Source organism: Dendrobates tinctorius, unplaced genomic scaffold (genome assembly GCF_039654945.1).
Source record: "Dendrobates tinctorius isolate UK_male_01 unplaced genomic scaffold, ASM3965494v1 ptg000135l, whole genome shotgun sequence".
NCBI lineage: Eukaryota > Metazoa > Chordata > Amphibia > Anura > Dendrobatidae > Dendrobates > Dendrobates tinctorius.
The window spans coordinates 11,297,814-11,441,992 of record NW_027361803.1 but is presented as its reverse complement, the minus strand read 5'-3'; the positions used below and the strand labels follow the sequence as shown (position 1 = coordinate 11,441,992).

General features: G+C 45.5%; 1 protein-coding gene across 1 annotated transcript; it reads left to right on the top strand.

Moving 5' to 3' along the window:
• Positions 1 to 28,807: 28,807 nt before the first annotated feature.
• Positions 28,808 to 115,463, top strand: C1QTNF3 (C1q and TNF related 3). The gene is made up of 6 exons (XM_073543991.1): positions 28,808 to 28,947; positions 43,433 to 43,541; positions 68,059 to 68,213; positions 78,107 to 78,236; positions 96,364 to 96,463; positions 115,168 to 115,463. Exons 1-6 carry the CDS (start codon positions 28,864 to 28,866, stop codon positions 115,325 to 115,327), a joined length of 738 nt encoding a protein of 245 aa, XP_073400092.1. The 5' UTR covers positions 28,808 to 28,863; the 3' UTR covers positions 115,328 to 115,463.
• The last annotated feature ends 28,716 nt before the right edge of the window (positions 115,464 to 144,179 follow it).

Here is a 144,179-nt window from a genome sequence, read left to right as displayed (position 1 = left end):
GCTAGAATAAATAATAGGTGGTAGCAGCTAGTGTTTCTAGAGTTATTGCGGAACTTAACGGTGACCGTACCAAAGTGTGTGTGTGTATATACAGCTCTGGCAAAAATAAAAGGGAATCTGTCACCTAATTTTTCGAATATAAGCTGCGGCCATCGACATCAGGGGCTTATACTCACCCGGGGGTCTGGGTCCGGTCCGGGTTCGATGGGTGTCGCGGTCCGGTCCAGTAATTTACATTTTACTCAAAAATATACATATAAAGAGAAAAATCAGACTAACTGAACATTTTGCAGTGGTCTCTTAATTTTTGCCAGAGCTGTGTATATTATATATACACAGCTCAAAAAAATAAAGGGAACACTATTCCATTTACAACAGGCTGTTTGTGTTCCTTTTATTTCTTTGAGATCTATATGAAATACATATACATATACACTCACTGGCCACTTTATTAGGTACACCTGTCCAACTGTGTGTTAAGACTTAATTTCTAATCAGCCAATCACATGGTGGCAACTCAGTGCATTTAGGCATGTAGACATGGTCAAGACAATCTCCTGCAGTTCAAACCGAGCATCAGTATGGGGAAGAAAGGTGATTTGAGTGCCTTTGAACGTGGCATGATTGTTGGTGCCAGAAGGGCTGGTCTGAGTATTTCAGAAACTGCTGATCTACTGGGATTTTCACGCACAACCATCTCTAGGGTTTACAGAGAATGGTCCGAAAAAGAAAAAAAATCCAGGGAGCGGCAGTTCTGTGGCCGGAAATGCCATGTTGATGCCAGAGGTCAGAGGAGAATGGGCAGACTGGTTCGAGCTGATAGAAAGGCAACAGTGACTCAAATTGCCACCCGTTACAACCAAGGTGGCCAGAAGAGCATCTCTGAACGCACAGTGCGTCGAACTTTGAGGCAGATGGGCTACAGCAGCAGAAGACCACACTGGGTACCACTCCTCTCAGCTAAGAACAGGAAACTGAGGCTACAATTTGCACAAGCTCATCGAAATTGGACAGTAGAAGATTGGAAAAACGTTGCCTGGTCTGATGAGTCTCGATTTCTGCTGCGACATTCGGATGGTAGGGTCAGAATTTGGCGTAAACAACATGAAAGCATGGATCCATCCTGCCTTGTATCAACGGTTCAGGCTGGTGGTGGTGGTGTCATGGTGTGGGGAATTTTTTCTGGGCACTCTTTGGGCCCCTTGGTACCAATTGAGCATCGTTGCAACGCCACAGCCTACCTGAGTATTGTTGCTGACCATGTCCATCCCTTTATGACCACAATGTACCCAACATCTGATGGCTACTTTCAGCAGGATAATGCGCCATGTCCTAAAGCTCGAATCATCTCAGATTGGTTTCTTGAACATGACAATGAGTTCACTGTACTCAAATGGCCTCCTCAGTCACCAGATCTCAATCCAATAGAGCATCTTTGGGATGTGGTGGAACGGGAGATTCGCATCAGGGATGTGCAGCTGACAAATCTGCGCCAACTGTGTGATGCCATCATGTCAATATGGTCCAAAATCTCTGAGGAATGCTTCCAGCACCTTGTTGAATCTCTGCCACGAAGAATTGAGGCAGTTCTGAAGGCAAAAGGGGGTCCAACCCCTTACTAGCATGGTGTACCTAATAAAGTGGTCAGTGAGTGTATATTTCCATAACACTAGATGGAGGCCTGATGCCATCGCATCAAGAGGGCGGTAATGTCACGATGGGGGCAGGCTTTGCAGCATTGAGAATCTCTCCCCCCATGTGCTCCCCCACCTATCCACTCTCTCTCTCCCCATGTGCTGACTTCTCTCGTCTGTGCTCTCTTCTTTGACCTGTCTACCCCATGTGCTCTCCCCCTTGTATGCTGTCTCTCTCCTTCCTGTGCTGTGTCTCCCCTCATGTGCTGTCCCGTTTGAGCTGTCTCCCCTCCGTGCTCTGTCTCTAACCCCTTTTCGCTTTTTCTCTCCCCCATCTGCTGCCTTCTCCTCTTATGTCATCTCTTCTTTGTACCCCATGTGCTATCCCCCTTGTCTGCTCTCTCTCCACCACTGTGCTGTCTTCTTCCCTCATGTGTTCTCTCATTTGAGCTGTCTCCCCACAGCTCCTGGGCAGGGGAGGAATCAAAAGACAATACTGACATTACAGCAGGAGATCGCAGAGATCGCAGAGGATACATTTTATGAGGTAAAATATTGTTTAAAAACAGCCAGTGAAATATTTTACCTCACAAAATGAATCCTCTGTGATCCCCTGCTGTAATGTCAGTAATATCTTTTGCTTCCTCCCCTGCCCAGGAGATGTGATGTGCTCTGTACACGGACAGACACAGACAATTTTTAAAATGAACTTTCGTTCATGGGAAAACCCCTTTAATGTGACCGGCTTCCTGCCTGTAGACATGTCACGCATCTGCCACCGGGATCAGCCAAATGATTCACAGCGCTTGCGCGGAATTCGTGCAGGCGCAGTAAATCAGACCGCCACCATCTTTGTGCAGACAGATAGCAGCTGTCACATTAAAACTGCGCATGTGCTCCTTCTGTACAAAGATGGTGGCGGTCAGTCACTCATTCGGCTGATCCCGGCGGCGTGTTCGCGATTGTGTTCTGCTGGTGGTACCGCGTACGAGGCTGTGTACGGCGTATACAGTGTGTGTGTGGTGCTTACAGCGTATACAGTGGGTCTGTGTGGTGCGACTGTGTTCCGCTGGTAGTACCGCGCAAGAGGCCGGTATCACCAGCAGTTTCCATATTAAGACACCCATCACTTGAGTGTCCCAAATTGGCAGTCGGTGAACTTCCACCGCTTGGAATTCTGGGACCCGGACACATCTTCACGGAGCAGGATGTGAAGACATTACAAGGTAAGTATAATATATATATATATATACGCATGTATTGGAATCAGATGTGAAAAAGATATGAATATACTATACAGTCATGGCCAAAAGTGTTGGCACCCTTGAAATTGTTAGAGAAAATGATGTATTTCTCCCAGAAAATTATTGCAATTACACACGTTTTGTTATACATCTTTATTTCCTGTGTGTATATTGTAACAACACAAAAAAGCTGAGGGAAAAAAAGGCACATTGGAGATAATTTCACACAAACCCCCAAAAATGGTCAATATTCAGTATGGACAAAATTGTTGGCAAACTGAAATTAATTTTTGGTTGCATACCCTTTTGAATAAATAATTTCCTTTAACCAATAACTTCTGCTTCCTATAACCATCAAAAACTTCTTACACCCCTCAACTGGAATTTTGGAGCATTCCTCTTTTGCAAACTCCTCTGGTCTCACATGTGAAGATGCCGTCTCCCAACAGAAATTTTAAGATCTCTCCACATGTGTTCAATGGGATTTAGATCTGGACTCATTGCTGCCACTTCAAAACTCTCCAGTACTTTGTTTCCATTAATTTCTGGGTGCTATTTGAAGTATGTTTGGGGTCCTGGAAGACCCAAGACCAAGGATGTAAAGCTTTCTGACACTGGTCACAACATTATGATTCAAAATCCTTTGGTAGTCTTCAGATTTCATGATGCCTTTGACACATCCAAGGCACCCAGTGCGAGAGGTAAGAAATCAACCCCAAAACTTCTTTAAATCTCCACCATATTTGACTGTAGGTACTGTGTTCTTTTCTTTGTAGGCCTCATTCCGTTTTTGGTAAACAGTAGAATGATGTGCTTTACCAAAAAAGCTCTATCTTGGTCTCATCTGTCCATAAGACGTTTTCCCAGAAGGATTTTGGCCTACTTACGTACATTTTTCCAAACTGTAGTCTAGCTTTTTTATGTCTGTGTCAGTAGTGGGGTCCTCCTGGGTCTCCTGCTGTAGCGTTTCATTTCATTACAATGTCAATGGATAGCTCATGCTGACACTGATGCACCCTGAGCCTGCAGGACAGCTTGAATATCTTTAGAACATGATTGGGGCTGCTTATCCACCATCTGGATTATCCTGCGTTGCAACCTTTCATCAATTTTTCTCTGCCATCCATGTCCAGGGAGATTAGCTACAGTGCCATGGGTTATAAACTGCTTGATTAAGTTACACACTGTGAACAAAGGAACATCAAAATCTCTGGAGATGGACTTGTTACCTTGAGAATGTTGATACTGGTCACCAATTTTGGTTCTCAAGTCCTCAGACAGTTCTCTTCTCCTCTTATTATTCTCCATGCTTAGTTTGTTACTTGCCACAGGTGAGTTTGAATGAGCATCACATGCTTGAAACAAAGTTATTTACCTACAATTTTCGAAACTTGTTAACAAAATTGCCTGGCCCATTTTTGCGTTTTTTTTAAAATGATGTCTAATTTGTCTTTTCTTCTTCTTTTTTTTTCCATGTGTACAACAAAATGTGTAATTTTCTGTGAGAAATACTTTATTTTCTGGAACAATCTCAAGGGTGCCAACACCTTTGGCCATGACTGTATATGTATACGTCTGTATTTTTATTATGTTTGCTTTCTTTTTTTCTTATTTTTGCTCTTTGAGTGTTGATTTTAAATAGCTATATATATAAAAATGAGTGTATGTATGTGTGCAGGCTTGGACTGGCCCATAGGGTAACTGTGACAATTAGGAGCAGGCTACGTCCGAGAGTGGACCCTCTGAATCACGGATCTGGAGCCCCTGGGGCGAGCACGCCAGGTGAAGACCGACCCCTATACAGGGATCGTTTGGGGCAGGACCACAGGGGACAGAGGCGCGACAGCCGGAACCAAGAGGGACGGCTCGAAGGACAGCACGGCTATGGGAGACAGACGGAGCTAAGGAACTAGAGCAGGGGTTCCTGGGCGGAAGGAGGAACAATAGGAGCAGCAGGGAAGGGTACGGAGAGACAGGCGGAGAGGGTCTAACACAGCCGACAAACAGGGACGAAGCTGGGGGAATGCACAGACAGAGCGGGGCAGGCAGGCAAGGAGGACGGTACAGGAACAGGGACAGAAGCAAAGCAGACGGGTGTCAAGGAAAATACGTGAAGTGAGGACTACAGTGGAACTGTAGCGGCCAGAAAGGTGCAGGATTACAACACGATCACCAGGCGCCCTCCTCATAGGGAGGACGCCTGAAATATCCTGGAGCAGGAAGTACGTCCTGCAGCCCCGCCCCTCAGCGACGCCCCCCACCAGAGGAAGAGAGCTGGAGGACGTGTGCCCGCGCCCTAAGGCCGGTGTGAGTGCCCACAGCAGGGCGGAAGGCACAGCGGGTGTGCGCGTGGACAGGAGTGTGCAGGTGAGGAGACGCTGCGGCGGGCGCCGCCGCTGAAGGGGCATCGGCGGGCACGGCCGCCGATGTCACAGTAACAGGGTAATCCTCCGGTGGGCCTCTGTTCAGATTTGGACCACCAACCCCACTCTATGGGCAATACTTGGCATAATTCACTTGATTCACTCTGTACAGAAAAAAGCATCATCTCATCATTCATTAACCAAACTACCCAGTTTATTATTATATAGAGATACAGAAAAAATTGTGAATGAGGGTCATGTAATATTTGTATGCAGGTGAAATGTGGGCCCCCAAAGTCATTGTGTCTGACACTGTATGTATGTGTGTGTGTGTGTGTGTGTGTGTGTGTGTGTGTATCAAGCCATGCCCACTCCACATAGCCACACTCACTCCACATGCAAAGCTCCGTATAATAAATATCAAATCTAAAATAGATATATATATAAATAATATACACAGCTCTGGCAAAATTTAAGAGACCACTTTGAAATGTTAATTTTCTCTGATTTTTCTCTTTATATTTTTGAGTAAAATGTAAATTGCTCTTTTATTCTATAAACTACTGACAACATGTCTCCGAATTTCCAAGCACTAAATTTTGTATTTATTTTCTGAAAATGAGAAATGGCTCTAAATAACAAAAAATGCAGACCTCAAATAATGCTAAGAAACCAAGTTCCTAATCATTTAGAAACAACAATACTAATGTTTTAACTCAGGAAGAGTTCAGAAATCAATATTTTGTGGAACCACCATGATTTTTAATCCCAGCTTTCATGCGTCTCGGCATGCTTGCCACCAGTCTTTCACACTGCAGAACTATTTATTCATAATCCTAAATATCCATTTGGGAACGATGACACCCTCAGTATCACTAGTAATTACATCCAGGATGATTTTCTTAGTTTCTACTTTTTCTCTTCTCTTTACTTCTTTGCTTCTTATCCTTCTTGTTCTCACAATTTTCTTACTTCTCGCCTTATTATGTGGATTCTTTTATTTCCCATGATTGCACAGCTTGTCGTATTTGACTGAAAGAACCGAAAGATATAAAAAGGAGCCATGCATATTCACTCATGTTTTCTGTATTCCGATAGTTCACATATTATCACGTATTTTTCCTTTTCGATAAACTGTCTCGTCCTCTCTCACAGCGGGAAGTCACAGCAGTATCGTTTGATAGAAAAAAAAAACAATGGAAAAGAAACATTACAAGAACATCAAGGAAGAAGAATTCTGAGGCTTAAAAAGGTAACATAAGATTACAAAAACAAGGCTGCTCTCCTCCAAGAACAGCAGAGCGTCCTCAGGCCGTGTGTGTGGTGCTGTTTGTTAAAAAAAGCAGAGTAGGCAAATCTTCTGTGAGAAGCTGTCATGTCTGACATTTATTAGCAGAAAAGCACAAATTTTGGGATTCCACGAGGGATGTGACATCGATAAGACACAGTTTCTTGGCACAAAAATTTTGCAAATTTTTTGCAAAAAGTCAACTTTTTTTTATGCTTTTTTGCATTTTTACATGAGTCCCAGCCAGCTCCATGAGTTTTTAGAGAAGGGTCGTCACTAGTGTTGAGCATTCCGATACCGCAAGTATCGGGTATCGGCCGATACTTGCTGTATCGGAATTCCGATACCGACTTCCGATATTTTTTCAATATCGGAATTCAGCATCGGAATCGGAAGTTCAGTTGATTGATGGCCTGACGTCATCATGATGCGCGGTGTGTGCGCATCATGATGCGCCATCATTTCGGGCCTTCCGGGGGTCTCTGCCGGCCTGCCGGGGGGCTGTGTGGACTGCCCGGGGTCTGTACCGGCCTGCCGGGGGGCTGTGCCGGCCTGCCGGTGGTCTGTGCACCCTGTGGGGGTCTGTACCGGCCTGCCGGGGGGCTGTGCCGGCCTGCCGGGGGGGCTGTGCTGATGTCCGGGGGTCTGTGCAAGCATCGTCCGATGGGACTACAAGTCCCATCGGGCGATGCCTGCTACCATGACAGTGATTGACACATTAGCCAATGATGGGACAGTAGTAGTCCCATCATCCGGCTAATGTGTTAAATGTTAAAAAAAAAAAAAAAAAAAAAAATACTACATACATACTACATACATGCTACATACATACTACATGCATGCTACATACATACTACATGCTACATACATACTACATGCATGCTACATACATACTACATATATACTACATACATACTACATACATGCTACATACATACTGCATGCTACATACATACTACATACATACTACATACATACTACATGCATGCTACATACATACTACATATATACTACATGCATGCTACATACATACTACATGCTACATACATACTACATATATACTACATACATACTACATACATGCTACATACATACTGCATGCTACATACATACTACATACATACTACATACATACTACATGCATGCTACATACATACTACATGCATGCTACATACATACTACATGCATGCTACATGCATGCTACATACATACTACATGCTACATACATACCACATACATACTACATACATACTACATACTACATATATACTACATGCATGCTACATACATACTACATGCTACATACATACCACATACATACTACATACATACTACATACATACTACATGCTACATACATACTACATATATACTACATGCATGCTACATACATACTACATGCATGCTACATACATACTACATGCATGCTACATGCATGCTACATACATACTACATGCTACATACATACCACATACATACTACATACATACTACATACTACATATATACTACATGCATGCTACATACATACTACATGCTACATACATACCACATACATACTACATACATACTACATACATACTACATGCTACATACATACTACATATATACTACATGCATGCTACATACATACTACATGCTACATACATACCACATACATACTACATACATACTACATACATACTACATGCTACATACATACTACATATATACTACATGCATGCTACATACATACTACATGCTACATACATACCACATACATACTACATACATGCTACATATATACTACATGCATGCTACATACATACTACATATATACTACATGCATGCTACATACATACTACATGCTACATGCATGCTACATACATACTACATACATACTACATGCTACATACATACCACATATATACTACATACATACAATACATTCATACAATACATACATAGACATACAGTACATATAACAGAGTAACATACTTACCAATACTTGTCACATTGTTCCCCGAAGCCATTGTCTTTTCCGGAATAAATATTAACATAACAAACCACAAAAATACTCACCCACGATCCGAAGCAGTCCACGAGTGTGTCCCACGACGATCTTGGGTAGAGAACTGCAGCATCAGATGATGCTGCCGTTCTCTACGGGCTGCAGGAATCCAATGACGGAAGGTAGGTATCCTTCTGCACTGTATTCCTCCGCCACTTAAAAAAAAAAAGTCCCTAGTCTCACTTTATGCCATTGCTGTGTGGGAATTTCCCACACAGCAATGGCATAAAGTGAGACTAGGGACTTTTTTTTTTTTTAAGTGGCGGAGGAATACAGTGCGGAAGGATACCTACCTTCCGTCATTGGATTCCTGCAGCCCGTAGAGAACGGCAGCAACAGCTGATGCTGCAGTTCTCTACCCAAGATCGTCGTGGGACACACTCGTGGACTGCTTCGGATCGTGGGTGAGTATTTTTGTGGTTTGTTATGTTAATATTTATTCCGGAAAAGACAATGGCTTCGGGGAACAATGTGACAAGTATTGGTAAGTATGTTACTCTATGTTATATGTACTGTATGTCTATGTATGTATTGTATGAATGTATTGTATGTATGTAGTATATATGTGGTATGTATGTAGCATGTAGTATGTATGTAGTATGTATGTAGCATGCATGTAGCATGCAGTATGTATGTAGCATGCATGTAGTATATATGTAGTATGTATGTGGTATGTATGTAGCATGTAGTATGTATGTAGCATGCATGTAGTATGTATGTAGCATGCATGTAGTATATATGTAGTATGTATGTAGCATGTAGTATGTAGCATGCATGTAGTATATATGTAGTATGTATGTAGCATGTAGTATGTATGTAGCATGCATGTAGTATATATGTAGTATGTATGTAGCATGTAGTATGTATGTAGCATGCATGTAGTATGTATGTAGCATGCATGTAGTATGTATATGGTATGTATGTAGCATGTAGTATGTATGTAGCATGCATGTAGTATATATGTGTTATGTATGTGGTATGTATGTAGCATGCATGTAGCATGCATGTAGTATGTATGTAGTATGTATGTAGTATATATGTAGTATGTATGTAGCATGTAGTATGTATGTAGTATGTATGTAGCATGCATGTAGCATGCAGTATGTATGTAGCATGCATGTAGTATATATGTAGTATGTATGTAGCATGTAGTATGTAGCATGCATGTAGTATATATGTAGTATGTAGCATGTAGTATGTATGTAGCATGCATGTAGTATATATGTGTTATGTATGTAGCATGTAGCATGCATGTAGCATGCATGTAGTATGTATGTAGTATATATGTGGTATGTATGTAGCATGCAGTATGTATGTAGCATGCATGTAGTATATATGTAGTATGTATGTTGCATGTAGTATTTATGTAGTATGAATGTAGCATGTATGTAGTATGCATGTTGTATGTATGTAGCATGTAATTTTTTTTTTTTTTTTTTTACATTTAACACATTAGCCGGATGATGGGACTACTACTGTCCCATCATTGGCTAATGTGTCAATCACTGTCATGGTAGCAGGCATCGCCCGATGGGACTTGTAGTCCCATCGGACGATGCCTGCACAGACCCCCGGAGCCTGCACAGACCACCGGCAGGCCGGCACAGCCCCCCGGCAGGCCGGCACAGCCCCCCGGCAGGCCGGCACAGCCCCCCGGAGCCTGCACAGCCCCCCGGCAGGCCGGCACAGCCCCCCGGCAGGCCGGCACAGCCCCCCGGAGCCTGCACAGACCACCGGCAGGCCGGCACTGACCACCGGAGCCTGCACAGACCCCCTGGCAGGCCGGCACAGCCCCCCGAAAGGCCCGTACAGACCCCAGAGAGGCTGTACAAGGGCAGGAAAGGGTTTTTCTTATTCCGATACCGGAAGTCCCATAGACTTGAATGGGACTTCCGGTATCGGAATCGGCGATACCGATACTTTTTTTAAAGATCGGCCGATACCATCCGATACGATACTTTGAAGTATCGGACGGTATCGCTCAACTCTAGTCGTCACCAAGCCCACCCAAAAAATTCATAAGTAGTGTTGAGCGATACCTTCCAATATCGGGAAATATCGGATTGGATCGGACCGATACCCAAAAAGTATCGGATATCGCCGATTCCGATACCAGAAACCAATGCAAGTCAATGGGACAGAAATATCGGAATTAAAATGAACCCTTTCTTTCCTTGTAGGTTAATTCTACATGAAGAAAATCAACTAAGAATAATGTAGAATGTATTGGGGCAGGTGGAGGAGACATTAAAGGCATAGAGGTTTAGCCCAATCAAAGGGAATAGCAGGAAATAATTTTTTTTTTTAAGACGTTCGGAGTAACAAAGATACTGACTTTGTTAAAGGGGTTGTGTAGCAATAGAGGGAGACGTTCAGAAAAGGCACATGTTGGCGGAGTGTTGGAGCGGAGTGCTTCATCTAGCTTGGAGGTTGACTGAGCCCCTGACCCGGAGGACACGGCACAGATGCGGGCACCTGTGTGCACAACAGACTGTGAGTAAAGCTTTGTAACTACATGCCCTGGTGTCCTCCAGTTATTCCTGCGCCAACACACTCAGCACTGCTACATCTCTGTGTCTGACACTGCACCATCTACGTCTCTTCACTGCCTCTCCATCTACACTGCCCTGGGACTACAGCCGTACTTGTGGAGGGCCACAACATCATTGCTGCACCACAACATCTGTCCCAGAGGATCTGCAGGCAGCGTCGGCTTAACATCTTCATTGCCGAACACCACAGGTGGCGTCACGAATCATTCACTCATAAACTTTAATCATCATCCACACGTTCAACATTTCCCTTTTACAATGGACGTCCAGGGCCACGGACCGGGTCACAGCTACCGTGACATCTCCCATTGAAACCAACGGGCCCGGTACCGAGTACCCCACCAGCCCTGGCGGACGATCCAACTTGGCGGAAATACATAACAGAACAGGTTGTCCGGGCTTTTCACATAATCTCAGTGCATATCTAGGCTGCAGAATGCTGACAATAAGCAATTTACCTTCTGTGGCTAGTATGCATGGTTTCCAAGATATCATCTCTTGCTTCTAAGATAAACGTCCAGGGAGGGTGTTCTGGCATTGAAATGAGAACTTGTCGTTTCCTCCTCCCTCACTAGTTTCACTTTCCATAGATCACTGTTCAGCATGTGTCTGGGGGAGGAGCAGCTGGGTGGTCTGCTCGCAGCCAATCACAGCCATGCCATTAGTTAACATGCCTACATGCCTAACTGGATGTGCCCACACTTCTTAGGATTCCTCATTGGCTGAATCAAATCAAACTGGCTCATAGCATTATGGGAACTTCCGATTCCGGTATTCGATATGCAAAAAGTATCGGAACTCAGTATCGGAATTCCGATACCGCGAATATCGGCCCATACCCGATATTTGCAGTATCGGAATGTTCAACACTATTCATAAGTTACATGATATAAGTGGATTAAATTCCCTCAACTCCAGAGATCAGCTGATTGAGGTAAATGTGGAACTGCAGCTAGTGCCTTGTACTTTTGATTAATGTCTCTTTATGCGGGAGAATTATATGTTTTTTGAGGATATTTGATTCTTTGTTCTGAGAACAGACTGAAGGTATTGAGCATGAAGTGCTGTGCTAGGTCTGTGCTGGCGAGTTCCAGGAGTAGAGACCCGGCTATTACAGCACATCCCCACAAAATTATTACATTCCCGGTAAGAACGAAGAAAATGGAGATGGATCCCACAAGACTGAGCTGATTCCACATTGTACAAACAGTGCGCTCACACAGGACACATACAGTGTGCTCATGCAGGACCCATACAGTGCGCTCATGCAGAACCCATACAGTGCACTCACGTAGGACCCATAGAGAACAAACTTTGATATTCTGGCTAAAGAAAAGGGGCTGCAGTGCACTCAGTGTTTCCTCCAAGCAGGGGAGTTGCTGGCCACTTGCTGCAACAAGACTTAGTTCACTCAAAAGGGGCTAGATGCAGTTTCCTGTACAATCGAGTGGCCTGCTATACCAGGGTACAAAGAAATAAGATTGCAGCTCTGAAGTAGAGCAGCGCTCCCTTGATACTTAGGATTGAGGTGGAACTCAGAAGTCAGACCCCCCCAATGATTATTAAAGGTGTTTTCCAGGCACATAGGCTTCATAAAGCTTTAATTATCTATCAGGAATGAAGAAAGAAGTGAGAGGAATAGTAGAAAGGAGAAATTGTGTATCCATCTTGAGACGCGATAAGAGTCTCAGGATGGTGCTTTGTAGTTGCATAGGTGAGAACTGAATGTGGGAGGGTGTGAGCTGTGGGACAGATATCAGAGAAGATAGAGCACACTACCTCTTTGAAAATGTAGTCTAGAAGCACAGAAGAAGAGTTGCCATGCCAGATAGTCCAGCATGTAAAAAACAACAACAAGCTACAAGAATGGTGGCAGGGACCTGAAGAGGAGATAAGAAAATGAAATAAAAATAAAGATGTGTATATATACACTGTATATATGTGTTTCTTTCTGGTTGGACAAGAAAACAGACTTTTGCTTGTGTAAGCCTGTAATATTGACTTGTAATTTGACATTTGATAAATCATTGTGCTCTTATTCTTGATGACTAGTGATGCTTACTGATTTGCTAATTATACATTGTCCATGCCAGCCAGTTTGTTGGCATTTCAAACAGAAGAGAGAAATCTATGCACATAGATTACATGATCAAACAATGCAACTTGGTCATGTCCAGTCTTCCCCTTATCTGTGATGCTGGATTGAAGGACATGTGTTAATTATAAAAAGAGGTTACCTGCCTCTATATAGAGACATAGAGAGACTGAGATTCAGCCAAGACATCCAAACATACATGGACACTACAGGACTGCAGCCAAGACATCATGGCTCCATCACGAGGGCACGAGGGACACAGATTTATTATTTTACAAGATGAAAATCTAGGGTACCTCGGGCCCGTTTGGAAGAATACAGATCTGCTTCATTGACCATCGCTGAACCATGGATATGTTTGGAGAAAGCCAGGATTGGGACCTGCCAGTCGCCTGGCTCCATGGAGATGTTCGGAGAAGCCAGGTTGTGACTCTCGGGTCAACTGGCCTTTTACATCAATGGACTGTCATCTTCCTAAGCTTGTCGTTACCTCTACGGTTGATCGAATAGTTTCGGATAAGTGCTTTTCCAAATAGCTACAGCGCTTACTGAATAGCTGTATCGGTAACCTGGATACCTGCAGTGCTCCCGATAATCAGCTGTTTGGCACCGCAGCTGCATGTGTCGCTGCTGTTTGACAGTCACACCACATGCACGGAGTGCCTGTCTGTCGAACACCTGATTATCGGGAGCGCTCCAATTATCCAGGTTACCGATGCAGCTATTCGGTAAACGCTAGAGCAATTCAGATAAGCTCTTATCCAAAGCTATTCGATCAACCCTAGCTACCTCCTCTCTGTGTGAGTGCCACAGGTGGGGTAATCGTCCCTGGAAAATGAAGCCAGGTTGTGACCCTTGGATCAACTGGCCTTGTACCTGAATGGACTGTCATCTTCCTACACTTGTCGTTACCTCCTCTCTGTGTGCATGCCACAAGTGGGGTAGTCGACCCTGGAAGCTCTGAAGTAACAGCTGCCATGATCCCAGTGAGTCAACGGAAGGGTGAGACACTGTAATGTGCACATTCTTGGGGTATTTCGCTGGGACTGTCCTACGCGGTATCTGCCTGTTTTGTGGTTCAATAAAGCATTGACACACTGTTTTACTCTCACCGTGTGTTGTCTGAGTACTGTTATGCCTATGTTAAAAGGAGAATGGGCGGTCAGCGGGACGATTCATGGTCCATGTGGTTTTGGCTAGTGGACGGGGACTCCTGCCGGGCCACCATACTCATGTACAGTATATATATGTGTGTGTATATGTATGTATATATTGATTTTTTGTTTGAGTTTTTTAACAGTATGAATGGAGATTCTAGCTTTACTGCTTACCAGCTCTGCTACATCTCTGCGTCTTTTGTATGCACAACCTCTGCACTGAGAGGCATCGGGCTCTGATTTGGTTACTAACTTGACTGTGACTTCATATTTCCATCTATTGCAGTTTATAAAAGGTGTCATGAGAATGTCGACCTTCATATAATATTCCGTGCACTCAATATAGCTCAATCCTCTGGAAAATAGGCATCAGTAAAGTAACCTGTCATGTGATTGTGGGTTTGGGAATATTGCTGATTGACATTAATGCTTATGTTATAGAGTCCATTCATCCGCATCTATTCATCCAGCAAGAAAATGGAAGATGATATAAAACGTTGCTAAATCAGAAGCAAAAACAGTCCTTGGAATAATTATACTTACCTAAAGGGGTTAAAGCGATCCTTCCAAAATCTAAAGTTAAACCCCATCCATGCGATAGGGGATTATTTATTGAATGCACCGTATTTAGGATCTGATGGCCAGGAACTGATCCCCAGAACAGGGCTGTGGATCCCAGAAGTGGAGCTAAACTTCACTCACTCTTCATGAGACCAATGGAGAAAGCAGAGTGCAGCGCTCTGATGTTTTCAGTAGTCCAATGGTTGGCTATTGGCCGAGCTCGCGCTCCTCCCCTGCAGAGCTTGGATTTCTGGCTGGCTGCAGTAGTCACTTTGTAAGGGGATAGTAAATATGTTTGTTATTTATATATACTTGTACTGCTACACTACTAGGTGTATTACTGCTACACACTCAAGTGTATTACTATTTTTGTGCTAAATGTATTATATGTGACATGTTTAACATTGTAAGATAGGGTAAGTGCAGTGCAAATATTGGCCACTAGATGGGGGCATGTTAGTGCACATAGTTTATAGTCAGAGTGTAGTACAGTACATGGTTAATAGTAGGAGGGGCTGCTGTGTGGTAAGGCTAGACACAGGAAAAGTTAGGATCAGAGGGATAAGGATGCCCAAACCGTCCACATGGGCTATAGGCGCAGGACACCGCAGTGCTCATGTAACTAAAAGCTAAGTGTGCCTCAGCCATCCACAGCTGCGGTAAAGGAAAGTCAGTGGGCTAGAATAGTTTGAGAAGATTCAGTATGTGACAGCTCATTGTTTGGGCAGAATCCCTGGGAGCCAGGGTGAAACGGTCCAGGGACCCCACGGAAGCAGTGAGAGCGTACAGTAAAGACATAGTGCAAAGTCAGAAGGTAGCACAGAAGGGCAGAAGTCTCTTTATACTCCGGAGATTAATGATCTTGTGTCTGGGGCGAAACAGACTGAGGGAAGCATACCCGTAGTAGAGCTGCACAGAGAAGATGTTGAGGAACAGTCAGGGATGGTCCAATCTGGGCCCGCGCTTTGTGACCATGAAAGTAGTGTAGGGAAAGAAAAGGAACATTGTTTTGTGATGCCCGTTGTAAAGAATGTGAAGACTTTGGATGCGCTGTGCAAAGAAACCAGTAAAGATGTTATTGCTGAAGTTGAATTGGACTGTGTCTCAGTTTCTTCTGAACAACCTGGAGAAGATCTCCCACAGCAGAAAAGGGAATTTGAAGAAGCTGGTCCTGAAGGCACATGTATGCTGATAAGTGATGAAGATGTTTCTGTGAGGGGAGGCCAGGACATTAAAGCCTAGGTATCCTCGGCCATGACTACGGTGCTGGCTGATCTTTACAACTTGACACAACTTGCTGGAAGAGATAGGAAGGAGACAAGTGTTAGACGCAGGCAGCAGTACAGAGAAACATTGGGGTCCAGTAAGCGAGTATGTTTTATTTTTTTACTTTTAAGACCACCTTGGCCACATTCCAACTAGACTGTTTACATCTAGTTGGAATGTGGCCAGGAGTATACATACCGCATCTTTGTGGTCACATGTCCGCTTTTCCTGGCGCCGGCAGTAGAGAATCCTCACAACTTGCTCAATGTGAAGATTCCCAAGTCTGTAGTCACCTAGAGTAACTGTACACTTGTTGTTTCAGACTGGACAACCCCTTTAATGATGAGTTCAGGAGACAGGAGGAGAGGTGGCAAGCGTGATATGAGACAAAATATGATCAAACTAAAGGAGGAGGTTAAAGGGTTATTCCCAAAATCATAATGTGGTGTCACTTTTCTGTACATACTGAAATAATCACGTGTGCCAATACATTTTCCAATCTGCCCTGATTTGGAACTATCACCCTTAATGATGGGCCCCTCAGGGTTTTCTGTACATTCTGCTGCCACTGAATTCGTCATACAGATAGCTCCAACGCTGAAAGTGCAGTAGCAGATGCATCTATGAACCCTGCGTGATGGGCATACTCAGATGCACCTAATGACCCTGCGTAATAAAACATGGCCGAGTTGTAGCACAGCTCAGCTGCGCCATGCTGCAGATCCCGCTCATAGCACCTGGATTTGCATCTATCGACCCTGTCTAATTCATGAAAAACAGATGCACCTATGATCAGGGGCGTACCGACCATAGCAGCCGACCAGGTGGCCACTAAGGGGCCTTTGAGCTGGTGGGGATTTGTGCCAAGTGGGACTTTCCTGCCAACTCTCCCTGCCTGTCATCGCAACTTCAACAGTATCTGGATCCCGAGAATGCAGATACTGTTGAATACAATGGTACAGGACGGAGCCGTAGGCTACTTGCAGCACCGCTCAGCCTGTGCATCTGGGTGACTCAATACATCGCACCTCCTGTGTGGACAGAGTTTCAGTGGGTACAGTGCACTGACTGAAGTGGACATTAGGGAAATGGCAGAAGGTGAGTAGTTTTCATTTTTTTTTATTGTACCTGTGGGGGACATGATGCCTGGTTGGGGCATCGTACTGTATATGTGTGTGTTGGCTGCAAGGCTTTCAAAATGTGTGTGAGGGTCCCTATAGTGTGCTGAGGGTCATTATACTAAGTGGCCATCATATTGTATGTGGGAGACCTCATACTGTGTGTGGTGACCATCACCCTATGTTTAGGGAGCTATGGGGCCACCATGCTATATAGAGGGGGGCTGGGGGCCATCATACTGTGTTGAAGCACTTTAGGGGCATCATGCCATGGGAGACATTATACTTTGTTGGGGTTACTGTGGCGACATAATAATGTGTGTGAGAAGGGACTGTGGGGGGGAATTCACTGTGGGAGTATCATGCAGCATGGTGGGAATTTTTAGGGCATTATACTTAAATAAGGGCCTTTAAAGGGGTATAGCAGTGGGTGAGAACACTAACGGGCATCAGTATTGGCATAATTACTGTGTACCTGCCGTACATGTCCCTCTCCCTGACTTTAAAAGTTAGGAGGTATAACCTGCCTACTCTACCTCTACTACCAGTACTGTACAGCCGGGATGCAGCACAGCTCAGCTACGCTATCTTGAAGATCCCACAGATACAAGCTGCATTTACATCTAATAACCATATCTAATTCATGAAAATCAGATGGACATGATATGACCCTGTCTATTATAATATCATACAAATCCTCTCACGGCATCTTCATTGCCCTGATAGCACATCTCAGCTCTATGTATCCAGGGAAAAGCATGATCATTCCCCGAAGATCCCTATGAACAAGAAATAAAATGTGAATTTTGTAAGTGGTAATGAATATTGATCACATAGTGAATCCCAGTCACTATGTTCTAAACTATCAATGGTCTCCTCATCTATAGAAATGAAAATTGTCCAGATTAAGATCTATCAGAATCACTCAAGAGAGCAGAGGGAGGGGGCCTGCAGCACTGAGAAGAAGCAGGGTACTGCTGGGAATGATAATTATAACAGACAAAAATAGGAATGCCCATTCTGCAATGTGAATCTAAATGCAGAAGGAGATAAAGACACAAAGGTACAAGAAAGAAATGTCGTGTTATGTCCTGTACAGTAGCATTATTGCGCTTTGTAAAAAATATTCCTGAAATATTGCTGCTGTGGGAATAACTATTCAATGGAGGTAGCCGTGGGATTTTTTTTATTATTGTGAATTTTCTTTATGAAAATAATAAAAGAACGATAAAAGATTATTTCTTTTAAGAAAATTTGTATGAAATATCAGCAAAGTAATCATTCTACTGCAGTCATGTAGTCTGCTATTAGGAGATTCTTTGATGCTCAGTAACTTTGCCATCTGGACAATCTGCCTTTTTTGCCTGCAGCCGCTCAGATTTCCTGCCGCTGCCCAAACATATACTGGCAGCTCTGTGAACTGGCGTCTGTGCGTGTTTGACTGCGTTCCACTGAGGCCGGAATCATGAATGAATACATATGAGTCAATGAATGCTTTTCCTAGGAGGCATGAAGGGACAGGATCATGGATGACATTAATGTTATACTGAAAATGTGTGTGATAAAGCCGGAGGGCTGACTCCTTTACAGTGCGGAGGTTGAATTGTCCCTTGGTCCAAGCTGCTTATGGGGGCCGGACTGGGACAGAAAAGCAGCCCTGCCACACAAACCCCCCAGCCCACATACTTTAACACTTCCCACCCCCCCATCAGTGAATTTTGCTTTACTTGGTTGTGCTTCTCATTATTCTCTTAAAGGAGTTATTGAGGAACCACAATGCGTATGATCAACCACAGCTCCATTACATGGTGCGCTTCAGCGCTCCGATTCTCAAAGTAATGGGGGTCCCAGTGGTCAGACCACCAGTGATTGGAAAATTATTCCCTATCTAGATAACAGGGAATTACTTGGGATAATCCATTTCAACAGGATTTCCAAGATTTTATTGCCCATATACAGTGGGGGAAATAAGTATTTGATCCCCTACCAACCATTAAGAGTTCTGGCCCCTACAGACCAGTTAGACGCTCCTAATCACCTCGTTACCTGCATTAAAGACAGCTGTATTACATAGTCACCTTTATAAAAGACTCCTGTCCACAGACTCTATTCATCAGTCAGACTCACATAGGACGCACTTGTAGATTTCAGCTTTCTGCACAATGATCTGCACTAAGACCTTGTGGGAGAATGAACTGTTTTTCTTGGAACAAACAACAACCATTATTTTCATAATCACAGCAAAAAGGATGACATGATGATAACTAACAAACACAAACCAAAGAGGTCATACAGTACTGTATAAAAACAGGACAATCCCTCCCCAACACAAGTCTGCAGCTGTTTGGACCTTGGGTAATCTTTTTCCATCTATACGACTTCAAAACATCTTTGGTGGTGAGGTCAGTATTTCATTTTTTCATCTGCAGCCCTTATCCATTTATTGGCTTCACTTTCCGAGAACTGAGATAAGTCTTTGACTGTTTGTGCCTTCTATGAGAGACGTACGGGTGGTTTACCTTTGTTTTCTTCTCTTGATCACCTTGGGTCTACATCTGGGTTTGGTTGTACCTGCTTACTTGTAATGTTTTGATCTGCACTGACTGTGCAGAAGTTGCATGATCACTGTCAGTTTTCTCTTTTTTTTTCTTATTTCCAGTCATCACATAATATTTCAGGTCTTCTCAACTCCGTTCTAATGTTTAGGATTCTGTAAACCTTGCAACTGTCTCTGAACCCAGCAAAGATTCCTTTTAGTGCTTTGTTTTAGAGTTTGGTGCATTTTTTTTCTGGAATATAGTCAAATCATCTACAATGAGAAACTCTTATGTGTTTTCCACTTGGTTTCTGACCATGTGGTGGTTCATAATCGGCGTACTCCGCTGTTCTGGAGAAGAGTCTGTTTTGTAAGTAAACGGTTCTGTCCGTTCGGCTGGATGCCAAAATTATTCAAGTAGTGTGAGGAAAACACCATCTGGATGTTGTGGATGGTGTGGTATGGAATGAAACTGACAGGGAGGAGACACAGATTAGATATTAGAAAAACCTTTTTGACAGTGAGGGTGATCAATGAGTGGAACAGGCTGCCATGAGAGGTGGCGAGTTCTTCTTCAATGGAAGTCTTCAAAGGCTGGACAGACATCTGTCTGAGAAGGTTTAGTGACTCCTGCATTGATCTTATGGTTGGACATGATGACCCTGGAATCATAGAATCGTAGAGCTGGAAGGGACCTCCTGGGCCATCTGGTCCAACCCCCTGCTCAAAGCAGGATTCGCTAAATCATCCCAGTCAGATGTCTGTCCAGCCTCTGTTTGAAGACTTCCATTGAAGGGGAACTCACCACTTCTCGTGGCAGCCTGTTCCACTCATTGATCACTCTAACTGTCAAAAAGTTTTTTCTAATATCTAATATAGAATCATAGAATCGTAGAGTTGGAAGGGCCCTTCTGGAGGTTCCTTCTGACTCTAACATTCCAGGATTCGATCTGTTGGCTTTAGAAATGAGTGAATAGATTTGAAAAATGAAAAATCTATTTCATTACAAATTTCATCAAAACCTTTGGATTTGCCAGAATACAATTTTTTTTCCAGATTTGACTCCCTCAAATCTAGCAAAACGTGACATAATGCTGTGCAATATAGGCTCCATGCACTGCGTTAAAAGATACATTCACTCCATTGGAGGCTCCATGCACCCCGGTATAGAATGATCTCACTGCCTTAGAGGATCTATGCCTTGCTGTGTTAGCTCCATGCCCTGCCATACAGGTACTGTGCCAGTGTGCATAAACCCTTAGAAAAAAAATATATCCACCAGGAGCTTGAGGAACATTAGTTCTGTAAGATGAAACCAAATTGCTCCGAAGATAATTGCCAAATAGTAAGACCACAGGAATTGTTGGCATCACAATGAGAGTATTACAGCATGGAGGAAATGATGCCAAGAAGTCTGGAAAATGACTGAAGTGACATAAAAGAAACTATTACAGGAAAAGTAATGAAATGAACCTGAATGTCACAAACTACAGTATAATTTCTAGTAAAATCTAGAGTTAGTCTTGCATAATGGGGACTCATTGAGTGAGTTGGATGCTCTAAACCCAAGGTCCAGGTGGACATGTGGGAGTTGTTAAAATTATCCCTGCAAATCTATAAGCCATCTCATAGTTATCATAGTGAATACTGAATCCAGGTTGGCAATCTATTATACTCTGCAAACCGGTAATTAAATAGGATTAGCTAATGGATAGTAGATGTGATCCCCATTCCCAGCTTGCTTAGGAAAGCATAGGGTGACACATTTATGGCCCTTACCTGCAAGTGTCTTAGAACTTAAAACAGACTGAAGTGAAGCTCTTTGTTCCATTCAAATTATTAAGAATATAGGGGGTTTTATGATTGACATAGATACAATAAATATGAAAGTCATATTTTTGGAGTAGTGATGAATTGGCGAATGTAATGCATTGTCTTACGTCCCAGGGCGGTGACCATAACACCTTTAAATTAAATAATGATCAGATGGATGATGCTATTCATGCCATGTTTCCTATCTATGTAAAGGTAGAATCGTGGTAGGAAACATGACAGTAATATCTCATGCATGAGACCTCCAGGGGCAAAAATATTGTAGAATTGGGAATCTCATAATTTTATAAGACTCAGCCACATCCTATAGTTTTCTGAAGATGAGTCCTGTTATGAGTCACTGGAAGCGATGTATTTGGGTGTAACGTGTATAAATAAAGGCAAAAGCCAAATTATAATCTTTGTCAATGCTGGGACATGCAGTTTACTGTAGTTCTGTTCCTTAACTCCCCCCAAAAAGTTGAGCTCCCCTTCATAAATACCAGAGCCAACCCTGCAACCTCAGGTTTAGTACATTTCTTTTGCTTCAACTTTTTATTTTATTTAATTGTTTATACTGTCTTGTTTTGTCCATTTTGTAACACCTTTGTATATGATTATAAACATTGCCTACTATTTTCAGATTAAATATATAAAAATTAATAGCTCTGTTCCACTTGATCTATAAACTGCACCCCTAAAACAATACTTTATCTCAAAGGGTGTCCAATCGGCCTGTATAAATGATCGGTGGTAGCAGCTAGTTCCTTTTGCTATTGTGGAGGTTGGCAGAGACCATACCGGGGTGTATATACATATATACATATTCACTGTGAGTTCCCCCAATAACTGGCCTAATAGTGAAGAAAGCTGCCGACTCGTCCAACACTCGTCGGTTAATTACACTATTGCCCTGACGGTTGGAGGCAGCGGAGTGTTGTCCTTGAAAATTGGTGGCAGCGGTAGGATCACAGAGCAGTAGTTTGGATTGGCAATTTTGGCTATAGATAGGCCTGGTACAGCCAGCTGAAGGACTCTCTTGCTGCCATCTAAATGTTCAAGCAGATTGACTCCATTGCAAAAAAGGCTGCATATGATCGCTGAGCTGGTGCAACAGGACGTACAGCAAGTCCATCACCTGAGTCCTGATGAAGGGGAGGCAAGCAATCCTGGACAGTGCTGCTGCAGAGGTCCCAACTGTGGATGCAAGCCAGGGTATCGTGGACCCCACCTCCAGATGGCCTTACTGCAACTCGACGCAGGCGATGGTGAGGGATGACTGTAGTTGATTCAACAATACTGAGAGGCTGCTGAGCAACAGGCCCAGGAAGAGTGAGCAGCTGAGATAGCCGAGTGCTAAGCCAAGAGGCGCGAGAGTGACAGGCTGACAAAGACCACCAGATGAAGATAATCCAACTCCAAAGGGTGAAATTTATACTACTGAACAGTGAGTCTAGTAATGCCAACACTTTTAAACCCCTTCCATAGTGTTTTCCTGTCATGAAAAAGGATGTAGATTTGGACACATTTTGAGAAAGTTTGAAAAGGCCTGCAGACAGTAACGCTTGCGCAATGATCAGAGGGCTCAATGCTTAACTCCAGGACTATAAGGCAAAGCTCTGGAGATGCTTGCCTATCCTCCTTGAGAACAAGATGGAGACTAGGAGCTATGAAGCTATCAAGAAGGCCCTGATTAGGAAATATCTGGTTAACCCTGATGTGTATGGATAAAAGTTCCGCATCCTCCAACATGGATTTCACGACAGCTATGCTGATGTGGTGGATGGGTACAGGACCAATTTTGAGCAGTGGGTCTAGGGACTATCGATTACCACCTTTAGGACTTGAAGGATCTGCTGATGAAGGACCAATTTCTTCATCTTTGCTCTGTGGAGGTGTGATAGTTCCTGCTGGATTGGGAGACAAAGGAGACCACCATTGCCACACAGATTGATGATACCAATGAGACCAACCATACATCTGAGGTGCGGAAATCAGCTGTCATCATCTGGAAAAGGGGTAAGCTGACAACCAATGCCCCTGCAGCTGATCATTGGGAGTCTTTACCCATCTTCCAGCACCCACCCTGCATCTGACTCCTGCCAGTGCTTTACCAACTTGCCCAGACAGGAAGAAGAAACTCACAAATATACCCAGGGGCCTAATGCTGCAATATTTCTTGTGAGAAGGGCGACAGGGAAGGCCTGTGACAACTTGCAGTCAGTTACTGTGGGTGACATCATCACTGTGGGGGCTCAAGGATACTATTGCTTTTGTATGAAACTTGCATTACACTTTCATGACCCTCATGCTACTTATCAGGATGAACATCAGAGTGATTTATAATACATTGATGTGAGCGAACCCTATGAGAGCGACTTTCTGAGGGCCCAAACCTTAGAAATAAAATAAATTGAATTCATTTTGTCATTACTTGATGTGATTCTAAGTAAAAAAGATTTTAGGTTTGGCAATGACTTCTACTTGCAGCTGTAGGGGACTACGATGGGGTCCCCTGCAGCCCCAAGTTTTGCTAATATATTTATGGCAAACCTTGAGATAAAACATGTGATCTCTTGTTGTTTTTCTTCTTATATTAAACTATGGATTCGATGTGTAGATGACATCTTTATGCTTTGGTCAGGTTCTGTTGATGACTTTTTTGCTTTTGAGATGCATTAATGGATTTCATCCATTTATCTACGTCACCCTTGAACAAAGGAATTGCGATTCTTAGATGTCAATGTTATGATTAAAAACAACAATTTATACTAAGGAGACTGATAAAAATAGCTTACTCCATAGACAGAGCTCTCATGCTCCACAAGTGTTTATTTCTATACCGAAGTGGCAAGTTACATGATTACATAGAATTTGTTCTGAATACCATGATTATCATGTAAATAAAGAGGTCATAATTGATAAGTTTGTGCAAAAACAATATGATGGGAAAATTGTATCTAAAGATAGTGACAAGATTACAATGAAATCAAGAATGGAAATAATAAAAAAGAAAGATAGCGTTGAGGGTAGAACCGAAGAAGAAAAAAGGATTTTCGGACACTCCCATCCATAAAATTCATCTTTTTATTAGAAATTCATTTAAAAACAGGAGGATCCATCATGAAGATAAAACCATCCTCATGATGGATCCTCCTGTTTTAAAATGAATTTCTAATAAAAAGATAAATTGTACGGATGGAAGTGTTGGAAAATCCTTGAGCTTCATCCATTTATCAACTCTCTGGGGTACCCAGAAAACTATTGGCGTGATGAGCTTCTTTATTTCTTCCTTTTTCTACAGAGTTGAGGGTAATAGTTGTTGTTTTCTTATTTCCACGCTTGATGAACATGTTATATTAATGAAATAATCTATCATGAAATATTGGGATTCGTTGCGGCACGATTTGAAATTTGGCAGGTTGTTTAAAAATCCCACCAAGGGGGATATTTTATCGAAAATAATATTTATCGAGAACTCCTTCGAATAGTCTGTTCTATAAACCGCACCCCTGAAGCCATATGCTATCTCAACGGGTGTCCAATCGGCCTATATAAACGATTGGTGGTGGCCGCTAGTTACTTTTGTTATCATGGAGGTTGGCAGTGACCATACTGAGGTGTGTATATATACTGTATATTCCATGTGTTGAAATTGGAGGTGTATATACCATATACTCACTGTGAGTTCCTCAATAACTGGCCTAACAGTAAAAACAGCTGCATACTCATCCGTCACTCATCGGTCAATTGCATAATTGTCTTGACGGTTGGAGGCAGCGCAGTGTCCTTCTTGATCGTCGGTGCAGCAAGACTCCATCAGGGAATTTAATACGGCCTCCCACTGCCTCATACGATTGGCCCATGCTGCCCCTAGCGGCCCGCTGCACCTGAACTTGACCTGTATACTGCACGTCTCTAACCACACACTATCAGGAAGTCACCCCCTTTTATAAACACTAGTTCCCACCCATACCACTTAACTATGTGAACCGTACTTATACTATCCTAAGTCTAATCCTGCGCTTGTGTCATGGGTGTGCCAGGTACGACAGACAGGCATTTTAGATCTCACTGTAGAAGGTCTTTGCACTTGGCTTTGCAAGCACCTTCTTGATTTTCATCTCTGTATGGAGTGATATGCGTCTCCCTTTAGGACATAGCAGCGACCTCCACCTGCTGCTGCTTATTGACACACCTTTGCTGGATGTCTAAATACCCTGAGTCCCTTGAGCAAGGGGCTGGTGTTAGCTCTATTTAACTCTATCTGTTGGAAGTGCTAGAAGTCAACTAGTTTCTTCTTGCAGCCTCTTGGAGGATTGTTGGCATGGGCTTTCTTGTGTCGTTTAAAAGCTAAATGCATTCCCTTGTTTGTCTTCCTGCTTTGTCTTTAGTTGTAGTGGGGGCTGACTAGCGCTCACTCCGTCCCCTCCCTATCCAGGGCCTATCGCTAGGGGCAGTCAGGCATTAGGTTCCTGCTCAGCGATAGGTGCGGAACCTATTTAGGGATGTCAGGGCAGACAGTGTGTTGTCAGATCTGCCTAGGGGTTTCCACTCCCCCCTTTCCTAGTATTTGGGCTCCCTCACCCTCTTCCCATTGTTGGGCACCTAGCTTCTCCTTCATCTAGCATGACAGCTTACCCTGCACTATGCACTACCAATATTATAGATTAACACTTTACATTACTTATATGCTGTAATTACCAGAACACACTATATACCGCTGCGCTCTGCAAATGACTTTCGACTAACCTCTGCACTAATCCATACCTCCCACTCCTGACTCCAAGACTTTTCCCGTGCTGCGCCAATCCTCTGGAATGCTCTACCCCAAGAAATTAGGACCAGCCACAACTTGCACAGTTTTAGGCGCTCCCTCAAAACACATTTGTTCAGAGCGGCTTATCACCTTCACTAATCAAAGTCATTCTATGTGTAAGTGTGCGTGTGTAGCCCATTCACTATCTCCATCCATCCCTCACTCCCTCAAGACGGCTGGACCATCATTGTAAATACACCATTGTAAATACACACCTGTATCTGTATCTCCCCCACCTCATTGCAGATTGTAAGCTCTCACGAGCAGGGGCGGCTTATTGTGCTTTTAACTACTGTATTGTTAACGCTGTTACTTATGACTTCTGTCTGAAACTGTTAAACTGTAAAGCGCTGCGGAATATGTTGGCGCTATATAAAGATTATTTATTAAATATGACATACATCACTATTCACGTTAAATATCAAACCGCACAACATAAACACATAGTGTGATTGCTGTCTTCAGAGGCAGGAACAGGGTAAGACAGTCCGTCCGCATCCGTACAACTGCTCGCTACTCGATCGATCATCGGGGTGCTCGGGCACGCTCTTTACTTGATCGAGTATCACGAGTGCTCATGTCCCATACACAACTGACAGATTCCATTTAAAGGGAATCTGTCACCCTTTTTTGGACTATGAGCTGCTAGCATCAACATCAGCGGCTTATCTACAACATTCTGTAATGCTGTAGATATGCCCCCGATGTAACCTGAAAGATAAGAAAAACGAGTTATATTATACTCACCGGGGGGGCGGTCCATTCTTGGTCTGATGGGTGTTGCGGTCCGGCGCCTCCCATCTTCATACAATGCCGTCCTCTTCTTGCTTTCCAGTCGTGGCTCCGGCGCAGGCGCACCGCTCTGCCCTGTTGAGGGCAGAGCAGAATCCTGCAGTGCGCAGGAGCCAGACCTCTCCCGACGCCTGCACACTGCAGGACTCAGCTCTGCCCTCAACAGGGCAAAGCAGTGCACCTGCGCCGGAGCCACGACAGGAAAGCAAGAAGAGGACGGCATTGTATGAAGATGGGAGGCGCCGGACCAGACGCCGGGGTGAGTATAATCTCTTTTTTCTTATCTTTCAGGTTACATCAGGGGCTTTAAAAAAATTGTGTGTGTGTGTGGGGGGGTTTAATAAGCAGCTAAGGTAAAGCAGACAGCTGTGCGCTTAAATTATCCAAACGAAGCTCCATATATTTTGGACAACAGAGTCCGGGATCGTCGTGGGACCTCCATAATAAATTGATGAAAGAGGGAAATTGCTAGGGAGAGAGTTCTTCAATTAATGATTTTTTTTGTGTGTGTTTAATACTGAGTTAGAAATGGAGGTACTTGACAGACAACTCTCCATTACTAACATCAGGGCTTTGATGTTTGCCAGCTGTTGACATCATCCCCAAAAACATTACCCCAATTGCCGCCACATCAGTCCATCTCATATGATGCGCCACTTCTGGGGCAGCTGCGGGCTGGTATTTTTCAGCTAAGAAGGGTGAAGTAATCATGGACCTTCCCAGCCCGATAATATAAGCCTGCAGCTGTCTGCTTTACCTTAGCTGGTTATTAAAAAATAGGAGGGACCCCAAGTCATTTTATTAATTTATTTAATACATTAAAGAGAATGTGTAAGGTGATTTTTCTGTAATAAACCAATGGTATTCTGAAATAGGGCTTGGGCAGCTCTTTCAGGATATGTAACATTTATGGCTCTCACATCTCTGGTTTTCTTGCTGTCAGCACTGGAGAAATGAGGACCATGTGATGACCAATTAAGCAGATGTAAATCCAAAATGAATAATCACTTCTCCCTATGGCCACCTCCCGGTAAACATAAAAAAATAGTTTGCTATCATGATGAAAATTTTTTAAAAAAAGTAAAAAGTTTGAGAATAATTACTCAAGAAAAGAAAACCTCCTCGTGGTTCTGGTTATTTTGAGAAATTTTCACACTTGAGAAAACGCTTTAGAGAAATTCTTGGCCACCACAAAACTTGTCCTTGTTCCAACTCGTCTTTGTACAAATGATGAAGCCATACAATCTCCGTGTCTAACGAAGGGCAAAAAACCATTTGTTCCATGGTCAAAATTTCCCATCTTATTTGTATATGGAGACGCGACATATCCGGAGAGGTGAGACTCCCATACACGTCCCGAATTACGACCATTCATGATACTAAGCGAAAGCCTCAGTGAAATCCATTTCTCCGGTCATGGTAGAAGGATGACTAATACTTTCCTTTAGACTCGGTTGATTTTGCAGTCCTCTTCCCCCCCCCCCTCCAGCTGCCTCCAGTATATAACTTGGCAGGAGCAGATTTTTCGGGAACTTTTTTGCCCCAAGCTTTACGTCTCTACCTGGATTCTCTACCTGAATGGCTCCAAAGCGTCTTAGCATCTGGTGGCTTCTGGCTGTATTTGCTTTGCCGTATAGCCTTGGTCAGGATGAAAACACGGAGGTGAGGAGAAGATCTAATAAACCACTGGCCAAAGTAGTTGGGAGTCATCATCAACGGACGGGCGTTATATCCGGCAGGGAAGTAGTGGGAGAGCGGAATCTCCACATTGAGACATTTTCCTTTAATTCTGCTACTCAAAAAGAGTTGGGGACCCCCGAGGTAGATGAGCTAGAGCAACCCTCACACAGAGTCCAGGTACTCTGCACTCATCTTCTTCACCTCTACCTGTCTTGACTTTTCTAGATTATTTCTTACGAGAGCACTGGTTATGTCTCTACATGTAGAAGAGCTGACTGTGATTGGGGGGGGGCTCCATTATTGTAACCTCCTGTTAAGTCTTTACCAGCAGTGCCAAATGTCAGACTCATGTCCACCTCACCTCACAAACTCAGCTCTGCTACATCTGTAATCTGTTGCATTGTCATTGTCTTTCTCTGTTTGTTTATGTCTCTTTATTAGGACGGTTACTGTATGTTCTGACGGGTGTCACTTTTTTCTTGGACAGTCCTGGATACGAAGATTGGAATTCCTCATATTTTCTGATTTGTGGTGACGACGGATTAATTTGTGCACTTGGAAAATGGCTGTTACTGTTTGGTTCCATTTTGGAGTTTTTCCCACTTTTTTGTAACTTATTTTTATAAGATATTGTTCATATTATTGTAACAGTAGATGAAGATATAGATATACTGTAAGATCACTGGGAGGATTTTATGTGGACACTATGTAGGGTTAGTTGATTACAGCTTTGAGTCTGGTACTATTGACTCCAGTAGGAGAATAGTGAGTGCAGCTCTGAGGTATAATACAGGATGTAACTCAGGATCAGTAATGTAATGTATGTACACAGTGACTGCACCAGCAGAATAGTGAGTGCAGCTCTGGAGTATAATACAGGATGTAACTCAGGATCAGTAATGTAATGTATGTACACAGTGACTGCACCAGCAGAATAGTGAGTGCAGCTCTGGAGTATAATACAGGATGTAACTCAGGATCAGTAATGTAATGTATGTACACAGTGACTGCACCAGCAGAATAGTGAGTGCAGCTCTGGAGTATAATACAGGATGTAACTCAGGATCAGTAATGTAATGTATGTACACAATGACTTTGCCAGCAGAATAGTGAGTGCAGCTCTGGGGTATAATACAGGAGGTAACTCAGGATCAGTAATGTAATGTATGTACACAGTGACTGCACCAGCAGAATACTGAGTGCAGCTCTGGAGTATAATACAGGATGTAACTCAGGATCAGTAATGTAATGTATGTACACAATGACTTTGCCAGCAGAATAGTGAGTGCAGCTCTGGGGTATAATACAGGAGGTAACTCAGGATCAGTAATGTAATGTATGTACACAGTGACTGCACCAGCAGAATAGTGAGTGCAGCTCTGGAGTATAATACAGGATGTAACTCAGGATCAGTAATGTAATGTATGTACACAATGACTTCGCCAGCAGAATAGTGAGTGCAGCTCTGGAGTATAATACAGGAGGTAACTCAGGATCAGTAATGTAATGTATGTACACAGTGACTGCGCCAGCAGAATAGTGAGTGCAGCTCTGGAGTATACATGATGTAACTCAGGATCAGTAATGTAATGTATGTACACAGTGACTGCACCAGCAGAATAGTGAGTGCAGCTCTGGGGTATAATACAGGATGTAACTCAGGATCAGAAATGTAATGTATGTACACAGTGACTGCACCAGCAGAATAGTGAGTGCAGCTCTGGAGTATAATACAGGATGTAACTCAGGATCAGTAATGTAATGTATATACAGTACACAGTGACTGCACCAGCAGAATAGTGAGTGGAGCTCTGGGGTATAATACAGGATGTAACTCAGGATCAGTAATGTAATATATGTACACAGTGACTGCACCAGCAGAATAGTGAGTGCAGCTCTGTGGTATAATACAGGATGTAACTCAGGATCAGAAATGTAATGTATGTATACAGTGACTGCACCAGCAGAATAGTGAGTGCAGCTCTGGAGTATAATACAGGAGGTAACTCAGGATCAGTAATGCAATGTATGTACACAGTGACTGCACCAGCAGAATAGAGAGTGCAGCTCTGGAGTATAATACAGGAGGTAACTCAGGATCAGTAATGTAATGTATGTACACAGTGACTGCACCAGCAGAAAAGTGAGTGCAGCTCTGAGGTATAATACAGGATGTAACTCAGGATCAGTAATGTAATGTATGTACACAGTGACTGCACCAGCAGAGTAGTGAGTGCAGCTCTGGGGTATAATACAGGATGTAACTCAGGATCAGAAATGTAATGTATGTACACAGTGACTGCACCAGCAGAATAGTGAGTGCAGCTCTGGAGTATAATACAGGATGTAACTCAGGATCAGTAATGTAATGTATATACAGTACACAGTGACTGCACCAGCAGAATAGTGAGTGGAGCTCTGGAGTATAATACAGGAGGTAACTCAGGATCAGTAATGTAATGTATGTACACAGTGACTGCACCAGCAGAATAGTGAGTGCAGCTCTGAGGTATAATACAGGATGCAACTCAGGATCAGTAATGTAATGTATGTACACAATGACTTCGCCAGCAGAATAGTGAGTGCAGCTCTGGAGTATAATACAGGAGGTAACTCAGGATCAGTAATGTAATGTATGTACACAGTGACTGCGCCAGCAGAATAGTGAGTGCAGCTCTGGAGTATACATGATGTAACTCAGGATCAGTAATGTAATGTATATACACAGTGACTGCACCAGCAGAATAGTGAGTGCAGCTCTGGGGTATAATACAGGATGCAACTCAGGATCAGTAATGTAATGTATGTACACAGTGACTGCACCAGCAGAATAGTGAGTGCAGCTCTGGGGTATAATACAGGATGTAACTCAGGATCAGAAATGTAATGTATGTACACAGTGACTGCACCAGCAGAATAGTGAGTGCAGCTCTGGAGTATAATACAGGATGTAACTCAGGATCAGTAATGTATGTACACAGTGACTGCACCAGCAGAATAGTGAGTGCAGCTCTGTGGTATAATACAGGATGTAACTCAGGATCAGAAATGTAATGTATGTATACAGTGACTGCACCAGCAGAATAGTGAGTGCAGCTCTGGAGTATAATACAGGAGGTAACTCAGGATCAGTAATGCAATGTATGTACACAGTGACTGCACCAGCAGAATAGAGAGTGCAGCTCTGGAGTATAATACAGGAGGTAACTCAGGATCAGTAATGTAATGTATGTACACAGTGACTGCACCAGCAGAATAGTGAGTGCAGCTCTGAGGTATAATACAGGATGTAACTCAGGATCAGTAATGTAATGTATGTACACAGTGACTGCACCAGCAGAGTAGTGAGTGCAGCTCTGGAGTATAATACAGGATGTAACTCAGGATCAGTAATGTAATGTACGTACATAGTGACTGCACCAGCAGAATAGTGAGTGCAGCTCTGGAGTATAATACAGGATGTAACTCAGGATCAGTAATGTAATGCATGTACACAGTTACTGCACCAGCAGAATAGTGAGTGCAGCTCTGGGGTATAATACAGGATGTAACTCAGGATCAGTAATGTAATGCATGTACACAGTTACTGCACCAGCAGAATAGTGAGTGCAGCTCTGGAGTATAATACAGGAGGTAACTCAGGATCAGTAATGCAATGTATGTACACAGTGACTGCACCAGCAGAATAGTGAGTGCAGCTCTGGAGTATAATACAGGAGGTAACTCAGGATCAGTAATGTAATGTATGTACACAGTGACTGCACCAGCAGAATAGTGAGTGCAGCTCTGAGGTATAATACAGGATGTAACTCAGGATCAGTAATGTAATGTATGTACACAGTGACTGCACCAGCAGAATAGTGAGTGCAGCTCTGGAGTATAATACAGGATGTAACTCAGGATCAGTAATGTAATGTACGTACATAGTAACTGCACCAGCAGAATAGTGAGTGCAGCTCTGGAGTATAATACAGGATGTAACTCAGGATCAGTAATGTAATGTATGTACATAGTGACTGCACCAGCAGAATAGTGAGTGCAGCTCTGGAGTATAATACAGGATGTAACTCAGGATCAGTAATGTAATGCATGTACACAGTAACTGCACCAGCAGAATAGTGAGTGCAGCTCTGGGGTATAATACAGGATGTAACTCAGGATCAGTAATGTATGTACTGTACACAGTGACTGCACCAGCAGAATAGTGAGTGCAGCTCTGGAGTGTAATACAGAATGTAACTCAGGATCAGTAATGTAATGCATGTACACAGTGACTGCACCAGTAGAATAGTGAGTGCAGCTCTGGGGTATAATACAGGATGTAACTCAGGATCAGTAATGTAATGTGTTGTGAGTTCATTTTCCCCTTCACTGTTGATGTCTGATGAACTCCCTCTGCTGGTGAAGAGAGATAGTGAAATTGATTGGGTTGGGAAGAACCTGTCATCTGAACAGGTGGAGCCTGATTGGACACCCGGAATCACTGAGTGCTTATAAGGCAGCCGACGCCCTACAGGGGTGCTGGTTATCCTTTCTGCTCTGAGCTCTTGCAAACCAGTTCAGTACCTGTCTTCTGAAAGCTAAGTATTTGTTCTCTTTTTTTTCCATGAGATATTGTCTGTTTAATTAGTGTTTGTGTTCTGCCTGCCCTTGTTGGTACAGGCTGAGCTCCATTTTTGTCTCTGGTCAAGTTGATCTTTTGCTCAGTCTTCAGAATATACCTGAGTGCTGATATAGTGATTTTGAAGTCTAGTGACTTCAGGGCCTTTTTTCTATCAGACGTGCTGGACATTATTTTGACAGAATTTTTGCGGATTGCAGCCAGCATCTTTTCTGTCCTTTCCTATTTAGTTAGTTGGGCCCCATCGTTTGCGCAAACTGTCTTTCTGTCTGTGTTTGTGTTTTCATCTGCTTTTCACCGACAATACATGTTGGGGGCTGTCTATTGCTTTGGGGTCTGCTCTGGTGCAGTTTAGATTTCCCCTTTCTTTCTTAAGGCTTATTTAGATCCCTACTCCTGATGTGTTTTTTGGGGATGGGTCTAAATTTTTGAACTTTAAGAATAATTGTAAATTATTTTTTGCCTTGAAGCCTAACTTATCAGGGAGCTCAGCGCAGCAGGTTAAAATTGTCATCTCTTTGCTGCGCGGCAATCCTCAGGATTGGGCATTTTCTTTGAAACCTGATGATCCTATTCTAGCTAATGTGAACGCAATTTTTCAAGCCTTAGGGCTGTTGTATGATGAACCTAATGCTATTGATCAAGCTGAAAAGGCCCTGTTGGCATTGAGCCAGGGTCAGGATTCTGCAGAGTTGTACTGTCAAAAATTCTGAAAGTGGGCGGTCCTTACTACTTGGAATGATGGTGCCTTGGCAGCTCTCTTTCAGAAGGGTTTGTCAGAAACCGTAAAAGATACTATGGTGGGATTTCCTGTTCCCTCTGGTCTTGACGATTCTATGTCATTAGCCATTCAGGTTGATCGGGGTTTGCGCGAACGCAAAACTGCACGAGAGGTGTTGCCACCTGTTGAACAAATGTCTGAACCTATGCAATGTGATAGAGTTTTGTCTAGGGCGCAACGTCAGGAGTTCAGAAGGCGTAATAAACTGTGTTTTTTCTGTGGCGATGCCTCGCATATTATTTCTGTCTGCCCTAAACGAGAGAAACGTTTTGCACACACATTTGCTGTGGGCGGTGTGCAACCCAAGTTTCTTCTGGCAATTACTCTGATCTGCTCCCTGTCCACATTTTCCGCTAAGGCTTTCGTGGATTCGGGAGCAGCTCTGAACCTGATGGACTTGGATTTTGCTAAATGTTGTGGATTTCCTATGGCACCTCTGCGGACGCCTATCCCTTTGAGGGGTATTGATGCTACTCCTTTGGCGAAGAATAAACCTCAGTTTTGGACCCAGGTGGCAATGCGGGTCGCCCCAGATCATCAAGAAAATTGCAGATTTTTGTTGTTGCATAATCTGCATGATACCATTGTTCTGGGGTTTCCCTGGTTACAAATCCATAATCCAGTTTTGGATTGGAAATCTGTGTCTGTGGTGAGTTGGGGTTGTCGGTGTGCCCTTAGTGACGCTCCTGTTTTCTCCACATCTCCCCAGTCGCATGATGTTCCTGACTATTTGGCTGATTTTTATGATGTATTTAGTGAGAATGAGTCTGCGTCTTTGCCTCCTCATAGGAGTTATGACTGTGCAATTGAGCTGAGCCCTGGGTGTAAATTTCCCAAGGGTCGACTTTTCAATTTATCTGTACCCGAGCACGAGGCTATGCGATCCTATATTAAGGAGTCGTTGGAGAAGGGTCATATTAGACCATCCTCTTCACCCTTAGGTGCTGGGTTTTTTTCGTGGCCAAGAAGGATGGTTCATTAAGGCCTTGTATTGACTATCGTTCCCTCAACAAAATTACTGTTAAATATCAGTATCCGTTACCCCTGATTTCTGATCTATTCTCTAGAGTTAAAGGTGCTTGCTGGTTTACCAAGCTTGACCTCAGGGGGGCGTATAATCTAATTCGCATTAAGCATGGGGATGAATGGAAGACGGCGTTTAAGACACCAGAGGGACATTGTGAGTACCTGGTGATGCCTTTTGGGCTCACTAATCCCCCTTCTGTCTTCCAGTGCTTCATGAATGATATTTTCCGAGACTTTGTGGATAAATTTTTGACATCTGTCTGGATGATATTTTGATCTTTTCCAAGGATTGGGACTCTCATGTGGAACATGTTCGGACTGTGTTCCGGATTTGGAGGGAGAATTCCCTGTATGTCAAGGGATCGAAATGCCTTTTTGGGGTACAGAGGATTTCATTTTTGGGATTTATTTTGTCTCTGTCAACTATTGAAATGGACCCGGCCAAGGTACAGGCCATTTATGATTGGGTTCAGCCCACTTCTTTGAAGGCCCTCCAGAAGTTTTTGGGTTTTGCTAATTTTTATCTTATATTTATAGCTAATTTTTCTGATATTGCCAAACCATTGACTGATTTGACTAAGAAGGGTGCTGATGTGCTGAATTGGTCTCCGGAGGCTGTTTCTTCCTTTCAGGAGCTGAAGCGAAGGTTCACTTCTGCTCCGGTTTTGCGGCAACCTGATGTCTCACTCCCGTTTCAGGTAGAGGTGGATGCTTCTGAGATTGGTGCACGAGCTGTTTTGTCCCAAAAAGATCCGGTAACATCTAAGATTAATCCCTGTGCTTTCTTTTCCCGAAAGTTCTCCCCATCTTAACGTAACTATGATGTGGGGAATCGGGAACTGTTAGCCATGAAATGGGCATTTGAGGAGTGGAGACATTGGTTGGAGGGAGCTAAACATCAAGTCGTGGTCCTTACTGACCACAAGAATTTGATTTACCTGGAGTCGGCCAATCGCTTGAATCCTAGACAGGCTAGGTGGGCCTTGTTTTTCACACGTTTTGATTTTGTGGTCTCTTTTCTTCCGGGCACTAAGAATGTCAAGGCAGACGCCCACTCTAGGAGTTTCTTTGCTGATTCTCCTGTTGTGACCAAGCCTGCTACCATCTTAGGTGAGGGGGTAGTTCTTTCTGCCATCTCGCCCGATTTGAGACGTGCTCTGGAAGAGTTTCAGGAGGACAAACCTGAGCGTTGTCCCATTGGAAAATTGTATGTTCCTGACCAGTGGAGGAAGAGAGTGATGTCTGAAGTTCATTGCTCTGCATTGGCTGGTCATCCAGGTATTTTTGGTACTAGAGATTTGGCGAGTCGGTCTTTTTGGTGGCCCGCCTTGTCTCGTGATGTCAGGAGTTTTGTGCAGTCCTGTGGGACTTGCTCCTGGTCTAAACCTTGTTCTCTCTCTAGTGGGTTGCTGATGCCTTTGCCGGTGCCCAGGAGGCCATGGACCCATATTTCAATGGATTTTATCTCTGATATGCCTGTCTCTCAGAGAATGACTGTTATTTGGGTGATTTGTGATAGATTCTCTAAGATGGTCCATCTTGTACCACTCCCTAAGTTGCCATCTTCCTCAGAGTTGGTGCCCTTGTTTTTGCAACAGGTGGTTCGCTTGCACGGGATTCCTGAGAACATTGTATCTGACAGAGGAGTTCAGTTTATTTCTAGATTTTGGAGGACTTTCTGTTCCAAGCTGGGAATTCAGTTGTCCTTCTCCTCTGCGTTTCACCCTCAAACCAATGGGCAGACAGAGAGAACAAATCAGGACTTTGGAGCCGTATTTGAGATGTTTTATTTCTGCTGATCAGGATGATTGGGTTTCATTTTTGCCCTTGGCCGAATTTGCTTTAAATAATAGAGCTAGTTCTGCCACTTGGATGTCACCTTTTTTTTGTAACTTTGGGTTTCATCCTCGATTCTCTTCAGGGCAGGTGGAGTCTTCTGCCTGCCCAGGTGTTGACACTGTGGTGGAGAGAATGCACCAGATCTGGGACCAAGTGGTGGATAGGTTGTCTCTCTCCCAGGAAAAGGCCCAGCGGTTTTCCAACCGTCATAGGACCATTGGTCCCCAGTTTAAGGTGGGTGATATGGTTTGGTTGTCATCAAAGAGTATCTCTATGAAGGTGGCTTCTCCAAAGTTTAAACCTAGATTTATTGGACCTTACAAGATTTTGGAGATTCTTAATCCTGTCTCTTTTCGATTGGCTCTTCCTGTTACATTTAAGATCCATAACGTGTTTCATAAGTCTCTGTTAAAGAGGTTTGTTGAGCCAGTAGTTCCTGTTGTGGCACCTCCTGACCCTGTATTGGTGGAAGGTAATGTGGAATATGAGGTTGAGAAGATACTGGATTCTCGCCTGGCTAGACGGAGACTCCAGTATTTGGTTAAATGGAAGGGTTATGGCCAGGAGGATAATTCTTGGGTCCCTGCATCCGATATTCATGCCGAAAGATTGGTTCGTGCGTTTCATCGGGCCCATCCTGATCGTCCTGGTGGCGTGGATGAGGGTTCGGTGACCCCTCCTCAAGGGGGAGGCACTATTGTGAGTTCATTTTCCCCTTCACCGTTGATGTCTGATGAACTCCCTCTGCTGGTGAAGAGAGGTAGTGAAATTGATTGGGTTGGGAAGAACCTGTCATCTGAACAGGTGGAGCCTGATTGGACACCCGGAATCACTGAGTGTATATAAGGCAGCCGACGCCCTACAGGGGTGCAGGTGATCCTTTCTGCTCTGAGCTCTTGCAAACCAGTTCAGTACCTGTCTTCTGAAAGCTAAGTATTTGCTCTCTTATTTTTCCATGAGATATTGTCTGTTTACTTAGTGTTTGTGTTCTGCCTGCCCTTGTTGGTACAGGCTGAGCTCCATTTTTGTCTCTGGTCAAGTTGATCTTTTGCTCAGTCTTCAGAATATACCTGAGTGCTGATATAGTGATTTTGAAGTCTAGTGACTTCAGGGCCTTTTTTCTATCAGACGTGTTGGACATTATTTTGACAGAATTTTTGCAGATTGCAGCCAGCATCTTTTCTGTCCTTTCCTATTTAGTTAGTTGGGCCCCATCGTTTGCTCAAACTGTCTTTCTGTCTGTGTTTGTGTTTTCATCTGCTTTTCACCGACGATACATGTTGGGGGCTGTCTATTGCTTTGGGGTCTGCTCTGGGGGAGTTTAGATTTCCCCTTTCTTTCTTTAGGCTTATTTAGTTCTCCGGCTGTGAAAGAGGGGTCTAGGGCACCGTAGGAACCCCCCACGGCTACTGTTAGTTGTGTGAAAAGGATCAGGGGTCTGCAATCCGATAGCTACCAATCTCACCGGTTTTCTGGACTTAGCTTGTATTTTTGTTTTTTCCTCCTTCGGTAATTCATTCATAACAGTAATGTATGTACACAGTGGCTGCACCAGCAGAATAGTGAGTGCAGCTCTGGGGTATAATACAGGATGTAACTCAGGATCAGTAATGTAATGTATGTGCACAGTGACTGGACCAGCAGAATAGTGAGTGCAGCTCTGGAGTATAATACAGAATGTAACTCAGGATCAGTAATGTAATGTATGTACACAGTGACTGCACCAGCAGAACAGTGAGTGCAGCTCTGGAGTATGATACAGGATATAACTCAGGATCAGTAATGTAATGTATGTACACAGTGACTGCACCAGCAGAATAGTGAGTGCAGCTCTGGGGTATAATACAGGATGTAACTCAGGATCAGTAATGTAAAGTATGTACACATTGACTGCACCAGCACAATAGTGAGTGCAGCTCTGGAGTATAATACAGGATGTAACTCAGGTTCAGTAATGTAATGTATGTACACAGTGACCGCACCAGCAGAATAGTGAGTGCAGCTCTGGAGTATAATACAGGATGTAACTCAGGATCAGTAATGTAAAGTATGTACACAGTGACTGCACCACCAAAATAGTGAGTGCAGCTCTGGAGAATAATACAGGATGTAACTCTGGATCAGTAATGTAAAGTATGTACACAGTGACTGCACCAGCAGAATAGTGAGTGCAGCTCTGTGGTATAATACAGGATGTACAGTCATATGTTAAAGTTTGGGCACCCCTATTAATGTTAACTTTTTTTCTTTATAACAATTTTGGTTTTTGCAACAGCTATTTCAGTTTCATATATCTAATAACTGATGGACTCAGTTATATTTCTGGATTCAAATGAGGTTTATTGTACTAACAGAAAATGTGCAATCTGCATTTTAACTAAATTTGACCGGTGCAAAAGTATGGGCACCTCAACATAAAAGTGACATTAATATTTCGTAGATCCTCCTTTTGCAAAAATAACAGCATCTAGTCGCTTCCTGTAGCTATTAATGAGTTCCTGGATCCTGGATGAAGGTATTTGTGACCATTCCTGTTTACAAAACAATTCCAGTTCAGTTAAGTTTGATGGTCGCCGAGCATGGACAGCCCGCTTCAAATCATCCCACAGATGTTCAATGATATTCAGGTCTGGGGACTGGGATGGCCATTCCACAACATTGTAATTGTTCCTCTGCATGAATGCCTGAGTAGATTTGGAGCAGTGTTTTGGATCATTGTCTTGCTGAAATATCCATCCCCTGCGTAACTTCAACTTCGTCACTGATTCTTGCACATTATTGTCAAGAATCTGCTGATACTGAGTTGAATCCATGCGACCCTCAACTTTAACAAGATTCCCGGTGCCGTCATTTGCCACATAGCCCCAAAGCATGATGGAACCTCCACCAAATTTTACTGTGGGTAGCAAGTGTTTTTCTTGGAATGCTGTGTTTTTTAGCCTCCATGCATAACGCCTTTTTGTATGACCAAACAACTCAATCTTTGTTTCATCAGTCCACAGGACCTTCTTCCAAAATGTAACTGGCTTGTCCAAATGTGCTTTTGCATACCTCAGGCGACTCTGTTTGTGGCGTGCTTGCAGAAACGGCTTCTTTCGCATCACTCTCCCATACAGCTTCTCCTTGTGCAAAGTGTGCTGTATTGTTGACCGATGCACAGTGACACCATAGAATCATAGAATCATAGAATCATAGAATCGTAGAGTTGGAAGGGACCTCCTGGGCCATCTGGTCCAACCCCCTGCTCAAAGCAGGATTCGCTAAATCATCCCAGTCAGATGTCTGTCCAGCCTCTGTTTGAAGACTTCCATTGAAGGAGAACTCACCACTTCTCGTGGCAGCCTGTTCCACTCATTGATCACTCTAACTGTCAAAAAGTTTTTTCTAATATCTAATCTGTGTCTCCTCCCATTCAGTTTCATCCCATTGCTTCTAGTCTTTCCTTGTGCAAATGAGAATAAAGTTGATCCTTCTACAATGTGACAGCCCTTTAGATATTTGTAGACAGCTATTAAGTCTCCTCTCAGTCTTCTCTTTTGCAAACTAAACATTCCCAAATCCTGCAACCTTTCCTCATAAGACAGGGTTTGCAGACCGGTCACCATTCTGGTCATCAAGATGATGCTGCAGGTCTTTGGAGGTGGTCTGTGGATTGTCCTTGACTGTTCTCACCATTCCTCTTCTCTGCCTTTCTGATTTTTTTCTTGGCCTGCCACTTCTGGGCTTAAGAAGAACTATACCTGTGTTCTTCCATTTCCTTACTATGTTCCTCACAGTGGAAACTGACAGGTTAAATCTCTGAGACAACTTTTTGTATCATTCCCCTGAAAAGCTATGTTGAATAATCTTTGTTTTCAGATCATTTGAGAGTTGTTTTGAGGAGCCCATGATGCCACTCTTCATAGGAGAAGCAAATAGGAGAACTACTTGCAAGTGGCCACCTTAAATACCTTTTCTCATGATTTGATACACCTGGCTATGAAGTTCAAAGCTCAATGAGGTTACAAAACCAATTTAGTGCTTCAGGAAGTCAGTAAAAAGTAGGTAGGAGTGTTCAAATCAAGAAAATGATAAGGGTGCCCATACTTTTGCACCGGTCAAATTTTGCTTAAATGCAGATTGCACATTTTCTGTTAGTACAATAAACCTCATTTGAATCCAGAAATATAACTGAGTCCATCAGTTATTAGATATATGAAACTGAAATAGCTGTTGCAAAAACCAAAATTGTTATAAAGAAAAAAGGTTAACATTAATAGGGGTGCCCAAACTTTAACATATGACTGTATCTCAGGATCAGTAATGTAATGTATGTACACAGTGACTGCACCAGCAGAATAGTGAGTGCAGCTCTGGAGTATAATACAGGAGGTAACTCAGGATCAGTAATGTAATGTATGTACACAGTGACTGCACCAGCAGAATAGTGAGTGCAGCTGTGGAGTATAATACAGGAGGTAACTCAGGATCAGTAATGTAATGTAATGTACACAGTGCATTAAGTTTTTGATGTATAATTCACAAATGTAATTCCCCGGGTGACATCAGTCAGTCATGTGCTTTGGGCGCTGCCTGGTCAGCGGGCTGGTCCTGGCCGTCTTCCGGGTGACGCTCTGTTGCTCTGCCCGCTTCCCAGCGTTGCACGGGTGACGGCTGGGCATAGGTCGTCATAGTGCGTCGCGGGCGCGCCCGTGATGGCTTAGGGGGTGGATCTTTCCCTTCGCTGCAATGCGCATGTGCTTATTTTTGTTATCGCACTGGCTGTTTTCAGTCAGATGACCATTCTCAGCCGTCTATTTATGTGTTTTTTGTCCATCTCTGTTGTATGGCCTACATGATTTGATTTTTCCACGGTGGTGTTCGTGGCTGCTTCAGGTGTGATTGAACCTACGGAGGTAACTTTACACATACACTGTATTGGATTTTTTCATGTCTGTGGCAGCTACTTTCTCCGCTGTGGCATAGTGTCACTGATTTGATATTGCTGGGCAAAGTGCAATAATCTACACGTCAGTGAGGGATTGTTTTGACGTTTAAAGATCCATTTTCAGCCCTAATATATTCATGAAATGTTGACTTGCTTACCCTTCAGTAGGCTGTCCATTTGGATATGATGATAATTACCTAGTTGTTGGTCTGTTTCTTCTATTGGTTCTGGGCTATTTATTCACATGATGCCTTATCTATTGATATATTAAATTGGTCCTGTTTTCTCATATGTGTCTTTTTGCTATAATAAAATGTGGTGTAGTGACCACTATGTCCGTTAGGGGGCGCTGTGTGGGTGTCCCAGGACAGGCCTACAGGTATATCCATTGTGGTAGTGGGTATAGGATGCTGAAGGATCGTTATGTATCTCAAGGTGGGTGGCCTTGAGATGGAGACTTATGTGTTGATCAGCAATGATATTGCTGATGTGTTGTTTCAATGTGTCAGGGAGAAGTCTCCAGGTAATTAGAGAGATGGGTGGGCCTGGTTACCTACAAACCCACCCAGGGGTGTGTTTAAGAGTGTCATAATAAAGTATATATGTGGCTGTGTGTAATAGGACCTTTAGTGAGGTCATAGTCATGTGATCACCTGTGGGTGTGGTTATGGACCATATAAGGTACCTGAGGTCTGGTCACATGGGAGAGAGCGCATGGATCTGATTGGGCCATGTGGAAGGTCCCGGCAGGCCTATGTGGAGGAAGGTGTGCTACCTTCCTGAAGACCACATGCTGAGGCTGCTGACCCGGGGAGGCCTATGTATATTGGCTGTATGTGAGGAGGGGTAAGCCTCCTGTGTTTGCTGAGGCTCCAGGACTGAGCCTGAAATCATGGACACTTATGCTTGCTTTCGCCTGAGCTAAAGGCTTTTCCTTATGTTATGTGCTGGTTTATGGGTTATGGAGCAATGAACCCTGAGAGCTTTTAAAGGAACGTGCCTCCTGGTTGTCTCCCGTCGCACCTAAGCAAGTTGAATCCCAACAAAAAGTTTAACTTTATTTAAATAGTTTTGGAGTCCAGTTTTCTCCTGTTCTTATCTCACGCCAAGGAGTCGTCTCTATTGCAAATATTGTTGAGGCATTTTGATGTATTTACAGGTGATGGATTGAAAATGTCTTTTTGGAGCATTTTTTTCCTATACAGTTGTCAATGATGAAATTCTTCTGATGTTTTAGGTTTGGTGAGTAACAATATTTCTTTATATTCTTTAGACTCCGCAGCACCCAGATTGCAGCAGCTGCTGTCGAGGAGAATTTGGTTATAGATTTCAGCAACCAATTGCGGGACCACCTGGTCTGACGGGACCACCGGGTTTGCCAGGTACTGTAATCATGGCGGAATTTATCGAGTTCTGTAAGAACGCTGACAGTAAAGACTATAACACTAAAAAAAAACATGAAGCCTGAAAGAGAAATTCTCTCCTATTCTCTGCAGATAACATCACGTCTTGATGGTATAAAATCGACATATTTTCCCGACAAAATCCCCTTTAACCCTGATGTTGCTGGGGCAATTTTTACATCTTTGATGCACAAAATTAAGACCTGAATTCTAACGAAACAAATCATATTCCGCGCTGTCCCCACATGTCTCCTGTGTATCTGAGAATGCCGGTCGGGACTTTACACTCATAAACGCTTTCAGGCGGTTTTGCATTAAAATGTAAAGTTATATAAACGATGCAAATTCATAAGATTTATGTCTGTGTCTATTTTCACATGTGTTCACATGTTAATCTAAACTGAATAGATCCAGATGCCCGTAAATATGAGTCATTAAATTGATGCAGCTCAGAATAACCGCTCAGATTTTGTCCCTGACGTAGGAACAAAAATACCTTCCCATGCCGAAATATAGCAGTCACATAGCTTTTATCCTTTCATTATACCCCTTAGATGTCACTGAGGGCAGGGCTGTCACTAGGAATTTTGGGGCCCCATACTGGCAAAATTTTCGGGGCCCCTTGAATCTCCGCCCAGGCTCCACCCCAGCTCCGCCCTCCACCCCTCGAACCTTGGAACAACTCCACTTCGCACCATGTCCTCCCAAATCACACATTTACAGTTCCCATCACCACATACATAGCAGGCAGTTTTTGTTTTGGCCAAAAGATTTTTTTTAATCTGCCACCACGACAAAGTAGACTCTTTTGGTCAGGCCCTACTATACTGTAAGTTACTAAACATTTGCTAAAATATCCAATACAATTTCAGTATATTTTTATTTATTTTTTCCATTTTTAAAATTACCGATAATGTCACATACAAGGGACAAATACCACCGAACCAGGACCAGACATCATATTACCACCACATGGTGAACTAAAATCCCAAATACAAGGGAAAAATACCACCGCACCATGACCAGACACCATATTACCACCACATGGTGAACTAAAATCCCACATACAAGGGACAAATACCATCGCACCAGGACCAGACACCATATTACCACCACATGGTGAACTAAAATCCCACATACAAGGAACAAATACCACCGCACCATGACCAGACATCATATTACCACCACATGGTGAACTAAAATCCCACATACAAGGGAAAAATACCACCACACCATGACCAGACACCATATTACCACCACATGGTGAACTAAAATCCCACATACAAGGGACAAATACCACCGCACCAGGACCAGATATCATATTACCACCACATGGTGAACTAAAATCCCACATACAAGGGACAAATACCACCGCACCAGGACCAGACACCATATTACCACCACATGGTGATCTAAAATCCCACATACAAGGGACAAATACCACCGCACCAGGACCAGATATCATATTACCACCACATGGTGAACTAAAATCCCACATACAAGGGGCAAATGCCACCACACCAGGACCAGACACCATATTACCACCACATGGTGAATTAAAATCCCACATACAAGGGACAAATACCACCGCACCATGACCAGACACCATATTACCACCACATGGTGAACTAAAATCCCACATGCAAGGAACAAATACCATCACGCAATGACCGAATCACATGTTACCACCACATTGTGACCGGGGCCCCACTGTGGGCCCCCTCTGTTCATCAGGCCCCATCCAGTAAGGGCAGTAATGCCCTGATAGCAGCCCTGCTTAGGTCAGTGGGTTTGGGAAGAAGGATACTTATATTATAAAGTCTTCGGGAATATTAGGAATAATTAAGGTATATAAAAGAATTGTCCAGCTGAAAAAAAGTGTAAGGCCGGGGTCACACGAGTGATGATTCTCTCATGTGAGAGAGTCGGCTCAATTATGCTACTGACACTCGGCTCAAATTCTCATCCAAGTGTCATCTGTGATTCTCTTGCATGAGATAATCGGAGCACATTGAGAAGACAGGGAGCTTAATTTCTCCATCTTCTCCATTGTCTGAGGTGGTGGATTCGGACTGCTGAGTGCAGCCTGATGTTTCACACGCATCCATAGATTTCAATGGGTCCGTGTGATCCGAATTCCAGAGCCACTGCTGCAGATTATTTTTCCACAGATGAATTTGGTCTGTAGAAAAAATCACAGATCTGCGATGCCCCATAGTAGGACTCTGTGCCGAGTGTTATGCAGTAAAACATCACATAGCACTCAGCCGTGTTATACGCTCGCGTGAGCGAGGACTAAGAGCCTTCATTCCCCCTGCAGATCTTCTCATTAGCCTCTTATGCTGGAGTCCGGCCTCAGTTACTTTTCTGTAATACAGTACTGTGGAATTTTTGCATACTTTTAGGGTGTGTGCACACGTTGCGGATTCTGCTGCGGATTTTTCTGCGTGGATTTGGCTGAATCCGCAGGTAAAATGACCTGTGGATTTTCTGCAGATTTTGTGTGGATTTCCCCTGCGTTTTTACATGTGTGGATTCCTATAATGGAAGAGGTGTAAAAACGCTGCGGAATCCACACAAAGAATTGACATGCTGCAGATTTAAATCCGCAGAAAATCCGTGCGGAAAAATCTTTAGCATGTGCACTGCGTTTTTGGTTTTAGATAGACATTAATGGTACTGTACAACGCAGCAGAATCCGCAACGTGTGCACGTACCCCAAGAGCACGCGAAAAAACCGCATCGCGGTAAAAAACGCAGCATGCTCATTAATTTTGCGGATTTTTCTGCGTTTCTGGCTATTTCTATGCGTTTTGAGAACGCATAAAAACCGCGCTTTTTCTGCGTGTTTTCCGCGCGGTTTTCGCGCAGAAAAAAACGCGCGGTTTCTGGGAAGGGAGTCAGGTTTTCCAGCAGAAATTTTCTGCTATGTGTGCACTTAGCCTCACTGCACTGAGCCCGCGCTCAGCCCGGATTGGATGCTGGAAAGTCCCGCCCTTCTGTTGCTCAGCACTGGCTACCTCTCCCAGCTGTCTGTCACACTGACTCCTGCTTCACTCCTGCTTCATAGCGCTCTGGTTTATGAAAATTCTGAGTGGGGGCCCCTCGAGGTCCCGGGGCCCCTTACACCAGTAAGGCAAATAATGCCCTGATGGCGGCCCTGACTGAGGGCAGTGGCATACCGCCAATGGACGCAAGCCACGTGGCTGCTATGGGGCCTGTGATTCGGGCCCCTTTCCCCCCCGCAAGTTCAACAGTTGTGATTAATGATGAAAGGGGGAGCATCAGCTGACACCCCCAGCCCAATCATTCTTCCTCGGCATCTGATATCACAGTGCAATGACGTCACTATATGTCGCCCACTCTTCTGAGATGTGCGAGCGCTTCAGATTGCTCGCTGCAGAGACCGGAGCAGCGGGAGAATGAGGAGGAGAAGGGAGTTTACATTATTTATTTTTTTTAAATCAATGAGTACATTTTGGTGGCCATAACACTGTATAGAGGACTATGGGGAGTGCATTATACTGTAAGGACAACTATGGGGAGTGCATTATACTGTATGGACAACTATGGGGAGTGCATTATACTGTAAGGACTATGGGGAGAGCATTATACTGTATGGACAACTATGGGGAGTGCATGATACCGTAAGGTCTATGGGGAGTGCCTTATACTGTATGGACAACTATGGGGAGTGCATTATACTGTAAGGACTATGGGGAGTACATTATACTGTATGGACAACTATGGAGAGTGTATTATACTGTATGGAGGACTATGGGGGTGCATTTTACTATACAGAGTACTATGGGGAGTGTATTATATTGTATGGATATCTATGGTGGCTGCATTATACTGTATTGAAGACTACGGGGAGTGCATTATACTGTATGGACTATGGAGAGAACATTATACTGTATGGATGACTCTGGGGGCTGCAATATACTGTATGGTAACTATGGGGAGCATTATGCTGTATGGACTATGTGGAGCGCTTTATACTATTTGGAGGACTATGGGGCTGCATTATACTATATGGAAGACTATGTGGTGCATTTCACTGTATGGAGAAATATGATGTGCAGTATATACTATTGGGGTGTCATATTGTGTTTGAGGGCACTCTTGTTTGCATCATACTTTATGGGTGCAATGAAAGAGGAATCTAGGACTTCAGTAGAAGGAAAATTACTTTGTAAATGCTGCAAAGCTGTGAGATATACTCTTCTGTGACCCCGGTCAAATATATATATTTTTTATGGAAGGGGAAGGGGGCAATTAGAACTTCTGCTATGACGCCCCATGACTGACGGCTATGTAGGGAGAGAATAAAAGGCTGTCATCTGGCAAATCATGAAGAAAAGCTCCTGAATCTGTGCTTTGGGTTACTGCAGGCTGTACAGAAGCACAGATGACACGAACAGGCTTGTAAGGAGGGTGATAGAATAAAGAAAAGCTCCTGCATCTGCCCTTGGGGTTGTACAGATGCAGATATGATACTAATAGGATTTCGTTGGTAAGAAGAATGATGCAAAAATTCCTGTATTACTTCTGACAGTACAGAGACAAAGATAACACTAATGGAGCCCATACACATTAGGTTAAAGTTGAATTAAAGGGTTAATCTTGACTATGATCAATTATGATTGGCTGTTTCAGTGCCACTGTTGGCAGCGGATTATTCAGGATACTCTCCAAGTGTGTGACAACAGAGCTTCTTTATTCAGGAAAAATCAGGAACAATATATGATAAGCTTAATAAATCAGGAATAAATCAATTGTGTGTCTCTATCTGTGCAGCATCTGCAGTAGGCTGCTTCTCTCATACACAGACACAGGAAAAATAAGAAATACAGTCACATGCTCTCCCTGTGTGAGCCACTGGGAGTTTTTTTTGTTCTCTTTATAAACAGCATACAAATCTAGCAACTAAACACTCATAGACAGATAGACAGTAATGGAGTTGTTGCACCAAACATGTTCCAACACCCCCCACTCCCACTCAACAACTATTTATCCTGTTAGTCCCATTGCAGTTCTGAAGTCAACAAACTTATCTATTGATAATGGCTTTGTCATACCATCACCTATCATCTTGTCATCTTGTCAAACTCGAGTGCACCACGTTCCACAAAGTCACGTAAGTGGTGATGTTTTACATCAATGTGCTTAGTCCTTGCACTAATCTTCTCACTGCTGGCAAGTTAATGCCTCGTTGCTTGTCCTCATAGATAACTGTTGGCTGAGCTAATGGGTTGCCGAAATCTTCCAAAAGTTGTTTCAACCAAATTACTTCGTGACTTGCACAAGCAGCAGACATATATTCTGCTTCTGTAGAAGACAATGCGACTGACACTTGTTTTCTGCTAGACCAAGAAATTGAATTTTCTCCTAACTTGAACAAGTAACCACTAGTGTTGAGCATTCCGATACTGCAAATATCGGGTATCGGTCGATATTCGCTGTATCGGAATTCCGATACCAAGTACCGATATTTTTACAATATTGAATACTGGAATAGGAAGTTCCCATAATGCAATGAGCCAGTGTTGTGGCTGTGATTGGCTGCTGAAATGATGTCATCATGATGCACGGTCTGTGCGGGCCTGCCGGGGGTCTGTGCGGGCCTGCCGGGGGTCTGTATGGGCCTGCCGGGGGTCTGTACGGGTCTGCCGGGGGTCTGTGCGGGCCTGCCGGGAGTTGTGTGTGTGTGCAGGCATCGTCCGATGGGACTACAAGTCCCATCGGGCTATGCCTGCTACAATGACAGTGATTGACACATTAGCCAATGATGGGACAGTAGTAGTCCCATCATCCGGTTAATGTGTTGAATGTAAAAAAAAAAACATACATACATACTACATATATACTACATTCATACAACATACAGTTGTGGCCAAAAGTATTGACACCCCTGCAATTCTGTCAGATATTACTCAGTTTCTTCCTGAAAATGATTGCAAACACAAATTCTTTGGTATTATTATCTTCATGTAATTTGTCTTAAATGAAAAAACACAAAAAGAATTGTCCTAAAGCCAAATTGGATATAATTCCACACCAAACATAAAAAAGAGGGTGGACAAAAGTATTGGCACTGTTCGAAAAATCATGTGATGCTTCTCTAATTTGTGTAATTAACAGCACCTGTAACTTACCTGTGGCACCTAACAGGTGTTGGCAATAACTAAATCACACTTGCAGCCAGTTGACATGGATTAAAGTTGACTCAACCTCTGTCCTGTGTCCTTGTGTGTACCACATTGAGCATGGAGAAAAGAAAGAAGACCAAAGAACTGTCTGAGGACTTGAGAAACCAAATTGTGAGGAAGCAGGAGCAATCTCAAGGCTACAAGTCCATCTCCGAAGACCTGAATGTTCCTGTGTCTACCGTGCGCAGTGTCATCAAGAAGTTTAAAGCCCATGGCACTGTGGCTAACCTCCCTAGATGTGGACGGAAAAGAAAAATTGACAAGAGATTTCAACGCAAGATTGTGCGGATGTTGGATAAAGAACCTCCACTAACATCCAAACAAGTTCAAGCTGCCCTGCAGTCCGAGGGTACAACAGTGTCAATCCGTACTATCCGACCGCGTCTGAATGAAAAGGGACTGTATGGTAGGAGACCCAGGAAGACCCCACTTCTTACCCCGAGATATAAAAAAGCCAGGCTGGAGTTTGCCAAAACTTATCTGAAAAAGCCTAAAACGTTTTGGAAGAATGTTCTCTGGTCAGATGAGACAAAAGTAGAGCTTTTTGGGCAAAGGCATCAACATAGAGTTTACAGGAGAAAAAAGAGGCATTCAAAGAAAAGAACACGGTCCCTACAGTCAAACATGGCGGAGGTTCCCTGATGTTTTGGGGTTGCTTTGCTGCCTCTGGCACTGGACTGCTTGACCGTGTGCATGGCATTATGAAGTCTGAAGACTACCAACAAATTTTGCAGCATAATGTAGGGCCCAGTGTGAGAAAGCTGGGTCTCCCTCAGAGGTCATGGGTCTTCCAGCAGGACAATGACACAAAACACACTTCAAAAAGCACTAGAAAATGGTTTGAGAGAGAGCACTGAAGACTTCTAAGGTGGCCAGCAATGAGTCCAGACCTGAATCCCATAGAACACCTGTGGAGAGATCTAAAAATGGCAGTTTGGAGAAGGCACCCTTCAAATATCAGGGGCCTGGAGCAGTTTGCCAAAGAAGAATGGTCTAAAATTCCAGCAGAGCATTGTAAGAAACTCATTGATGGTTACCGGAAGCGGTTGGTCGCAGTTATTTTGGCTAAAGGTTGTGCAACCAAGTATTAGGCTGAGGGTGCGAATACTTTTGTCTGGCCCATTTTTGGAGCTTTGGGTGAAATGATCAAAGTTTTGCTTTTTGCTTCATTCTCTTTTGTGTTTTTTCATTTAAGACAAATTAAATGAAGATAATAATACTAAAGAATTTGTGTTTGCAATCATTTTCAGGAAGAAAATGAGTATTATCTGACAGAATTGCAGGGGGGTCAATACTTTTGGCCACAACTGTACATACATACTTCATATATACTACATTCATACAGCATACATACATACTACATGTATACTACATTCATACTACATACATACTACATATATACTACATTCATACAGCATACATACATACTACATACTTACTACATATATACAATATTCAAGCAGCATACATACTACATAATACATACATACTACATATATACTACATTCATACAACATACATACATACTACATATATACTACATTCATACAACATACATACATACTACATACATACTACATACAATACATACATATAGACATACAGTACATATAACATACATATATACTACATATATACTACATGCAACATATATACTACATATATACTACATGCATGCAACATGCATACTACATATATGCTACATATATACTACATGCATGCAACATACATACTACATATATACTACATATATACAACATGCATGCAACATACATATATACTACATACAATACATTCATACAATGCATACATATAGACATACAGTACATATAACATAGAGTGCATACTCACCATCACTTGTCACTTTGATCCCCGAAGCCAGTGTCATCTGTAAAAAATATTAAAATAACAAATAACCGATATACTCCCTGATCCGCAGAAATCCAAGAGTGTCCCACGACGATCTGCTGCAGTGCATCACTGAGAGGTTACTATAGTTCACTGGTCTCACTTTATGGCAAAAGCTGCGTGGGAACTTTCTCACACAGCAATGCCAAAAGTGAGACTAGGGACTATTTTTTTACAGTGGCGGAGGAATACAGTGCGGAAGGATATCTACCTCCCGTCATTGTATTCCTGGGGCCCCTAGAGAGCGGTCGCATCAGCTGATGCTGCTGTTCTCCACGGGAGATCGTTGTGGGACACTCGTGGATTTCTGCAGATCAGGGACTATATTGCTTGTTTGTTACTTTAATATTTTTTACAGATGACACTGGCTTTGGGGATCAAAGTGACAAGTGATGGTGAGTATGTACTCTATGTTGTATGTACTGTATGTCTATATGTATGAATGTATGAATGTATTGTATGTAGTATGTAGTATGTATGTTGTATGTCTGTAGCATGTTGTATGTATGTAGTATGTATGTAGTATGTATGTTAGTAGTATGTATGTAGTATGTATGTATGTATGTATGTTTTTTTTTTTTACATTCAACACATTAGCCGGATGATGGGACTACTACTGTCCCATCATTGGCTAATGTGTCAATCACTGTCATTGTAGGAGGCATAGCCCAATGGGACTTGTAGTCCCATCGGACAATGCCCGCACAGACCCCCGGCAGGCCCGCACAGGCCCCCGGCAGGCCCGCACAGACCCCCGAGAGGCCTGTACAGACCCCACCCGCACATACAGACACGCACAGTGTCAGCCCATGCACCACCCACACTCTTCCCCCCCTCCCAAACTGGATGTGCAAGTAAAGAAAGGTTTTTTTTTAATTCCAATATTTGTGCCCCATTGACTTGCATGGGTTTCCGGTATCGGAATTGGCGATACCCGATACTTTTTGGGTATCGGTCCGATCCAATCCGATCCGATACTTCACGATATCGGATGGTATCGCTCAACACTAGTAACCACTTGTTGATTTCTGATCACTTGAATCTCCAGCCCAATCTGCATCCACATAACCTCTGAGAGTGAGATCTCCTGATGCAGATATCTTAAGATTTAGCCTTTGAGTTTCTTTAAGATATTGAAGGATTCTTTTAATTGCATTCCAGTCTCTTTGGCATAGCTTGCTTACACGTCGGCAGAGAATTCCAACTGTGGCTGTGATATCCGGACGAGTTGTGGTTGCTATGTACAGAAGCGCCCCCCACTGGTTTAGTATTGCGGAAATTTTAAAACTTTTGTTGAAAATAAAACTCCCATCATCCTCTCTCTGGATTTAGATTCTGAAATGTTATGTCATATTTCCAAGGTCTTTTGTCTCAAAGTGCTGGTTGAGAATTTCACCTAGCTTTGCAATTTCTTTTTCATCTTGATAAGACATGATTACATTGTCTAGATATAGGAGAACATACATCCACTCCTTCGCTACATTTTTCATATACAAACATGGATCAGCTTGAGATCTTTTAAATCCTTCATCCATCAAAACTTTGTTCATTTTCGAGTTCTAAGCTCTTGCCGACTGCTTAAGTCCATAGAGAGATTTTTGCATTTTACAAACAAGGTGCTCTTATATTTAGGGAAATCCTGTGTCTTTAATGCTGTTTCTGCTCTGGATTAATTACTGCTGCTTACATACTGCGTTTTTCTCTTGAATTCATCCATAAGTTTGCCTTTAACATACTCTATTGTTAGCTCATCATCTGGCCATGCATCTAGTGCAGTCATGAGTGTGTCATAACTTTCTGGAAGACCACTGAATAGAAGTGCAGCAACATGAAAATCTTCAATTTCTTCTCCAATACCCCTTAACGCTCCACAATCTCCACAATCTCTAGGGTGTTTCTTGTATAGTACTGCATATTCAGTCCATCACTTAGCTTAGACTGATACAGGTTTCTCATGAGATAAAGCTTATTGCTGAGATTTGATCTTTCATGCACTTTCTGTAACTCATCCTACATCTCCTTTGCAGTTGCACACTTGCATATATGCAAAATCTGATTATGAGCTACACTGAGGGAGATCGCGCTTTGTGCTTTCTGATTTTTCTCTAGCCAATCATCTGGTAATGGATGAGGCACTTGTTCCTTGGTATATTTCCATGTACCTTTTCTTATGAGCAGCATCTTCACCTTGAATTTCCAGGACTGGAAGTTCTGGTTAGTAAGGCTTGGCACTGAGAACTTGATAGGATTGCTGCTAGTGGACATCTTCTCTGTTGCTCTGTGCTGCTTTTGCTCTGGGCTTCTGTTGCTGTGTTACTCTGGGCCCATAATCTGTTGACAGCGGATTATTCAGGAAACTCACCAAGCGTGTGACTAGAGCTTTTTTTTTTATTCAGGAACAATATATGATAAGCTTAATAGATCGGGAATAAATCATTTGTGTGTCTCTATCTGTGCATCATCTACAGCAGGCTGCTTCTCTCATACACAGACACAGGAAAACTGGAAATACAGTCACATGCTGTCCCTGTATGAGCCTCTGGGAGTTTTTTTTGTTCTAACTTTATAGACAGCATACAAATCTAGCAACTAAACACTCATAGACAGGAATGGAGTTATTGCACCAAACATTTTCCAACAGCCACAAATAATCATTAATTTTTAATGGAAACAACCCAATAAATGTTCATAATTGTTCTTAAACACTAATTGGGCATGTTGGATTTTTCGACTGGTACTGAGAACTAGATACATTATCGGCAGAAAAATAATCAGTATTGGCCAATGAAATCAAATGTATTTTGTACCATCAATACCAATCGTTCATCGGTCAATATTCATCTAATGTGTAGAGATGCATTAACAGGCTGTAATTCCTAAGAGGGGTGATGCCATGATGAAAGTTCCTTCACAAGGGATAGATATGTATAACAGAGTGTAATGACTAATGCAGCTGATACCATGATGAATAGACATAACATTCTGTAATTGGTGTAAGATGTCCTCCGGACAGGCCCTTGAGAGGAGATATGCATCATCAAGGAATTTGGTAGCCTCGGTAATATAAGCTCGGAAAAGCAGGACTAAAGACCTGGACTCTAAACCCAAGCAGGTGAACCCGCACTACTGTATGAACTATTTACATTGTGTTTCACTTTATGCTGGAAAACACTGTTATTGTTTTGTTTTCCTGAGAGGTTTATAGAGTTCCAATAAACCAGCCTGGACTTTTTTATTGAAAACCACTTTCCACTCTCAAAAGCAACCAAGCGAGTTGAAACTCTACATGGGTAAAATGGGTGATACCATGATGAAAGTTTCAGGAACAGCGCACTGCACTTGCTCACTGAGCCAGTGCGCGTGTCCTGAGTACAAAAACAGTGCTCAAAGATACCTGTGGAGCAGGGCAGCAGCGGTGATGATGCGTGCTTCAGAGTATCAGGATCTGAAGCACATGACTGCTGGGGGCGTGGCCTAAGTTCCACAGAGCTAGGAGCTGCAGGGAAACTCCTAGAAAGGTAACTACGGGACAAGTTACCAAGGGGCATAGACAGGGACGTAAACCAGATCAAGTCTGGGTCAAAGCACGAGATAGCAGGACAGTACCAAAGGGTTAGACAGAGCGGAAAGTCAGGACGTAGCAATAGATCAGAAAACCAGAACGGGCAATAGACGGTACAATAAGGGCAAACGGTAACGGAGTAACGATAGCCAAGCCAGAAGGTCAGAACCGGAGAAGACAATAATACCAAAACGTGAGACAGAACAGCGTGAGGGGACAGACCGGGCCATACATGGGAATCAAACAAGCAATGCAGTATACAAGCACACCAGGGGTCAGACACACAGCCAAAGTAACAGTATAGCTGACAGGGAATCCTAGTCTGGAGTGAGTTTAAATACCCATCCCAGATCCAAAGGGAGGCCAGCAAAATTAATCCTGAGAAACCAGGACATTAACCATGTCCTAACCATGACAGAAAGTTCCTGTACAGGGGACAGATAGGTATAACATGCTGTAATTGGTAGGTGAGTGATACCTTGATAGAAGTTTATGTAGAGGGGAGTGATATGTATAACAGGCTGTAATTGGTAAGATAGATACCATGATGGAAGTTCCTATACAGGTAAAAGATAGGCATCAAAGGCAGTTATTGGTAAAATGGGTGATATGGTGTGTAATACTATGGTTGGTGCCACTGTATGGTGTCCCCTTCCCCCTCCATGCGAATCTCTGGTCCCGGTGTGGCCAGCGTCCTGAATCCGAATACCTGGTCCCTGTGCGGGCCAGGTTATCAACCAGAATCCCTGGACCTGGTGCAGCTAGTGTCCTTAACCCGTAATCCTGATCTGATGCAGCCAATGTCATGAATCAAAAGTCCCTTGATCCTGGTGCAGCCAGTTCCTAAACGTTGTCCCCTGGTCCTGGTAGGGCCAGTCCAGTATCTGAAGTCCCCAGGTCCCAGTGCGGCCAGTGCCTGAACATCGTCCCACGGTTCATGTGCGGCCAGTCACTTAGCCAGTATCCTAGACCTGTGTCTGCACATAGCACAAGTCCGTGTCCGCAAACCTGACACCTGGGGTAAGCAGCTGCAGTGCCGAGATCTTCCTAGAAGTGGTACCTGGTGGCTACCTGCAGCCCAGTCTGTCTCCACCATCAGGAGCTCCAGTGAACACCTGGTGTAGCCGTTTAGGTACGCCCCTTCCTAGGCAGACCTGGCTCTGTGGTATAGTGCGTCTACAAATCCACTCATAACATTGTTGGGAGTAACAGTTAGCTTGGCCATGGGCCCTGCTAATCCCCAGTCCTCTCGGTGCTCAGAGTGGTGTCGGCAGCTGAGGTACCAGTGAGAGAGCCAGGAAAAATGTTTGTACCATCTGCAGACACCAAATGTCCGATTGGAAGCCCTGACATCAGTTGCGTCAGCCCAAGTTGCACTACCTATGGCTGTGCTTATGCAACCCGAAACTTATTTCTCTGGAGTGGAACCTGTCCTGTCTGATCGATACTATGGGGATCCGAAGCAGTGCCATGGGTTCCTGGAGCAGTGCATGCGACATTATGAAGTTTTCAGTCAGCAGTTTTCCTCTGATCGGGTCAAGGTAGGATTCCTGATATCCTATCTAGCATAGCTCAACCCCCTATGTGAAAAAGGGGCTCCAATCACCTCAGACCTGAAGGCCTTCCTGGTGATCTTCCAAAAGGTCTTTGACAAGCCGAACCCAGAATCTTCTGCAAAAACTTCCCTTCCCACCTTCGGAGAGCAGACCAGACAGGTGTCGTGTGTGAGGAAATCATCATTTCTGGCCTGTCCTTTCAAAGGCTACTCATTTCCTAGCCTGCTGAGGCAGTTACCTGGGCAAGATCCATGAAGGTCGACTGTGTTTGGAAGGCTGAGCCAATGCCGGAACTCAGTAATGAGATTGGGTTGCAGTATCGCTGTGGTTGTTGGAACATCCCGACAGCCTTTGTCCAGTGAAATCTAAAAAACTCCAAAACCTTGAGCCAGTGGGGAGGCTGCGCTTGGTGGGAGAATTCCCTCTCCACAGATTACTGTGACTGTATACATGGCAAGTGAAGGCTTCAGTTCAGCGTGACAGTTCGTGCAGCAAGCTGTGAGGGACCGGTGTCAGATTCCCATCCAATAGCTCCAGTATCCGGGGAGAGTGTTGTCATGTGAAGGAAGAGCCCTACTCAGAAACAGTCATGTCATGTTGGAATAACTTGCGGTCCAGATGGGAGTGTTATACAAGGAAAAGATCGCATTCCATGATCTGTCTGGTATTCCCATAGATCATCCAGAGCTGAAAACACAAGTGCTCATTGTGGTCTGGAGATCCCGTGTGGTGCTATGTTGGGGACAGACGAGTCAAGAGAGATGTCTGGTCCTCATGCATCCAGGTCAGTCGTCAATCACTCCATCTTCTGCACCAGGTCTGCTATTCGCCAAGTGGTTGTTTGCTGGTGTCTCTGAAGAAAGGAAAGTGAAGGCGATGTCCCAACGATTATACCAAGCAGGCACACCGGTTTACTCACCACGCCAGCCCCACAGCATGGTTCTCCGGCGTGCTCCTACTTCTTGCTGTGATGCACACTGCAGCTAGTGTTCTCAACCCAAATCCCTGGTCCTGGTGCAGCCAGTGTCCTGAACTTGAATCCCTGGTTCTGGTGAGGCCAGTGCCTGAACATTGTCCCACGGTCTGTGTGTGGCCAGTCCCTTTTCCAGTATTCTAGACCAGTGTACCTGAGCTGCAGTACTGAGATCTGCCTAGGAGTGGTAGATAACTGCAGCCCAGGCTGTCTCCACCATTAGGAGCTCCAGTGAACACCTGGTATCTGCTTAGCTACATCCCTTCCAATGCAGGCCTGCCCTATGGTACAGTGGGTCTACAAATCCACTTGCGCCACTGTTGGGCGTAAAAGATTTGTGATAAAAGTTCCCTTAGTTTCCCCGAAAACAAGATCTTCCCCGAGAATAAGCCCCAGCATGATTTTTAGAGCAGGCTTGAAATATAAGCCCTACTCCAAAAAATAAGCTTTAGTTACAGTTAGGACCAGCATTTGGAAGGTAGGTGGGAAAGCTGATCAATTTCCAGGGACCCCACTCTCTTAGGGGCCTCCAGCATGTCTATTCCGAGGTTAAAATTGCTTAAGGACCTTTTAATGACATCACGTTCATGTGAGCATGATGTTGTAAGAGTATGTCAGGGGCAAGCATGTTCTTCGTCCCTTCTTAATAAAACGGATACGCTTTTTGCTGTGATGACTCATATGTATTTTGATAATGGTGCTTCAAATGTGTTATAATGACATTACGCTGTTGTATTATGTATAGGAAAAGTATAAGGATGGGAAATTAGTTATAGGGATAAAATTAGAGTGATAGGTATAGTTAAGATTCAGAAGTACAGTGAGGCCACAGTAGAATAGGAAATAGTTAGGTACAGTAAGGTAATAGTTAATAGAGACAGGAATGGCCCCAAATAGTGGAAGCTCAGGTAAATATAAAGGGAAGACTTTCCTGGGTTTAAGATAAAGTTGTAGATAGTGTTGATGTGCTCAGGTCAGAAAGTTTGGAGCAGAAGTTCAGGGCCATAGGGCTGAAAGTAGCTTCGACACTAAAGGAAAGGGAGCATCATGAGGACGACCACGACAAATTTCAGTTGTTGATCCTGAAATGTCCGAGGCTAGCGGCCTGAAAAAGGTATGGAGGAGGCTGCCTTACTTTCGTCCCCAAAGGAGAAAACAGACGGGGATTCACAGGCATGAATTGAGTCAAGAATCTGGAAAGCTGTGGAGCTGGGCAGAATATGCCAGGGGCAAGGAATATCAGCAAGGAAAGGGACAGCGCAGGCTGAAGGAACTGTTAAAAATCTAACACATTCTTGCTGTATCCGTGACTAAGACTGAACTTGATCTGCTGAGTAAAGTTGAACTGTTGAAAAAGGATTAAGAGTCCGTTGATGACTGTGTGGTTGTATCCAGATACGGGATCGTGGGACATGCAGAGACTTCAGGACCAAAAGTTAGTGCTATCCACTTTACACAAACCAAACGACAAACTGGACGTTATTGATTTGTTAGGTGCCAGGGTGGGGGAGAACAGCATCCCCTCACCCATGACTACCACTCTGCACAGTAGGCTTGAAATATAAGTTCTACTCCAAAAAAATAAGCCCTACTTACAGTTAGGATCGGCATTTGGGAGGTGGGTGGGAAAACTGGTCAATTGCCTAGGGCCCCACTCTCTTAGGGGCCTACAGCATTTCTATTCTGAGGTTAAAACTGCTTAAGTACATTTGATGACATCACGGTCATGTGACCATGATGTCATCAAAAGTCCTTTAACTGCAGAAGTCTAGAGGAACTAAAAGAGAAGACAGATTGATATTCAGAACCACAATTAGCAGGTACCATTTGTGCAGTGTGTGTATACATGTGTATGTGCAGTGTGTGTATACAGGGTGGGCCATGTATATGGATACACCTCAATAAAAAGGGTATGGTTGGTGATATCAACTTCCTGTTTGTGGCACATTAGTATATGGGAGGGGGGGAACTTTTCAAGATGGGTGGTGACCATGGCGGCCATTTTGAAGTCGGGCATTTTGGATTCAACTTTTTTTTTCCAATGGGAAAAGGGTTATGTGACACATCAAACTTATTGAGACTTTCACAAGAAAAACAATGATGTGCTTAGTTTTAATGTATCTTTATTGTTTCATGAGTTATTTACAAGTTTATGACCACTTATAAAATGTGTTCAAAGTGCTGCTCATTGTGTTGGATTGTCAATGCAACCCTCTTCTCCCACTCTTGACACACTGATAGCAAAACTGAAAATAAGCCGTAACAACATCTTTCAGACTAAAAAATAATATAAGACCATGTCTTATTTCCGGAGAAACTCGGTAGGTATAACAGTTTGTTTTATGGAGCCCAGCCGGGGAATCCTGCAGATATCCCCTCACTGTTACCAAGTTGTCACGAATAGCACTCGGTTGTCTCCAATCGTCAAGACAATTACACAATTGAGTGGTGATTGATGGACGAGGACATTTTTGACTTGTTTTTACAAATCAGATGGGCCCCCCTGACATCCACATGGGATTTATGCTCGAACCAATAGGTCCTTACAGTGCTTCCCAAGAAAATGGGCAGGTTTAAAACAATGCATATTATGGGCTGAGGGGAGTAACTGGGCATGTACCTATGCTAATGATGAAATGCGAAGTGTAACTTTCTTAACTACATATATGGTGAGATGGGATGGTTCCTGTGCTTCCCTTCATCCGGGATTGTATATTTTCCAATTACCATTCCACCAGTGACCTTTAACAATTTGTCATTTATTTATTTTATATTGATTTCAATTCTTGTAGTTTCTTTGTGGTAACGGAGGTTGGCCCAACATGACGAATCAAGGGGAGAGGTCCATGATTGACTTACCATAAATGCTTCCTGTTCTGTGTGTTATTTGACTATGTACTTTTGAGGGGGGGATTGACAAAGGTCCTGAGAGGCCAAAACATTGCTAATTTTCCTATGTGTACACTGAAGTTAATTAAAATAATTTTTGAGGAAGAAAAATACCCGGTGTCTTGGATTTTTTAGAGTACACCCAATTTTTACAACCTTGTAGAGAGGTTAAACCAAGTCTGAATGGGAAACGGAGTTGTGTAAGGGATACACCTTGTATGAATGGAAGAGGCCATGGTTACTTTCGCTTCTTGGCTGGATATTAGGCAACTCACAGTGACCATATAGTATATACACCTCTGATTCCAATGCATGGAATAGATATATATACTCTGGTACAGTCACTCTCAAGCTTCGCAATAACCCAAGAAGACTAGCTGCTGCAACCAATCGTTTATACAGACCGATTGGATACTCGTTAAAGATGTGCGGTTCATAGAGCAAGAGGCTATTACATTTTCTATATTTAAGTCAAAAGTAAGCAGTGTATATAAAAATATACAAAATATATTACAAAATGGGATACAGCATAAACAATCACGTAAAATAAAAATGGATAATAAAAGAAAAGTACTAAATCTGTGTCACAGAAATGGCGCAGGTCTTAGTGCAGGGGAACACTCCTTTTAGGAAAATTGTACTGAACCACAGCTTACTGTGTCTTCCAGGACTGACAATTATTATAATTCAAAATCTATATTTATCAGATAAAAGTCCCCTCCCCTGGGTGACCTCAGATTGGGGCAGGTTAATGGAATGTGCCTAGGTCCAAAAAAAATATGGAATCCCTGATTTTCAGGATATCTACCCACCTGGGGGTCCCAGGTGGGAGATATTAATGCCATATTTCCCATAATTATTTTAGCTTTCCATAGATCTGAAGCATGGCATATATGTAATTATCCATCTATCCAATATTAATTAGGAGCTGATGCAGCGACTACCCAGCAATGAGTGGTAAGTAAATGCGTTACGTTAGCCACTTTGTCACAGTGCTGAATATATGTAAAACTTACACAATTCACACAAAAAAACAATATTCATAACTGGACTTTGATGCCCTAATTTCTTACATCCTTGGCCAAATGTGGCTTTGAAGAGAGGAAACTTATTTTCCCAGGTGAGAAAAGTCACAACCCTCAGCCTCCTGTAACCACTGAGCACAGTCGTGGTGTCTGCTTTCAGGAGATAACCCACTACAATCACCTGTTCTTAGCAGGAGGTCATAAAGCAGATGAAGTGCTAGCTCTTGTTCCTTTCCCAAGTTATAATTAAGCCTTGCTTCAATGCTCGATATGAGGATGACATGTCCTTTCTTAAGAGATGGCTTTAGGGATTTTGTTCCCATTTTACCATTTCATCTATGAAAGGCTGTTATTGGTAAGATGGGTGATACCATGATGAAAGTTCCTGTTCAGGGGACAGATAAAAATTACAGGCTGTAATCTTTCTACCTGCTAATACTTAATTGTGAGCTGCAGCACCAAGCTCAGGCATGTCTACTCTGGAGACACAGCATTGTATCTTAATTAACCAGATATCTATTTTAGTAAGCCAGGAAGAACAGACTGTTATCTATATGTTGACTTATAATATGGAGACACGGGGGAGTCAGTGGCGCCCCCGTCCACTAGCCGAAACCGCATGGACCAGGGGTCATCCCACCGAAAACCCGCTCTCCTTTTAACGTGGGCATAACTCTACTCAGACAACACAGGTGTCATGCCTGCAATGTCCGTTATGCCTGTCATGTCCGTTATGCCTGTCATGCCCGCCATGTCTGTTATGCCGCATGACTCCTGGAGCGGTGTGCACGTGCACTGAATTCTCATGCCCGTTATGTCTCCTGCTGCAAGATGCCTGGAGTGGTGTGCACGCGCGCCTTACCTCATAGCTGCACGCCGTTGCTAGGTAACCATCCGTCTCTGCTCTGATTCTGCAATCCTCTGTATTCCTGGAACCCCTGATCATGTGACCTTTCCTATGTTCCAGTGCTGTCTGATTCTGCAATCCTCTATATATTCCTGTAACCCCTGATCATGTGACCGTTCCTATGTTCCAGCACTGTCTGATTCTGCAATCCTCTATGCAATCCTGGAACCCCTGATCATGTGACCTTCTCTATGGTTCAGCCCAGTCTGATCTAGCAATGCTCTCTATGATCCTGGAGGATCTGAACCGGAAGTCCTTCCCTGATCCTGAACCGGCAGTCCTGGTGCTATGGTGCTATATCAGACCGCCCCGTCCTATGGTCGGGGCCTGAGTTTTGTGTTGCTTCCCTGCATGGCTGCTTGGTCTGCTCGGTCACTCCCTCTATTCTGTGCCCCTGCACTCTGCCCTGTCGTGCGTTTCTGCACACGCTCTGTGCTTGTACTCTGCCTCTTGTCTCGTGCCATGTCTTGTGTTGTCTCTCGTGCCATGGTTGTCCTTGCCTTGCTTTGCTTTGTAGTACTTCTGCTGTTCTCTGCCTTTGCCTGTTTCGCCATGTCTGGTCTTTGCTATTCTGAGCCTTGTAGTGCTTCTCGTGTTTCTTGTCTCTGCCTGGTTTTCCGTACTCTGCCCTATGGTGCTCTCTTGCACATTTCTATGTCTAGTCTCAAGGCTCTGCCTTGACCCAGCTCTGGGATTCAGCCTATGCACCGCTGCTAGACTCTGTCCTATCATGCTCACTTGCACATTTCCACGCTAGTCTTAAGGTTCTCCCTTGACCTGGCTCTGGGCTTCGGCCTACGCTCCGCTGCTAGCTCTGTTCTCGCTCTGACCTGGTCTGTGTTTCTGCCTATGTTCCGTTCCGTGTTCCGTACCCTGTCTTGCCTTGTTTCTTGCCTAGCCTTGCCTTGTTTCTCGCCTAGCCTTGCCCTGTTTCTTGCCTTGCCTTGCCTTGTTTCTTCGTGTGCCCTTTGCATGCGCCTGGCCTTCCTAGCCTCCTGCTTGTGCCTCAGCCGTGCCCGCCCTAGCCGCGCCCACATGCTTGTGCCTCAGCCGTGCTCGTCACAGCTGTGTCACCTGCTATGCCCCAGTCGGGCTCGCTGGAGTCTTACCCGCCTGTTTGTGCTGCAGGCCGTCCAGCTAGCCAGTGCCCCAGCCGTGCTCTCTGTGCTTCCTTGCACTCACGCTGTCTCTGCACTGTGCTCTCCGTGCTTCTCTTAGCATGCGCAGGCCCTCGCCTGCCCCATGGCATACCTCCCCGTGCTTCTGTAAAAGTACGCACAGCTCTTGCCATGTATCCTTTCGTGCCCTCTCGCACGCACAGGTCCTAGCCTGTACTCTGTCCCTGGCGTGTCTCTCTGCACGAGCAGGACTCTGCCTTGAACCCTGACCCTGGCGTGTCTCTCTGCACGCGCAGGACTCTGCCTTGAACCCTGACCCGGCGTGTATCTCTGCACGCGCAGGACTCTGCCTTGAACCCTGACCCTGGCGTGTCTCTCTGCATGCGCAGGACTTTGCCCTGGACCCTGGTGTGCCCCTAGCATGCACCCTGCCAGGAATTCTGCCTTGGACCTCGGCGTGTTCCCTGACATGCACCATGCCTGGATATCTGTCGTGCCTCCTTGCCTGTACCCTGGTTTGCCGGATGCCCAGATCCTGCCGATCGCCAGAGCTCCGGAACCTGATGACCCTGTTGATCGTTGCCTGCTGTCCGGAGTCCGATACCATCATGTCCTTGCTGGTAACCAGGCTTGCCTCCTGGCACGTACCATGCCATGGACCATGGCGTGCCTTGCACGCACCTTGCCGTGTTTGCTTGTTATCACGTTTTGCACTGAATGTTATCCTGAACTTGTCTTAATGAAGATACCTTGAACTTACGTCTTGTCTTGTCTTGCTTCCTGCCCATCTTTGTCGTCAGACACTCCTACCTAGTGTCTACTTGAGCCGGCCGTCTGGTTCCAGCAGTCGTGGTGGTTCCTCACAAGGTCAGCTCGCCCTAGGTGGGTGGGTGCCACGACCAGAGGGTCCACTCTAAAGAAAAAGTCGACTCAGCGTAAGCTGACCTCGTCACACAGGTTGAGGATAAAACCGTGTGGCAATACTTTATTGAACCACAAAATAGGCAGATAACAAATAGAACAGTACCAGCACAATACCCAAGATGTTGCACATTAGAGTCTCACCCTAAGCCTGATTCGCTGGGAAAATAGCAGCTGTGACTTCAGAGCTTCCAGGGTCGACTACCCAACCTGTGGCGCGCACAGAGAGAGGAGGTAACAATGAGCTTAGGAAGATGATAATCCATTCATGTATAAGGCCAGCTGACTGGAGGGTCACAACCTGGCTTCATCTTCCTGGGCCGACTACCCCACCTGTGGCATGTACAGAGAAAAGGTAACGACAAGCTTAGGAAGATGATAGTCCATTGAGATACAAGGCCAGTTGAACTGAGGGTCACAACCTGGCTTCTCCAAACATCTCCATGGAGCCAAGTGATCGGTGGGTCTCAATCCTGGCTTTTTCCAAACATATCCATGGGTTCAGTGATTCTCAATGGAGCAGATCTTTATTCTTCCAGCCAGGGACATGGTCCCCTAAGCTGGCATCCTGTAGAATGTTAAATCTGTGTCCCTCATGATGGAGCCATGATGTCTTGGCTACAGTCTTGTAGAGTCCCTGGATGTTTTGATGTCTTAGCTTAATCTCTGGCTGTCTATGTCTCTGCATACAGAGGCATATAACCTCTTTTTATACTTAACAAGTGTCCTTCAAACCATCATTCTCAGATAAAGGGGAAGAGTGGTGATGTATTTGCATAGATTTTCCTCCTCTATTGTAAAAGTCAACAAACTGGATGGCATGGACAATGTGTAGTTAGCATATCAGCAAATATCAATTGTCATCAAGGATAAGAGCACGATATGTTACATCATATGTCAACTTACAAGTCAATATTACAGGCTTACACAAGCAAAATGTAAAACCTAAAACAAGCAAGAGTATCAGGGAATGGCTAGATGTAGGTAGGACAAATGTTTATACAAAATGATGCCATAGAGGAAACCCAGAAACACTAGGATTAGTGAAGCAATATCAAATGTATTGACAGAAAGTACACAAATTTATCATAAACATAATAATTGGTGAGATAGGCAGCTAAGAAATAGTAAGGGGGAGAGGATGGAAATGAAAATACCCTTAAGAGATTCGTCTCTCTCCAAAAGCCACACAACCCAGGTAGGTACACTAATAATTTGTATCGATATCAGATGCAACTGAAAAAGTTAATGGCTAGTAGGCTACATAACATTAGTGGGTATGAAAATGACCCACAATAGACAGTTGCTATGAGATATTGCACAAATGAATGACACTAAATAAAGGATAGAAAATATAACTCAAGAATATAAGCAGGGACACTGGAACAGTAATTGCTATAAAGTGGTCATGCATATGGTGATGCGATCGAGTAGATATAATACCTGATGAAAAGGCCCCAGTATCTAAGAAAAGCTCCTATAGATAGCAATTTCCATAGGAAAGCTATTAAGGCAGACCAAGTTGCATGTAAATAAGAAAAGCAATGAGAAAGCCATGCTGTTAATCCTGTCATAGAATGAGGTGCAAAGAGTAAATGAAGATGCAGCAATAGTAATGTTGCTGCTAAATGGGAATACCTTGTGAAATGGTGTCAGCGCTTGGGCGTGTGGCAGGAGATGAGAGGAGCGCCTGAACGCGCAATTCACCTGGAATGGCTTACACAAACAAAAATCTGTTTTCTTGACCAACCAGAAAGAAACAAGGAAATTCAAAAGTTAAAATATAGATAACAGTCTATTCTTCCTGGCATGCTGAAGATAGACTTCTGGTTAATTAAGATACAATGCTGTGTCTCCACCTGTACTCACGAAGCACTGGGTAATCTGAGATGCCTCGGAGCTCCCTTCATTATGCTGAATGCAGGACAAACCCAAACATTGGTGGACTCTCCTCAAACCTATCCCTCTCCCTTCCATTCTTCCCCTTATTCCCAGCCCGCACATTTTATTACTCTGTTGGAATTGAGCAATCCAAATTTTATAAAAACAATTCTATTAAATATTACTCTATTTAGCATTTGAATTATTTCTCAAGAAATATATATATATTGCATTCAGAATCAACACATAGGCATTTGCATAAAAACTACAGAACGCAAACATTTCTGTAGGAAATGATGATAATGCCGTAATGTGAAGGCAACCATATGTATGTAACAGAAGTGTCAATCACCTACAGCATATGCTTCCTACATGTGACCTGTGCAGTGATTTCCCTAGATGCTCAGTATGAAAAGAATCTATTTATTCACCAGCACCTGTTGTCTGGCAGTTTATTTGTATTCCTGCCTGAGGCGGTAAATCTGTTGTACAGGATTTAAAAACATACCTGCTTTTTTTCTATATACAAAAAATTATAATTTTCTGTCCACCTGCAGTCACCACTAGGGGGAGCTGAATGACAGTTATATAAATATCCTACTAGTGGTGGTTGTAGTGAGATATAATGTTATCCTTTGTCTATGGGTATTTAAAAGGGAACATAGGGTTTAGATTTGGGTCACAAATTGTTGAGGGAGGGCTAAATTAACCCTTCACGGTTGATCCAGTGATTTCCAAATTAATTCACAGGGCGTTGCTAGCAACTGGGAATGACCACACGGAGACGGGCGTCTCTGTACGGGAGGATCAAGGCAGATCACTAGTCCCCTTTATTTTAGCCACTTCTTTTATAATCTTTTGCTTAAGTATGCAAAGTTCTCAACTACCAATAGCATCATTTCACTTTATAAGCCAATAAAATTGCAAGAAAACTGGAAACTGTATATATGTCCGTATCCAAACAGCATAGAAAGTAGTATAATGGCATATTCTTCAGAGTTCTACACCACCTGTTCCCTTATCTTGCACTTGATGGGAACAGTCAGGTTTCATGACAGCCTGAATTTTTCATCCTAATTACAAAAATGTATCTTACAGCAACAAAAATGGAAAAACAAAACCTTCAGAGAAATGGAGAAATGAAACTTCAGCTCTGATTTTAGTTTTAACCCTTCACAAAATAATACATTTTGACAGGATGACACTAAAGAGGAATTGGCAATACTCTACTGCTATGATGAGCTCCAGAATTGCCAGTATTATTGGCATACAGCAGGTGGTTACAATAGGAAATCAGTAAGGTGCAGCTTCAGTCAATAGTTTCTGAATAGGAAGTGATGTCAGAGAAAGGGGTGTGGTTTGGGCAACCTCTGCTGCACAGCACAGTCACCTACAGCAGTAGTTATTATTCCCTCTGCTGCAATGTACATCAAAATAAAACATTTCTGGTCTTGGCATGTTACACCACCCTAGTAGCTGCATTTTACTTACTAAGAATAAAAGTTTCAATTTCTTCTAAACCTTTTTTTTGGTGTAATGTTTAGGAAATCATGGAAATAATGGCAACAATGGAGCACCTGGACAAGAAGGAACAAAGGGTGATAAGGGGGACAAAGGAGACATAGGTCCAAGAGGAGAAAGGGGGAACTCAGGCCTCAGAGGAGAAAAAGGCTACCCAGGTGTTCCTCCAGAGCTTCAGGTAAGAGTATGACATCACTTAAAGGGGTTTGTCCACTTTTTATTATTTTTCTTTGGGTGGTCCAAAACCCAAGGTGATTTTCCTACTAAATGTCTATGTGTTTAACTTAATAATCAACTCACTTTTATAATGAACTACAATTAAACATTTCCTACCATTCCCTCTCTGCTATACCTTCCTGTCTGCTTTTTTTTTAATTATTTTCCATTTACATCATCAGAGGACACTGCTGTAGCTGCTGTCCTCACCTTGAAATGAAGCGTCATCGGGAATATCTGTTTTGTAGGAATATCTCTTCTCCCTGTGTCTTGTTCTTTCTAATGTGCACTGACAGTGCGCTCACTTGTCGGCTCGTCACTTCCCTTTAGAGCCGACGAGGGAGCGCACTGTCACTGTGTGTTCAAAGGAATAATGACACTGTGAGCAGCAAGCTCATACTGAGCATGCTCAATAGAACAGGGACTAGCCCAGCCCCTGAAATGGAGGTCACAGATGAATCTTATTTTCAGGGTGGGAAAAGCAGCAGAGACTGCAGCCCCAGCCCCGTGATGATGTCCTAGTTGAGTATCACCGCATACACTGGGAATTCTCAAATAAAACGTCATTGAATTTAAAAAAAAAAAGAATTAGAGAATAAGAATAGAAAGGAGAGGGGACAGTTTTTAAAATTATTTTAACGGTGAAAAATAAAATCAGAAATGTAAATAAATATGTTTTTGCTTGTGTCACCATTTTACAGAACCCGTAATGCTTTCACTTTTCAGTCGAAGGAGCTATTTGAGGGCTTATTTATAGATAAGACATTTCGATCACTTTTAACAGCATTTTTGCGGTATTACCATGTGGCAAAAAAAAACCCCAAAAACAATGCAATTTTTTTTCTATTTATGGCATTTACCGATTGGGTTAATTGTTTTTATAGTTTGATAGATTTTACTTTTTGGATGTGGTAATACCTCATAAAGCGGGTGAAATAAGTAATTTAATAGCCAGTAAAGGCTATGCAGACAGCTGCGGGCTGATATTCATAGCCTGGGAAGGGGCCATGGATATTACCCCCTTCCCAGGTTACAAATATTGGCCCCCGGATGTTGGCTTTCCCTCTCTGGAGCAGAAAATTGCGCGGGAGCCCACGTAATTTTTTTCCCGTTTTTTGTTTTCAAAATTAAACATATTGTTTATTAATAAACATCAGCCTTGCTATTAATTATTTATCTATATCTTTGGATCTGTGAAGCGTCAGGTTCCGGGCGCTGCGCAGCGGGAATCCTGTGCATTGCCATCTGCTGTCTCCGTCTCCCATTCCTCCCTGGCCGCAGTGGAGCCTGCTCAGCAGACTTCACGATCCCAGCGCTCTGCCCACACCAGCATTGTGGGTTTGGTTGCTGCTGCCACTTCTGGCCCAGCTATGGCAGTGCAGCCTGTCCAGCAGCAAGACATTCCAGAGTCTAAGTCCTTCCTTCGCTCCACTGAGCATGCTCATGAGACGATCTCCCACTGGGGATCGGGAGTCACATGCTCAGGTCCTTCCCCAGTTCTGATTGGTCCATCTGGAGGATCAGGAAGGTCCCGGAAGGGCACGGCTATAAAAGGCTCGCATGGCCGCCCTGCCATGCGCTATGATAGACTCTGAGACTAAAGCATTTAGTGTGTGTGTGATGATGGATGAATGAGCCTGGTGACTGACGCATTATAATTCCCCCTTCCTTTGATATTACGTATGGGTGAGGGATTAGAGTCAGTGCTTCTGCTCAACACTGCATAGCGCCGCAGTGTTGCTCCACATCTACTGCTAGCGCCTAGGGCGTTGGCCACTATAGGCCTCTTAGGCTACTGCTACCGCAGTGTCCGCCAATGACGCCGTGCGCTTTCGTAGCGCTTTCCGGGCCGCTTACTAGGCTTGTTAGTGGCGTCCGTCAGGGCGGACACTGCACACCTCGCAGCAATGGTTCACACCCCGTAACCTGTGACGCTAACAGGTTGCGGTTGTTCGCCGGCAGGCATGTGTTCACCGTTTCAGTACGCACCGGTGTCCGGCTTTACCCCTATACGCCTTTCCCTCATTGTTTAGCAGCAGAAGGTCACCGCCGCACTGTGGGCCCTGGGCTGCGAACGCATCTTATATATCATTTCATATTTATTATTTGGTGCGTTCCGCCAGCCCCGTAACAGGATCTATCTATAGATATATCTATGGATATATGTATGGATAGATATGGATAGATATGGATATATGTATGGATAGATATGGATATATGTATAGATAGATATGGATATATATATCAATATATCTATCGATAGATATATCCATCTATCTATCCCATATCTATTTATCTAGTAGCCAATAACGTTTGGGAGCCTCCGATTGGGCGTTTTTAAAAAAAACGGATCCGTCGAAAAACGGAAGAAACGGATGAAAAAAGTGATTCAACGGATCCATTTTTTCGCCGGATCCGCTAGACTAATCCAACGAGCCAACGGATTGTGACTGACGGCAAAAAACTGATGTGTGAAAGGGGCCTAAGGCTACTTTCACACATCCGGTGTGTTTGTTCCGGCGGCGTGCGGCGGAAAGCCGGACCGCCGGGTCAGGCCTGCAGCGTTGACACCGGATGCAGATGCGGCGACTGATCCGGCTTGGAAAGCATTTAAAGGACCCACTCCGGGGACGAGAGAGGCGGCGGTATGCGGGGGGAGAGAGAGAGATACGCGCGCGCGCCGGGCACTTGTGGGTTAAACCTCAGTGTCCGCGCAGGCGCTGTAGAAAAAGCCGTTCCGGTGCTGCAAAAAAAGTTGCAGGCAACGTTTTTTGCTGATGCCGGATGGTGCAGGTTTGCCGTTTCCAGCTAAAAACGGAGGCGCCGCATGTCCATCTGTGTGCCAAAACCGGATCCAATTCCGGATCCGGTTTTCACACTTTTCGCCGCATCGTGCCGGATTCAAAAGGCCGGATGTGTGAAAGCAGCCTTAACGTTACGGTTGGTGCTCCTACATACGGCAGTTAGAGGCAGGTCCTGGCTGTTTGTCACACTGATCATCTCCATCAGTTCTGGTGGTTGTCAGGTGTAAACAGTGAATAGAGTCAAACAGCACAGCGCCATAGAACATGTAGTGGCCCTTCTCGGTATTACAGCCTCTTAGAGAGGGAGAACTGTGCAGCACTGTTCACATCATGTGGATACTTGGGACTATTCCCCTGTACACTTTATATTCTTTGATTGTGACTTCTATCCTGGTATCTGTTGGCGCAAGACATTTATACACCGTCTTGGGTCAGAGCAATGGCGCTAAAATAAATCGGAGATCAAAATGACCCCCAATGACTCCTTAACTTATAGACCACAAGTCCATAATTGAAGAATTTTGTCAATAACAATGCAAGATTTTTTTAACTTTTGGTAATTACTGTAAGTTCGATGGTCAAGATATCGGGAAGGCCCGACGCCTCACGCACAGAAGCACATTTCCGGGCAGTTTACAGCTGTTTTTTTAATTATATATTGTGACAGAGTCACTGGTGAAGTGATGGAGGGGGAGATGCGGGTCACTGCGCATGATGGCGTCAGTGATATAAAACAGAATATTTTCCTCCAGCACACTAGGTGTTGGGATGGTTTATGGAAAGTTATATTATGGGTTGGATTTAGTGGACATTCATAGAGTGGGAGGGGGAATGTGTATATATACACAGAGGGGAAAATAAGTATTTGTTACACTGCCGATTTTGCAATTTCTTCCACCTACAGAGAATGGAGAGGTCTGTAATGTTTATCGTAGGTATACTTCACCTGTGAGAGACAGAAAAATCCAGAAAATCACATAATAATAATTTTTATTCATATAGCGTCAACGTATTCCAGGAGTAGGGACATGTAAAGAGAATAAAAACAATACAACATATTTCAACAGTTACAGAAGGGATGAGGGTCCTGCTCGCAGGCTTACAATCTATAAGGAAATGTACAGTCCGCCATCATTATAAGAAATAAGGGTTTTCATATTAAGCTGCATGATCCGGTCATCAGCCAGGATCTGTCTGTCTGCAGTCACCGTGTGCTATAGGGTGTATGGAGGATATGGAGACAGATGAAAAGAAAGCAGCAGATTATGATTTGGTTAGTGAGTTAACGTGATAGACAAACTTATCTTGTCACATGGTATGATCTTTACATACTGTATATACTCAGTATAAGCCGACCCGCATATAAGCCGAGGCGCCTAATTTTGCCACGAAAAATTGGGAAAATGTATTGAACTGAGTATAAGCCGAGTGTGCATTGTCCCCTCATCCCCATCCTGATACACATGGTCCCATCATCCCCATCCTGGTTTGCATGGCTCCTCATCCCTATCCTGGTATGCATGGCTCCTCATCCCTATCCTGGTATGCATGGCTCCTCATCCCTATCCTGGTCTGCAGGGCTCCTCATCCCCATCCTTGCATACATGGCTCCTCATCCCTATCCTGGTCTGCAGGGCTCCTCATCCCCATCCTTGCATACATGGCTCCTCATCCCTATCCTTGCATACATGGCTCCTCATCCCTATTCTTGCATACATGGCTCCTCATCCCTATCCTGGTATGCATGGCTCCTCATCCCTATCCTTGTATGCATGGCTCCTCATCCCTATCCTGGTATGCATGGCTCCTCATCCCTATCCTTGTATGCATGGCTCCTCATCGCTATCCTGGTATGCATGGCCTCCTCATCCCTATCCTCATATGCATTGCACCCTCATCCCTATCCTGGTATGCATGGCTCCTCATCCCTATCCTGGTATGCATGGCTCCTCATCCCTATCCTTGTATGCATGGCTCCTCATCCCTATCCTTGTATGCATGGCTCCTCATCCCTATCCTGGTATGCATGGCCTCATCATCCCTATCCTCATATGCATTGCACCCTCATCCCTATCCTGGTATGCATGGCTCCCATCAAAAAAGCATTAAAAAAATCCTACTTGCGCTCCCTCGCCACGTCTTGTTCCGGCACCAGCAGCTGTTTTATGCTTGTAAGCAGCACATGGCAGGGATGTCATGGGAAGGGGATGAATATTCACCTCTCTCCACACCTATGGGAGTGGAGAGAGGTGAATATTAATTTATCTTAAGTAGCGGGAAAAAGTGACCGCCCGGCGGAAGTTCGGCGTCTGTGACTGACACTGTTACAGCACAGTGAATAGTCATTTCTCTTTAGCAGCAGGCATGGGATTTAGCCGGCTCCTGCCACTCCCCCTCCATGACCTGAGACAATGACTTGACTATAAGCCAAGGGGGGCGTTTTCAGCTCAAAAAAATGTGCTGAAAAACTTTGCTTATACTCGAGTATATAGGGTAATTAATTTGCATTTTATGGAATGAAATAAGTATTTCATACAGTAGAAAAACAAACTTAATATTTGGTAGAGAAGCCTTTGTTTTCTAATTACAGAGGTCAGACATTTCCTTTAGTTCTTGACCAAGTTTGCACACACTGCAGCAGGGATTTTGGCCCCCTCCTCCATACAGATCTTCTCCAGAGCTTTCAGGTATCGGGGCTGTCACTGGGCAGCATTTATTCTGAACTCCCTCCAAAGATTTTCTGTTAGATTCAGGTCTGAAGACTGGCTAGGTCACTCCAGGTCCTTGAGATGCTTCTTATGAAGCCACTCCTTAGATGCCCTGGCTGTGTGTTTTGGGTCATTGTCATGCTAGAAAACCCAGCCACAACCCATCTTCAGTGCTCTTACTGAGGGAAGGAGGTTGTTGTACAAAATCTTGTGAAACATGTCCCATCCACCCTCCCTTCAATAAAGTGCAATTGTTTTGTCCCCTTTGCAGAAAGTACCTCCAAAGTATGCTGTTCCCCCACCATGCTTCACGGTTGGGGTGGTTCTCCTGGGGGTTGTACTCATCCTTCTTCCTCCTCCAAACACGGCAAATAGAGTTGATACCAAAAAGTTCTATTTTGATCTCATGTGACGACATGACCTTCTCCCATGTCTCCTCTGGATCATCCATATGGTCAAACAGGCCTGGACTTGTGTTGGAGTAATAAGGGGACCTTGCGTGTCCTGCAGGATTTTAATCCAAGACGTTGCGTAGTGTGTTACTAACAGTAATGTTTGAGACTGTTGTTCCAGCTCTCTTCAGGTTATTGACCAGGTCCTCCTGTGTAGTTCTGGGCTGATTCCTGACCATTCCCAGAATCATCTTTACCCCACTGTGTATACATATACTATGTATATATACAGTATATATATAAAAAAAAATTTCTTCAGAAAACTATTAAATGTGCTTGTTATTTCCCAATAAAGCCTTGACCCTTCCAGTTATGTCTGTAGTTGCCATTACTTTAATAACGTGCACTGAGTTCTCTGAGTGTCTGACTATATCCTGCGTCCCAATAATTGAGTAATAAGAACACCTCATGAAATTCATCACACCAAAAATTGTTACATCCATATATGGTGTGCTTCTACATCAGAAGGAACTGCATATGGAAAAAATCGCACAAAACAGCAAAACTATAAAATGAACAAACTGCAATCAAAAAATCCAAAAGTAATCCATAAGCGTATGCAAAAAAGATGAAAATTTATTAAATACATAGGAGCGTCCACCAGGATTGCTCCTGCCCTGCCATTTGGTAATGTTATATTTTGAGGGACTAACCATTATTAATGTGGCTGGTGTAGGTTTTTTCCAATTTATGTACTTTTATTGCCATGTGGTATATGGGCAACATATAATACACTGTTATTGACTTATAGAAGAATGTTCTATTGTGTACTCCCATACATGGTAATTATGGACAAATTTATTAATATCTTGTTGTTCCTGTGAGCGCCCCCTTTTCTTGTCCAACATGTGCTTGTACCTATGTATTTAATACATTTTCATCTTTTTTGCTTGCGCTTATGGATTACTTTTGGATTTTTTGATCGCAATTTGTTCTTTGTATAGTGTTGTCCCAATAATTGAGTCCGGGAGAAAGAAGAGCGTTTCCATAGTGATGCGTCCGCGTTTTCTTCTTCTTTCATTTATCTGTTCTGTATCCTCTCGGTTCCGTGTTGTCAAGGAGATTGTTTTCTTAATTCTTGCAAGAAGTTTATGGCGTTTTTGTGTTTTTTGTTGTTGTTTTTTTTTTTTTTTTTAGATCCTTGAGTAAATTGGAGGATAAATGAATGCTGGAATAATTTACCAATAATAATTAATGCGGATGAAAGGACGCCAAATTATGGAAGCACAGGGTCGGCTACAGCAAATATTTAACCCTGTGGTTGTCAAGAATTAATTCTCTGAATAAATCAATTTCTACTATAAACTAACATATCTTATAGTCTTAAAATAAGAAAAAAAATTTTTTTAAAAACTCCCGGACTTCCGGCATACCTTTGATCTGCTGCCCATTTTCCCTGCCGATCTTTTCTAGTGTCACAAGTACACTATGTGGTCAAACATATTGACACATCCACATCCACCTCCTGGAGCTTTCTGGACCTCCTATCTTACATCCATAGACATTAATATAACGGCTCCCGATCTTCTGGGGAGGATTTCTACAAGATTTTGGAGGCTGTGAGAATTTTTTCCCTTTCATCCAGGAGAGCATTTGTGGGGTCAGACCCTGATGTTGGAGAGAGGATGGGCTCATAATCTCCATTATAGTTGTTGGATGGGGCTGAGGTCCAGGCTTTGCGCGGCCGCTCATGTTCTCCCCTCTGTGTCTGTATGGACCTTGTGCACTGGGCACAGTCATGGGGGACAGAAAAGAGTCCTCCCCAAACTGTTCCCACAAAGCTGAATCTATAATTATCCACAATGTCTTGTGCTGAAGATTAAGATTTCTCTTCACTTGAACTAAGAGTCTGAGGCCGCCCCCTGATAACAGTCCATAGCATTATCCTCCTCCACCATCTGTAAAGGGGGCACAATGCAGTCAGGGGTGGTAACGTCCTCCTGGAATCACGAAACTCAGACTCCTCCATCAGACGCAGATAGACAAGTGTGATCCAGCACGGCACAGAACACGTTTCCTCCAGAGTCCAGTGGTGGCGGCTTTACACCACTCCATCCGACACTCAGCATTGTGCTTGGTGATGTATGGCTGCATGCAGCTGCTCGGTCATGAAGCTCCTGACGGGGGCGTAGTGTTTGTACTGATACCAGAGGAGGTCTGGACTCTGGGGTCAGCAGAGCCGTGGTGACTTTTCTGCCCTCTACTCCTCAACACTCGGTCCCCCTCTCTGTAATGTTATGGGTCTCCAGTTCGTAACTGAGTTGCTGCAGTTCCTTCCACTTCTCAATAATATCACTCACAGGTGATGGGGGAAGATTCAGGAGGAAGGAATGTCATGGACGGACTTGTTACCCCAGTGGCTCCTATTACAGGACCGTGCTGATATCAGTGAGCTCTGCACCACCGGCCATTCTATCACACTGTAGTAACTGCAGACGGCCCGGCAGGGTCCAGAGGTTATACACCAGGGGGCGAGGGGCCGGATGGTATACATCAGGGGCAGGGAACTGGAGATTATAAACTGGGGAACGAGGGTGCTATCAAGGAACCTTACATAAACATTATACCAGATAAAATTATCCTTTATTATGCCTATTAAAATACAAGACATTACCACACATAAAACCAACCAACCGTGCTGCCTACCATAGCCCTGCAAACAACGCCCTGATGGCAAACTGCCTACCAGCACCCTATACACAAACGAGATTGGTGCCCCCGCTCCTTGGCGGCGGACCTTGATGCTCCTATATACCCCTGGGCTGGTGCAGCATGTAGTCACTCAGTCAACCAGGAAAGGAGCATATAGAGGTTGCCAATAAAGGATAGTTGGGTAGGCAACAATAAAGCCGTGTGCAAAAAAAGAAGTGACAGTGACACGGACAATGAAGTGACATGTGCAGAACAAATAAGTACCTAACTATGCTGTTCCCTGTAACTGTATGCCTTCCTATCAGCGGAGGTCGGCACCCTACTGGTCAGCGTAATGGCGCCCTCGCTACACGACGGCTATCCCTTGAAATCCCTGATATAACTGATCAACATTGGCAAAGGGTAGCAAAACAATGTAATAGACATAGAAGACATAAATTGTGCCAACAGCCCAATATCAACATGTGCGGCATGAAAGAATATAAAGATGCTAGTAAATCATATTGAGAACAGTAAGTAAAAGGTACTCAAGGTGCGTAACTGATAAGGAAAACCTCTACGCGTTTTTTCTTTTCAAATAATTTTATTGGTTTTCAGTCATTAAACAGGGTAAGGGAAGGAAGGTAGGAAGGGAGGAAAGGGAATGGGAAGTAAAGAACCTTGTACAGGTACGGAAAAAATTTAAAACTAGAGAACCCACAAATAGGCATTAAATAGCATATAGCAAATAACAACAAAAAAGGAAACGAAAATCGCCAATCCTTATTATGGGGTAACATTCTTGGAAGCAGATACGACATCCCGGTACTACAACGGCCATGTTTAGGCCTCAAAATATAATACCTCTTAATAAGTGTATTTGATATGGCATTTATTGTTCCAAGTCTTCCATTTTTTTGTATATTTGTGGATGTGATTGTTGTTAATCGCAAATCTGAGTTCTAAATCACTATATTGGCCTATTTTATCAAGTATGTCCGAAAACTTAGGAACCTCGACTTTCTTCCACCATTGTGTTAACATGGTCTTAGTCACTAAGAGGATGTGGATGATAATATGTCTTACCGAATCCTCAACGCGTTTCTTCTAACCGGATCACCCTCTTGACAGCCGGATCCATGTGCTGTTCTCACCTCCTCTACCTTATGCCTCTAGCAGAATCGCAGCCATGCCAAGCCATTATACATGTTATCCATGCCATCCTACATATAACTTCAGACATGGCCTCTTCTCTCGTAGGTCGCCTTCATGGCCTCCATGGCCACTCACTTCAGCAACATTAACAGTGGGATCATCTTCAGCAGCGTGGAGACAAACGTCGGTAACTTTTTCGACGTCATGACTGGAAGGTTTTCAGCTCCCGTAGCAGGTATGCAATTATCGATAATAGTGGTTACTCGGTGATGATCGTTATTGGGCCTTCTGGGGTCTTCGGTCTTTACATACTTGGTTTTGAATCTGCAATTCGTGCTGTAAAATTAAGGAAAGGCCCAGATGGACTGAACTAGGGATTTTTGCATTTTATGGAAAGTTTGATATTTTGGCACTTTGTGAGAAGAAAGCAAGTGATAGCCAAGAAGAAGATGGCCAATATGGTGTCATAGATCCACCGAGCTAAAAGGGACATTCACTTTAGACCACTTATTACTAAAGGCCAAAGCAAGATGCAAAGTAAGTAAACTAAGGAATCAAAGTCAAGATTTTACCTAGAAAGTTGTTAGAAATCCATAATAATCACTGTACATTAGATGTAACTGTAAAAAAAGTTTAGTTCTACATGTTTCTTTCTGCCACCTTGAGTAACGTGACGACTGGTGAAATAATAATAATTTATTTCTATAGCGCTGACATATTCCGCAGCACTTTACATTATAGAGGGGACTTGTACAGACAATAGACATTACAGCATAGCAATAATCACATGAATCAAAACAGATACCAAGAGGAATGAGGGCCCTGCTCGCAAGCTTACACTCTATGAGGAAAAAGGGGAGACACGAAAGGTGGATGGTAACAATTGCCTTCATTGTTCGGACCAGCCATAGTGTAAGAAATCGGGTGTTCATGTAACGCTGCATGAACCAGTTACAGTGGGGAAAAAAAGTATTTAGTCAGTCAGCAATAGTGCAAGTTCCACCACTTAAAAAGATGAGAGGCGTCTGTAATTTACATCATAGGTAGACCTCAACTATGGGAGACAAACTGAGAAAAAAAAATCCAGAAAATCACATTGTCTGTTTTTTTTTCATTTTATTTGCATATTATGGTGGAAAATAAGTATTTGGTCAGAAACAAAATTTCATCTCAATACTTTGTGATATATCCTTTGTTGGCAATGACAGAGGTCAAACGTTTTCTGTAAGTCTTCACAAGGTTGCCACACACTGTTGTTGGTATGTTGGCCCATTCCTCCATGCAGATCTCCTCTAGAGCAGTGATGTTTTTGGCTTTTCGCTTGGCAACACGGACTTTCAACTCCCTCCAAAGGTTTTCTATAGGGTTGAGATCTGGAGACAGGCTAGGCCACTCCAGGACCTTGAAATGCTTCTTACGAAGCCACTCCTTCGTTGCCCTGGCGGTGTGCTTTGGATCATTGTCATGTTGAAAGACCCATCCACGTTTCATCTTCAATGCCCTTGCTGATGGAAGGAGGTTTGCAATCAAAATCTCACGATACATGGCCCCATTCATTCTTTCATGTACCCGGATCAGTCGTCCTGGCCCCTTTGCAGAGAAACAGCCCCAAAGCATGATGTTTCCACAACCATGCTTTACAGTAGGTATGGTGTTTGATGGATGCAACTCAGTATTCTTTTTCCTCCAAACACGACAAGTTGTGTTTCTACCAAACAGATCCAGTTTGGTTTCATCAGACCATAGGACATTCTCCCAAAACTCCTCTGGATCATCCAAATGCTCTCTAGCAAACTTCAGACGGGCCCGGACATGTACAGGCTTAAGCAGTGAGACACGTCTGGCACTGCAGGATCTGAGTCCATGGTGGCGTAGTGTGTTACTTATGGTAGGCCTTGTTACATTGGTCCCAGCTCTCTGCAGTTCATTCACTAGGTCCCCCCGAGGGGTTCTGGGATTTTTGCTCACCGTTCTTGTGATCATTCTGACCCCACGGGGTGGGATTTTGCGTGGAGCACCAGATCGAGGGAGATTATCAGTGGTCTTGTATGTCTTCCATTTTCTAATTATTGCTCCCACAGTTGATTTCTTCACTCCAAGCTGGTTGGCTATTGCAGATTCAGTCTTCCCAGCCTGGTGCAGGGCTACAATTTTGTTTCTGGTGTCCTTTGACAGCTCTTTGATCTTCACCATAGTGGAGTTTGGAGTCAGACTGTTTGAGGGTGTGCACAGGTGTCTTTTTATACTGATAACAAGTTTAAACAGGTGCCATTACTACAGGTAATGAGTGGAGGAAAGAGGAGACTCTTAAAGAAGAAGTTACAGGTCTGTGAGAGCCAGAAATCTTGATTGCTTGTTTCTGACCAAATACTTATTTTCCACCATAATATGCAAATAAAATGAAAAAAAAACAGACAATGTGATTTTCTGGATTTTTTTTTCTCAGTTTGTCTCCCATAGTTGAGGTCTACCTATGATGTAAATTACAGACGCCTCTCATCTTTTTAAGTGGTGGAACTTGCACTATTGCTGACTGACTAAATACTTTTTTTCCCCACTGTATAATAGAACGAAGGGCATGGGTAGGGTGGTAGACTGAGATAAGGGAGGAGATGTAGGGTGGTGCTGAGCCGTGGAGGGCTTTGTGGGTGAGAGTGATTAGTTTATATTGAACTCTGGAGTGGATGGGTAACCAGTGCAATGACTGGCACAAGGTAGAGGCATCGGTGTAACGGTTGAATGAAAACTTTGATGCAATATTACTAAACTGTTAACAAATGATACAAAGTTTACAAAGAACGAACACAGTCAACAAATTAATGTTAGGTGATAAACTGGTCATAGTAGATGAAGAGCGGAAATTGAGGGAACCTGTCTGTCTGATCTTACTAATAATGATGTCGGTGCTCCAGGTGCCCTCAATGCCATAAGCTTTTCCTGTCATAACTTGACGTCACCGCTTTTTGCTGTTTTGTTCAACCCAAACTCTCAGTGGACAATAAAGGGTTCTGTACATCTTAAAGGTGTCTCTTACGAAGAGTACATCTCTGCCTTTCACTCATTCTGTCCTTTCGCTTGTTCTGCCCTTAGTTGTCTCTGCTCTGTTACCCTAAAGCTTTCTCTGCTGCCCCAACTTCTAACTACTCATTGGAGGACAGAACCATCCATCTGCCATGTTTTCAGATCCTTCTTCCTAAGACACTCTGCGGTGATGGCAGCATGCAGGTGGAGACAGGCGCTGCAAATGGCACAGCAGCGGCCGTAGGTTTCACAGGTGCTGCCTGGGAGAAGTCTTGTGCAGCAGCGGCAGGTACTGCGGGTGATGGTACTGGTGTGACAGCAGCGACAGCGGGTACCAATGGGGAGGGTACTGGGCATGGAGGTACCGATGGTGTAGGCCCCTCCCGGGCGTGCTGCCAGTTCATTATCCAGATCGCCTCCTGCCTCAGCAGTAGGCGGTGTGTCAGCTGGGCAATCTCGGCCTCCAGCTGCTGGCGGTCCATTGTGGAAGTCGGATCGGAGCCTTCAGCCAATGCGCCGGGGAGGTTCAGCTCAACCTCCTTGCGCTCTTCGGGCCTCCCTCCTTCTTCCATCATGGCGTTCTCTCTTCCTTCTTCCTGTCTGGACTCTTTTCCCGCCACCGGTTCTCGCTCCTCCTTCTGAGGGCGGCATCTTCTTCCTACTCCTGCATACCAGGCCAGTATACGAACCCCTCGGGGGGTAGGCCATGTTGCAGTTGCATAGAAGTTCAGGCAGGGGAGGCCCAGGACAGTTCGCCGTCTTTTCTTAGGACCACCCATATTGTCACGCCCTTCTTCTCCGCGCCGGCGGCCATTTTTAGAGTCCATATTACAGTCTATCAATTTGGTTATTCTGCCCTTTGTCAGCAATCTTTAAGTCCAATAAATCCTAGGCACACAGAACCTGGTGGCACCGGGCTTCGTCATCCTGTTCGTGACGCCAAGTTGGGTCGCCCTCCCAGGGCTGTGGGGTACTCGGTACCGGGCCCGATGAGCTTCAATGGGAGATGTCACGGCAGCTGGGACCCGGCCCGTGGCCCAGGGCGCCCATTGTAAAAGGGGAATGTTCAGTGTGCTTATGATGATTAGAGTTTATGAATGAATGAGTCGTGACGCCACCTGTGGTGTTCAGCAATGAAGATGTTAAGCCGACGCTGCAGACAGATCCTCTGGGACAGATGGTGTGGTGCAGCAATGATGTTATAGCCCTCCACAGGCAGGGCTGTAGTCCCAGGGCAGAGTAGGTGAAGTGACACGTAGATGGTGTAGTGTTGGGCGCAGGGGATGTAGCAGTGCCGGGCAGGTTGACGCAGGAATAAGTGGAGGACACCAGGGCATGTAGTTCCAAAGCTTTACTCACAGTCTGTTGAGGCACAAGAGCCCGCATCTGTGCCGTGTCCTTCGGGTCAGGAGCTCAGCCAACTTCCAGGCAAAATGAAGTACTCCTTTCCAATACTCCGCCAACATGTGCATTTTCTGAACGTCTCCCTCTTAGCGCCTTTAGTGAAGTACTCACAGTACTGAGTTACACTGGAGTTCCTCCTGTCAGATATTCCTTTGAACTCTACTTGTACGGCAGACAGCTGTAGCCTGCTTCGGGGACTCCTTCTACCTAGTCCCGGCTCACACACGTTGCTGTTGTGCCCCCAAGTCTGGTGTGGGAATAAAGTGATCACTACTTCTATTCCTCTGGTGTCTGCTGCAGGACCATTAGTATCCATACAACCTCGGGGACCGGACCCCGGCCTTGCGCTTAGAACTTGGGAAGGGTTCTCCTCTAACCCTAATCCTTAGTTCTCTTCTTCTCCTCATGTTCCATACTAATCCTTTCCTTCTTATGGAGAGTCAGGCTTTCTATCAATGTTCCTTTCCTGTGCCAGCGGACCCAGGTCACTGAGGTCGGCTGCAGCACTTCCTTCCTCCATCCCACTCTGGGGATCTCCTCTCACAGACTGACCTCGTCAGACTCCTGTGACAAACTGACTCAATCCCACACTCTTCCCGCTCTTTTGGTGCAAAACTAAACTCCACCCGCCTCCCAGCACGCTTCGTGTTCTAAGCAGGGAGCCACCAAAGGGTGCTATGCTACACTACTATGTTGTGTGGGATGCAGGTGTTGGAGCGTGGTCAGGTGTCTCCACCTTACCTGGATGGTGGGGCACCACACCTCAGGAGGAGGTGCAGTACCTCTGTGGTGACTGAACCCTCAGGGGCGCCACATACACAGTGACTGAAAAACGCCAATTCTGGCGTTACAATTTTTTTTCTCTTAAAATAATAAAATGTTATATTTTTAATAGCTTCGACTTTTATGGAGAAGGCACTAATTTTTTTAAAATTGTTTTAAACTTTTCATTTTTTTTTACATATTTTATAAAAAAAAATAACTTTCAGTTTATTTTTTAAGTCTCTTATAGTGGACTTGAGCCTCTATGTATGCCAGGAAGACGAAAAAAAAGCGCAGCAAACACAAATGTGTGGTGGAATATCTGAGTTGCTAGTTGGGTTAAAGTGGTTCTCCACTTTGCACAATCTCCACTTCTTACAATATTCACGATGTACTACTTCATTGCAGCTGTCATGCAGAGTTGTGGGGCTATGTGTGGGCCCTTATACAGTGTGCGGGGCTATGTGTGGGCCCTTATACAGTGTACGGGGCTATGTGTGGGCCCTTATACAGTGTACGGGGCTATGTGTGGGCCCTTATACAGTGTGCAGAGCTATGTGTGGGCCCTTATACAGTGTGCGGGGCTATGTGTGGGCCTTTATACAGTGTACGGGGCTATGTGTGGGCCTTTATACAGTGTACGGGGCTATGTGTGGGCCCTTATACAGTGTGCAGAGCTATGTGTGGGCCTTTATACAGTGTGCAGAGCTATGTGTGGGCCTTTATACAGTGTGCAGAGCTATGTGTGGGCCCTTATACAGTGTGCAGAGCTATGTGTGGGCCTTTATACAGTGTACAGGGCTATGTGTGGGCCCTTATACAGTGTGCAGAGCTATGTGTGGGCCTTTATACAGTGTGCGGGGCTATGTGTGGGCCTTTATACAGTGTACAGGGCTATGTGTGGGCCCTTATACAGTGTGCAGAGCTATGTGTGGGCCTTTATACAGTGTGCGGGGCTATGTGTGGGCCCTTATACAGTGTGCAGAGCTATGTGTGGGCCTTTATACAGTGTGCAGAGCTATGTGTGGGCCTTTATACAGTGTGCGGGGCTATGTGTGGGCCCTTATACAGTGTACGGGGCTATGTGTGGGCCCTTATACAGTGTGCGGGGCTATGTGTGGGCCCTTATACAGTGTGCAGAGCTATGTGTGGGCCTTTATACAGTGTGCAGAGCTATGTGTGGGCCCTTATACAGTGTGCGGGGCTATGTGTGGGCCCTTATACAGTGTGCAGAGCTATGTGTGGGCCTTTATACAGTGTGCGGGGCTATGTGTGGGCCCTTATACAGTGTACGGGGCTATGTGTGGGCCTTTATACAGTGTACTGGGCTATGTGTGGGCCCTTATACAGTGTACGGGGCTATGTGTGGGCCTTTATACAGTGTGCAGGGCTATGTGTGGGCCTTTATACAGTGTACGGGGCTATGTGTGGGCCCTTATACAGTGTACGGGGCTATGTGTGGGCCCTTATACAGTGTACGGGGCTATGTGTGGGCCCTTATACAGTGTACGGGGCTATGTGTGGGCCCTTATACAGTGTGCAGGGCTATGTGTGGGCCCTTATACAGTGTACGGGGCTATGTGTGGGCCCTTATACAGTGTGCAGGGCTATGTGTGGGCCCTTATACAGTGTGCAGGGCTATGTGTGGGCCCTTATACAGTGTACGGGGCTATGTGTGGGCCCTTATACAGTGTACGGGGCTATGTGTGGGCCCTTATACAGTGTACGGGGCTATGTGTGGGCCCTTATACAGTGTACGGGGCTATGTGTGGGCCCTTATACCGTGTACGGGGCTATGTGTGGGCCCTTATACAGTGTACGGGGCTATGTGTGGGCCCTTATACAGTGTACGGGGCTATGTGTGGGCCCTTATACAGTGTACGGGGCTATGTGTGGGCCCTTATACAGTGTACGGGGCTATGTGTGGGCCCTTATACAGTGCGCGGGGCTATGTGTGGGCCCTTATACAGTGCGCGGGGCTATGTGTGGGCCCTTATACAGTGTACGGGGCTATGTGTGGGCCCTTATACAGTGTACGGGGCTATGTGTGGGCCCTTATACAGTGTACGGGGCTATGTGTGGGCCCTTATACAGTGTACGGGGCTATGTGTGGGCCCTTATACCGTGTACGGGGCTATGTGTGGGCCCTTATACAGTGTACGGGGCTATGTGTGGGCCCTTATACAGTGTACGGGGCTATGTGTGGGCCCTTATACAGTGTACGGGGCTATGTGTGGGCCCTTATACAGTGTACGGGGCTATGTGTGGGCCCTTATACAGTGCGCGGGGCTATGTGTGGGCCCTTATACAGTGCGCGGGGCTATGTGTGGGCCCTTAGCCCCGCGCACTGTATAAGGGCCCACACATAGCCCCGCGCACTGTATAAGGGCCCACACATAGCCCCGCGCACTGTATAAGGGCCCACACATAGCCCCGTACACTGTATAAGGGCCCACACATAGCCCCGTACACTGTATAAGGGCCCACACATAGCCCCGTACACTGTATAAGGGCCCACACATAGCCCCGTACACTGTATAAGGGCCCACACATAGCCCCGTACACTGTATAAGGGCCCACACATAGCCCCGTACACTGTATAAGGGCCCACACATAGCCCCGTACACTGTATAAGGGCCCACACATAGCCCCGTACACTGTATAAGGGCCCACACATAGCCCCGCGCACTGTATAAGGGCCCACACATAGCCCCGCGCACTGTATAAGGGCCCACACATAGCCCCGTACACTGTATAAGGGCCCACACATAGCCCCGTACACTGTATAAGGGCCCACACATAGCCCCGTACACTGTATAAGGGCCCACACATAGCTCTGTACACTGTATAAGGGCCCACACATAGCCCCGTACACTGTATAAGGGCCCACACATAGCCCTGTACACGGTATAAGGGCCCACACATAGCCCCGTACACTGTATAAGGGCCCACACATAGCCCCGTACACTGTATAAGGGCCCACACATAGCCCTGTACACTGTATAAGGGCCCACACATAGCCCCGTACACTGTATAAGGGCCCACACATAGCCCTGTACACGGTATAAGGGCCCACACATAGCCCCGTACACTGTATAAGGGCCCACACATAGCCCCGTACACTGTATAAGGGCCCACACATAGCCCCGTACACTGTATAAGGGCCCACACATAGCCCCGTACACTGTATAAGGGCCCACACATAGCCCCGTACACGGTATAAGGGCCCACACATAGCCCCGTACACTGTATAAGGGCCCACACATAGCCCCGTACACTGTATAAGGGCCCACACATAGCCCCGTACACTGTATAAGGGCCCACACATAGCCCCGTACACTGTATAAGGGCCCACACATAGCCCTGCACACTGTATAAGGGCCCACACATAGCCCTGCACACTGTATAAGGGCCCACACATAGCCCCGTACACTGTATAAGGGCCCACACATAGCCCTGCACACTGTATAAGGGCCCACACATAGCCCCGTACACTGTATAAGGGCCCACACATAGCCCCGTACACTGTATAAGGGCCCACACATAGCCCCGTACACTGTATAAGGGCCCACACATAGCCCCGTACACTGTATAAAGGCCCACACATAGCCCTGCACACTGTATAAAGGCCCACACATAGCCCCGTACACTGTATAAGGGCCCACACATAGCCCCGTACACTGTATAAAGGCCCACACATAGCCCCGTACACTGTATAAGGGCCCACACATAGCCCCGCACACTGTATAAAGGCCCACACATAGCTCTGCACACTGTATAAGGGCCCACACATAGCCCCGCACACTGTATAAGGGCCCACACATAGCCCCGTACACTGTATAAGGGCCCACACATAGCCCCGCACACTGTATAAAGGCCCACACATAGCCCCGCACACTGTATAAGGGCCCACACATAGCCCCGTACACTGTATAAGGGCCCACACATAGCCCCGCACACTGTATAAAGGCCCACACATAGCCCCGCACACTGTATAAAGGCCCACACATAGCTCTGCACACTGTATAAAGGCCCACACATAGCTCTGCACACTGTATAAGGGCCCACACATAGCCCCGCACACTGTATAAAGGCCCACACATAGCTCTGCACACTGTATAAGGGCCCACACATAGCCCCGTACACTGTATAAAGGCCCACACATAGCCCCGCACACTGTATAAAGGCCCACACATAGCTCTGCACACTGTATAAAGGCCCACACATAGCTCTGCACACTGTATAAGGGCCCACACATAGCCCCGCGCACTGTATAAGGGCCCACACATAGCCCCGTACACTGTATAAGGGCCCACACATAGCCCCGCGCACTGTATATGTGTGGGCCCTTATACAGTGCGCGGGGCTATGTGTGGGCCCTTATACAGTGCGCGGGGCTATGTGTGGGCCCTTATACAGTGCGCGGGGCTATGTGTGGGCCCTTATACCGTGTACGGGGCTATGTGTGGGCCCTTATACAGTGTACGGGGCTATGTGTGGGCCCTTATACAGTGCGCGGTGCTATGTGTGGGCCCTTATACAGTGCGCGGGGCTATGTGTGGGCCCTTATACAGTGCGCGGGGCTATGTGTGGGCCCTTATACAGTGTGCGGGGCTATGTGTGGGCCCTTATACAGTGTGCGGGGCTGTGTGTCCCCCAACGTTCACCATCCCACCTGACGGAACTGGAGAGGATCCCCAAATCCAGGGGTGAAAAACTTGTAACATCATTCCCAAGAAGACTCATGGCTGTACTAGCTCAAAAGGTGCTTCTACTCAATACTGAGCAAAGGGGCTGAATACTTATGATCATGTGATATTTACCAAATGGCTGCAGTGAAAAATGTAAAGGAGTCTGAATACTTTCCGTACCCTCTGTAGAGCTCAGTGGTGGAGGTTTTACCCAGCTTGGTCAGCCAGAGTTCAATTAATGTTACTTGTGAGATTTTTGGGGAATATTCAATGATCGTTTGCTACTTTTCCTCCTCTAGATAAAAAACGCGTGCAGTCTGATCATGCAGCACAGTATAAAGAAGGAGAAGGTGTTTGTATGTATGAGTCCAGTGGGCGGTCCTAATAGTGATTGACAGCTATCTCTGCATGCCTAGTCATACAGGGAAAGCTATCAAGCATTGAATGGGACCGCCCAATGATCTCATCTGCATACAAACACCAGGGAAGCAAGTTTTACTGAAACTTTACTGCAATAATGAACATCAATCTGCTCAGCTCCTCCTGCTCTACACCATCCTCCCTGCACATCGGAGACCATTTTCAACATGACGGGTTAGGCCTGTTTCACACATCAGTTTTTCCAGATCAGTCAAAATCCGCCAAAAAGTGAAAATGGCGGATCCGCTAAAAATGTGTAAAAACTGATGCAAGTGGATGATACGGATCCGTTTTTTGACGGATCCGCTATACAGATTTTTGTACGGATCCATCAAAAACCGGATCCGTTCCATCCACTGGCATCCGGTTTTTCCATCTGTTGGATCCGTTTTCTACCGGATCCGTTTTTCCACACCTCCAAAATGGGATGTTCCCAAATATGATTGGCTCTTAGAAAATGCTCCCAAATGTGATTGGCTCCTGGAAACTAGGGGAAAACTATATCTATGGTGTTGTTATACAATATCTTTGAAAGGTTTGAGAGCTAGTGGCAGCAATGGAAGGAGTTAGTGCGAGTATTAACAGCTTCTGTGCGGAATTTGATCTTCACTGCAATCGGTTGGCAATTATTGTTCTCCAGAGGGAGAAAAGAAGACTGCGAATCCTGCGTCTCCAACGCATGAAGAGACGACGGCAGTGGATTCATCCGATAAATGCGCAGAGATTTACCCTTGGCGTGTTTTCCACACTGTATCTGGAATTGAAGGATAATCCGGACAAGTTCTTCAACTATGTGCGCATGAGGCAGGACTTGTTCGAGATATTGGTGGAGCGTGTTGGAGAACAAATCCGGAGAAGGGACACCTACATGCGGTTTTCTGTATCACCGGCGGAGCGTTTGATGGTGACCCTTCGGTAAGTTATCTATTTTTTAAAAGGTTTCAGAATCTGCAGACTTTTATTGTTATGTTATGGCTTGTAGTTTGTATTAATTTTACTTTTTTCCCTTTTTTTTTACAAGTTTCCTGGCAACTGGAGAATCCTTCACCTCCCTCTATTACCAGTTCCGGCTCGGGATTTCAACAATATCTGGAATAGTCCAACAGACCTGCCGGGCATTGTGGGATTGTCTACAGGAGGAATACATCCCACAGCCAACACAGGAGAGGTGGCTGGAGATTGCGGACAGCTTTCAAGAAATCTGCCAGTTTCCAAATTGCGTTGGTGACATGGATGGGAAGCATATCAGGATTGTGAAACCCATGGGATCTGGATCAGAATTTTTCAACTACAAGAATTCTTCTCCGTTGTACTGATTGCCATTGCAGACTCCAAATGCAAATTTATTGCCGTGGACATTGGTGCGTTTGGTCGATCAAATGATTCTCAGGTGTTCAAGATGTCCACAATGGGCCGTCGTTTGTATGGAGACAATTTTGATTTCCCACCTCCAAGACCACTCCCTGGAACAACTGGCCCACCAATGCCATTTGTGTGTGTTGGTGATGACGCTTTTCAACTGTCCAAACATCTTCTCAAGCCCTATGGTAGTCGTGGATTGACACACAGCAAAATAATATTTAACTATCGATTGACAAGAGCGCGAAGAGTGGTGGAGTGCGCTTTTGGGATTTTAACTGCAAAATGGAGAGTGCTGTTAGCGGCCATAAAAATGAAAACTGAGACTGTGGATGAGGTGGTGAAGGCCTGTGTCATCCTGCACAATTTTGTCCTTTCAAAGGAACCTGTTTCCATGGAAGAAAATGTTTGTGAAACCACCTTGTGGGATTATCAGCAGACAAGTGTTCGGAGTACTGGATCAGTGTCAAGAATGAGGGACACATTTGCGGATTATTTTCTGTCACCAGAAGGAAGAGTCGACTGGCAAGATGACAAGGTATGATTTTTTTTTTTTCCCCAAGGTTCCTTTGAAAAACTGTAGCAATTTTTCCTTTTTTAGTTTTGATATCTTTACACCAATTGTGTTTAATAAGTGTTGTGTTTTTTGTACCTTTACACCACAGTTGTACTTTCATCCTTTTACCAAGAACTAAAGAAAAAAAGGACACTACACAATAAAATTGTTTTAAAACAAAAACGTGTTTATTTTTGAATTTTTTAAAATACTGTTATTTTAATTTTTTATAAAAAAAAACTGTTATTTAAATTTTTTAGAAAAATGTTTCATTTTTTAACAAAGTTAAAGATGCCGGTATTGTTGGGTGCAGATATCATCGGCGGGGTTGACCACATCGAAGGGGGGGGTGGAGGACTAGGAACGGAGTTGGTTTGGATCAGAAGTGGAAGGGGGGTTGAAAACATGAGGGTGGGATGGGAGTTGATGGACAGAGGAGGTTTGTGGGAACATTGAAGGTGTGTGTGGGGGTGGGTATGGTGAGGGCATAGTGCCCCACCATCCAGGTAAGGTGGGAACTCCTTTCCACGCTCCAACACCGGCCGCACCCCACACACACAGGGTAGTTCTGCACAACCACAAGCGGCTTTGTACTTAGAGAGTAGCAGAGCACCTTTGGTGGTTCCCTGCTTGGAACACTGGACGTGCTGGGAGGTGGGTGGAGTTTAGATAAATAAGAGTGGAAAAGTATAGGATTACAGGTTCAGTCTCACAGAAGGTCGGCGGAGTAGTAGGACACTCTGAGAGGAGTGAGAATCCCTGGAAGAAGGGATGGAGGAAGGAGTGCTGCAGCTGCCTCAGTGACCTGAGCCAGCTGGCATGGAAAGGAGAGTAAGGAGAAAGACGTAGAACTGTAACCCAAATTTCCATAAGAAAGAGAGACAAGTACGGAACGAAGGCGGATTAGAGAGAACAGAGAGGACGTGGGTTGGAAGAGGAACCCTGCCTATAGGTTCTCAGCGCAAGGCCGGGGCCCGGTCCCCGAGGTAGTATGGACAGTCCACTTATGGTTCTGCAGCAGACACCGGTGGAGTAGTTGGCTGTAAATGCACTATTCCCATCCAAGACTTGGGGCACAACAGCATCTGTATAGGGAGCCGGGACTCAGGAGAAGGGAGTCCCCGAAGCAGGCTACAGCTGTCTGCCGTACAAGTAGAGAACACAGGAACATCTGTCAGGAGGAACTCCAGCGTAACTTAGAGTTTGGAGATCTTCACACTTAAAGGTGCTATAGAGGAGACGTTCAGGAAGGTACATGTTGGCGGAGTGTTGGAGAGGAGCCTTCCATCTTGCCTGGAGGTTGACTGAGTCTCTGACCCGGAGGCAGGCACCTGTGTGCACTAAAGACTGAGTAAAGCGTTGGAACTGCAAGCCCTGGTGTCCTCCATTCATTCTTGGCCAACAGACTCAGCACCGCTACATCTGGGTACCAACTACCACACCGCCTGCGCCTCTCCTCATCCATTACACATACACTGCCCTGGGGCTACAGCTTCGCCTGTGGGGAACTACACCATCTAGGCTGCAACACACCACCAGCCCCAGAGGATCTGCATGCAGCGTCGGACTAACATCTCACTTGCCGAACACCACAGGTGGCGTCATAAACTATTCCAATAAAACTACACAAACAAACACTGCCATTGATTTGGGCGCCCAGGGCCACGGACCGGGTCACCGCTGCTGTGACACATCATCCCCCTGACACCAGGCCCGGTACCGAGTACCCCGCAGCCCTGGGTGGTGAGGGCGACCCAGAAGTAAGGTACTGGGAAGAATGGAATGGGGAACTAGAGAAAGAAGAAGGAGCAGGAGGATGGATGGTGGTAGGCGGATGGATGGTGGTGGAAGGATGGACGGGGGAAGGATGGACAGAGGGAGGATGGATGATGGAATGAGGTGATGGAATGCTTCGGACATTGCAGCAACTAGAGCATTGTGACAGGCTTGCATCACATGCATCTGCTGGTGAGTATTTAAACCTTCCATTTGCCGGACAACTGAATGAAAAAAAATGTGTCTCGGCGTCTGGTTTGACTCTGCATTCATCCGTTCCATGTAGCTTCTGAGTTCCATGATACTTTGATTTATCATGTTCAACCCAGAAGCTAACTGCTGACCATAAACGTGGAAAGCATTCTGGACGGATGAGTTCAGACTCAAACAGTCAGACAAGGTCATCCTTTCCAGACCTCTCAGACGCTGCCGTCCAGAACCAAAAGTTGGTCAAGATGTTGCGGCAGTGTCAGAGGGGTGGGGCAAAGGGTACTGTAAATCGTCACCAGCAGCTTCATGTGATGAAGTCTGCCCTGCTGCTCCAGTGCTGGTGGAGGGGATAGAGGGACGAGACAAGAGGGAAGGTAGAGAGGGGTCGGATAACTCGATGTGGTCACCGGTGGCAGTCTCCGAAGGGATCCCTCCAGAGGGAGGCAACTCAGAAGCAGGCTCCTGAGTGCTGCAGACGGTGCTAAAAAAAAGAGAAAAAAAAAATATATTAATCTAATATATAAAGCTCAAAGTGTGTATGTATGTGTGTGTGTGTGTGTGTGTATGTTTGTATGTCCGGGATAGGCATCCGCACCGTCGCAGCTACAGCCACAAAATTTGGCACAGTCACACGTCTGGACCCCGAGAGCGTCCTAAGCTATGTTGTGAGGCAAAATTTAAACCCCGCGCGTTCCAATTCACCAAACAATTTTGCCCCTAACTACATACTGGGGATAAAGTGTGTGCGCGTCAAGCCCCGCCCCTCATTGTGATGTCACAATGCCCCCATTTGCATACTGGGGAAGCAGTGTGTGCGTATCAAGCCCCGCCCCTCATTATGATGTCACAATGGTTGCCATGGCGACGCTGATGTCATCAAAGGTTGCAAGCCCTGCCGCCGCTCATTATGATGTCATAATGGTTGACTATGGAATGGAGGATGTGTGATGAGTATATGGGCACCGGACTATGGGATGGAGGATATGTATGATGGGTATATGGGCACGGGACTATGGGATGGCGGATATGTATATGGGCACGGGACTATGGGATGGAGGATGTGTGATGGGTATATGGGCACTCGACTATGGGATGGAGGATGTGTATGACGGGTATATGGGCACTGGACTATGGGATGAAGGATGTGTGATGGGTATATGGGCATTGGACTATGGGATGGAGGATATGTATGATGGGTATATGGGCGCGGGACTATGAGATGAAGGATGTGTGATGGGTATATGGGCACTCGACTATGGGATGGAGGATATGTATGATGGGTATATGGGCACGGGACTATGGGATGGAGGATAATTATAATTTGCTATAACTAACCACAGTTAGTTACTATGCCTGGGCAGCGCCGGGCTCTTCAGCTAGTATATTGATATTTCATTTAACACTGCTGAAAAAAAATAGGTTAAACATGTAAACATTTGTACTACAGACATGGTGTGTGGAATATTTACCTTCTGCTCACCATCGTCGACCGGAGGAACGACAGGGCTCTGTAATGTTTATACGGGGTGCTCCTGCGTCCTCTCGATCCACTCGGGGCCTGCATCTCCTTGTTGAAGTCCCTCTTGAAGCGATCCCTGAGCGACCGCCACCGTATGATAACCCTGTCACCTGTGAAGGAAAAAAATACATTTGTTAGTATTCAACACTTCACATGCTGTAATATAAGTTATTGAAATTGGAATACTTACGCACAAAATCCCTGGCCCTCGCATCGAGCTCCTCCCAGTTCTCAACAACCTCCGAACACCTCATCCCATAGCCGTCGGGTGGTTGGTTGGTCGGCATGTAAGCGGTTTGCCATGTTCCACAGCGGCTCCCGTGGTTGGACAACCTGAATGAGGGCATCCACATCAATGATGAGAGAATCTTCCACAGGTCTGTGGGGAGCACGCTGTGAAACCTGTGAAGAAAAAAATAAACAAAAAAAAAAATGATTACATTCAAACACATGAGGTTCATTAATCAATCACCCAAATAAAGGGTTACTTACCGTTCGCCAACCACCAGAGGCATCACCTTGACGACGCTGGGATGTCCTGGGAGTCGCTCTAGTGCGGGCACCGGATTCTGAAGACTGTAAAAAAATAAATAAATAAATTTTGGGGTTGGATGGATATGTAGTTATTGTGTGTGATGTCATGAATGTTTGTGTTGGGTGTAGCATTATGTATGTATATGTGAGTTTTTGTATATGCTAAACTTACACTCTGGGCGCCCCCTCCTTGCATTTCTCCACCCTGCATGTCTCTTCCTGGAAGCTCCTCAGATTCAGCTTCCTGTGAAAACATAATACATGCATATAGGGTTAAAAAAAACCAAAAAAGTAAAATAAGAGTAAAAAAAAAAAAAAATTATTTACCTCAGTTCGCTGATGATGTGAGGGGGGAGCTCTCTCTCAGAAGAAGACATTGCTGCGGCCTGGCTTGCGGGTCTGCTGCGGTGTGGCTGGCGGGTCCTTCCTGAACGGATCTGCAAGTATAAAGACACTTGTTAAGCTACTATACAAAGGATAACAAAAGCTTTCAGGCCTTTATACTTACTGGGAAACCTGAAGGTTTTCCTATGTGGCTCTGGTGGCTCTGCTGCGGCCTGGCGAGTATGCTGCGGCCTGTTGGGTTCTTCCTGAACGGATCAGCAAGTATAAAGAGAATTTTAATAGCATAAAAAAAAATCTTCATTGGTATTAATGTGTGTAATTCCCTGAAACTCTCACTGATAGTATACCCAAGTGTTTGCATGTGTGTAAAGTCCCTGAAAATCTCTCACTGAGAGTAACCACACTGATTGGATGTGTGTAATTCCCTGTAACTCTCACTGAGAGTATACCCAAGTGTTTGCATGTGTAAATTCCAATCTCTCACTTGAGAGTATAACCACACTTGTATACCAAAAACCTACACTTAATGTACCTTTTTTGCACATATACCCATACTTAATTTTACCCGGTTTTAAAATAATACTACGGACAGTTTTTATAAACAGTTTTTTTTTTCACAAGTAGGAGGTTCTCTGCTCTTTATTTTAAATACCACAATAAATGAAAAATAAAAAAACAGTGATAGACTACAGAAACACCACATACAACACCACATACAATACACAACACAATCACAGCACAATTGCAAATATGCAAATAAAATGACAGTATTATGAAAATAAAATTCAGTACACATGCAACAGAAAAACAATTAAAGTATGAAAAAAAAGCATAATAAAAATACACACCCACACAACACTGAGAGGCCACGAACATACATGCAGGAAGGCAGACCACACACACACACAAACACACAGGCCACACACACACACAGACAGGCAAGCCACAGACACACACAGACATGCCCCACACAAATAGTTTAATACTCACACAATTGCAGGCTTTGGTGGCTTGGTAGCAGGCCTCTCCGTCCTGGCTTGGTGCTGGGCAGGTGCTGGCAGGCCTCTTGCTCCAGGGGTCTTGCAGCTGGGCAGGTTATGGCAGGTTATGGCTGGCTGGCAGGCTCTGTCTCTCTCTTCTCAGCTGGGGGTCTTTCTGCTGGGCAGGTGCTGGCTGGCTGGCTCTGTGTCTTCAGTCTGGCTGGTGCCGGATGTCTGGGTCCAATGATTAATTAGCCCTCCTTATATAGTTTTTGGACTGTCTGGAAAAGTATCTTTTTTTCTGAGCATGCTCAGTGCGATTTAGCGGATTCCGCCGGCGGATTCCGCAAAATAGCGGATTCCGGCAGATCCGCCGCCCATAGGCACCCATTCTAGCCCATGGTAGACGACGGCGTATCCGCCGTCTCCTGCCATTTTGTCGGCACCAAAAAATGTTGCAAAGTCCGTTCACCTCAGACAGAATCCACCAGAAATTTGGCGGATCCGCCTAATAGCGGACGTAACGGACGACCATCCGCCAAAATCCGCCACTAATGTATCTCAATGGGAAAAAATGGCGGATCCGCCATTTTCAAATTTTGGCGGATTTTGACTGATGGTGAAAAACTGATGTGTGAAACAGGCCTTACTGATGTAGGAGCCCGATTGTGATTTTACATGCCCATGTAGGCAACATTGTATCACTGTCTGGCCATAATGGAATATACTGTGATTTGCTTTGATTTTCTTTAGATATTAACCATAATCATGATCCTTTCTTTCAGGTGTATACTTTTTTACATTCAGCATGTTGAAGCATGAAGAGGTGGAGGACGTCTATGTGTACCTTATGCATAATGGCAATACCATAGTCAGCATGTTCAGGTAAGTGACCCGGACATCGATTAATGGGTCCACCTCAACAACTACAACTGCTCTAAAGTCATTGGAGAGATGGTCACTGACGTTGCACAAGGCGTATACTTTTACCGCAGTAGAAAGCGCCATTCTTTGTTGCAGAGTAATTCTGATTTTTTTAGCTCAGTTGCATATAACTGGCGTTATCTATGGAAAAAAACCCCTAAAAATTAGGTATGTCTGAAAAATGCCAGAATGAAGTCAGAGCAAAAACTATATTTCTTTAATGTTTCACACCAGGAACATTTATCCGGCACCCAAGACACAAAAGGTAGCGATCCATCTACAGGATGGCGCGACAATAGATTTGTATGGAATGGCATTCGGTATGTTCCTCCTGATGGTGGGGAATGATGGGTCCCCAGTTTTCTAAATTAGGGGGTCCCATCCTATATAATGAATAAGTGGTGAGCGTTTATAGCTAGAATGTTACTTTACGTTTCTTACAGTCCTTCTTTTCCAAGAGACTGAGCGGATTCAGCGCAGCTCCCTCCATTTTTATGTTTTCCTATAACATTCCGGTAGTGTTTGCTCATATTACTAGACAGTCAGCACGGACTTTCTCTACGGAGCCTTATCGCCAGTGCGCAGAGAAGTTGGGGACAGATGTCAATTACAAACACTCACAGGCAGCAATCAATGTGTCTCAAGAAGCCGAGCGGCTGTCTAATCCCGCAAAGCACCGGCCGCCTGCAAGACAAATCCAATCCCATGGGCGTTCTGAAGGTGCAGACAGGAACAGAAAATAATATATTAGATCCCATAGAGAATATATGGTCTGTAGATATTTGCCGACATGGTATTCCCCATCCTAATGTTATAAAAAGGGTAATGCCCCAATTACACAAGAGCCCGAAGAGGCATTAAAACTGCCGATTGTGCTAAGGCCATGAGCAAGGAGCAAAAACAGTACTCTTAATGGTGGATGTGAAAATACAATGGGGCCCACAGATAAGATGGCAACATTTCTCCCAAAGAAAAGTATTTATTATTGTCTAGAGACTAAATGTGGTCTAGTGAAGGAACCAAAGTAATGGCAATGTCTATTATATTCCAGGGTGGTTTTGAGTTAATATTTATATATCTGTAAGTAGTTTGATTAATTTTATATTTATTTTACGTCTATAGTCTAATGACTTATCCTGACAGTTTTATATCATTGAATTAAATGATAATTTTCATTCCACCTGCATCCACCACTAGGTGGAGCTCACTAGGTAAAGATATATTCAGCTACCACTGGAGGGAGCACACTACAGATGCATTAATACAGCTACCACTAGGGGGAGCTCACTACATGCTTAGACAGCTTTCAGTAAGGGAGCTCATTACATACAGAGTAATATAGCCACCACTAGTTGGAGTTTACTACATACAAATTTATACATCCACCACTAGGGAGAGCTCATTATATGCAGATTTATACAGCCACCACTAGGGGGAGCTTACTACTTATAGATGAATACAGTCACCACTAGGGGGAGCTCACTGCATATAGATGAATGCAGCCACAATTAGGGGGCACACTACATACATATTTATACAGCCACCACTAGGGGGAGCTCACTACAAACAGATTTATACAGCCACCACTAGGGGGAGCTCACTACATACAGATTTATACAGCCACCACTAGGAGTAGCACACTACATACAGATTTATACAGTCACCACTAGGGGGAGCTCACTACATACAGATTTATACAGCCACCACTAGAGAGAGCTCACTAACTACAGATTTATACAGCCACCACTAGGGGGAGCTCACTACATACATATTTATACAGCCACCACTAGGGGGAGCTCACTGCATATAGGAGTTACTCTCTGACCACTCTGCCTTATTTCAAAAGAAAACCAAGCCATCATGGCCATGACTCAGGTTGTCTCTATTCAGTATCGTTATCTAATGAGACATGGTCCTTGGTATGGCAAAGCAAGTTCTTTCAGTAAAATGTTAAATGGTCATGACTAGTGATGAGTGAGTGTGCTTACCACTGCTGATACTCATTCGAAAATCGGGGTGCTCTGGCTTCCTCTGTACTCGATGAAGTATCACGAGTGCTCGAGCGCCATGCTCGAGTCCCCGCACCACGTTTAGAGCCTGTAAGACAGCTTATGAACATGATGGGGTTGCCCGCCATGCACGGTAATGCCATAGACATGTTGGCTACTGTAAGTGCTGTGATTGGTTGCAATGCATCATGGGGTCTTATATAAGAGCCGGTCATGCGATGCTCGGCATACTGTGTTCAGGATGCAGTTCAGGGAGAGTGTTATAAAGTGAAGTTTAGATAAGGGAAATGGGGTTTAATAATATTGCTATTCCAGTACTTGTCTACCGCTCCTGCAGTAATAAAACAGTAATCCTTTTCAAGGTAAAATATTTTCCTTTCTGTAGTAAAACCGCTGTTACCTGCATTCAGTGGAGGGAAAGTTTAAGATTAGAGGCATATAGGCCTGGTTTAATATTGATTTGCAGGACTTGTATATCGCTGCTAATGCACTGTTAAAGCAACAGTCATTGTCAGGGCAAAATATTTTTTCCTTAGTAATACTGAAAGTTTGCAGGCATATTTTAAAATGAGTGAGGTGTGATGTAAGGGACGGGGAAGTGGATGTGCTGCTGATGGTGCACGCAGAGGTCGAGGCTGTGGGCCAGGTGAAACTGTGCCTGCTGCGGGAGCACAACAAATACGTTCCTGTCCCACATTGCAGAGGGGCAAGGGACACCACTCTTGAAGCCAGAGCAGTGCAAACAGGTGGTCGGTTGGATGGCAGATAATGCTTCCAGTATGTTTCCCAGGATCACCCTGTCTTCCACATGGTCCAGTCTCACTAGCTAAGAGTCTGGACCACAAAATCCTCAACCTGATCCTCCTTCCTCCCACATTGGCGAGTGCCAGGAGACAAGTGATCCCACACACAGACACTGAGTAGCTCTTTAAATTTACATTTATTGATTCTGGCCTCTCACCCTGCACTTTTCAAGAGGGACATGAAGAAATATTTGTAGTGATGCCAAAATAGTTGAGCAGTCATGGGCAGAGGAAGACAATGGTGGGAAACGGCAATTAGTGTCTCAAGAGGTACCTGATGAAACAGTTACCAACAAGTGATGTTGTTGAGTCATCAAGTCAGGAGGACCAGAGTGCAAATGTGGAATATGAGGTGGTGGATGATGAAATCACTGACCCAACCTGGAAAGGTCTCATGCAGAGTGGAGCCAGCAGCACAGAGAGGGAGGAATCTGCAGCATCGCAATAGTCAGGAAGAGGAAGAGTTGTTCCTCAGCCGGACGTGTTTTTACAGAAAAAACTGTCATTTTCAAAAACTGCCATTTCCAACATGTGCCCTACCAAGATCAGCAGCATGCTCAGGCACCTGTCATCCAAGCATCCGACTTGGTGTTCCAAACGCTTGGATCCACAATCAGTGTCTTGGGTGACACCACTGCCTCTTTCCCTCTGCTACGTGCTTGCTGATCCCCTGTCCATGACGCAGGTATGGATGCCTCTGTCGTTGCACATTCGCAAGCACCGTCAGCAACCAAGTCCAATTCCTTGTCCCAGCACAGCGTTTAGCTGTCACTACCCCATGTCTTGGAGCACAAGCGTAAATACCTAGCCAACCACCCACAGGTCCAAACACTAAATGGGTACATTTCCATACTGCTTTCCCTGTAAATATTGCCATGTAGGCTTGTGGACTCTGAGGCTTTCCGCAACCTGATGATGGCGGTCATCCCCATGGTACTTGGTCCCCAGCCGCTGCTATTTCTCCTGGTGTGCCGTTCCCGCCCTACACAAGCATGTGTCCCATAACATCACCTGTGCCCTTACCAACACAGTTACTGGGAAGTCCACTTAATTACCAACCAGTGCTTGTGGCCAGGGATGCTACATTTCCCTGATTGCAAATTGGGTGTACCTAGTGGAGGCTGCAACCACGTTGGAGCCTGAGACAGCACACACGCTACAGATGCCGATGACTGCGGGCCAGAGTTCCATCAGGGTTTCATGCACCTCCTTCACCTGTTCCGGCAACCTTCCTCCTCCATGCCAATTTGTCATCTATATCAGTTGCAAGCTGGAGGCACTGCAGGACTGCCTCGGTGAAGCGGCAACAGGCTCTACTTAAACTAATTTGTTTAGGTGACAAATAGCACACCGCCGCAGAGTTGTTGAAAGGTCTAACAGACCAGATTGGTCTGTGGCTCTCGCCTCTGAATCTACCACCAGGCATGATCATGTGTGATAATGACCATAATCTGGTGTCAGCTCTAAAGCATGGCATGCTCGCCCATATACCATGCCTGGCCCATGTGATAAACTTAGTGGTTCAGCGGTTTCTGAAAACTCAAATTTGCCTGATCTACTTGTGAAGGTACACTCATCTCCGCAAGTCAGCTACAGCTGCAGCGTGCCAGCTCAACAATTGGTGTGAGACATGACAACTCACTGAAACTCCACATTACGTATATTGACAAGGCTTTGTGAACATCGGAGGGCAGTAGTTGAATACGAGCTACAACATCCTCATTGGTATTCTGGTCATCATCTGCACATAAGTGACAACTGGGCATATATGTCTGACATCTGTAAGGTTCTCCAAAACTTTGAGGAATCAACCAAGATGGTGAGTGGTGATGACGCCGTAATCAACGTCTGCGTCTACTCAAACGCTTGCTGCTCATAAATAGATTCTTGGGCAACCAAAGAGTAGAGTCAAGGTAGACAAGTACCAAGTCCAACAGAGGCAGGGCACCACTATCAAGGGTCTGGAACTGTTTCATTAGACCCTTCCAGCACCCATGTCCTGATACGCAGGGTAGTCTGACAAGGGGGGAAAAGTTTTGGAAGATGGTGAAGGAGTGGGTTGTCGACTGTACAAGCATCCTCTATGATTACTATGTGCTGTACAGCTATTTTGTATCCCAGCTGGACATATGGAATGAACTGTCCCTCTACACCTTGGAGGTGCAGGTCTGGAGGGTCATTATGTGTCATTCTTTCCAAATTTTTAGAGGGTCATATAAGGCACTCTCTCGAAATTTAGAGAAAGTTATTATTAATGCATCAGTCTCTGTACATTTTTAGAAGGTCATTATACTTCACTCTCTCCAAATTTTTAGCGGGTCATTATATTTCACTCTGTCCAAATTCATAGAGGTCATTATTCGGAACTGGTTCAATATTTTTGTCTTCCAGGGTGTATTGCAATCCCTCCTAATTTTTGGCAACCCTTGCACTTAGTGCATAGGCTTTACCTGCCTAGAAGTCCTACTACCTAACAATTTTAACAGAATACAGGAAATAATGTTTCCTAAATTTTTATAACTGTAAAATCCATTTTTATCTTCGGTTTTGTATGTTTTATCGTCAGTCCGTAAAATTGGCGTAATACCCTGACAACATTGTTGCCAGCAGCGATCTGGGAGTCAGAGATGCATCCCGGCATCGTCTCCATGCTGTTCCCATTCCTTTTGAGTGCTGTTTCCATCAATTTCAGCAAATTTCCTGCCCTCCGGCTCTCCCATTAGGGTCTTCTGAAAAAATGCTTGCGTTTCCAATTGACATCCATTATACTTGTTGCTCGAGTTGAGTCCATCCAAGCATCCAACCTGCTCGATTCGAGTACTAACCACTCCAGATTTTAATGGTCTCAGAAACAAGGTAGGAAAGGTCCAATGGCCAGATGTTCTAAAGCACAGAAATGTCCAAGAAGGATGAGAGATTTCATTAAATGAAATTCTCACTGCACAATCGCTAACAATCCCAAAAAGAAAGAAGAATTGGAAGCGCTTAACAAGACCAGGATGGATGAACACAGAACTTAATCACTTGTTAAAAAGGAAAAAAGAAATGTATATTAAATGGAAAGACATACCTAAAGAGGAATATAACGCTGTGCTCAGGGAATGCAGGGCAAGAGTTAGAGCAAATAGCCAGTAATGAAGTAAGGCTTGCAAGGGAGTTCTCTTTCCGGGCTCCCTCTGGTGGTGGCAGGAGGTAGTGAAGCTGATCTAATTAACAGAGACCTGCCACCTGATAATGAGGAAGAGGATTGGACATCTGGAGTTTCAGAATGGATTTAAGACAGCCGACTTCCTATTCCCATGCTGGTGATTTTTTCCTGCCTCCTGAGGTCTTAGTTTCCAGCTCAGTTCCTGCCTTCTCAAGCTAAGTTGTTCTCTGCTTATGTTCTCATTTGATTTGGTTTGGTCTATTCAGTTTTTTGTGTGGTCAGCCAGCCCCGGCTGGGGCTGTGCTGAATTTCCACTCTTATGTCATTGTATGTGCTAGTTTGCTTTTTGTCCCTTATTAGATTGGCCTCTTTTTGCTCTGTTCTCAGAATATGCCAGAGTGATGATATAGTGGGAGAAGTCTAGTAACTTCAGGGTATTTTTTGCTATCAGAAGTGTTGGACATTTTTGCAGGTTTTTTTGGCATGATTGCAGACAGTATCTTTCCTTTCCTGTCCTTTCTAGTTAGTGTGGGCCCCATCATTTGCTCAGCCTATTTTGCTACCTGTGTTTGTGCTTTCATCTTGTCTTACCGTCAATACATGTGTGGGGGCTGTCTATTCCTTTGGGGTCTGCTCTGGGGCAGCTTAGATTTCCCCTTTTCCTGCTTTAGGCTTATTTAGTCCTCCGGCTGTGACGAGGCATCTGGAATCATCGTAGGTACGCTCCACGGCTGCTGTTACTTGTGTGGTTAGGATCAGGGGTCTGCAATCCACGTAGTTACCAACCTCTCTGGTTTTGTGTGACTTAGCTTGGTCTTGTTTTCCTCCTCGGTGACCCATTCATAACAGTACTGTATCTCATACTATCCTTATTGAAAAAGTGACCAAGTATGGGATTGACAAGGCTATGGTTAGGTGGATTCATAACTGGCTCAGTGATCATACTCGAGTGGTGATAAATGGTTTCACATCCAATTGGAAGAATGTTTCAAGTGGGGTACCACAAGGCTCTGTCATGACACCCGTGTTATTCAAGCTTTTTAATAAATGATCTAGATAAAGAAAATGAAGGTTAAACAAATCAAATTTGCAAAGCTAGGAGGGTTAGCTAACACTAGAGAAGACAGAAAAGATTCATAAGGATCTAGATAAGCTGGAACAATGGGCAGCGACTAATAGAATGGTATTTAACTGGGTGAAATGAAAGATTCTACATTTGGGCAAGAAAAACTAAAATTACATCTGCAACATTATTAATAAACACCCCTCATATGTCCTGCGAGGAACGATGACAGAATCTGGGAACGTTTAGCTGCAAAAGAAAAGGCTGTAAGGAGACTTAATATCTGTCTACAAATATCTGAAGGGCTGTCACAGTGTAGTGGGATGATCCTTATTCTCATTTGCACATGGAAACACAAGAAGCAATGGAATGAAACCGAAAGGGAGAAGATACAGATTAGATATTAGAAAAAACTCTTTGACAGTGAGGGTGATCAATGAGTGGAACAGGCTGCCACGAGAGGTGGTGAGTTCTCCGTCAATGGAAGTCTTCAAACAGAGGCTGGACAGACATCTGGGATGGTTTAGTGAATCCTGCATTGAGTAGGGGGTTGGACACGATGACTCTGAAGGTCACTTCCAACTCTAAAATTCTATGATTCTATGATTCCTGCTCTCAGTTTAGACAATGCTCTGTGAGCTAAACACATCAGAATCAGCTGCACAGACCTCTGCTAGTTTATTACGATGCATCAGTCTGGAGTCCAAGATGTTTAGCTCACAGAGCATTGTCTCAATCCTGCAAACCTAGAGACTGCCACTGCCCATTAAATACATGCCATGTCCTAGGCAGCAGGTGGGTTTTCAGTAAAGAACCCAGATAAGGAATAGACGCAATAACACATAAAGTAACTAAAGTAACAGAGCAATTAGGTGTCCAACCCCTTTAAGTGATATGCTCTAAAAAACCTGTTGTTTCATTTGCAACAGGTGATGGGTTAATTTATCATTTTAGTTGATCAATCAATGATCCATCGAGCTGCAGATGAGTCTCCCGCTGACATTTCTTCATCTCAGACTGGATTTAATGTGAGGTCTTTAATTTTCCAGTAGAAAGACTCTGCCATAGTGACTTGTCACAGAGGGCACTAAATGCTGCGCCATATAAAATGTGTGATTATTTACCCCCTACCGCAAAGTATATGAGATCCAGATATAATATTGGTGTTAGGTTTTACTGAGCCGAAACCCACAATGGGACAGGATGAATGCATTCATACGAGTCATGGAAAGCTGGCATTGCTTCTGTTCGTGCGGCGCTCCGCGTTACCTGCCGCAGGTGCTGATTTGTTATGTAGTAGTAACCTTGTGTTCTAAGAAGATCACACCAAATGGAAGCTTTACCCAAAGGATTCCTTTATCTTTGATTTAAAAAGATATAACCGCGGACATATAACGTTATGGCAACATGTGGTATATCTATAAAGGGAGGCTCAGCGGTTAACATTCATGGTTAAATTTCTAGTGGTCTAGAGCCATTTTCGATGTGTCGCCACCATATTGGGAGGTGAAAGGTGCTGATGATGATGGGTTGAGAGGTTTCTGTAGAACACTTGCCTATTTCATGCACTCATTTTTCACCACATATGGGCATTCATCTCTAATTTGTCTTCTCTGCAGGCAACTCAAAATAAACCAATAGGCACACAATTTTCACAATTTTGACGACAAGTCAGTTTTACTACCACGTACACTTTTATAAAGATTGAGCTCCATTCAGCTTGTTATGACCACATCAAAGTTCAGCAAAACTTTGATAAGGTCTGTGATCATAAATCAGTAGAGAGGAGTTCAGAAGAAAAAAATGAACTCCCTTTTTGAACTCTCCTTTAGTGTTGTCACAGAGTGACTAGGTATTGTGGGCACCTATCAAATCCCTTGGACTATTGACGCCCTAGTCTATCCCTGTCCCCCGGATTACGCCTGAAGGTGGAGATGTTGGGTTCACGTGCCTTGTTATGCTCCTATATTAACCTTTTTCTGCCTCCTATCCCACCCAGGGTGTTAGCCGTCAGGTTCATGTCACTGCACAGCAGGAATCACGAGCCTTGCATTCGGCAGTCTCCCATTCCTCTCCAGCCGCAGATGAGGCTGCTCAGCAGACTCGTTGATGCAGGCACTCTGCTCAGACCAGCTCTGTGTATTTGGTTGCTGCTGCTACCTCTGGTCCAGCTATAGCAACGCATGCTGGTCAGCAGCGAGCTACTCCAGGGACTAAGTCCTCCTTTCGGTCCACTGAGCATGCCCGTGGGACGATCTCTCATTGGAGATTGGAGGTCACATGCTCAGGTCCTTCTCCAGCACAGATTGGACCAGCAGGAAGGACGCGGCTATAAAAGGTTCGCATGGCCACTCAGCCATGCGCTAATATAGACAAAGATTAGACCATGTAGAGTGAGTGTTGTATGCATGTATGAATGTCTCTGGTGAATGACTCATTGGAAACCCCTACCCTTGGTACGCATGTGTTGTGCAGCCTAGCCTGTCAAGTGCCCAGGTCTAGGTGTAGGTAGAGGCAGAGTCAGAGACTAGAATCAGTGTCCACCGGTGGCTCTACACGCCACGGTGCACCTGCTCGACACTCCTCCATGGTCAGCGTCTATAGTGGTGTCGGCAGGTGCGACGCCACGTGCTCAGAAGGTCTAAAGGGACTCTGACCCCGTGTCCTTAGGGCAAAGTTCTGTGACCACATTCTGAGCGCCCCCTTGCTGAGCTCTGTGAGTGCTTACAGACTCCGGCATTTAAGTTTCGCAGTACTGCGGCTCTGTAACGTAACAGAGTCCGCTCCTGTTCACACCGGGTGACGTTAACCCGCGTGTGACCTTTTGTTTACCGCTATATACATCCGCCATTACTAAGCAGCAGTTTACCACCTCTGCATGGTGGATCCCGGGCTGCGAACGCACCTTACTATCATTATATTATTTGGTGCGTTCCACCAGCCCTAACACAGGGAGGTGTGAGGCCGAAGTGTATAGGATTACACTAACCAGACAAACAAGGTAAGATGGATAGGGATAAATGAAAATTACAATCATACAAAATACACTCACCAAACAACAGAGTGGAACACAGGAAATATATAGGAAGGAAAAACCAAATAGGAGAGAATGAGGATGTACACACAAACGCCAAACAGCTATCTCCTAAACAACTTTCCAAATGGTTGCTTCAAACAGAAACTTTACCTTAAATTTCTAACCAGGCAGTAAGAATGATCACCAGCAATTCCCACATGCCAGTGGCGAGTTTAGATAGCAGAGGCAAGTGGCCAACACTAAACAGCTAAGACAATCCAGGTTAGAGAGCTCCAGGAGATCAACTGAAGTGAATAACTTTTGCACTGCTAGCAAGGAAAAAAACCTGCAATGTTTAATAAGATGGTAAAGCAGTTTTAACCAGTGCAGGAGTTCGGGTAACCAGATGTCGCGATCTTCTGGCCTCTCTCTGTTGCGGTGTTCCCATGAAATTTAGACTTTATTCACACTTCAGTATTTTTGATCAGAATTTCATTAGTATTACTGTCCCAATTCAACCACTCATGGTGTTCTAGGAGTGCAGTGAGTGACAGCTCAGCTACCCTATAGAATCAGGGGCATTCTAGGTTGTCATTATTGTGAGTGACAGTCCAGCTCCCCAATCTGGCTAGGCTTGCAAGGCTTTCTCCGGGTGTCACCTGTTCTGGGTGATAACCTACCTAGTTAGCTGGCTGATAATGGTCAGACCATTGCCACTCATGCAGTAGCTTTACCCAGTGGTGGGTGTGTCTTGTACTCTGTGTTCAGCTATTTATTATTATTATTATTTATTATTATTTATTATTATAGCGCCATTTATTCCATGGCGCTTTACATGTGAGGAGGGGTATACATAATACATACAAGTACAGTAATATTAAACAATACAAGTCATGACTGGTACAGGATGAGAGAGGACCCTGCCCGCGAGGGCTCACAATCTACAAAGGGATGGGTGAGGATACAGTAGGCGAGGGTAGAGCTGGTCATGCAGCGGTTTGGTGGACCGGTGGTTACTGCAGGTTGTAGGCTTGTCGGAAGAGGTAGGTCTTCAGGTTCTTTTTGAAGGTTTCCATGGTAGGCGAGAGTCTGATATGTTGTGGTAGAGAGTTCCAGAGTAGAGGGGATGCACGGGAGAAATCTTGTATGCGATTGTGGGAAGAGGAGATAAGAGGGGAGTACAGAAGGAGATCTTGTGAGGATCGGAGGTTTCGTGCAGGTAAGTACCGGGAGACGAGGTCACAGATGTATGGAGGACTCAGGTTGTGGATGACTTTGTATGTAATGGTTAGGGTTTTGAACAGGAGTCTTTGGGTAATGGGAAGCCAGTGCAGGGATTGACAGAGGGGAGAGGCCGGGGAATAGCGGGAGGACAGGTGGATTAGTCTGGCAGCAGAGTTAAGAATAGATTGGAGGGGTGCGAGAGTGTTAGAGGGGAGGCCACAGAGCAGGAGGTTGCAGTAGTCAAGGCGGGAGATGATGAGGGCATGGACTAGGGTTTTTGCAGATTCTTGGTTGAGGAATGTACAGATTCATGAAATATTTTTGAGTTGAAGTCGGCAGGAAGTGGAAAGGGCTTGGATATGTGGTTTGAAAGAGAGATCAGTGCCGAGGATAACCCCGAGGCAGCGAGCTTGTGGGACTGGAGAGAGTGGGCAGCCGTTTACTTTAATGGATAGGTCTTTTGGGGGGGGGTCACGTGAGATGGGCGAAAGATGATTAATTCTGTTTTGTCCATATTAAGTTTTAGAAATCTAGCGGAGAAGAAGGATGAAATAGCAGACAGACATTGAGGAATTCTGTTTAGTAGGGAGGTGATATCTGGTCCAGAGATGTAGATCTGTGTGTCATAGCATAGAGGTGATACTGAAAGCCATGAGATTCTATGAGCTGTCCGAGGTCGAAGGTGTAAATGGCAGGGGCCCTAGGACTGAACCTTGCGGGACTCCGACGGATAGGGGGCGCGGTGAGGAAGTGGTGTGCGAGTGGGAGATGCTGAATGTCCGGTCTTTTAGGTATGACGCAATCCAAGATAGGGCCAAATCTGCGATACCAAGAGATGAGGGTCTGTAGTAATAGGAAATGGTCCACTGTGTCAAAGGCAGAGGACAAGTCCAGGAGGAGGAGGATAGAGTATTGTCGCTTGGCCTTGGCAGCTAGTAGGTCATTGGTGACCTTAGTTAGGGCAGTTTCAGTGGAGTGGTGTGGCCGGAAGCCGGATTGCAAGTGGTCAAGGGGGGAGCAAGAAGAGAGGTGGGAGGACAGTTCAAGATGGACGTGTTGTTCCAGTAGTTTTGAGGCATAGGGAAGAAGTGATATAGGGCGATAGCTAGATACAGAGGATGGGTCAAGAGAGGGCTTTTTGAGGATAGGTGTGATTGAGGCATGTTTAAAGCTTGAGGGGAAAACACCAGTTGTTAGTGATAGGTTGAAGAGATGGGTTAGGGTTGGGATGAAGACTGTGCTGAGGTTTGGGATGAAGTGGGATGGGATCGGGTCAAGTGCACAGGTAGTGAGATGTGATCTTGAGAGTAGAGTGGAGAGTCAATCTCCTGTAATGGTGGAGAAGTTAGTTTTGGAGGAGGGGAGGGCAGGTAGGCGGAAGGGCACTGGGGGTTGCTGACCAAAACTGTCTCTGATGTTATCAATCTTCTCCTTGAAAAATGAGGCAAAGTCTTCAGCTGAGATGAGTGGAGAGGGAGGAAGTGCTGGGGGGCGGAGGAGAGAATTGAAGGTGTTGAATAACTGTTTAGGGTTGTGAGACAGGGAGGATGTGAGAGATGAGAAGTAGGTTTGTTTTGCTGCAGCGAGTGTGGCCTTGGAAGCCTGCCTCAGTTCTTTCGTCAGACTGGTGTGCCAGTGCTGTCTGTTGATTTTGCGATCTTTGTTATGTTTGAGAGCTGCAACTGATTCCAAAGCTACAGCTATTGTGGTGTTACATAGAGCGGCAGCGGCATCTGCATTGTGTAGGGAACTTATGTCTATAAGAGGGAGGAGGGATTCAGACAGTGAGTATAGATCGGGGTGTTGAAGATTTCTGCGAAGGTGTGCAAGATTTTGAGGTGGACCTGAGGAGGAGAGGGAAGAGAATGTAAATAGTCAGAGAGAGGAAGAGGTGAGTTAGAGAGGCTAGATAGGGAGCAGAGGCGGGTGAAGATGAGGTCTAGTGTGTGGCCATCTTTGTGAGTGGCTGCAGAAGACCATTGAGTGAGGCCGAAGGAGGAAGTCAGAGATAGAAGTTTAGTGGCAGCTGAGAGGGAAGTGTCAATGGGGATGTTGAAGTCGCCCAAGATGATAGTGGGGATATCAGTGGAAAGGAAATGAAGTAGCGAGGTGGTGAAGTGGTCAAAGAAGGTGGTGGCTGGCCCTGGAGGGCGGTATATGACAGCTAGTTGGAGGTTGGAGGGGGAGTAGGTGCGCACAGAGTGCACCTCAAAGGAAGGGAGGGTAACAGAGGGTGGCAGTGGGATTGGGGTGAAGGAGCAGTTATCTGACAGGAGAAAACCAACTCCTCCACCATGCTTACTGCTAGGGCGGGGGGTGTGGGAAAGGTGGAATCCACCATACGAGAGTGCAGCAGGAGAGGCTGTGTCAGAGAAGGTGAGCCAGGTTTCGGTGATGGCGAGGAAGGAAAGTTTGTTAGTAATAAAAAGATCATGAATGAAGGAAAGTTTGTTGCAGACAGAGCTCCTGTTAGTGGGACTGGGGAGGCTGGGGCCAGGCGAATGTGTATAAGGTTGGAGTGGTTACGGAAAGTTGTGATTGGGCGTGGATGGGAGGTAGAAATGACTGTGGGAATTTGGTGAGGAGGACCAGGATTTGGAGAGATATCGCCGGCAGTGAGGAGGAGCAGAGAGTGTTAGCAGGTGGGAGCAGAAGAGGGCATGAGGGGCTGTCTGTGTTTGGAGACAGAGGATTGTATGTTGAGGAACAGATCTGAGGAAGAGGCAAGATGGATTGGAAGGATTGAAAGAGATGAACAGTTCCTTGCTTGGTGTAGGGATTAGTGGGGTTATCAGAAAGTGAAGGATTATAGGTGTCAGAGTGGAAACAAACAGAAACGTTGTTTACAGTGACTCTTTCCAGTTACCTTCTGTTCTGTTCAGCTATTTAGATCTTTGTTGCCTGACCTCGGACCGTGCCTTTTGACCATTCTTTTGACTGACTCTTTTCCCTTCACAAGCTCACCTGGTATCTGACCCCAGACTCCCTTATTTCCTTGTCTCACGGCTGGTCTGTGAGAAGAGATCTTCCGCGTACAGTATAGAATAGGTTATAATAGAATAGATATATACACTTAGAATAGGTGTGTGTGTATATGGTTCCACTATATGGTTCCACTATTACTCCCCAGCAACAGACCCGCTGTCTTGGGGTCATACTTGATTCCGAGCTTTCCTTTGCCCCCCACATTCAATCACTGGCTCGCTCTTGTCATCTGCACCTCAAAAACATTTCTAGAATCCGACCTTTTCTTACTTTTGACTCTGCAAAAACTCTTACTGTTTCTCTTATTCACTCTCGTCTCGACTATTGTAACTCTCTTCTAATCGGTCTCCCTCTTACCAAACTCTCCCCTCCCCAATCTGTCTTGAATGCTGCAGCCAGGATCATATTCCTCACCAATCGTTACACCGATGCCTCTACCTTGTGCCAGTCATTACACTGGCTACCCATCCACTCCAGAATCCAGTACAAACTTATTGCCCTCACCCACAAAGCCCTCCATAGCTCAGCACCACCTTACATCTCCTCCCTTGTTTCAGTATACCACCTTACCCGCACCCTCCGTTCTGCTGATGACCTGAGGTTAGCATCCTCAATAGTCAGAACCTCCCACTCCCGTCTCCAAGACTTTACACGTGCTGCGCCAATTCTTTGGAATGCACTTCCCAGGTCAATACGATTAGTCCCCAATCCCCACAATTTTAAGCGTGCCCTGAAAACGCATTTATTCAGACTGGCCTATCGCCTCAACACATTAACCTAATCTATCCCTGTGTGGCACAGCCAAAAGTTTTACCATAACCAGGTTCCCCGCATCATGTTCCCACATGCTTTATGCATCCATCAGCCCTCTGTGTCTGTACTGTTACACACTTAACATTATGGCTGGTCCAAACAATCAGGGCAACTGTTACCACCCACCTTTCGTGTCTCCCTTTTTCCCTCATAGACTGTAAGCTTGCGAGCAGGGCCCTCATTCCTCTTGGTATTTTGTTATAATCTACTGTATGTGATTATTGTTATGCTGTAATGTCTATTGTCTGTACAAATCCCCTCTGAAATGTAAAGTGCTGCGGAATATGTCGGCGCTATAGAAATAAAATTTATTATTATATTATATATATATATATATATATATATATATATATATATATATACTGTATATATGTCAGTGAGACACATCTATATGTGTCTTTAGATTTCATAGAGAAATAGAAGAATAGCCAGTAATTCATATGTTGGCTTCGGTAAAATCACTGCAGAAGTAGACAGGATAGAAGACATGGTTTACATACAGTAAATCCATGAAGAATAGTTATATATATAGATGTCTGTGACAATACAGTTAGTAGTGTGTGTGTGTGCACATTAGGGGACATGTATGCATTCAATTAAATAATTGGGGGGGATGGCGTGGGCTCCCACACAATTTTCCAAGCCAGAGAGGGAAAGACAGTGACTGGGGGCAGATATTAATAGCTTAGGAAGGGACCATGGTTATTCTCCCCCCCGGCTACAAACATCTGCCCCCAGCCACCCCAGAAAGGGCGCATCTCTAATATGCGCCAATTCCGGCACTTAGCCTCTCTCTTCCCACTGCCCTATAGCAGGTGGCATATGGGGTAATAGTTGGGGTGTTGATGTCACCTTTGTATTTCTAAGCCAGACTTAGAAATGGAGAGGTGTCAATAAGACACCTATCCATTACTAATCTTATAGTTGGTATAGGGTTAAATAAAGATACAGCCAGAATAAAGTCTTTTAATTAAATAAAACAGTAAACATAGTTTGCCATCTTTATTATTCAGCTAATCCATGTGACGCCCTCGTTCTCCTGTAATAAAATTAAAATAAAAAAAACAGCAATATACAATACCTGTGTGGCGATATATACAGTTTTACAACCAGAGCGGTGCTAAGATGCGACTGCCCTGGCCGGGGGCAGATGTTTTTAGCCAGGGGGGCTCAATAACCATGGTCCCTTCCTAGGCTAATAATATCTGCCCCCAGTCACTGATTTTCCCTCTCTGGCTTGGAAAATTGTGCGGGAGCCCACGCCATTTTTTCCCCTGAAAAGATTCTTTAATTAAATACATACATGTCCCCTAATGTGCACACACACACACACTACTAACTGTATTGGTCACGGACATCTATATATCTAACTATTCTGCATGGATTTACTGTATGTAAGCCATGTCTTCTATCCTGTCGGCTCCTACAGTCATTTTACAGAAGTCGACAAATGAATTAACGGCTATTTTGCTATCTACATCTCTACGCAATATAAAGATAAATATATATATATATGTGTGTCACTGACATATATAAATATATATATATACTTATTCTATGTCTATATATGTATTCTATTTATTCTATTCTAACCTGTGATTTTACTGTACACCGCACATGAATTGCCGGCTTTTCAAAGGACACCGGTGCGTATTTCTCGCAAGTCACACGGATGGTCTGTGTGGTGTGCGATTTTTTTTCTCGTACCCATAGACTTGCATTGGCGAGTCTTGGCCGATATACGCGTACAATCGCAGCATGCTGCGATTTCACTCACACATATAATACAACCGATTATTTTCTCGCATAGCACTCGTCCGTATTTCTCTCTAGTGAGTCTCCAGCCTCACAATTATAATGCCAAAACTAAACGTGTCTCCAAAATACAAGGAAGAGTGTAAGGCTAAGTGCACACGTACCGGAACTCTCGCGGAAATTACAGTGAGAATTCCGGAATTCCAGTCCGCGGGAAAATCGCATTTTAAATTCCCGCGATTTTCCTGCGGAAAAACTAGCATTTTGCAAGCGTATTTAGCTTGCAAAATGCTAGCGTTCTCCAAGTGATCTGTAGCATCACTTGGAGAACTGATTGACAGGTTGGTCACACTTGTCAAACATAGTGTTTGACAAGTGTGACCAACTTTTTACTACTGAGGCCGCCTATGCGGCATCAATAGTAAAAGATAGAATGTAAAAAAAAAATAAAAAAGGGTGTTATTCTCACCCTCCGACGTCCCGCGCATCCGTTCCCAGTAATCCTTTGCGAAAATGCCCGCGATGACGTCAGTTCTCGCGGGATCGCGACGTCTCGCCGCGGTAAAAACCGCAGCATTAGTACAGCATTGCGGAATCCCATAGGAATGCATGGGATGCTTATTTTTCGCGTTTTCGCGGCAAAATCGCGCGGTTAAAACGCCACGTGTGAACTCAGCCTAAATCTTTCAGCTGTAGTTTTTTTGAATGCTACTCCTGGTTTTGGCATACAAACTCTGATTAAAAAATACTGACCAAATACTGATGTTTGAATGAGCCTTTAGGACAAGCTCACTGATGGAGTCTAAAAGCCAAAGTTTGCAATTTGCAATCCAAAAGCAAAAATACATTAATTTTTGTAAAATATTTGTCCGAGAAGGTTTTTTTTTTTTTTTTTTTTTTTAATCAGTATTCCTGTTATGGTCTCCAATTCTTATTTTTAAAATGAATCACAAATTGATTTTTTTTTTAATAATATCAGATTAGTAGTCCAAGTGCAGGGTCCCCAGCGTTGTTTGCTAGATAGGCTAGGTTCAGATTTGCATTCAGGAGGGCTGCGGATGGCAGCCTGCATTCCCCTTTCTTCCTCTGTGAAGCTCCGCCTACTTCTGTATGCATCCTGCGTTTCCCTGCGTACCTATCTCTAACATTGGGTACGCAGGGACATGCGCTATATGCGGATGTGTCCGAATGCGGCGATTCGACGTGTGTGACAACCACACGAAAATGCTTCAGGGAGGAAGTAGGCAGCCCTCCTGAACGCAAATGTGAACCTAGCCATAGTGATACTTTTGGTCGTGGCAAGTGGTGGGGTTAAAGAGGGGTCAAAATGCAAACGTCCCTTTATTTGGCAGATCGTTGGGGGTGCAGAGTCAGAGCGCCATGAATCTGATGTTTCTGACAATTTATTACTATATTATTATTAATATTTTTACTTTTTTTTTTTAACACTGTTTACAGTGAAAAAATATTCCATTTTCCAGTAAATTCTTTCTCAGTTTGTGTTTTTTTTTCTTTTTCCACGTCATTGTATTGAGTATTATAATTCACGGGAAGCGATATATTCATGTATCTGAACTGAGATATATATTAGGATCCATCACATCTAGATACAATATTCTGCACACATTTCCTATGTGACCTTTTAACAATGCGCTTCTACAATTTATATGCATTTCCTTGTTATTTTTTGCTTTTTTTTTTTAACAGCCGCCATGGTAAAAATAAAGGCTGACATTCAGTACGTAGGCAAATAGATTCCCTTTCCTCCAACCAAGGTCTAAAAAATTGGAAGCAGATTTTTTTTTACAGATATATGTTGCTAGTAATGAACTTTTTTGTTAAATTCCAGTTATGAATCAAAGGGGAAGCAAGACACGTCGGGAAACAGCGCGGTGCTAAAACTGGTCAAAGACGACGAGGTGTGGCTGAGGATGGGAACGGGCGCCCTCCACGGAGATCATCAACGTTACTGCACCTTCTGCGGGTTCCTGCTCTTCGAAACCAAATAATGAAATTGGATTGTGCTGGTTCTTCTCTTTGTTCGGCGAGTTATCTACAAATTTATGAAAAGGAAGTAGAATAAGAATTGAAAGGCTCTCAAACCAATAAAAATGCAAAAATAAAATGAATTTTTTAATAAAAATATTCAAGTTTCCTATACTTTATCCTACTCTTACATTCCCGGTGCCACCCGCGGCATACTTGCCAATTTTTTTTTAAATAATTGCTATTTTTTTCTGTAATCCCATGCACATGCACCTTCCACAATCCCAGTTTCTCTTTACCCAAAATTTAGGCTGGGGATCAGCGTCATGGAAAAACCTTCAGGGAGGCTTCTGCAGCACCTAAGAAATTTGTCCTCTCCTTCCAGTATCCGGTAGGTCTCCTTTTTACTGGAAGCCTCCTGAATGTAGACAGGTATGGCGGCAATGATGGGGGGCCCAGAGACAGCGGTAGCACCCAGGTAGTGGTACTTTAGAGAGTCAATGACACATAGGAAGGCATCTGTATTATAAATGGCAATGGTTCATTGTCCTGTTACAAATTTGCGTTGGGGCCACAGGAAGTCAAGTTCTGCATTTACATGTGGAAAATAGGAGTTAGAGGCAATGGCGTATCACTAATAACCAGAAATGACGTGGCTGCCATGACACATCATAACAATTTCAACATTATCCATATTCTTGAGATGCAGATACCATCTATATATATAAAATTGAATGTATGTGTGTATGTATGTGTATGTGTGTATCACCAACCAATCACAAAGCATCTTTCATTTCACCAGAGCTGTTTAAAACAAGCTGAGCTGTGATTGGTTGCTATGAGCAACAGTTTTCCCTCTCCACAACACCTGAGCAGTCACTGACATGGTGGTAGAAATCTAGCATCCCCGGGAACATAAGCTCCCAGCCATTGTCTGCCCCCCAGAAAGGAGCAGAGAGCACATGACAGAAATGAATCCCCCCCTCCCTGCCCATATACCCATCACACATCCTCCATCCATAGGCACATCTTCCCTCTTAAAGGGATCATTGGTATGGAAGTCAGGGCAAATCCATCCAGCACTTTGGTTTGACCCCAGGCCTCTCTTAAAGGGATCCCTGGTATGGAGATTAGGACCGTTCCACTCAGCACTGTGGTTCTGACCCAAGGGTCTCTTAAAGGGATCATTGGTATGGAAGTCAGGGCAATTCCACTCAGTGCTCTGGTTCTGACACCAGGCCCCTCTTAAAGGGATCCCCGATATGGAAGTTAGGACCCTTCCACTCAGCGCTTTGGTTCTGACCCCAGGCTGACGGGATGATGTGGGAAATTAGGGGGAGTAGTCCGGTGGCTGTGACGGGATGATGTGGGATATTAGAGGTAGTAGCCCGGTGGCTCTGGCTGACGGGATGATGTGGGATATTAGGGGTAGTAGTCCTGTGGCTCTGACAGGATGATGTGGGATATTAGTGGTAGTAGTCCGGTGGCTCTGGCTGACGGGTTGATGTGGGATATTAGGGGTAGTAGTCCTGTGGCTCTGGCTGACGGGATGATGTGGGATATTAGGGGTAGTAGTCCGGTGGCTCTGGCTGACAGGATGATGTGGGACATTAGGGGTAGTAGTCCGGTGGCTCTGGCTGACGGGATGATGTGGGATATTAGGGGTAGTAGTCCGGTGGCTCTGGCTGACGGGATGATGTGGGATATTAGGGGTAGTAGTCCTGTGGCTCTGACAGGATGATGTGGAATATTAGTGGTAGTAGTCCGGTGGCTCTGGCTGACGGGATGATGTGGGATATTAGGGGTAGTAGTCCGGTGGCTCTGGCTGACGGGATGATGTGGGATATTAGGGGTAGTAGTCCGGTGGCTCTCGCTGACGGGGTGATGTGGGATATTAGGGGTAGTAGTCCGGTGGCTCTCGCTGACGGGATGATGTGGGATATTAGGGTTAGTAGTCCAGTGGCTCTGGCTGATGGGATGATGAGGGATATTAGGGGGAGTAGTCAGGTGGCTATAATACTGTTTTTAGGCAATGTGGATAAATCATACCCTCTTTGGGGCGTTAGGGGCATCATATTGCCTAGGCAGCTGTGGGGACTTCATACAGTGTGGGAGGTCACTGAGTGGCCTCATAATGTGTATAGGAGCTGTGGAGCACTATATTGCATGTGGGAGCTGTGGGGGCATCATACTATGTGTGTGGGCATTGTGGAGGAATTTCACTGTGAAGGCTTTATACTGTATGTGGACACTGGGGAATCAAATTGTTTGGGCACTGTGGAAGCATCGTACTGTGTTGGGGCTGTTAGAGTATCATACTATATGTGGGCACTATGAGGGCATCATACTGTAAGGGTATTGTCACGTGGACCCATCCTGTGTGACGCGATCAGCAGGCCGGTAACTGAAACAACAAGACACGGCACGTGAAACTGTCCTGTGTGACACGGCCCGCAGGCCGGTAACTAAAATAACAAGACACGGGGAAAGGGGAAACAGTTACATTGGTGGGCCCTGCGATAGGGAACGGGGACGTGGAGACCTCCTGCACTCCCCTGAGTCAGTGTCCCTCACACTCCTAACGTTCCCTAGGCCGGTTCCGCACTGGGCGCCGATCAGGATACCTGTCACCCTAGCACACCCTACACCTATCTCTTGCTAAGGAGCTGGGTGATGCAGGCACTGGCCCCACCGCTGTACTAATACACACCAGGGAAAAATACAGACAGGGAAACACCACTTAGCTTTGCTCTGTTGCTCTTGCACCCAGCAACAGAGTCCACCACCAGAATGCAGCTTTCCTCCTGAATAGCTGCCACCAAGCTCTGTCAGAGCTGCAAGGAAATCCCCTCTGACTCCTTCCACAACACGGCTCTGACTGAGCTGCCAGGACCTCTTTCTAGATCCTTCCTCCACCAAGGATGGTTGAAATGTACACTATCACCAACACCTGCTCATAGACCATGTGACCCTTTATAGGAAAAGGGAATTGTCAAATGATCAGGGGCTAAAGGCTGCTATAATCCCAGTGACCACCGGGGGCAAAAGGCAAAGCAAAGAAAACATCAAGTGCAATGACCCTAACGGTCACCGGGGGCAAAACTAGAACTGAAACCACACAGTGAGGAAAAAAAAAGGTTACTAGTGCTTTTATCTGTCATGATCCAGCATGGATCATGACAGGCATGTGCACACATTGCGGAATTGCTGCGGATCCGCTGCAGATTTGCTGGTGATTTACAGTACAATGTAAATCTATGGGGAAAAAAACGCTGTGCACATGCTGTGGAAAAAAACACGCGAAAATGCAGCTGTTTTTTTTCCACAGCATGTCAATTCTTTGTGCGGATTCCGCAGCGCTTTTACACCCATTCCATTAAAGGAATCCGCAGGTGTAAAAATGGAGGCCAAATCCGCACACAATCCGCTATAAATCCGCAATAAATCCGCAGGGAAAATGTTCAAATTTTGATGTACGGATTCTGACAAAATAAGCAGATTCCCAGCGGAAAAATCCGCACAGCAATTCGCAATGTGTGCACATACCCGAAGAGTATCATATGTGTGGGTACTAATGGGGAATCATACTGTGTGTGGCTCTGTGGAGGCATTATACTGTGTGTGGAGAAAGCTATGGGAGAATCATTTCATATGGCATCATACTGTGTGCTGGGGACTGTGAGGGTGTGGTAGGGGGCCGGGCTAGGGGGGTGGACCACTGCTTACCAGACGAGGCAAAGATGAGATGGAGACAGCTTCCACTTGTAACAGTTCCGGATTTATTTGTCGTCCTCCTGACGACCACCAAACACGCACCGCAGCTTCTTTACACCACTGTATCGCCAGACCCGGGTACCTATTCTTCAGCTCCAGTCGCAGTAACGCACCTCGCGGATCTTTCACTGGGGGCTGTCCTAGACCAATCTACCCCTAGCGATTCACCTGTCCGAGGTTGTCTTCCAATCGGTACCCCCGGGGCCTCGTCTGTCTTGCGGTACGTCGAGTCAGGGTCTCCCCCCTGGCTGCCTCTTCTCCTTGCCTGTCCTGCAGTCCATCGGGTCAGGGCCACCCCCCTGACTGTCTCTCCTTGGTCACTCCCCCTGGCCGAGCTCGTCTCACTTTCTCCGTCTTCTTCTGAGCTCCTCCCGGGACTAAAAACTCTCCTGAAGCCCCGCCTTCTTCTATTTATCCCCTCTCTCACCGGGGAATTTCCCACCCGGGCTCCTATCTCCCCGCCCCCCATGACTAAGCAGATTCCTAAGCCCTAAGCTGATGTTAAGTCCTGTACTATTCTCCCCTGCCATCTTGTGGTCATTTCACGGTACTGCACTCCCTTTTCTGTCTTTCCCTGCTCTTACCTTTCTAACCTGTCAATCTCTGTCAATAGTGCACAAACCGTCCCCTCCTTCTACCAGTCACGTCTGTCCGTCAAGTCACCTTCCCCACAAGGGCATCATACTGTGTGTTTGTGGGGCAGTTGGGAGGCATCATACTGTGTGTGGGCATTGTGACTGCTCAGCTAACAGGAAAAAATAAAAAAAAACACATATAAAAGGTAGACTCACCAAACCCTGACTGATGCAGGCCTCCATTGATAAAGGCTGAAGCAGCACAGGTGCAACCCACTGATGAAGACAGCCAGTATCCAACAAAACAGGGGATGGCTGCCTAGTGGGAAAAATGCACACAACTAAGGCTTGCATAGGACACAAGTCACACAGTGTGGTGCAAAGTGTCTGAACAGCCTATTGATCATGCCCATAGTATTAGCAGACGGGTATTTCTGGAATTGGCAATGTAGTCAATTCCCCGTCCGGCTGGTTATGACAGACTTCACAGGTGGAAACAAAATACAGTATGTAATATCATTATATATTGATGGCCACTAGTGATGAGTGAGCACACTCATTGCTCGGGTGTCTTCCGAGTATTTTGGCGTGCTCGGAGATTTAGGGTTTGTCGACGCCGCTGCATGATTTGCGGCTGCTAGACAGGCTGAACACATGTGGGAATTGCCTGTTTGTTAGGAATTCCATACATGTATTCAGGTTGTCTAGCAGCCGCAAGTCATGCAGCTGCGCCGACAAACATTAAATCTCCGAACACGCCAAAATTCTCAGAGATCACCTGAGCATGCTCAGGAAAACCCGAGCAATGAGTATACACGAGGTACACAGGCAAAAACAATTTGGTCCAGGTAGTAGTGGAAGGAGCCAAAGACTGGACTCTACTTATCTCCGCTTCCAACTGCGAGGATACCATGGAAACCAAAATGCCCTGAGGAAGAAGGGAGGATGGAGGTTCTGGAGGAGAATCTGAATCAAGGCTTTGTGATAAAGCATTAGCTCTCACATTCTTAGACACTGGCCTGAACATAATACAGTAGAAAAATTGAATCTAGAAAAAAAAGGACCATCTAGCCATTCGTGGGGTTAAGCGATCAGCTGATTCAATACAAGCTAAATTTTTATGATCCGTCACCACTGTGACTTGATCAACGTCTCCCATCAAAAATGTCTCCATTCTTCAAAAGCTAATTTGACAGCGATTCCCAACATCATCATTTCTTATGTATCCTGCATTTTCTTCTGTATATAAGAGTTAGTTATAGTATATTAAATTTAACACTTTTCATTAGAGAGGAGGATTTCAAGTTTTGTGCCAAAACTTAAAAAATTGGTGGTTTAGATTTTTAATCAGTAGAGATTTGCCGTGCGTTGTGTGGGTTGAGATGTAAGTGTTGAACACTGTCAGATGTAACTCAAAGCATCTCTCTCGAGTCCTTGGAAAAAGCAATTTACTCAACTTTTTTGGTTATTTAAACTGCTGTCAAATTGTGCAGATTTTAGACAGCTGACAGGCGCTGAGGAGATTGGGATTATTTTGTTTCTACTGAAAAGAAGGAACAGAAATTGCAGAAAAAATAAATTGACAGCCAAAAATTTAAGGGACCTCACAGCTTCATTCTAAGGAATTCGTCACTTTATAGGGACTCTGTCAGCACAGAACGACTGCACAGCCGCTCCATGCATGACGGAGCGGCCAAACAGGTCAGTTCACCATCCCATCTAATTGTTTTCCCTTTATCTCCGTCCCCTTCTATTTTGATTGACAGCTCTGGTTTTATAAAGCCAGAGAAGGTGGAAGATAGCTGGAAAATGATTAGGTTGCTGTTACAATTGTTATTTTTGGAGTTGCACATATTAGGATGCACTGATTCTAAGCTGCTCTAAAAATGTTGCCTCCTCCATTACACTTCTATATTTTTAGACTATGGCACACATATGATCATGACAGTCACGTGTGGGGCCCCTGAGGGTCCAGTCGCCACAGAGGTACTGCAACTCAGCCAGAGGTATGGTAGCCCACTCTCGGGTAAGGAGGGGGCACTACCCGGTACCCGCACACTAGCATCCAACACCACACCACTCCAGGCCAGGGGATCTGGGCGGACTCTATTTAGGGAGGACCCCATCTCAGACTGAAGGGGGAACTAGGTGGAGGGTGTGGGTGGAGGAAGTAGATAAGGGTAGGAGACCTGGAGGTAGAGAGACAGTTGGAGAGAACGTTGACAGTTGGTAGTGGAGAGTTGTCATGAAAGCGGGAGTCGGTTGGAGCAAGTGTCAAGACAGGCGTGACGGAGGGGTCGGAGAGGGGCTCCAGGGAGAGAGAAGGGGTCCTAGGGACCAGGGAAGTGAAGAATGCACCCGTGGCGCCCGAATCCACGCTGACCGTAGTTGGGTGGAGGGACCAGATCGCAGTGGGGATCGGCCCCAGACTAGTGGAGAGATGGTAAGACTCAGCTAGCTAACCGGAGGCTGTAGTAACTGTATGTACGACAGCCAAATCAACAATCACTAAAAAGGCAGCCACATAGGGTCAAGGGGACCAGTAGGTCGTCGCCCGACAGGACCTGAGGCTGCTGGCTTGGGACACTGTGTTTGAGGCACAGGGCAGAGAGGGCGTGAGCAAGCGCAGAGAGAGACAACCTGAGAAGGTACACAAGAAGGGAGTCCCGGTAAAGTGTACCTCAAACTACCCGAGAGCTGGCTGGACCACCGACCCGAAGGACACAGCACCCGGCTGGTGATTGTAACCTAAAAAGACTGTGAGTAAAGTGTGAAGACTGCACCCTGCTGTGTCCTCAGATTGATTTACTGCATCACCTGCCCTGTACTACAACAGTTACCATCATCAAATTAACCCAATAACCCTATAACTGCCCAGGGGCCCGCTCTACCCGTGGAGAGCTGTAACATCTCTGCTGTGTCTTCAGCCACCCCAGTGGACCTGAATCGCAGCATCGACCATCTAATGCCGAACACCATGGGTGGCATCACAACTTTATCCCCTATAAACTTTCCCCCTTACATTTTATTGCACGCCCAGGGCCACGGACCGCGTCACTGCTGCCGTGACATCCCCTGAAGGACTGACCGGCCCGGACCGAGTACCCCCTCCTCTAGCGGGCGTCACTCATGAACTAGAACCAGAGGCCTTTTGAATGTTAATAACCTGTAAGTTGCAAGATTTTGGGAATTGTAGTTTTGTAAGAGCTGAAGATATAATTGTAGCAGACCACTTTGCTGTGACTTGCAGAATGAGGCAATAACAACTATTGATTAATTTAAGCTGTAGAGAAGCTCATATCATTCAATGTGTTTCTTACATGTACCAGCTCCAGCATCTACATCCTCCTTCACTAGCGGCTGTCTTCTGCTCCCATGTGTGGTGCTTTACTATGTGCCCCTCTGACATCACAACTTTAGGTTTTGTAGGCTGACTCAGTCTGCAGCACTCCACCTACTTTCCATGATAGCTCTGCTAAATCCATATACTGTGTCTCCTGACAAATCCAGCTCTGTTCCACATGTGAGACTCTAATAACCCTAGATTGTAAAAAAAAAAAAGCACATAATCTCTTCTATTGTGCCTGTCTGTATACTCAGCTCAACTGTACCAAGGTGCCTGTGTGCATATTTTATCGGGTTTTCAAAGATAATGTCTGCATAATCAGCCCTGCAGTTCTATGGTGTCTATTTGCATAAATAGCTCTATTGTTTTAAGGTAATTTTCTGCATAGTTGGCTCTTCTATTCCAATGTGCTTGCCCGCATACTCGGTGTAACGGGGTCTGCTGTGCTGTAATACCTCTTACATTACCACCCTGTGTTTCAGGAGGTCCACTCTGCTTTTCCTCACTTCTGGATGAAGGACGCCGACTCGAAAGGCTTTGTAACATGGGAACATATAAAAGATCACTGCTTCTCCACGTATTTCCAGTGTGACAACCTTTTACTCACCGGTCTCAGAATATGTGTACATACAGAGAACAGGACAATCAATAGGTGTCGGGCCAGTAGATAACAGGCTCCAATTAAGACGCCAGACGTACATTAAAATAGCCGCAGGTGGCCAGCAACCCCCGATCATTTACCGTGGGATTTACAAAGGTGGGTGAAGGTCAGAGTGGGATATCTAGTTTACCTCTGCCCAGGGGTCGCAGCCGGACGGTTGCTGCATTAGGGGTATGCATCTCACATTATACCCATCATACATGCATCTCCTATTCGGGGTGCTGGGGGGGTTCTGTAACACGACTCCCCCTTTTCAGTGACGCGAGCAGCATACACAGTCTGATCCTTAACGGAGCAGCTTGGGGATGACCGAAGTCTATGGGGTTGGTACAAGTTCTGTTTGTCGACTTAGTCCATCGGCGTTACCATTTTGTTTGCCGGGTCTGTAGTGGATGGTGAAGTCTAGAGGTTGTAGGGCTAAACTCCACCGCAGTAATCTGGCGTTGTCTCCAGAGACCCGATTAAGTCACACTAGGGGATTATGGTCCGTTAGAAGAGAAAACTGTCGTCCATACAAATATGGTTGTAACTTCTTGAGTGCCCATTCTACTGCCAGGCACTCCATCTCCATGGCCGCATAGCTTACTTTGCGGGGCAGTAGTTTCCGGTTCAGGTCAGCTACCGGGTGGTCTTGACCGTACGGCTCAACTTAGCTCAGCACTGCCCCCAGTCCAAACTTGTGTGAACAAGGAAACGTTTAGTTGGATCGGGTGCGGCCAATACCGGGGTTGTTGTGAGGGCGTCCTTTAGCTGGCAGAAGGCTTCCTCACACTCGGGGGTCCAGGTTACCTGGCGGGGAAGGTTCTTACGGGTCAGATCAGTGAGCGGCTTAGCTATGTTGCTGTAATTGGGGACAAGTTTCCTAAAATACCCTGCTGTCCCTAGAAACGCCATGACCTGGGTTTTGTAACGAATGGAAGCAGAGGCAGAGATGGTGAAGTTCACATTAGTTTTTATTTTTTAAGTGGAACCTTGGGACCACAGTCCAGGGGGCTCCGAAGGGGGCGTGACTAGTGAGCCCCGGGCACCCGTAGTAAAGCCCCTCAGGCAGGGCCAGAATGGAATACCCGGAGGACATGGGTGCTACCTCCAGTTAGACCCCGAACACATGGCAGCAGTGGGATAACAAAAGTTACAGCAGAGTCCGTAATGCGCTGGGTCCTGGATCTGGTTAGTTGGTAAGGATTCGGTTCCAGTGACCTACACACAGTCCTTGGACTCGGATGGCTGTAGGCAGAACGGGATGACTTAGGTCCAGATGGTTGCGGATATAACCAGGTAACACAGGATACTGATATACTGTGGAAACAGAGAGCATTAGACAATGCACAGAGACTGCAGATGCAGCGCAGACAGGTTAGCATGAGAACCGGATGTAACAGTATCCCCCTCTTTACACCCCCTCTTCTTCAAGCCTGCGTAGAACCGTTTAAGGAGGAGAGGAGCCTGGATGTTCTCCCTAGGCTCCCAAGATCTCTCCTCAGGACCAAAACCATTCCAGTCCACCAGGTAGTAGGTCTTACCCCTTACTTTTTTTACGGCCAGGATATGTTTTACCTCAAAAACATCATCCTCCGAGACAGGGTCAGGAGTGGTACCCGGATCCTTAAAGAAGGGACTCAAAACTACTGGTTTGAGGAGAGAAGCATGAAAGGAGTTAGGCACATGTAGAGAAGCGGGCAACTTCAGTTTGTATGAGACTGGATTGATCTGTCAAGATCTCAAACGGTCCGATGAACCGGGGACCCAATTTGTAGGATGGCATCTTTAACCGGATGTACTTAGAAGAGAGCCATACCTTGTCTCCGGAGCGAAAGATATGTGCATCCAAACGTCTCTTGTCCGCATGCCTTTTCATGCGCTGGGAGGCTTTCTCCAGAGCAGTTTTGGTATCTCTCCAAACCTTAGAGAAATCTTCAGAGAAGGTATCGGCAGCTAGAATGCCAGATGATCCGAAGACGGGAAGAGGTACTCCAAGTTGCAATCCGAAGACAATCTGAAAGGGAGACTTTCCAGAAGATTCACTTACTTGATTGTTGTAAGAAAATTCGGCCCAGGACAGTAAGTCTACCCAGTCGTCATGATGGGCATTAACAAAGTGACGGAATCCAGGAATCCAGCCAGGATTTGATTTGTCCTCTCCACTTGTCCATTGGACTGGGGATGGTACGCTGAGGAAAAATCCAGTTCAGTTCTTACTAGTTTACAAACTGCTCTCCAGAATCTTGCGGTGAACTGGACTCCTCTGTCGGATACGATGTGGTGAGGGAAACCATGGAGACGGAAGATGTGCCGAATGAACAGGTCCGCCAACTCAGGAGCAGTTGGAAGACCGGGTAGTGGAACAAAGTGAGCCATTTTAGAGAAGTGATCCACCACTACCCACACCACAGAACAGCCAAATGAGATCGGGAGATCTGTGATGAAGTCCATCGCGATATGTTGCCAGGGAGCAGACGGAATTGGAAGAGGCTGAAGCCTACCTGCGGGTAGATGCTTGGCCGTCTTGTTACGAGCACAGGAAGGACAGGCTGTGACGTACTCCAGAATGTCCTTAGCCATGGCAGGCCACCAGTAGTACCGGGAGATGAGTTGCAGAGTCTTTCTCTGGCCGGCGTGCCCAGCCATCTTGGACGAGTGACCCCACCGAAGAACACGAGTACGCTCAGAAGCTGACACAAAAGTCTTCCCGGGAGGCAGCTGGGCAAGATCAGTAGAAGCGACCGTGACTAACCTTGACGGTTCAATGATGTGCTGCGGTTCTTCTTCATGATCAGGAAGTAGAAAGGCTCTGAAAAGTGTGTCTGCTTTGACATTTTTGTCAGCTGGGCGAAAATGAAGAACAAAGTTAAAACGAGCAAAAAACAAAGCCCAGCGGTCTTGACGAGGATTCAGCCTTTGTGCAGTTTGGAGGTAAGCAAGGTTCTTGTGATCGGTGTATACGACTACCTGATGAAGAGCTCCTTCTAGAAGATGCCTCCACTCCTGCAGAGCCAGTTTGATAGCCAACAATTCCCGATCCCCAACAGAATAATTCCTCTCTGCCTAAGAAAAAACCTTGGAAAAAAAACCACAGGAATGCATTCGCCCAGAGGACGATTTCTGGGTTAGCATGGCTCCCGCACCTACCGAAGAGGCATCGACCTCAAGAAAAAAATTGTTCATTGGAGTTAGGACGATGAAGAACAGGTGCAACTGCAAAGGCCATTTTGAGAGAAACAAAGGCCTCCTCAGCCTCAGGAGGCCAATCCTTCGGATTTGTACCTTTCCGGGTTAGAGCTGAGATGGGCGCCACTCTGGTGGAGAAGATAGGAATGAATTGCCTGAAGTAGTTGGCGAAGCCCAGAAGGACGAGGCCACTTGAGTACAGCCGATAACTTCTCTGGATGCATTTTTAATCCTTTGGAGGAAACAATGTAACCGAGGAAAGGCAAAGAAGATTGTTCAAAGAGGCACTTTTCAAACTTGGCATACAGTCTGTTCTCCCTGAGCCTCTGTAAGACCAGGCGCACTTGTCTGCGATGCGAGACCAAGTCAGTAGAAAAAAATCAGAATGTCGTCTAGGTAGACAACAACACAGGTGTAAAGCAGGTCCCTGAAAATGTCATTGTCGAACTCTTGGAAAACAGCGGGTGCATTGCTTAGACCAAACGGCATTACCAGGTACTCGTAGTGGCCATCACGGGTGTTGAAGGCTGTTTTCCATTCGTCTCCATCTCTGATTCGCATCAAATTGTAAGCACCTCTGAGATCCAGCTTGGTGAAGATCCTGGCCCCTCGGAGACGGTCAAACAGTTCTGAAATTAGAGGCAAAGGGTACCTGTTTTTTACCGTGATCTGGTTCAGCCCTCGGTAGTCGATACAGGGCCGCAGGGATCTGTCCTTTTTCTTCACGAAGAAGAAGCCTGCTCCTGCCGGTGACGATGATTTTCGGATAAACCCTCTGGCCAAGTTCTCCTGGATGTAGTCCGACAACCTGAGTCTCTGCCTGGGAAAGAGGGTAAACTCTCCCACGGGGAGGAGATGTTCCAGGAAGAAGGTCTATTGGACAGTCATACGACCTGTGGGGGGGAAGTTTTTCAGCCTCCTTTTTCCCGAAGACATCCGAGAAGGACCAGTAAGCGGATGGTAATCCAGGCAGGGTAGCAGGTTGGACCGGGGGTGAAGCTGGTTCAATCCGGGTTAAGCAACGGTCCGAGCAGGAATCTCCCCAACGTAGAATTTCACCTGTTCTTCAATTAAGGACTGGTTCATGTTTCTGAAACCAAGGCAAACCTAGAAGCAAGGGGTGAGACAAACCAGGGTACACATAAAAACGGATTCTTTGAGAATGCATAAGACCTACCCGGAGTTCCACTGGCTCAGTGTGGAACTGGACGGGTTCGGTCAGAGGCTGACCATCGACAGCGGTTACTCGGAACCAGTTTTGAAAGAGCCTGAACTGGTAAGTGGTAGCGATCCACAAGCATCTGCTGGATAAAGCTTCCGGCGGCTCCGGAGTCCAACAGACAGAGTCCAGAAAATTTTATTGCTCCGCAGGTCACGGAGACTGAGATCTACAACGAAGGAGAGGAATGTTCTCTACCTAGGGTGGCCTCTCCTACCGAGCCTAGGCACAGGAGTTTTCCGACTTCTTTGGACAGGAGCGGATCAGGTGTTCGGATCTACCACAGTACAGACAGCTTCCATCTTTACGACGCGCCTCCTGGCGGCTGGCCAGACTTACTCGATCTACCTCCATAGCCTCAGGAGAAGAGGATGAGGTAGACATTTTGGAAGAATTAGAGTCCAGGTGGTAGGACCTCCTGTCACGCTTAATCTTCATGGAACGCTCCTGAAAACGCAGGTCAATCCGGGTCGCCAAGGAAATCAGGTCATCCAAGATGGTAGGCCTGTCCCGTCCCGCCAGCTCATCCTTAATTTTTCCAGATAGGCCCTCCCAGAAGATAGCCAGCGAGGCCTCATTGTTCTAGGATAGCTCAGATGAGAGGGTGCGGAACTGAACAGCATACTGAGCCACCGTGAGGGTTCCTTGGCGTAAGCGAAGCAGGGCAGAAGCGGTCGACGTGACCCGGCCGGGTTCATCAAAGGTCCTGCGAAAAGTCTCTAGGAAAGATTGAAGATCATTAACCAGCGGGTCTCCTCTTTCCCATAACGGATTCAACCAGGTGAGAGCCTCTCCTGCTAGATGTGACATAATGAAGCCCACTTTGGCACGGTCAGAAGTAAACATATGCCCCAAGATTTCGAAGTGCAGGGTACACTAATTGAGAAAACCCCGACACTGAGTGGGATCACCATGGAAGCAGGTAGGAGCCGCCAGGTGGGGGCCCTTGCTTGTCATGACAGCAGGTACCTGGGTGTTGCTAGATGAATCAGGAGCAGCCGGGTTCTGCAGGGAATCCATGCGGGTGGACAGGTTACGTAGATACGTCGTGATCTTATCCTGTTGAACTCTTAAACGGGTCACCTCTTGGCACAACTCCAACATCGGAGGCCTCTGGGGTCCAGCGGATTCCATGGCCGGAGCAATCTGTAACGAATGGAAGCGGAGGCAGAGATGGTGAAGATTACGCCCCCAGGGGGCTCCGAAGGGGGCGTGACTAGTGAGCCCCGGGCACCCGTAGTAAAGCCCCTCAGGCAGGGCCAGAACGGAATACCCGGAGGACACAGGTGCTACCTCCAGTTAGACCCTGAACACGTGGCAGCTGTCCCAGTGGGACCAAAAGGGATAACAAAAGTTACAGCAGAGTCCGTAACGCGCTGGGTCCTGGATCCGGTTAGTTGGTAAGGAGTCGGTTCCAGTGACCTTCACACAGTCCTTGGACTCGGATGGCTGTAGGCGGAACGGGATGGCTTAGGCCCAGATGGTTGCTGATAAAACCAGGTAACACAGAATACAGATATGCTGTGGAACCAGAGAGCATTAGACAATGCACAGAGACTGCAGATGCAGCACAGACAGGTTAGCATGAGAACCGGATGTGGCAATGATAGATACTCATTGCTCCGGCGCTCTCCCTATGGAGGAGAGGCCAGAAAGAGCAGCCAGTGAGCTGCCATTGGTTAATTGTATTTTTTGACTAATGTGCGCCGCCCCTTTAAGAAGGCAAGAGAGGGGGCGGGCGTGCCCTAATAGTCTTAGCTACAAATCTCCTCACAGTGCGCCAGGAGGAGGAGGCTGGAGGGAGGACAGAACGCTGAGCAGCAGGCTGAGAGCCTCGAGGTGAGTGCCCAGAACGGAAAGCAGCAGCAGGCCTGGATGCAGCGCCACGATAAATGGGTGTTCGTGATTCATGTGAGCTTCCGTACCTAGTTATTTAAAACTAAACACTCCATAGGTATTTGGATAAATTCACCACAGCAGCCTTTTATTAAACATATAACATAACATTTTAAACACAACGTCCCAGAAGGGGTGGTCCTCGAAGCCCCAAACCATAAAACTCAGATTTGATATTCCCAACTTGGTCCACAGGTCGAGTCTTGCCTCTAGCTGCTAAGCACCAGCTCAGAGACACATATCAACCCACCTGGCCAGTTTCCATTACCATTAAGCACGGGTCCACTTTAATCCCTTCTGTGGGATAATTCAATTACCCGTCCACTTGAATCCACCCAGGGGGGAGTCCAGGACCTCTTGAGATCCCCCCCCGAACCGCTATTTACCATCACCACCATGTCACGAGGGCTTAGTTCAACTAAGGCTGTAATTCCCGGGCCCCTGTGATGTCCCTATAACTAGGGAAAACCCTGTCTGACCCTCAACCCAGGGTTTTTGCTGAAGGTGCAAATGCCTGAGCCTCCGACCTTTCCTTATCTCCTGCTCAGCCCTGCACTTAACCCTCCACCCTCCACCCAGTGAGGAGTCACACCACCAAAGCTCCCACACAAATAATGACAGACAGGGAGAACTTAAACTGCACTGCGCCGCACACACACAGGAATATACAGTAATGTGAACAGGGCACAACTAAACACAAATATGGGAAGGAGAAAGGATAACGACGGATCATACGACACCAGATACGAATCTCTCTCTCTCTGCAACACCTCCACTCCAGACCGGAACCACTTGGTATGAAACACAAGCTATAATCGGCGACGCCCATATGCCAGTATGACTATTTAAAGACCGTGGGCGTGACTAACCTTCCAACCTGGTCTCCAGCAGGATTAACCCCCGAGAGCCTGAAGATCAAGCCGGCGCCACTGAGGCTATAGTGGCTGGAGGTGGAACTACCTCTGCCTGCCGGACGCTGTGGTGTGATCAGCGTCCGACATGACAGTACCCCGTCTTCTACGAGGGACCCCAGGGCCCTCAAGACTCATAGGACCCGGCTTGTCCGGATGACGACGGTGAAAAGAACTGACCAGCCGATCCGTATGTATGTCTGAGGCTGGAACCCAAGACCTTTCCTCCGGACCATACCCCCGCCAGTGCACCAAATACTGAAGAGTACGGCGTACTACTCGAGAGTCCACTACCTTGGCGACCTCGAACTCTAAATCGCCATCCACCATGACTGGAGGTGGCATCGGTGTCGTGTCCACCAAGCCTACCACCTTTTTCAATAAAGCCCTGTGAAAAACGTTATGTATTCTGTACACCGCAGGAAGTTCCAACCGATAAGCCACTGGGTTAATGATGGCAGAAATCCTAAAAGGCCCAATAAACCTTGGACCCAGTTTTAAAGATGGGATTTTGAGTTTTATGTTCTTCGTAGCTAACCACACCCATTCACCCACACACAGGTCCGGACCTGGCACGCGTCTACTGTCAGCCACCCGTTTGTACCTGGCACTCATGCTCAACAAACGCTGTTTCACCCGCCTCCAGACTGATGACAATTGGGCTCCTAGCTGATCCTCCTCCGGGACACCCCCGGAGTCACCCTGACGTAAGGTACAAAACTGAGGATGTTGACCGTACACACAAAAGAATGGAGACTCTCCTGATGACTCTTGGCGGTGATTATTTAACGCGAATTCGGCCAGAGGAAGGAAAGTAGACCACTCCTCCTGGTTGTCGGACACAAAGCATCGTAAATACTGTTCTAGATTTTGGTTCATGCGCTCAGTTTGTCCATTAGACTGTGGATGAAACGCCGATGAATGTGACAACTTGATCCCCAACCTTGAGCAAAAAGCTTTCCAAAACCTCGCCACAAATTGCGTACCCCTATCAGATACTATGTCAGACGGTACTCCGTGGAGTCTGACCACCTCCTTCACAAATACCTGAGCCAACGTCTTAGCATTGGGCAAAGAAGACAACGCCACAAAATGCGCCATCTTTGAAAAACGGTCAACCACCACCAGGATGACCGTGTTCCCTGCCGAGGCTGGCAAGTCAGTGATAAAATCCATGGAGATTTCTGTCCATGGCCTATTGGGTACCCCCAGAGGCTGTAGCGTGCCAGCAGGACGGGTTCGGGGTGACTTAGCCCTAGCGCACGTGATGCAAGCTGCCACGTACGAGACCACGTCCTGCCGGATTTTGGGCCACCAGAAACGACGCGATACCAGCTCTAAGGTGCCCTTCACCCCTGGGTGACCAGCCAGTACCGAATCGTGGTGTTCCTTCAACACCTTAAGCCGAAGATGCAGGGGTACAAATGATTTGTTGGCGGGAAGACCTGGTGGTACCTCCTCTTGGGCCTCGGCAATCTCCGCCTCTACCTCAGTCGTGAGAGCCGAGACCACTACCCCTTTCTGGAGGATAGGTACCGGCTCTTCCCGAGGTTCTCCCCCCGGAAAACACCTAGACAAAGCATCCGCTTTGGTGTTTTTAGCCCCGGGACGGTACGTCACAAGAAAATTGAAACGAGTAAAAAACAATGCCCAGCGAGCCTGCCTAGGAGACAGACGCTTGGCCGACTCCAGGTAGAGCAGATTCTTATGGTCGGTGATAACTGTGACCTGGTGAGCCGCCCCCTCCAAGAAGTGTCGCCATTCCTCAAAAGCCAGTTTGATGGCCAACAACTCCCTGTTGCCGATATCATAATTCCGTTTGGCCGGCGACAGCTTCTTGGAGAAGTAGGCGCATGGATGCATCTCGCTCAAGGACGAGCCTTGAGACAGTACTGCCCCCACTCCCACCTCCGACGCATCAACCTCTACCAGAAAAGGTTTAGACACGTCTGGTTGCACCAGAATCGGGGCTGAAGCAAAACTATTCTTCAGACGCTCAAATGCACGTATAGCCACCTCAGGCCAGTTCGCCAGATCGGCACCCTTTTTTGTCATGTCCGTGAGCGGTTTGGCGACAGTCGAAAAGTGTTTTATAAATTTCCTATAATAATTTGCAAACCCAAGGAACCGCTGGAGTGCTTTCAGACTCTCTGGCCTCTCCCATTGCAGCACCGCTTGCACCTTAGCGGTGTCCATTTTAAAACCGGCTGCGGACACAATATATCCCAAAAAGGGCAACTCCTGGACAAAAAATAAACATTTTTCCAGCTTAGCATAGAGCTGGTTCTCCCGGAGCAACTGTAACACCTGCCTAACATGCTCCAAATGAGTGTCCCGATCGCTAGAATAAATGAGGATATCATCCAGGTATACAATCACAAATCTCCCCAGGACATGAGCAAATACATCATTAATAAAATGTTGGAAAACGGCAGGCGCGGTGGTCAACCCAAACGGCATAACCAGACTCTCAAAATGACCCTCAGGAGTGTTAAACGCCGTCTTCCACTCATCCCCCTGACGGACCCTTATGAGGTTATACGCCCCCCTGAGGTCCAGCTTGGAAAACCATTTCGCCCCCGCTACCTGGTTGAACAAATCCGGGATCAACGGCATTGGGTAGGGATCACGGATAGTAATCTGGTTTAACTCTCGGAAATCCAGACACGGGCGTAACCCCCCATCTTTCTTCTTAATGAAGAAAAACCCCGCGGCTACAGGCGAGGACGAAGGCCGGATGTGACCTTTGCTCAGACTCTCCGCGATGTAGTCTTTCAGAGCTTGTCTCTCAGGACCAGAAATATTAAACATCCTGGCCTTAGGTAATTTGGCCCCGGGTTTTAACCTAATCGCACAGTCATAGGCTCTATGTGGAGGCAGTTCTGAGCAACCCTTCTCAGAGAAAACATCCGCGAAATCCTGCAAAGCCTCCGGCAGGCTGGGCGTCACGGCGGACACACATGTGGCCAAGCAATTGTCTTGGCAGAAACCACTCCATTGTACTATGTCCTGCGTTTTCCAATCAATTACCGGGTTGTGCCTGGACAGCCATGGAAAACCCAGGACCATTTGAGCTGGGAGATTACGGAGGACCCTACATGTAACCGACTCAGAATGTAGGACCCCAATGTGGAGTTTCACCTCTGCCACAAACTCAGTAATCTCCCCTTGAGGGAGGGGAACAGCATTAATGGTCACCACCTGTATGGGGTGAGGAAGTTTTTCGATCTTAAACCCGGCGGTGTGTGCAAACTCCTCATCTATGAGATTGGTGGCGGAACCGCTATCCACAAACACTGATATAGGTAGCTCTCTGCCGGCGATAATAACCTTGGCAGGGAGCATACATTGAGATACCATCATGGAGGATATGCATACGCTCAGTTGGGTCTCCTCCATACCCTCTGAGCTTAACAGTTTTCCGCCGGTGTGATCCTCTTGGGTAGTACCGGGCAAACGTTAACATAATGACCTCCTTTACCACAGTAGAAACATGCTCCGGGCTTCCGGAATCCCGGAGCGCGAGGCTGAACCTGTGCCACGCCAGCAATCTGCATAGGTTCAGGGGACTCATCTACTTCAACCACACCTGCACCTCTGTTTTCCCCCAGAGGTAGCGTCTCCTGTGCCCCCTGACGAAAACGGCGATCAATACGTATCACCAAACTCATGGCAGACTCCAATGATGCCGGAGTCTCATACATCAGGAGGGCTTGTTTCACCCTCCCTGATACCCCATGAATAAACTGGCTCCGCAGTGCTGGGTCATTCCACTGTGTGTCTACAGCCCAGCGGCGAAATTCCGAACAATAGTCTTCTGCCAAGCGCTCCCCCTGGCGGAGGGCACGGATTTTAGATTCCGCTAGAGCCAGTCGGTCAGGGTCATCGTAAATGAGCCCGAGGGCAGAAAAAACATTATCGACCGAATGAAATGTAGCAGAGTCAGCTGGTAAGGAAAATGCCCATGCTTGGGGGTCACCACTCAGTAATGACAACACCAGCCCTACTCGCTGGGCCTCATTACCTGAGGATATTGGCCGCATGCGGAAGTATAATTTGCAGGCCTCCCGAAATACGACAAATTTGCTGCGATCGCCTGAAAATCGTTCTGGCAGCGGAAACTTCGGCTCTGCACCGATACCTGCAGATGCCGTTTGCACCTTTGCTACTACCAGGCCCTGCTGCTGAACTGCCCCTTTCAACTCGGAGACCTGTAAGGACAGCGCCGCCAACTGGCGGGTTATGGAATCTAATGGATCCATGGACTCCTGAAAAAATGTGGGCCGATTATAATGTCACGAGGGCTTAGTTCAACTAAGGCTGTAATTCCCGGGCCCCTGTGATGTCCCTATAACTAGGGAAAACCCTGTCTGACCCTCAACCCAGGGTTTTTGCTGAAGGTGCAAATGCCTGAGCCTCCGACCTTTCCTTATCTCCTGCTCAGCCCTGCACTTAACCCTCCACCCTCCACCCAGTGAGGAGTCACACCACCAAAGCTCCCACACAAATAATGACAGACAGGGAGAACTTAAACTGCACTGCGCCGCACACACACAGGAATATACAGTAATGTGAACAGGGCACAACTAAACACAAATATGGGAAGGAGAAAGGATAACGACGGATCATACGACACCAGATACGAATCTCTCTCTCTGCAACACCTCCACTCCAGACCGGAACCACTTGGTATGAAACACAAGCTATAATCGGCGACGCCCATATGCCAGTATGACTATTTAAAGACCATGGGCGTGACTAACCTTCCAACCTGGTCTCCAGCAGGATTAACTCCCGAGAGCCTGAAGATCAAGCCGGCGCCACTGAGGCTATAGTGGCTGGAGGTGGAACTACCTCTGCCTGCCGGACGCTGTGGTGTGAACAGCGTCCGACATGACACACCAACTTCGAGGACCTCCCCACCACGCCATACTGCCATGACAAGTAATTATACAGACTTACAAACAAATTATAACCCCAACCCCTAAATACCGCCCATATCCATACAAGAAAAGGAAACCTATTAAGACAAGATTAACCCCAAAGCGATTACCTAACCAAAAAACTAATTAAGGAGCTTCTTGTCACTAATGTGGGGGAACCTAAAATGGTTGCCACACTAAGATGGTCACTGTCTTTATAATGATAACTTACTCCAGCTCTGACCCCGCCTCCCCCTCATCCCAGCACTAGCCCCCACCTTATCCAAATACATTAACCCCGTAGTACCATCCTAATCCCTAACTCCAGCTCACTATATTCCTACTCAACCCTGTCATGTCGGCCTCCCTTTTAAGGCCTGCGGCCCAGTACGGCCTCTCTTGACAAATGGGTATTCGTGATTCATGTGAGCTTCCATACCTAGTTATTTAAAACTCTTATTGGGCACCCAACCCCATCGATTCTTACACCAACAAAATAAACACTCCACAGGTATTTGGATAAATTGGCCACAGCAGCCTTTTATTAAACATATAACATAACATTTTAAACACAACGTCCCAGAAGGGGTGGTCCTCGAGGCCCCAAACCATAAAACTCAGATTTGATATTCCCAACTTGGTCCCCAGGCGAGTCTTGCCTCTAGCCGCTAAGCACCAGCTCAGAGACACATATCAACCCACCTGGCCAGTTTCCATTACCATTAAGCACGGGTCCACTTTAATCCCTTCTGTGGGATAATTAAATTACTCGTCCACTTGAATCCACCCAGGGGGGAGTCCAGGACCTCTTGAGATCCCCCCCCCGAACCGCTGTTACCAGCACCACCAACTTCGAGGACCTCCCCCCCACGCCACCAACATAAATGTTTTGATCCCTCAAACATTTATGTCCCTCCACTCTTCCGAGCCTCTTTTTAATGTTCTCTGGTTTCACCAAATGCCACGTATCCAAACCGACCCTGTTTAGGTGGATCTTGTTCCTCTTCCAAAATTCCCCGTTTACCAAATTCCAAATCCGTGTGGCGCACCACAACCTCCCTATTCCTTGCCATGAAAGACAGGACACTGCTTTATTCACCTTGATCCCAGACTTGTTCACTCACTGAACAGACCTCGCTCCATGTCACACCTTTCCGAAAACGATATCATACCCTACCACCAAAACCTAGGAGACATAGCCATAGCTGCAACATATCAAACTTCATATCCTTAATCACATCCCTGTAGGGCCTTTTCCAAAAACCAATCTTTCCCAGATGTATTGCCAGTACATCTGAAGCTTGGGCCCAAACAAACGAATCTTTAAAATTCGGAGCGTAACTGTTTCTAAACCATCCCCCCACCTTCTTATCCACCGTGAGACCGCTAGATTTCTTGGCACCCAAGCTGCCAACTATCTAGGCACACCGCTGCCCTTAATGCTGCCCAGAAGACAAATGAACGTCCCATAACCCACCAGCGCAGTTATCCATACTTAAACAAAATCAACTCTGGACCAACGTACTATTAGAACCTCACAGACTCCCAACGAACGATCCTCTTCGTCACTTCCTATCCTAAGCCTCTCCTGACTGTCTCTATGGCTGCTCCCATCAGAAGTTAATGCCCATTGTAATCCTCAGAAAGGATAACTTCCTAGTCCAAACACCTCTTTTTATTATCTCAAATTGAAAATGTGACAGAAAATAACCGTCCTTATGTATCAATAACAGGGCACCCAATGCACCCATTATCCACAGAAAGAACTCTTCATATAAATCTACTTAACATATAAGGATAACTAACCACATCAAACAACCTTACCTTGCAACCTTTGTCTACGACATCGGTTTTTTGAAAATGTGACAGAAACAAACCATTTTTTATGTACCAATAACAGGGCACCCAACGTGCCAATTATACACAGAAAGAACTCTTCCTATAAATCCACTGGACATATAAGGAGAACCAACCACTTTAAACAACATTACTTTGCAACCTTTGCCTTCGACATCCGTTTTGGAGGTACGGATAAATGTCGTCCCCCTGTTCTCAAACCCATTCACATCCCATTTCCGCAGCTCTCCTTCCCGAAATCTAGAAGGACCGACTATCTCCCTCAATTGAAAAGAAAAAAACCAAAATAAGGTTGCCGGGAAAGCGCCCTGGAAGGAGGTAACTCCCGTGAAGAGGAACAGACACTAGCTGATTGACAAAATCAGTAAATACATGATAAAACACCGGCCAACTTCCGTCCCATACCCTTAGACAAGAAGGATTTTTGCTAAATCTTTAATAACCCATAACTTAAAAATTCAAAAGCTATATCCGACATTAATTTATTCAATTTAGGAACAGACCAACTCTTCTCCCGACTATACCCAACCAATAACACCGAATTGCTCTCCTCCTCCAGCCCTTTGCCCAATGCCGGCCTCCAATCCTCCGAATTACCACATGCCTAAACATATTATATCCACATACATTAAAGACCTAGACAATAAATCCCTTAATGCCATTACTGCCTGATGGAAAGTTCCAGAACTCCACTGGACACATCCACTTTGTTAAACTCGCTCCTACTGTGGACCAGAAAAAGCTTCAAGAATAGAATAGAATAACTCACGCCACGCCCAACCTCAGCTGATAACCACAAGTCAAATTAGGCCCAACCAAACCAAATGCTGTAACACCCTATCCAACGGCCGCTCGGGAGCAGGTTAGGAATTTTAGGGGCCTATCCTCCCAAACCTTTGAAATCCAAACCAAACCGAATCTTCCACCATGAAAAGAACTCCATTAACCTACAATGATAGTTCCACAATGATTGGAAATACCTGACACCAAACCCGATCATACGCCAGACCATTATTACTCACAACATTTGGCCCTGACTCTACCAACCACCATTACTAAACCAAACTTTTTGCCCTGACTCTACCAACCACCCAAACTGAAATGTACAAATCGAAACCATGCTGACCCATAATGCCAACAAAAGGACCTAAATCCACCAGTGCAATCCAGATGGACCTGCTATTATATAACTCTCTTTTGAGGCAAACAAATGCGTAGACACTGTCGCCATAGATAGCCGACGGCAGAACGCTTTGCCCAACGGCATAATCTTACAGGCAAAATTAGCTTGTCCAGTAGAGATTGAGCCTAACGCAACGACACCATCTACAAATCATTAACCCGACTCGCTTCTGCCTTCATGTCAGCCATCATTTTAACTGGCGACCTGCCGTCCAACGCAAATTGTAACAATTTGATACCCAAGAAAAACTCAATACTGTCACAGGGCCCACTGTATTTTGGGTCACTTAGGGGGCCGAAACTTCCTGGCCATGCTCTCCATTGTCCGTAATAGAATGAACAATCAGGATCCTGCGCCAAACCAGTGACCAAAAATTCATCCAATTAATGAATAGAGGAATTGAAAACAAACATCTCTGTAAGCGACCATTCCAAAAAACAAACCAAGCGTCACAAGAATATGAACATGAAAGGGGACACCCCAATGATCAACAAAGAGACCCAATCCCCAAAAACAACTCAACCAATGCATACTATCCATTTTGGCCTAGTCCCTTTCAACACAACCGTACCCAATCCATAGCAGCAACAAAAGAAGCGTACAACACCAAACCCAACTGAGGGTCAATACCCTCAGTTACCGATGACCTTTACGTAAAAGAATTGTGATGAATTTCTTTAAATGTACTAGGCCCCTCCATTTACCACCACACAAATCGTTGAAACCCTCAAATTATTGAAGGAGAGCCTATTTAAACAGTCCAGCCCTTTTACCCAAAGCCACATCTTTATATAATTGTTTAGAAAGCAAAGCCCACTTCAAGTTTCGGTAGACAACCAAATTTTAACGTCAACAAGAGGAATCCTGAAAACCGTCCCTAAAACTCTCTCTTACCCGTGGGCTGCCGTCTTATTAAGACACCTATTTAGGAAGCCTCTCTTCCTGACACAATGACCTCGACCCTTTTTTCAATTCCATCATTATCCCCTTTGCTTTCTTCCCATGAAACACTTTACCACCCCATGACCTACTTAAATAATAAACACGACCCTTTCTCCATTGCCACCGAGTCTCCTGACCGCTACAAAGTCCCGATGCATACAGGAAACGATTGATTCCTATGCGCCAGCTTACCTGGGGCCCTTATCCTGCTTTCCACTGTCGAAACTGCTCAACATATTTAACCTAAAAAACCTCACCAATCACGTTCATGTAACCACAAATCCCAAGCAGTTCTCCGGGGACCTTTCGTAAATAACGATAGCTAGTATAGCGGATAACTGTACCCATTAGAGAAGATTCTCCAAATTAAATGAAATCTCTTTTTATCCTTACCTCACCTTGTCTAAATTAAAACGTTCCACTTGAAGCAATGAAAATATCTCAACATATTGTCCTTTCCAAACCGTGTCCCCTACCCCATGTTTCAAGTGCACCCCCAAAGTCCCCTCAAACCCAAACCTCACCCTTAGCATACTCATCTAATAGCAATGAATCCACACTTTCCTCCTCGCCTCCTGCCTTCACTAATGGGCTGCACTTCATGCTGAACTGGATGTATGTATCTCATCCACTCATATCGCCTTAAAAAACACCTATCCTAAGCACTACCCAGCCTTGCTGCGGAAGGTGCTACCCTGCCTTGAGGAGTCCTGGATCCCCATAACCCGTAGAGATCCCAGATCCCCATAACCTGCCTAAATACCGTATGGATCCCAGATCCCTATAACCGGGCAAACTTCCGTAGCCCATGCAAAATAAACATTATGCCTCTGCTAGCCCCCCTTAATAAAACAAAATTTCTAACAAATACACTCATAAAAGGCTAGCAAAGGGTTAAGAGTAAGGAAAAAATGATCAGTCTCACCTGGCTGCCTGGGTGCTGAGATCCCAGCAGCCGCAGATCCTGAATCCGGTTGAATCGATTCGTGCTGGTCCCTGAAATGTTGCAGTGTCCTAATGCTTCACGCCATCCTGGTGATCGATCAGCTGCCTGCATGTTCCATCAGGCTCCCCCTTGCTCTTTGCCCCCAGGCCAGCCTGACACTGCCCGCCATCTTGCTGAAGCGCCCCTTCTGCCGCTGAATGGGTGGTGCCGGCCGGCTGCCGCACGCGATGGTATCCTCGCTGAGGGGCCTGAGTACCAGGCCCCCGTCCCTCTCACCGTATCCTCCTGACCACGCTGAGCAGATCTGCCACCCGACAGGGCGTCCGCCGCACCTGGACCGTAAGCCTTCTGTGACGATGTAGAGAGGGAGGCCGACTCGTCCTCCGTTGCAGGCCCCACCGCCTAATCGGATTCCTCCCGGTTCTCGTAACGTGAGCTGCAGACTTACAGCTCACACCCCGAGCCGGAGGGTCCCAGTAGGGGCTCCTGATGCGGTGCCGAACCAGAAGGGGACCTGCGGACTAAGGTATGCCGGAGAATTAGCTTCCTGCAACGTCCATCCTGCAGTGCATGAGGTGACCCGGTCACAGCTCCCTGTAGCAAGCCTTGGAAGGCAGTTTGCATCCAGCTAGCACCCAGGGACTCATCAGCATACCTCAGTTGTTGGAGTATTGTTTCCACCTCCATAATTAAGGTTCTACAGAAGAGACCCCACAGTTTCTTGTCACTATGTGGGGGAACCTAAAATGGTTGCCCCACTAAGATGGTCACTGTCTTTAGAATGATAGCTCCTACTCCAGCTCTGACCCCGCCTCCCCCTCATCCCAGCACTAGCCCCCACCTTATCCAAATACATTAACCCCGTAGTACCATCCTAATGCCTAACTCCAGCTCACTATATTCCTACTCAACCCTGTCATGTCGGCCTCCCTTTTAAGGCCTGCGGCCCAGTACGGCCTCTCTGGATGGGGGCCAGGTGTAATAGCGACAGACCTGGGCGCAGCGCCAGGATGGGGACCGGGTGTAACAGGTTTTAGTGCGTGGGATGGGCCATTTGGCTATGGCCTCAATCTTGGCTGGTTCTGGTCGCTGTTTCCCACTTCCCATCCAATGCCCTAAATACTGAACCTCTGCTTTGCCCACGTGACACTTGTTTGGGTTCAGGGTGATTCCGGCCTGGTGGATCCTGTCCAATACTGTCTCTAGGTGATTTAGATGCTCTTCCCATGTCGCACTGTAGATGGCGATGTCGTCCAGGTAGGCACAAGCATAGTCCTGGAGACCATCCAGAAGCCGGTCAGCCAGCCTCTGGAAGGTCACAGGGGCATTCTTCATCCCGAATGGCATAACTCGAAGCTGGAATAAGCCGAACGGGTGACAAATGCCGACCTGGAAATAGCGACAGGACTTAGGGAGATCTGCCAATAACCTTTGCATAGATCGATGGTGGTCAAATACTTTGCCCCCACCAGACAGTCTAACAACTCATCCACACGTGGCATGGGGTATGCATCCGTCACCGTTTTCTCATTTAGCTTGCGATAGTCTGCACAAAACCGGGTAGTCCCATCCTTCTTGGGTACTAACACTACGGGGGATGCCCAGGGTCTATCTGACTCTTCAATGACTCCTAAACGCAACATCTCTTGTTTCTGCTATTCCAATGTGCTTGTCTGCATTCTGAGCACTGCTGTTCCAAAGTTTTTGTCTGCATACTGGGCCCTGCTATTCCAATGTGCTTTTCTGCCTTCTCAGCTCTGCTTTTCCAAACTGCTTGTCTGCATTCTCAACAATCTGTCGTTCAAATGTGCTTTTCTGTATTTTCAGCACTGCTGTTCCAAGATGCTTGTCTGCATACTCAGCTCTACTTTTCCAATGTGTTTTTCTGCATTCTCAGCCTAGGTGTTCCAAGGTGAATGCACACACAGCTTTGCTGTTCCAAGGCACTGTGCTGCACTCTAAAGTTCTGCCATTCAAGAACCAGGCTACCATCAGGCATAGTTAACCCTCTTGTTCTTCCAGCTTCTACACCCTCCATTGTTTCAATCATTTCACCTATCTGAAGTGCATTTAGGTCGCCCTCCCAGGGCTGGCGGGGTACTCGGTACCGGGCCCAATGAGCTTCAATGGGAGATGTCACGGTAGCTGGGACCCGGCCCGTGGCCCTGGGTGCCCATTGTAAAAGGGGAAAAGTTAAGTGTGATTAAAGTTTATGAATGATTGTTTCGTGACGCCACCTGTGGTATTCGGCAATGAAGATGTTAAGCCAACGCTGCAGACAGATTCTCTGGGACAGATGTTGTGGTGCAGCAATGATGGTGTAGCAGTGCTGGGTGTGTTGACGCAGGAATAAGTGGAGGACACCAGGGCATGTAGTTCCAAAGCTTTACTCACAGTCTGTTGCAGGTACAGGTGCCCGCCTCGGTGCCGTGTCCTCCTGGTCAGGAGCTCAGCAAACTTCCAGGCAAGATGAAATACTCCTCTCCAACACTCCGCCAACATATGTGCCTTTTCTGAACGTCTCCCTTTTGCGCCTATAGTGAAGTACTCTCAGTACTGAGTAACACTGGAGTTCCTCCTTTCAGATGTTCTTAGAACTCTACTTGTACGGCAGACAGCTGGAGCCTGCTTCGGGGACTCCTTGTTACTAAGTCCCGGCTCACTATCCAGTTGCTGTTGTGCCCCCAAGTCTTGTGTGGGAATAAAGTGGTGACAACTTGTATTCCTCCGGTGTCTGCTGCAGGACCAATAGTATCCATACAACCCGGGGACCGGACCCTGGCCTTGCGCTGTGAACTTGGGAAGGGTTCTGCTCTAACCCTAATCCTTAGTCCTCCTCTCCTCACGTTCCGTACTAATCCTTCTTTCTTATGGAGAGAGTCAGGCTTTCTATCAATGTTCCTTTCCTGTGTCAGCGGACCCAGGTCACTGATGTCGGCTGCAGCACTTCCTTCATCCATCCCACTCAGGGGATCTTCACTCCTCCTCTGACTCTGTCAGACTGCCTCAATCCTAAACTCTTCCCCCTCTTTTGATGCAAACTAAACTCCACCCACCTCCCAGCACACTTCGTGTTCCAAGCAGGGAGCCACCAAAGGGTGCTTTGCTACACTACTGTGTTGTGTGGGATGCAGGTGTTGGAGTGTGGTCAGGTTTCTCCACCTTACCTGGATGGTGGGGCACCACACCTCAGGAGGAGGTGCAATACCTCTGTGGCGACTGAACCCTCAGGGGCACCACATATTTCATCGGTTCATCTGGATCAGTGTTTCCCAAACTCCAGTCCTCAGAGCCCCCCACATGTCATGTTTTCAGGATTGCTTTAGTATTGCACAGGTGATGGAATTATTATTAAGGCATCAGATACGGCCACAGGTTCTCTAACCTGTGCAATACTAAAGAAATCCGGAAAACATGATATGTTGGGAGGCCATGAGAATTTTGTTTGGGAAAAACTGATCTGGACCGAGAGCTT

Excerpts from the sequence above, each read along its gene's own strand:
- C1QTNF3 (XM_073543991.1), top strand. The coding sequence starts at position 28,864 with ATGGCTCCAAAGCGTCTTAGCATCTGGTGGCTTCTGGCTGTATTTGCT. Across the intron at positions 28,948-43,432 it reads GTCAGGATGAAAACACGGAG|ACTCCGCAGCACCCAGATTG; the intron begins GTGAGGAGAAGA and ends TATATTCTTTAG. Across the intron at positions 68,214-78,106 it reads GTGTTCCTCCAGAGCTTCAG|GTCGCCTTCATGGCCTCCAT; the intron begins GTAAGAGTATGA and ends CTTCTCTCGTAG.